The 144,179-nt window shown below is 38.9% G+C and overlaps 3 protein-coding genes and 1 long non-coding RNA gene across 17 annotated transcripts in view; 3 read left to right on the top strand and 1 right to left on the bottom strand.

Moving 5' to 3' along the window:
• Positions 1-12,547, top strand: part of arhgap12b (Rho GTPase activating protein 12b) — a 49,997-nt gene extending 37,450 nt beyond the window's left edge. For 2 of the 11 annotated variants that reach the window (XM_046853931.1, XM_046853925.1), the window contains 15 exons: positions 1,407-1,529; positions 1,952-2,017; positions 2,544-2,615; positions 4,147-4,208; positions 4,720-4,801; positions 5,309-5,422; positions 6,242-6,343; positions 6,448-6,546; positions 6,781-6,874; positions 6,964-7,080; positions 7,251-7,349; positions 7,505-7,582; positions 7,705-7,839; positions 8,268-8,373; positions 10,812-12,547. In XM_046853931.1, the coding sequence (XP_046709887.1) occupies positions 1,407-1,529; positions 1,952-2,017; positions 2,544-2,615; positions 4,147-4,208; positions 4,720-4,801; positions 5,309-5,422; positions 6,242-6,343; positions 6,448-6,546; positions 6,781-6,874; positions 6,964-7,080; positions 7,251-7,349; positions 7,505-7,582; positions 7,705-7,839; positions 8,268-8,373; positions 10,812-10,986 (1,524 nt within the window). In that variant the 3' untranslated portion in view covers positions 10,987-12,547. The remainder of the gene's footprint in view (positions 1-1,406; positions 1,530-1,951; positions 2,018-2,543; positions 2,616-4,146; positions 4,209-4,719; positions 4,802-5,308; positions 5,423-6,241; positions 6,344-6,447; positions 6,547-6,780; positions 6,875-6,963; positions 7,081-7,250; positions 7,350-7,504; positions 7,583-7,704; positions 7,840-8,267; positions 8,374-10,811) is intronic. The other 9 variants (XM_046853933.1, XM_046853926.1, XM_046853935.1 and 6 more) reach the window with 6 other exon arrangements.
• A 10,769-nt stretch (positions 12,548-23,316) lies between these two features.
• On the bottom strand, positions 23,317-78,514 carry zeb1b (zinc finger E-box binding homeobox 1b). Of its 4 annotated transcripts, none has more exons than XM_046854335.1 (8): positions 78,373-78,514; positions 39,055-39,213; positions 31,679-31,834; positions 30,007-30,209; positions 29,625-29,736; positions 27,497-29,133; positions 26,856-27,036; positions 23,317-25,162 (listed from the first exon to the last, which is right to left on the bottom strand). In XM_046854335.1, the coding sequence occupies exons 1-8, from the start codon at positions 78,428-78,430 to the stop codon at positions 24,429-24,431; spliced, it is 3,240 nt and encodes a 1,079-aa protein (XP_046710291.1). In that variant the 5' UTR covers positions 78,431-78,514; the 3' UTR covers positions 23,317-24,428. The 4 variants fall into 4 exon arrangements, with proteins under 4 accessions (XP_046710291.1, XP_046710292.1, XP_046710294.1 ...); XM_046854336.1 differs by lacking the exon at positions 78,373-78,514 and adding an exon at positions 76,221-77,571; XM_046854338.1 differs by lacking the exon at positions 78,373-78,514 and adding an exon at positions 76,367-77,570.
• Positions 30,276-35,491, top strand: LOC124389102. Its single transcript, XR_006926511.1, has 3 exons — positions 30,276-30,312; positions 30,742-30,820; positions 34,787-35,491. It is a non-coding gene; the product is annotated as an uncharacterized LOC124389102 (long non-coding RNA).
• Positions 78,515-89,030: 10,516 nt separating the features above from the next.
• Positions 89,031-134,834, top strand: znf438 (zinc finger protein 438). Its single transcript, XM_046854339.1, has 4 exons — positions 89,031-89,214; positions 128,184-128,246; positions 130,354-131,971; positions 132,201-134,834. The coding sequence occupies exons 1-4, from the start codon at positions 89,169-89,171 to the stop codon at positions 132,754-132,756; spliced, it is 2,283 nt and encodes a 760-aa protein (XP_046710295.1). The 5' UTR covers positions 89,031-89,168; the 3' UTR covers positions 132,757-134,834.
• Positions 134,835-144,179: the final 9,345 nt, after the last annotated feature.

The raw sequence follows: 144,179 nt of genomic DNA, 5'->3' as shown, positions 1-144,179 counted from the left end.
TGATCATACATTAATACACAAATCTTAGAGAATCTTTTGAGTAAAGATATCGCTCTAATGTATATTTCTGTATTTTGTTTGCTTTTTTTTTGTGCGTCCACTAGAGGGAAGCGCTGAGCCAATACAACCCGACTGTCATGTTTCCTTATTGATTTTTTAAAAGTTAATTCAATTTATTACCTTTTGATTTGCATACTTTGAGTTCAGATTAACAGTATCTAGGTTCAAATCTCTCAGATTAGTATGCAGAACATAATTTTTTAAGGTTTTATTTGTTAACTTTTAATAAAACTAGATACATTTAGAAAAAGTGAGCTACAGTATAGTAAAGTATCTTAAAGTATACTAAGAAATAGTTTATAATAACACAAACATTTGTTTGTTAAATCTACTGCTGATTCTGTGGTACACTTCTATATGTTAAAGCTCATTTTTGGGGATGACGTCCTGCACAGCTCCAGTATACGGGACGTGGGAAGCATTCTTGTTTACATGTACAGTGAAACCCCGTTGTACGAGCAACCTATAGTACGAGCAAACTCGCTCGCAAAATTTTACCCTGTTTCACGAGCAAATTTCGAAGGCACAAGCAAACTCACGCTGCCGGTTCCCCGTTTTCGGTTGAGGGTCGCATCAGTCGCTTAGTTGATGACGTATCACTCGGTCGCGCTCGTTGTTCAGTGCAGCAAAAACGTAACTGTGGCAGCGGGGGCGTGGCCGAGCGGCGGTTTGTGAATGGAGAGCGGGTCCGGGAGCAGATAGGCAGGGGATTGCTTTACCTTGAAGTTAATGTGACCTAATGATTTGTTCTCTCTTTTCGAGTGATCGGAGGGTGCATTTAAGGAGGTGTGTGTGTGTGCGCGTGAGACGTGCTGCGTGGGGCACTAAGTAGACAGACACAAAAAAAAACAAATAAAAGCTCTCCCACAGTAACTTTTTTTAGTTTTATATTTTTATTTCACTAGAAATCTTGAAAAATGTCTCCCAAGAAAATCAGTGATGGTGCTGTGAAAACGAAAGTAAATAGAATTGCCATGGAAACCGAGAAGGTTACGAGGGTGGTGCGCGTCTCACACTCGCAATCAACCACTACCACATGAGTAAGTGTTAAATTATGTTTATATTACGGTCATTTGCGGTGTATTTGTTTGTTAAAATAGGCTACAAATACTTTTTAAGTGCAGAAATAAGCGATTGAATGAGATCTCGGAACGGATTAAATCACTTTTACATTCATTCCTATGGGGAAAATTAGTTCGAACATACGAGCAAATGTACCTACGAGCAATTTTCAAGAACGAATTATGCTCGTACAACGGGGTTCCACTGTACTAGTAAAAATCCACTATGATGCTGCATTTACTCAAATCACACTTGCTGTTTTTCCCCTTTCTTTCTCCGTGCAGTACAGTCTCCCTTCTCCAAACGCCACTGAAGTTCCTAAAAGTCGCAGCTTGGAAAGGAAGCAGCCAGACCCAATAGTCCTGACCAAATGGCGATATAGCACCTTTGTAGATCTCAATGAGAAGGTATGTACAGAGTAAAGAAAACCTGGTCTTCTGGCATGTGTTGGATTGCTCTTGTATTAGAAACTCTGTTTTATTGAGTATGGCTGAACTTAACCATCTGACAATAAATATAGAGAAATATTGCATTTTTGCCACATGGCCATTCACAACCACATTCCTCAACATAGTTTTATTCCTTTCGATTGTCAAGGATTTAAACTTTACACAGAATAAATGGAAATTCACATGGAGGATGCGTGATTTAATTTTCCCTCTTTTTTTTTTTTTTTTTTTTTAAATAGTTGAGTAGGTCAGAGTTGAGACTCGCTATCATAATACTACTATAAGTACAGAGGACTGGTGCACACTGCATGTAAAACTGTAAAGACCAAGTCACTTTGAATACACAGTGAAGTCATGTATTACACATTCTTTTCCCCCAGTGGAATAGGCGCTTCACCTTGGGACATGTCTCCAGAGGTTTTGGGATAATGTTGAACAGATACCAAGTTAGTGCCCAATGCCTTCAATGAGCTATGACCAGTCAGAGCTGACGGTCACCATTGATTTTAGACAATAAAACTGCTTTTATGGGAATCGGTGAAGTGAACGAATTGATCAAAAGCATTTCAGCACACGCTTGTGTGTGTGTGTGTGTGTGTGTGTGTGTGTGTGTGTGTGTGTGTGCGTGTGTGGGAGAGGATGCTGCTTGTTTTAAACTGAATCATGTAGATTGCACTAACCTGTGATGCAGCCCGAGGGTGTGTCTCTTCCCGCATGGCTTTCTCATATCTGTAATGAATATTCTGAATACATTTTTGCATTGAAATCCGATTGATTTTCCGGTTACAAAAATATAAATAAACAAATAAATAACGCTTGCCGGCTAAGCTTGCTACTCATTTCGCTAACAGGGAAGCTAAACAAACCTTCAGACTGGCTCAATGTTTTTTTTTTGTTGCACTCATCCATTCATTAAAACCTCCTCCTCTGTTTAACTAACATTGCTGTGGATTTCATATTTTTGGTTTTTAGGAGTCTGGGACCAACAAACATAATTCTCCTGACTCTGACTCCTGTCCTTCTTCACCTAAACACTCCACTACAGTTAGTATACATACTAATGCATGTATGTGTGTGTGTGTGTGTGTGTGTGTGTGTGTGTGTGTGTGTGTGTGTGCACGTCACTCTTAATCTGATTAACCGTAACCTTAACCTTATGGTTGTAATAGCAAAGTTTGTTGAAAACTGTCATGAATTATGTATTCCCCTTTTAGATAAGGATTCTCTTTATAGATTCCCCTTTATGTATTCCCCTTATAGATAAGATTCCCACTATAGATTCCCCTTTATAGATAAGGATTCCCTTTATAGATCACCCTTTCTATATTCCCTTATAGATTCCCCTTTATGTATTTACTTTATATATATATATATATATATATATATATATATATATATACCGTATTTTTCTGACTATAAGCCGCTGCTTTTTTCCCACGTTTTGAACCCCGCGGCTTAAACAACGAAGCGGCTTATTTATGAAATTTTGCTGGGTTTTTCCTGTTTTAGACCAATGAAATTTCCGAACGGAAACGAAAAAACGCACCTCACCTGTGTTCTGAGCTGCACGGCATCAGGAGAAAAAACTTTTTTTTTTAAACGCACGACGATGCCAAAAGATAAACTCTCGAGAGAAATAGTTGTGAAAGGAAGGAGGAAGACAGTGAACAATGACTTTCTTAGTAGGCTACTGTTTAGATACAAGCCGTGTAACGCGTTAAATCTGGGTGAAGGCTAACTCCAGTTGCAACAGAAATCATATAAGCACAGACAGGTTTCCAAAACTCGTGCTTTTTTATTTTTCTTGGCAACAGCGTTACAGGTTAGTCAAATAAACTTAGAAATGAGCATCAGAAAATAATAAGGACATATTCCTCGTCTTGAACACACAGTAATACCGGAAAAATGCAGTGCCAAGCTATTCCCAAAATACCGCTCTGCTCCTAAAGGAAGCACAACATATTTCACCCGTTACACCGTATGTAATCTGTGTTCCGTTAGAGCCTGTGTAAAGTACATTAGTGTAGATACCTGCGGCTTATTTATGTTAAAAATAAAAATATTTGTAAAATTGCAGCTTATGTAATGGTGCGCTTTATAGTCCGGAAATTACGGTGTATATAATATATATATATATATATATATAAAATGTAAATGTATATGTGTGTGTGTGTGTGTGTGTGTGTGTGTGTGTGTGTGTGTGTATAGATATATATATATATAGAGAGAGAGAGAGAGAGAGAGAGATATTCCCCTTTATGTATTCCCTTATAGATAAGGATTCCCTTTATAGATTCCCCTTATCTATTGTAATTTGAGTTGTTAATGACTTGTTTACATTTAAAAATAATACACAACATAAGTCAAAACTGGCAGTCACTGATGTTCAAATAATTCACTCAGCGTTTGAGCACGAGTGCATTATTCTTTCCTAAAATGTTTAGATATTTGGTCGCTTTCCTCATGATCTTTGTGTAGTGATTTTAAAGTTAGTAGAAAAAGCAGATTTGTTTTCTCTTGTGCCTCAAGTCATAGAAGTGCCACATAATAAAATCTGCATGTTTGTCTACTTCAGCTGTCAGAAAAGTGTGGAGTCCTCAATGTCACCAAGATCACTGAGAATGGAAAGAAAGTCAGGTACAGTGTGCACCTGAATCAGAACATCTTCAGTCCATTTGCACTTTCATTACAGAATTGGCCGTGATCTCAAACTATTAATAAATAGCATTTTTTTATCTAAACTGTGTAAGTATTGCTCATTAATATGCATTAAGTTAGTCACTGAGCTGGTGGTTCCTCACTGCTAGTTTGAATGCATTGTTTCTTAGTACCAATCAGATTATATAAAAACAAAAATCTGATTTTTAATACACTGACATTCATTTTTTTTTTTTGTGGATAGTGGACCACAATCTTGATGCAAAATGACCATAACTCCAACAGAAACACACACTCTATAATGACTAAAATGATACAAAAAAAAAGAAAGAATAAAAATGCTCTATACTACACGATCACTACGTGGTAAAATAATACAGCAGCTTTAATAAAATATGTCAACATTATCACAAGATTTGTAGGAGTTCCTGTACCATATGAACAAGTGTAATTTTGAGTGTGTTGGTTCTTCTCTCTACTTACTGTATAGGAAGAACTGGACCTCATCCTGGACGGTACTGCAGGGTTCCACACTGCTGTTTGCAAAGGGCCAGAACAGCGCCACCAGCTGGGTGTGTTTTCACTGCTGCACTTTTTTCAGTTCTCGAAACTGATTTCAATTGTGTGACAGATTATAGCTTTACCATGGCTTTATATTGAACTGTGACTCCACTTAAAACCCCTAAACTCAGAGGCTGGACATTTCACTCTCATATCTACATACTTTACTTCTTAGTTTCACTGTAGATCTCATTTTTTGAGGGATTTGCTTTGAGAGTCAAATATTTTAGATAAGCTTGGAGTTTAAGAGATTAAACAGATTTCCTAGTTTCTCCATTTACTACCACTCTTAAACTGGGTTGCATAAACTTTGAAGGCCAGGTGTGGCTTTCGTAATGCAGGTGACTTTAGTGTTAAACTAGAATTAATAATCTGGTGGCTTCCTCTTGAGTTATTCATTTCTCCATTTATTTTCCCTTTTCTGTGTTGTGATTGTGAATCTGTTCTTACATTATCATTCTCGCTCTTCTCTTCTCTTCTCTTCTCTTCTCTTCTCTTCTCTTCTCTTCTCTTTTAAGTCGTACTACCGCAATGGCTCATTCCCTGAGCTCCTCCTCTCGTTGCTAAGCAACTGGAAGCGTTCAGTTAAGCTCCGCCCTGCGGTCTCCTATAAGCACTTTGGGCCTTATTCTGTATGTGTCTGCGTCTCTTTTACACAGTCTCACCCCATGAGCAGAGCTTATAACAGTTTATTTATTTATTATATTAAATGAGCAAACCTGTTTTCTTAACACGAACACAGCATTTAATTTTTATGTGGATTTATTTCTGCTAGCTACGCTTTTAAAGCGCCACAGTAAACTTTAATACATTGTTGTAAGATCTGCTCATGTTCACACTGTCTTTGCATGTTTCCATCCTGCTTACTCTCCGTGTTGCTTGCCTTTCACTCAGATTGTAGACTTTGTGTTGTTGAATGCACTTCTTCCTTTCCAGTAGGTTGCTATTGGAAATGCCTGAGAGAAGACCACACACTGGCATGCGTTTCCTCCTGTGAAACACGAACATGTGTGAATCGTGCTGCATGCCAGTTTTCAGCCACCATGTTTTAAGTCTAGTTTAATGTTTGGATTGTGAATCGAGATGAGAGCCTGGCTTGTGGTTTGAAAAGACGAGTAAATGTGGATGAATGTCTCTCTGCATATACAGCATTGAAACTAAATGCTCTTGGTGTGAATGCACACTTGTGCATACTTATTTAGTGTAGAACCTTTTCTTAACTGTTAAGTGTGAAACCTTCCTTTCAATTCATAACTAATATCTGACATCTAAAGCTTGTCTGATCAATAACCTGGATTAGCAGCACCCCATAATAAAACAATAACCTCAAAGATATGGAAGAAAATATGTTATGTCTTGTGACTCTATGACAAGGACTAATAAGTTTGTTGACATTACAGCATTTCTTAATTCAGAATCTCCATTTCGTTTCATATTCATGTTTTGAAAAGTTTGGAGGAAACCAGTCCAAGCCGGAATTTGCTGTGGACCTTCGTGGAGGTTCAGTGGAGTGGGCTTCTAAAGAGAAATCCAGCAAGAAGCATGTTATTGAGGTAAAATATAAATTGAAATAAATATTTGAGTGCCGAATGCTACTGTTAATCTAATGAGACCATAAATGATGCTGAATGACCTTGTTTGATCTTTTGTTCTCTAGCTAAAGACACGTCAGGGCACAGAACTGCTGATCCAGTCAGAGATCGACAGCGTCATCACCGACTGGTACAGGGCTCTCACAGAGGTCATCAATACACACGTGAGTGCATCACGTGTACACAGGAATTGTGTGGAATAGATTACAGTCTGTAATCTGTGACTTGGGCTGTATAATTGTTGTACAAATGTTTAATAGTAACATTGTACATTGTAAAATCCACATATATAATATACATTTACAAATATAAAGCTCTGACATAAGCTCAGCAACGCTGCACTTTCTCAATGCTGCCTCGTTGTGTTTCTTTCGGGGTTTTTTGTCGTTTTGTTATAGTCCTGGGAGTCAGATGAGGCAATTGAAGAGGACATGCCAGAGTCTCCCGGAACAGAGAAACACGACAGAGAAAAAGATTTCAAAAAAAGCAAAGGTACAGAACAGCATGCACACATTTCTGCAATGCACACAAGGCACATTTTGCTCCAATATGTAAAATAATGTGTGTGTACCTCTCCATAGCAATGAAGAGTGCCACTTTGGAATCAGCTGACCAGAAGAAGACCAGAGTCAAGCTTAAGAAATTCCTCACACGACGACCAACCTTACAGGCCGTCAGAGACAAAGGATACATTAAAGGTAATGCACATTCACATTTGTTGAATGTTAACCGTCACTTGTTGGCACCTGCTTTCATCCAGATGTGCTTAGAATTGATAATGGGGAACAATACAATTTACAGCTGTTTGTTGACTAAGTGGTTTCTTTCGGTTCTGTGCTATAAGTTCTGCTGTGGGCTCTGTTTTCAGATCAGGTGTTTGGCTGCAGTATGACCAGTCTCTGTTCTCGGGAAAACACTGCAGTACCCAACTTTGTCCAAATGTGTATTGAGCATGTGGAAAACACAGGTACACAGGAGCATATTCCTGTATCTTATTACCTTGTTTATTGATATTATTTGGGATTAATTTAAGCTATTTTTGCATTTATTAAAAAGAAGAATATATATAGTTGATTCATGAAATAAAATATGAAATTATGCTCTGTCTTTCTACAAATACAGGTTTAAATGTTGATGGATTGTACAGAGTCAGTGGAAATCTGGCTGTCATTCAGAAACTGCGCTTTGCGGTCAATCATGGTATGAACTGTGCGGGAATCAAAGTCACTTCCTAAATATAGTCACTATTTGTATATTTATATGGACATGGATTTGCTATTTAGGTGTTAATGAAGGGATGTGTGTTTTTCTGTGCATATCAGATGAGCACGTGGATCTAGGAGACAGTAAATGGGAGGATATCCATGTTATAACTGGTGCTCTGAAAATGTTTTTCCGTGAGCTTCCAGAGCCCCTTTTCACCTATTCATCCTTCAATGACTTTGTTAGTGCCATCAGTAAGTTCACTTCTGTGTTTCTGTCTATAATTATTTGAATGTATAGAATCTATAGGATATCTTTATAATGAATATATTCGATATAAGGAATAGCTGCATTTGATATATTAGCAGAGCAAGCTCACTGGTGAGGATTTTTGCAGATTGAAAGTTCCTACAGTGCATTATAGTGGCTTATACTGAAAACTGATTTTACATAAGAATATGTATAACAAATCATAATTTAAGTTGGGATAATTTCTTATATTGTGCTGCATTTCACTCGACAAATGCGCTTAGAAATGTGCCGTTGAGCTTTTTATTGTGCGTAACTTGTACATTCTTGCATGGCCACTAGATGGCGCCACAAACCGTCTTTTTGTCTGAACTAATCACAGCATCAATACTAATCCTACTTTCATTTCTTTTGATGATTTCTCTCTTAACAGAAAACTCTGACTACAAGCAGCGAGTTCAGGCCATAAAAGAGTTAATCAAGCAGCTGCCAAAGCCAAATCAGGAAACAATGCAAGTTCTATTCAGACACCTGAAAAGGTAACGTCCTGTATGTGCTAACCTTAGGGGTAGAAAGCATTACTTTGCGGTGTAATGGATTTGTTCTTATGGCATATAAGGCTGGACAAGCCGCACTGTATTGATTTAAGTATGTGTTCATGTTTAACATGTTCATGTCTTTTCGAGGCGAGTAGGGTACGGCATGTGTTCTGTGCAAGCTGTCTGTATTGAGTTATCTCACTCCATTACTGAGACAGATCTGGACACTGGCCAACTACATCATTATAAGAGAGACTGGATGATGGTTGGAGGGAGGGAGATAGGCAGGGAGATAGGTGATGGACCACATCCTTGTGACACCATTGTGTTATACTAGAATTATCGAAATGAAAGAGAGTGAGACAGAGAGATAGAGGCAGAGATTGGGGACAGTAAGGGGAGAGACCGGTCGACTTCACTGATTAAACTACATAAAGATTAACTTGCATGGTGAATACTGTAGGAACAGAAGTGTCAGATGCTATATAGACTGTCCGTGTATGTGTGATCTGGTGAGTTATTACATTAGTGTATTGCCCCTGACATTATCATATGAACATTAATCTCTACCCCTATTTTGGGCCTCCTTGAGCTTTTTTTTTTTTAAGCGTAGTTTAAAGGTTTTTGTCCTAAAATGTTATGAATTTCTCTTTTTACAGACCATGTAGCCATTTATGTCTCTCTTAATCAGTAGTGTCATCCTTCATATTTACATTTGTCAGGAATTTTGTTTGTGTATGTCAGATGTATTTTAGTCCACATTTAATTTCACTGAGTTATGACATTTTAGTAGCTCTGGAAGGACATTAGTGCAGTGGTAATTATAATGTGCATTTCCGATTACCCATAATGCACTGTAGTAAGTAGTATCCAATCAATCCACTGCTGAATTTAAAGGTCTGGATACTTGACCTATATAGTGAGACATTTATAATGGTGTTTATGTAATGGAATGTGACTAAAAGCACATTATATGGGACAAACTGTACTATATAAAAGCTTATTGATTTTTAAGCTTAAAGCCCATCATTTAGTAGCTCTGTGATTTTAATAGGAAAGATGTATATTAAGAAGAGTAAGGAATTTAAGTGTAAACCCCCCCATCAGTGGGGGCTAGAAATGTAATAGGACGTTAAGAGACAAATTGCCTGTGACGTTGTCATTGACGAAGTGTTCACATTGACCTGTAATTCACCTCTTACACACCTATAAAATGCTCTCAAACACAGAACACACTCTATGATATGAAGGTAAGAAGTCAAGGTAGTGAATCTGAGATTTTTATTTATTGATTGATTTTTGTGGATGATCATAGAATCTGTTATTGAGATTTTATCAAATTTTGCATTGCTTAATCATAATTGTCTAACCTTATTATTATAAGATATTTTTTGTATACATTTACTGTAGTTAGAAATGTATTTAGTTTAAAAATTAACCTTCTATTAGCAGCAGGATTATTCTGATTCAGAGATATCCATATACACCAATGTAGACTTTGAATTTACAGTATGAAAGTAGAGTCTGTCCTCTGTTGATTTTAATATGCTAATATAATTTATGTTAGGCAAAACAATAAGGATTATAGCAGTATTTTATAAAACTGTATGTGTATGGAAGTGGTATCTGAGACTTGTGAGGGCATTTCTATACACAAGTATATATTTTTTTGTATTATATCCTAACAGATGAGGTAATAGGTTTTTTTTCTTTTTGCCCTTTCAATCATGCCTGTGTTTATGTAGTGTTGAAGCAGAGAAATACACACTGCTCCTGTAAATTTTGTCATTTGCATTTGCTTCTTCCGTTAGAGGACAAGATAGTAACGAACAGTGAAGGTGGTCCAAAATGAATACACGGGTTCGAAAACCGAAATCGCAGTGTTAAAGGAAGGTCATAGAACTTTGCTGTAATCCTCAAACAGGTTTATCACCTCCATTATTTTGATTGAGTGTCACTTAGAGCCACTCCAAACATTTTTTTTATACGGTGTTCTTGCTGTGACCGGCTCAATGTAAAAGGTGAGTAGATGAAGGAGGTGTGCTAGAGGGTGTAGTTGTTCATTATGATCACTACATCCTGCTATCTCACTCTCAGTATTGGTCTGTGCTGGTACGGAGTTCAGATTTCATCGCCATATCAAACACTGACATTTGCCTCCATTTGCATTTAAATGACTCTTAGTCCTGTCTAACTGGAGATGAAGGACAGAGGTAGTGCTGGTTCATAAACATCAAGCCCTGACATTTTATTCCTGGAGAAATATTAAACCCACACTTGTATGTTTACATTATAGTAAAAGACTATATTTCTGCCTTGACTTTTTGAGTTTTAAATTATACGCTCGAATGTAATATAGTAATAAAACATGTTTGCTAATAAGAGATTCTTTTTTTGCTGTAAATGAACAATTATGCATCTCTTTGTCTTCTCTTTAGAGTGATAGAACACGGAGAGGCGAACAGGATGACGACTCAGAGCGTGGCCATTGTGTTTGGCCCAACCCTTCTGCGACCTGAGACCGAGACCGGCAACATGGCCGTCCATATGGTCTACCAGAACCAGATTGTAGAACTGATCCTCCTTGAATATGACAACATATTTGGCAGGTAGAGCCCCTGTGGACTGCACACTCATGCGCTGCTTCTTCAAAAAAAACCGCCAAACCATGACCACTGCGGAATCCATCGTTAAAGTAAAGACTTGCTTCATTTGCTGTGGACCAGGCTTCATACTGAACATATAAAGAAAAGAATATCTGCATTATAACATTGCTACATGCTTGAACACAACACAGGAATATTAAGAGGTACTGTTTTTGGACTTTTGAAGCTGTGCAGCTGCTCTTCCTGAAAAGGAACTGCTACTCCTTATTGAGAATAAGCTGGATGTACTTGTTCATTTGTTTGGTACAGTGGATCATCCTCCATTTTTGCTCGAACTGAACGGTCCTCTTATATCTGTACCAGTATGGGTGACACTGTGGAATCTGCTGTGGGCTGAGCTTTGCGAAATATGAGGGCATTTAAAGTGTCTGTATATAGTGAGTACTGAAGTAAATCTGAAACTGACTATAGTTTCATTTTTCTCAAATCTGCACTTCTAAACATTTGTTCTGAAATGATGTGTAAATGGTGCATTATAACAAGCAGTATTGTTTCGTGACCGCTAATCTGTAGAGCGAAAGAGAGCCATTATTCTGTATGAATGAGTAATGGCTTAATATCAGTATTACACATTTATATAAGTGGACCCTGAGAAGGATTTCCATGGCTTACTGGACTTGACTTCATTCTGCTCTGCTTACTGAACTTCTACTATCTGCCATTTTGACTGCAATCCCTCAATATCATTCTTTAACAGAAACTGGAATGGTCTGCTTCTTCTTTCACCGATTGACTACTGGATTACTGGCCTGTTCATCTCCTTATCTCAGCATCTCAACCAATAGGGTCACTAAAGGCTCTGTAAACTCTGAGAAACTCTCCACTGTAACACTCTGATCAAATAACTGGACTATGGGAAATATTGGCACATGAAAGTGGAACCATAGTCGAAGATTGTTCTTGGTTAAAGAAGGACTAAAAAAAATACAGGTTGAGATTTAAACTTTGGCTAGGTTTCTCTTTCTTCCTCACATCCCTCTAGATTTTAATTTATTCTTTATTTTTCTAATTCATCCCCCTCACACGTCTCTCCCCCTACATTTCCCACTTCTGCATTACCGGAATTTGAAAGTGGAGATGTTCGCGTTCAGTCCCGATGCTTCTGTTTCAGATCAATAGATCTCCCTACCTACTTTTCTCTCTCTACATCTCTACGTCAATATGAACAGCAAAATGGCAGGGATGAGCAGGAAATAGTGTTTATGGTGTGGTCATGCTGCACATGCTTTGTTCAGGTACACATAACGAAAAGCCTTTTTATACAGGAGTTCCAAAATATATGTACATATTATAGTTAAAGATTTCGAAATCTTTTGAAGCTCAGAAAATGTCCCTAATATTGTAAAATAAATAATAGAGTAATAAATATGAGATATTAATTGGTTCAGAAGAAGGGTTGTATTGCAATGCATTGTGAACAGCACATTTGAATGTAATTGTGAGACTAACTACTGTTTCTGACATTGACATGTCTAATCCTAATTAAAAAAGAATTCACATGCAAACTATATTGTGGTTCTTGTGTTTCCTTCACCTCCTTTCGCTATTTGATTAGTCTTGTGTTCATTTCCTACATTTTTCCCCCCTGTATGGCTTTTGAGAAATCTCTAATGGTAAGTAAATAAAACACTCATTCCACAGACTTTATCTTTATTAGGGCTATCGTTTGTTTTTCCGAGTGCGATTTTATATAGCTTGCTGGTTTTTTGTTGGTTTTATTTCCCCTTCAGTAGGAGCCTGACTGGACTGGAAAAATACACGACAAATAACAGGGTACGTACAAAATCACATCCCTCCCAGAGACCACAACCTGTATAGCAGAGGAGAGCGGATCAGAGTTTCCAAATGAGAAAACAATTAGCCTATATTCATAATTCAGAGCTCTGACCACAGGTTTTGAGCAGCTAGATCTTCAGTGGTGTGTGACGTGTACGTCATATTATACTTTGGACTTTCAGGGCAGCAAGGCAAAAAAAACAAAAAACTCAGTCTCACAGGTCCATGGAGGCCAAAGTGTGGGGAGGTAATTTGAGCTCACCATTATGAGCCATAAAACATTCATCACCTTGTACTCTGTCGTGTTTTTTTTTTGTTGTTTTTTTTTTATAATTTTTTTTTTTAATAAATCCTTTCTTTCTTCTACAGTGTTTCTCCAGCACTCAACAGTTCTAATTCATGGCCTCTGCATCACCAACATAAAGCTTATGGGTATAGCCACACAGCTTAAAATAGGTGTGTGTGGTGGGACTCCAGTCGTGCACACATCCATCTTGGCTGCAAGCTTGTGGTTTTAAAATCGCAGAGATAATTTTTTTAATCTGTCTTTGATCAGAGTCTTTGTAGTCTCACGAGTAGTTTCTGTATTTCCTGTGTAGAAGCCACACCTCATGTGAGTAATTGGATTCAAGGGGAAACATGTGGAAACGGTTAGATCCGTTTCAGCCGTGTCCATGGAGACTGCAGTATTGTTGAAAGGCTTAATGCTGCCGAGTTCTAAAAAGATAAAGTAGTGTGAAATGTATAGCTAAAGACAACATTTACCTGAAATGCTTCCCTCGTTTGTCTTCTGCAGGACCGGGGAAACGAAGCCTCGAGAATCATTTGCATACGGAGAACTAGTGCAGAATTTTATTTGACAAGGTAACTACCTTTATGGCTGTTTATATAAATGTAAACAGTTTTAGTTGACTATAATTCTCCAGTCGATCTGTCTTCCAGACACTTATGTGTCCCACCCATAAGAATTTATATTTTACTTGATCCCCAGTAAAGGAACAGGGCCTCTGGAACCACTAAAGCCTGGGAGTGCCCTTTTTTTTTTTTTTTTTGGTATAATATGTATGAATGCAATAATATTTGCAATACACTACAAAGAGGTTATGTTTTATGCTCGTCTATGGTTGTATGAAGGAATTTACTATGATTAAGTACATATCAGCATTATTTCTTTGTTTATACAGCCCAGGATATAATCAAATCACTACTAAGTATATATTAATATACTTAGTATAATAATAATAATAAAGTAAATGTATTCATCATTTCTCACAAAAAAATATTTTGCACTCTTCTGAGTGTTTGTTTTAGCAAATAATTTAGCATAATCCAGATTTAAAATTACATTTCTGTGCGTCCTGGATGACATAATCATGTATTTTAAATGTCATGGGCTGTGCTTCAGTATTAATGAAGTTCTTCTGGCTGGACTTGATTTCTTTCTGCTTTGGAAAATTCAATGCATTTTAAACAGACATTTTATTTTGGATTTACATAAGGTAATTGCAGAATGCTAGAAATACCAGGTTGGTATATCTAACCAACATAACACCATCCCCACAACACACACACACACACACTGATACAGTCATCCCCATTAAGTAGGCAATAAATACAAAGCCTGCTGTACTGAGCAGGACAGATAATGAACCCTGTCTGCATGTCCGTGTAGTGCTGAGGGCTTCTGTGTGATTGGCTCAGCCATGCTACATTACCTGAGCCACCTATAAATTGTGCTTCAAGTCAACACCTGAAACCCGCCCAGAAGAAAAGGGACAGCATGTGATTTGGCTGTGATTTTTAACACCCGCTCTCTCCTCACACTCTTCTGGTTTGGAGTGCTCCTACCTACTAATTTGGCTTGAGCTACTAATTTGCTCCTGACGGCCATGTGGTGGGTCTCTCTTCCTTTCTGATGAGTCCTCTTCAGGCCGCAGCGATCGAGCTGGTCCTAGTCAGCAGCTTATTAGGATCTGGAGTCAATAACAGAGCCGGTGTTACCCTCAGAGACTTAATGATACGTGTTTCAACATCTAACCTCCTTATTAGTGCTACTAACTGACGATCACACTTATAAATAGCTTCGTGTGCTTCTTAATTATAGTCGGAGAAATCATAGGGTTGGTGGTGTATAGCGTGTGCCTGTGTTGTGTGTGAGGAGAATGTGCACACACTTTTGCATGATAAATGAGGGGTGTTTGTGCTGGTATTATGACTGCATTTCCCTAGAGTTTACTTTACACTCTTGCCCACCCAGACGCATCTCTTACACACGTGCGCTTGAGCCTCGTTGCTGAGGTGATTTATGGCGGGTACTCAAGCAGGCGCATTGCTTACTGAAGCTGCCCCACTGTGGCAATGAGAAATGTGTTTCAAGGTGAAAATCAATCAGGGAATCTTGTGCAGATATGTGCAGTATCCTCTTATGGACTTTTACTCAATTTTAGGTTAGTAGCTGGCACTGGAAGAAACGGACAATCTTGTCTTAATTCCGATTCCCAGAATACTGACTGTTTGTGTCCGCAGCTGAAGTGAATGCATTATTATGACAAATAAGCATTCGAACATGTTTCAAAATGGTGAAATACCTGTAAGAAACTCACTCGTATTAGAAGTTTAGGCGCACTGAACTTAACTGATGTTCACGTGAGAAAGGACTGTGTACAAGGTTTTTGTGAGCCAGATGTGTTTGTAAATGAAGCTGTGTGTCTGTATATTTTAATTATTCAGGACGTAATTTAATAATGATAATACGCTTTTATCTGATCATCTTTACCTTCAAATCAAAATCATTGGAGGTTAAAAAAAAAAAAAGCCTAAATAATAAAAATGTTAGTGTTTTAGGCAGTAGCATTGCCATCTCACAGTTCCTGGGTCCCCAGTTCGATCCTGAGCTCAGATTACTGTCTGTGACGAGCTTTGCATGTTCTTCACATCGAAGTTCTCCAGTTACAGCCCACAAACAAAACATTTTGGTAAATATATTGGCTAGTTTCATTTGGCCCTGGTTGTAAATGAGGCTATTAGTTTACTGTGACAAAAAAAAAAGATTGAAGATTTATAAATGTGCATTTATGTAATACTGTAACTTTTTTTTTTTTGCTGGAATTTAACATACATGGTTATATAGCTTATATTTTTTATAACATTTATTTGTATAGTTTAGCTTTAACTGTTTATTGATGTTATAATCAGGTACACTTCTCTATATTCTTCTTCTTCTACTTTCAGCTTCTGCCTCTTTTAACCCAGCTACCTGCACGTCTTCCCTCACCACATCCATAAACCTCCTCCTTGGCCTTCCTCTTTTCCTCCTTCCTGGTGGCTCCATCCTTAGCTTTCTCCTATCGATATACCCCATGTCCCTCCTCTGCACATGTCCAAACCATCTCAATCAGGCCTCCTTCACCTTGTCTCCAAAACGTCCTACATGCGCCGTCCCTCTAATAAACTTATTTCTAATCCTGTCCTGTCCTCTGCTACCTCCAGCTCCACCTCTTGTCTTTTACTCAATGCCACTGTCTCTAATCCATACAACATCGCAGGTCTCACCACAGTCTTATAAACTTTCCCTGTCTCTCTTGCAGACACCCTTCTATCACAACTCACTCCTGCCACTCTTCTCCACCCACTCCACCCTGCCTGCACTCGTTTCTTCACTTCTCTAACACACTCTCCATTACTTTGCACTGTTGACCCCAGGTACCTGAACTCCACCACCTTCTCCACCTCTTTTCACTGCAACCGCACCACTCCACTGCCCTCCCTCTCATTCACACACACGTATTCTGTCTTACTCCTACTGACTTTCATTCCTCTTCTCTCCAGCATGTACCTCCTCCTCTCCAGTCTCTTCTCAACCCGCTACCTACTCTCACCACAAATAACAATATCATCCACAAATTGTCTGACCTCGTCCGTCAACCTGTCCATCACCACTAGAAACAGGAAAGGGCTCAGAGCTGATCCTTGATGCAGTCCAACCACCACTTTGAACCAGTCTGTTGTTTCCAATGCAAGCTTTACTGCTGTCACACTGCCCTCATACATGTCCTGCACCACCCTCACAAACTTCTCTGACACACCTGACTTCCTCAAACAGTATCACAATTCCTCTCTCAGCACCCTGTCGTACGCTTTCTCTAAATCTACAAACACACAATGCAACTCCTTCTGACCTTCTCTATACTTCTCCATCAACATTCTCAAAGCAAATAATGCATCTGTGGTGCTCTTCCTCTGCATGAAACCATACTGTTGCTCACAGATGGTCACCTCTTCTCTCAGCCTGGCTTCCACTACTCTTTTCCATAACTTCATTGTGTGACTGATCAACTTAATTCCCCTGTAGTTACTGCAGGTCTGCACATCTCCCTTATGCTTAAAGATCGGTAACAGCACACTCCTTCTCCCTTTCTCAGGCATCCTCTCACCTTTCAAAATCATGTTAAACAATCTTGTAAAACACTCCACTGCTATCTCTCCTAAACATCTCCATGCTTCTACTTGTATGTCATTTGGTCCAACCGACTTTCCACTATTCATCCTCTTAATCGCTGCTTTCACTTTCTCCTTACTAATCCTATGCACTTCCTGCTTCACCAACTCCACATCATCCAACCTTCTCTCTCTCATTTTCCTTGTTCATCAGCTGCTCAAAATAATCCCTCCATCTTCTCAACACACTCTCCTCACTAGTCAACACATTTCTATCTCCATCCTTTATTGCTCTAACTTGCAGCACATCTTTCCCAGCTCGGTCTCTCTGCCTGGCCAATCGGTACAAATCCTTTTCTCCCTTCTTAGTGTCCAACTTCTCATACAGCTCCTCATATGCCTTTTCCTTGGCTTTCGCCACATCCCTCTTTACCTGCTGCCACATCTCCTTGTACTCCTGCCTACTTTTCTCATCACTCTGTCGATCCCAATTCTGTTTTGCCAACCTCTTTCTCCTTATGCTCTCCAGCACTTCCTCATCCCAACAACATGTCTCTTTGTCTTAATTTCTATTTCCAGATGTCACACCAAGTACATTTCTAGCTGTCTCCCTTATCACTTCTGCAGTACTTGCCCAATTATCCAGAACCTCTTCACCACCACGGAGCCCCTGTCTGACCTCTTCCCTGATTCTCACACTACAGTCTTCCTCCTTCAGTTTCCACCATCTTATTCTTCTTTGAGTCCTCACTCTCCTCCTCTTCGTCTTCACCTCAAAAACCATCCTACAGACCACCATCCGATGCTGTCTAGCTATACTGTCCCCCGCCAACACCTTACAGTCACCAATCTCCTTTAGGTTGCATCTCCTACATAGAACATAGTCCACCTGTGTGCACCTTCCCCCACTCTTATACATCACCCTATGATCCTCCTTCTTCTTAAAATAAGTGTTCACCACTGCCATTTCCATCCTTTTAGCAAAATCTACCACCATCTGCCCTTCCACATTCCTCTCTTAAAGCCATGCCTACCCATCACCTCCTCATCCCCTCTGTTCCCTTTACCTACATGCCCATTGAAATCTGCCCCAATCACCAATCTTTTATTCCTAGGTAAACCTTCTACCCCTTCATCTAACTCACTCAAGAATTTTTACTTCTTGTCCATTTGTGGAGCATAGGCACTGATAACATTTATCTTCACCCCTTCAACTTCCAGCTTCACGTTCATCACTCGTTCAGAATCTCTCTTCACCTCCACTACACTCTTACTAACCTCTTCATTCAGAATCACCCCTACACCATTTCTCTTTCCATCCACTCCATGATAGAACAGTTTAAACCCCTCCAATGTTCCTGGCCTTACTCCCTTTTCACTTGGTCTCCTGAACACACAACATATCTACCTTTCTCCTCTCCATCATATCAGCTATCTCTCTCCCTTTACCAGTCATAGTACCAACCTGAACCTTCACTCTCCTTTCCTTGCTGTCTCTGTAAACGTCTTCCTCCTCTCCTTCGGCCAACAGTAGCCCAATTTCCACTGATACCCTGTAGGTTAACGATACCTGTGGTGGTCGTTGGTAACCCTGGCCTCAACCGATCTGGTATGAATTTCTCTTTCGTGATCCGCATATTTAATTTGGCACATGTTTATCCAGGCTTGGGACCGGCACTAAGAGTGCACTGGCTTGTGCAACCATAATGGCTGGGTTATGCCCTTCTCTATATTATCAAGTATAAACTTGATATGACATGGCACAAAACTGAAAGATTTGTAATTTATATTGATATGAACACTGCTAGCGAAAAGGTCTCTTTACATGTAGCCCTCTTTTACAAGCACACACTATGTAAAGTATAATCTATGATCTTTCTTCATAATCCCACCAAAATATAATGCAGTATATAGCAATATGTCCTTGTTGGATTAAAATATGGGACAAAATGATCTAGGACACAAGCCATGCTACCTGTCTGCGATTAGGGCATGTGATCTAAAGGTCCATTGGGGGAGCCAAGAGTCAGATCTTTATGCCAATATGCAGAAGTCACTGATCTGGTGAGCACGGCCGTGTGCAACAAATCCCGCAGTGCGCACTTGAGCGGTGCGTCTCTCACTGCTCAGCCAAGTGATGTAGTGAACCATGTAGTGAGTGTGTAGTGTCCTGATGCTGAGAATACTGCACTCACATAAATACAACATATAATGTTTATGGCATGTCACTAATATCCTCAGAATGTATCTGGTTTTCTATCGTTTTCTTGTTTGTTTTTCTATCATTTTCTTGTCTTTCTGTGGAGCTCGTACTTGCGCGTACGCTGTGCATGTGGTGGTTAGAGATTGGGCTGTAAAACGCTAAAGCGTGGCTTTAAATCTAGCTTGTCTAGCCTGTAAATGAATCCCTCGTCTGCATTTAGCATGGAACTGGATTAGGACAGGATTACAATTAATTTTTTTAATTTTTAACCTATTTATTTCTTTGTTTATAAAATGTAACAGAAATATTTATTTTCCATTATAGCCATGTTTTTCTTTCTCCTGACAGAATCATAATCCATTCTGTCAGCTTGGCTGTTTTTTTTTCCTCCTCATAAGATGATCTTTTAGCGCCTTCTCTTTTTTTCCATCTTCTCCCCGGCTTTACTCGCACACAATAATCTGTCTTTATGGTCTATCCTGCTTCACTCCTTCCCATTTGCATGTGCATGCACTTCAGTATTCAGTATTTAGCATAAGTACACTGTACTTCCAAAAACGCCCCATGCCTCCACCTTTATCTCTCGCTCTCCCAGTGCTCTAATGAGGTTAGAGTGGGCGGAGTGAGAGAGAAGTGGATTAGTGTTGAGGTGATGGATGTTGGCAGCAGGACGAGTGAGTGATCCTTAACGTGCCCATGCTTAAGGAGGGGTCGTCTGGGATAAACTCCCTCTGCCCCTTAGGTGGAGCTCTAATTGATTTTTCTACCCTGTGCCATCTGGCTCTAAGCGCAGCAGGAGGGAGGAGGAGGAGGAGGAAAGAGAACCCCTGAAAATTGAGTTGCACAGATCCACACGGATCCAACGCATTGTTCAGGCAGTGGTTGCAGAAGTCGAGTGTTAATGTACATTGAAGGTAAAAGGTCAACCTTCATCTGAAAAACAGTTAGTCATAAATGTGCCAGAGTGTAAGGTGGCGTCGAGGCGTGTTCAGTAACAGGGAAGCTGGGGGAGTTAGTGAATAGAGGGCAAGGTATAGCAGAGAGGAGAAAATGAGTAAGAGAACATAAGAAGAAGTGAAGCATTCATTGCAGTAAAGCATTTGAATGGTTAAGACCGAAACTTAGACACTATACTTCATTTGAGGAGAATCCTGGTTCATTATATTAGCCTGGAAGCTAGTTTTTACAGGTCACTAAATGTCCACACATTCCAAACTCCACCTTTAGAAAGATTGTTCTTTCTTTCACCTGTTTCCCACATCACACACACACACACACACACACTGCAATGTTCTGACGTCTTTAACAGTCGTGCTTATGGGATTCATGCAGTATGTGTGTTGTGTCCAGTAAGTGCTCTGATGAGAGCATGATTGACTACATCAGGCCATGTGTTTCAGTACGAGACAGCACATTAAAGTGTTTAAGATGCTGCCGGGAAGGGTGGAGCACCTTGAAATATCTTGAAATATACCTGAGACAAATTAAATTTCTGGCTTGATTGAATTAGATATGGGAGAAGACAGATAGAGAAAGAAGAGTTGAAGAGAAAGAAAGATAGAGAGAGCATGGAGTTGTTCTTGAATTGCATTTGAATTCTTGAGAGCTACAAGTAGTGAGATAAGATTGTAAATAGAAAAAGAAAGTGGTTGAAAGTGTTTTGTCATCACCAGATTTACAGACTGTGCCTGGTTCTTCTTTTGCGTTTTGGTATGTAGATTTTTGATTGTATCCACAATTTTGCAGCTTTACATATAAAGAGATTTATTCAACATTTAACTGAAAATCATTGAATACTGCAATAAGACAATGACCTTTAATTATCTAGGAATAAGTTTCTGCTGAACAAGAAAGATCTTTAATTAGAGGCCTACTTTAATCAAACCTCTAAAATTCAGTTAGTGTCTGTTTTTCTGCTCGATGCTCTATGAGGCAGATGTGAAACAAAATCATTAGTTAAACGCAGATTTCGAGTATTGGGTGTGAGAAAGGTACAAATACCAACAGGAGACTTCCACATCAACCACCATTTTTATTCATGGCATTGCGTAATTCTGGGATTTGAACCTATGACCTTCTGATCCAGAGTCCATTTAGCCTTGCAGTGTCAAAAAGAAGGAGCTGGTGTGACGTTGGCATCATTTTCAGTCTTTTCATCAGATTATAGATTTTGTTCATTACTAATTCATGCTCTCTGGACCAAATGCCTCCCTGAAATCCAACCCTGATCAATGGCAATAACCTTGGGGGAGTTCTCAAGGTTAGTAGACTTTTTGCTGTCCATCACATCTTTTTTTTTTTTTTCTCATGTCTTCTCATGTTCGTTCTCTTCCTCTGTTCTCTAGTCTGTATTCGTTAAGTTACTATCCTGTAATAAACAGGTGTTGGGCTGGCTATTGTATTTATTAATACGAAAGTCATATATAAACAGATTTTGGGGAAAAATAGATTTAGGAGAGAATGTGTGCAGTGTGTTTTAATACGCAGTGTGAAACTATAAACTGCATTCTCGAAATTAATGAAAGTTTCTCAGTAATCCAGCAAACCTGTAACATACTGAGGCTGTAAATGTTAATTGTAAAAGTATAAATTTGACTCTCCAATCTTTAAAAGCAGTTTCAGGGTCTTAAAACTATCTATAAATCTGTATCTTATTGTGGTCTCATTTCTTTATTATAAAGCTGCTCTAAAAAAACAAGTAGAACTTTAGTAGGATCCGTAGTATTTTATTAGGGACTCTAGTAAAACCTTTCTTACTGTGGAACTATTTTTTTAATTCTATGACTTTATACTGCTGTCTGCTCCTGAGCCGATTATGTAGTAGTTATACAATTATATAGTTTGTTTCATTTGCTCAGCCAAATCCCCCCCAAAACTACTGCGTTCTATCCATTTTTCTAGTTTTTAAAAGGTTTATAAAAGGTTTCCAGAAGAGGGGAAAATGCAATCCTAAAACATGAAATTATCATTTCTAATACGTAGCGTTTAGATAGATAAAAAAAAAATCTGTTTCAAGTTTCATTGTGTAAAAATGATCTCGTTACAGAGGAACTGTAAATTATTGATTTATTTTATTGTGAGACGGGGAGTCATAAAAAACAAACCAACCAACCAAAAAAAAAAAAAAAAAAAAAAAAAAAAGAAAACCTATCAATAAAAATATATATAACCACAGATTAAAACAGGGACATATAAAACAAGTCATGGCCATGCTGTTAACACATTGGCACAAATAAAACATTAAAAAAATTCCTTATTGACAACATTTTGGCTTTGTAAAAGAGTAGCACAGTTTTATGGTTAAGGACGTCTGCAGGTGTAGCATACAATTAAATTATCAACTTTCAGTAGCTTCCAAGATTAGTGAGGGGAAAGTAACACATCCGATGAACAATGTGAGAAATCTCCAATATTTTAAATACTGGGTGTCTGTTTAAAACAAAACAAACCAAAAAAAAAAACCCTTCAAATAATTGAAAAAATGTGAAAAATAATACTCTTTCTGTTTTAAAACACTTTGAAATGCCAGAGAGCGCTCCCTAGCTTTTTATTCATTCATTCTTCGAAATTATTCTTCATACTAAAATATATTATTGTATTAATACAAACTACAATATTGTACACTACACTGTGTAATAAATAACCGTAAAGAAAAAAAAAATATAAAAAAATAAGACACATAAATATAAAAGGTCTCTAAAACTAAACGTATACTGATGAAGAGGGTGAGGAAAAAATAATACTGCCATGACTGCAAACAAACATTACACAACGTTCACTGAGAAACACATCGAACCAAAAAACAACAATTAATACTGACTGTTATGAAAGAAGAAAAAAAAAAATACTAGAGGTGAAAGGTCATGGTGGGTTCATATTTAATACCTGAAGTAAAAGCGAATGCGCAGTTAATCACATGAAGAAGTGCATCGAACAGGGGAAAGCAGAAACACTTCAAAGCTGGAAATGTTTTGTTCTTTAATTCCTGACTGTTTGTTAGAAATTCTTTTTGTTCCTTAAAGAGACAGGAACAGTCCTCAAGTTCGGACTAGTGGTTCAGGGTCAGGGGTCACAGGTTTGCTACCACATTAGGAACATGCTGCTGAAGAAGAGTGTGAGAGAAGTGCACCAGCTCTGTGCAATGGCACTTAACACATGCATGCTTTTGCATAAGGGAAAGTGTGGGGGTGCAAATTTGACCCGTCTCATTAATTTCATTTCATTTTTTGGATCTAGGATTGTGTTCCCCTGTTTTATCTTACATTTAAGGCTCACAGACCACTTCCAAACAAAACCGATAGACAGAACGCTGCACTAGCGTAGGCTAGCATGAAACATGGGTTAGCTCGAGAGTATTAATACTGAAAGGTAGACATTAAACAAGGCCCACAGAGGTGATCATCAGTAAACTGGGAGCATGGTAGTGCACAGGATCATTTTCTTTCCTTCATATGCAATAAAATACTGAGTTTTGTTCATTGGCAATAAAAATGTATAGAAATCTCTCCCAACTGTACAGCTTTTTTTTTTTTTAAGGTTGAAACAAGAGTGACAAAAAAATTAGTAACACTGATAAAAAGAAACCAAAGGTTTTAGTAATAAAATGTTATTAGCTAAACTGCGTTTAGCTTTCAGTCTGTATACGTGTCGGTTTTCATTAAACTTTGTATTTATACAAACCATAAACACTGAAAATTGTCCTTATCTGGAAAAAAAAACACTTGTTTTTTTTAATCATCAGGCACACAAAGGGTTTTATACACAGTAGTGGGATAAAATGCAATGGCAGGGCTCCTGCGCTCGCTCACTTCCTCCTTCTTTTCTTCCTTCCTTCCTCTTGCACCATTTCCTGCAATCTTCTAAAAGCAGCCAAATCTGCAGTCTTTGTTCAAATTAGTAACGGTTTTTTGTTTGTTTTGTAAAACTAAGTAGCAAAGAATAAGAGCGAGAAAAGCCCTGATGTGGTTTCCTCTTCATTTCACATCTCCATTTTCACTGGGTGTGTTTCCTTCATTTGTACCCTCCTCCTCCTCCACACTTTCTCCTTCACCCTCAGATTTCTGCTCTCCTATGTTTTCTTGCAAGTCCATCGCTTCTGTGTTCTCAGCCTGCTCTTCTTCGTCCTCCTCGCCATCCTGCATCACCACAACCTTCAACATCTCTCCATCTTCTTCTCCCTCTTCTTGACTTTCCACTGCACCCTCCTCATGTTCTCCGTTCTCCAGAACCACCCCCTCGTCTCCTGTGTCCATCTCCTCCATTCTGTACTGTTCTCCGCTGTCATCCTCGTCCTCTCCTCCTTCCTCTCCGATCCTCACCACCTGTATTTCGTCCTCGTCCACCACGCTTCCCGAACCAGTTGCGTCTTCTTCCTCGCTCTCCTCGTCCTCCCTGGCACTGCTCCCTCGCTCGTCCGAGTCGACCTGAGACGGGGGCGAGGCGGCACTGCTTGCTGCTCCAGGCTGCTCTTCGTTGGCGTTCTCCTCCTCTTCGTCCCTCTGCACCAGGTTCTGGCTGTGTGCCTCCTTTTTACAGTATGAGTAGCGGTGGTTCATGTGCTGCGAGTAGGAGCCGGAGTGAGAGAAGCGTTTGCCGCACTTGTCACACTGGTACGGCTTTTCTCCCGAGTGCAGACGCAGGTGCTCGATCAGGTGATGCTTGTGTTTGAAAGCTTTGCTGCAGATCCCGCATTCATGAGGACGTTTACCTGTAAGACAGAGGACAAATAAACGGGTGCGCTTGATTTCACTGTGATGCAATCGACACTGTCATTATCATCACCCTGCATCATCATGGCTGATCTTTTTACTCAAACACTTTTTCTTGAATGGAGCCCAGATTGTTGGCCAAACACACAAATAGCGTCCAGAGACAGATTTTTGTGTCATCTGACCTCAACATATGATTCGAATCGTCGTCCAAACGAAGCATAGTTCATGCACCGCATTTCCAGTTTGTGCAACCCTTAACCAAAGCTTGATACAGGGATGGAAAAACTTTCATCATAACCATATTTTTTTTGTCTATTCCTTGCAAATGACTATTTTTATTATAATTAATTGTAATTAATTGTATTAATTTTTTATTAATTTTCTTATGTGTGGAAAAACTCGTTTTCTCTGCATAGTGATGAATGATGGTGATTTGATGTTTCAACTGCAAACAAGTTTGCATGTGTTTTAAAGTGTGCTTTTTTTTCCTTTGTGTCAATAATTTTGCATCGAATGTTTCTCATCATGTTTACAGTAAAAGGACAGCAGCCAAAATATAAATGTTACTGAGACAGACAAGCAATTTGTTCGTGCTGTCTGCAGATGTGTGTCCAAGCATGCTGATCTGAAAGTAAAAAGAAACGACAAGCATGATAAACTCATCACACGGACAACAGACGATCTTGTGTTGCGTATCAACCAGCCTGAAATTATATTAATTATTAGTTGAGACATCCCCCAAACCACCAGTTTTATTTTTACTTCTCTTTTTCTTTTTTTGGATAATTCGTGCCTGCTGTGGGTCGTGTCATTCAGTCCAGGTCTGAGTGGAAAAATCCTCACTCGTGGTAAAAAAAAAAAAAAAAAAAAGATGCTTTTCCAAGAAAACATCCTACAAGCAGCATACATATAGACTATAAAATAATCAGATAAAATTGTGTCTAGTAAATTAACAATGTTGTCCATTAGTTCCATCTTTTACACACATTTCTTGGATCAGTGTACGTTCCTTTCAAACCCTGCTACTAATACAGTACATTTATTTTTCCTCTAAAGTACAGAGTAATTAGCACACTGTTACTCCCATTACATGCCGTCATACACAGGAGATGAGAGACTGAGCATGTTACAGAAACTCTTTAAAAGGTACCATACGCACACTGGCTTATAAAGCTGCTTAGTGACAAATACCTCTATATTAATCTCCTTTCCCCAGCCTGCTCACAAAGGATTAGGCACTACATGTCATTATGTATCCATGGATAATAATACAAAACAATGAATCAAAACACAGTGTGACAGCCCATGTGCTGGAGGTAAGGGTTATATAAACTGTGGCTTTTGTAAGGAGGGAAGAAAATGCACAGTGATGTCATTGGGATGTAGGCTGCTGGCTTTTGGCTCAGTCTCTGAACACAGAGATGTGAGCAGCTTTTGACTTAACTGAAATCTAATGCTCTTAGAAAGAGAGAAAATTACTAACAGATTCGGATTCACTGCCAGCGCATGACAAGAGGAAAATTCACCACACCCTCCTGCTGTTACAATATATTTGTAATAATTCACCATAATTTTGCTTGAAACTTGAAATTTGCTGTCAGTATTTCACAACTGAATTACATTTTATATGCGCTTCTCTTCGTAATCAGAGGAACCAAGTATCTCGCCGTCTACAAATGAAAAACATACCTGTGTGTTCGTATTTATGTCGAAGCAGGGAGCTGCTCTTCTGGAAGATTTTGTCACACAGGTCACAGGCGTACAAGCCATTTTCAGTCTTCTTCATCTTCTTCCTCACTGGCCCAGAGTCCGAGTCTGTCTGCTCCTCCAGCACCGAAGCCACTTCTAAACCGGCCTCCTGCTTTTCCTCCTAAACACACACCAACATGTGTTACTTTGCTCTATATAATAAGGATCTTTTATGGCGCATCCACAGGTATTTCTGCAAAATACTTGCTATAGAAACCAATATAAACATGAAATAGTGCAGTAACAATTGACTTTATATATTCATTAGGCTCAGACAGGCCAACAAACAATTTGTTTGATAGTACAAAAAAGAACAACCGACCAAGTAGGTCAGTAATGACAATGTTACACAAACGTCATGCTAAAACAATGCTAATATGTCAGGTAATGTAATATGATCCCCATTCTAGTTTTTACTTCTGCATTTTGTATAAAATCAACCACCCCCCCTGAATAAAACAGATTCTTATTGTAAATAAAATAAAGAAAACTAATTTTCAAGGTTCTCTAGTGGTGCTGAATATAGAAAACTCATACATTTTGTTTGCTGATTAGGATACAATCATTTTCTCTGGTCTCACCTTGATCCCATTGACCTGTAAAATGGCTTTCTGTGGTGTGTCGCCCCCTGCTGGACTGGAGGCTGTAGTGGTGTAGGTGTAGGCTAGCTGTGGGATTAAGATGGTCTGTTTAGTGGTGGTGGTGAGGGTACGCAGGCACTGTCCACCTCCTTGCTTGGCGATTGCCAACAGGGTGGGCAGTTGAGTGGTCACAATATTCAGGGGATTGGCACTTGTTTGGCTGGCATAGATGGCAGTGCTGGTGCTTGCATTGCTGAGCACTTCCTTCTTTGTGCAAACCAAGTTCAAAGGCTCGTCCTGAGCTGAGTAAACAGAGTGAGCACTGGTTGTATTTGCTGCCGCTACAGATTTTGGGAGAGACAAATCAAGAGGTCCCTCTCCTTCCTCTGCAGTCTGGGCTGGCACAGGCCCATCTGCAGATAGATTTAGTGGTAAAGGGGATGTGGGGCCATTTTCTGTTCCACTTATCCCAGCTGTAGTGCCCTCAGCTGGGCTGCGCAGCTCCATCTCCTCCTCCTCTTGGTTTCTTTCGCTGTCCTGCTCTGACATCGACTCGAAAGTTTCCTCCGGAGTGCCATTAATGTCTATACTGTTTGTCTGCTCTTTCTGGGGTGTGGCTGTTGAGACCTCCATTGGAACCTGCCCATTCTGCACCTTGTCAAACCACTGCTTGGCAGCATTAGTAGGGAGCTTGACTGACTCAGACATAAGATTCTTTAATGGGGGCTGCCCAGGACACAATTTATCATCTGCTTCAGACTTCTCCTTGTCTAAGTATGTTCCATTAACCTCCTGTTCCTCTTTGACACAGTGTTTATTTGTAATGTGATTAGAAAGTTTGCCCTCCTCCTGGCACTCTTCATCCACAGTGATATTGGTTTTGTCCCTGGTTGTCTTGCTTTTAACCGTCAGATCCTCAGGCATTCGTTCAGCTTTGCAAGAGTCCGCATTCTGCCCCACTGGCTCTTTCTTTAAGTTCTGCAGAGCTGCTTGAGCCTGTGGGTCGAGGCTGTAGTTGATTATGATCTTGGTGTTACCGTCCTGGTCGACAATGGGAAGACTGATGGCTTGGATGACTTGCTGTGGAGCCTGTGCGATAGCCACTCTGCCAGTGCTTGCAGGCTGGCCTTTGGTCTGGGCATTTTCCAACACCTGCCTGATCACATTCCCATCCATTGCTGCATTTAGCATGCTCTGCAAGGCCTCTAAATTAATGCTGATTGGGGAGACCAGTCCTACAGTGGGGAGGACCACAGCCTGCACTGCCCCTTGTAGTGGTGCTGCTGCTCCTCCTTGGAAAACCCCATTTACTCCTCCAGGGGCAGTCGGGGCAACTACCACAGGCTTATACTCATAGTCCAATGGCTCAGACTTAATCTGTGTGATTGGGAGCTGCTCCTGCAAGGGTTTACTATGGTCCAATTTGTCCCGGATCTGAGTGCGGGCAGTGGAAGGGGAGGAGGGCAGGGATGGTGAAGGACACTGAGGGGTTTTTGTGCCTCCTGTGGTTGGTGATGGTCGTGTGCGTCCGTTGACAGAAATGAGGCCAATGCATTTCTTGCTGCTGATATGTGAACTGTAGGAGCCGGAGTGAGAGAAACGCTTTTTACAGTTGGGGCACTCGTATGGCTTCTCCCCTGTATAACACAAACATATAAATGCTTATAGACTTTTATGCAACTACAATTTTTACCTATATGATGTTCCTTTATACAAGATCTTTTGCCTAAAACTTTAGCATAAATTAAATCTTTCCTATTTAAATTATGCTAGAATGTTCCTGTTGAATGCTTTGCATGAAATGTCCTGTTCATTAGTAAGATTAAAACGAAGGCTGGAAAAATATCTTTATAACAAATACATGCACTGAACTGTAAATAAAATTAAGTAAAGCAGACAATCCAAAAAGCCCAGATGTTCCAGATGAAATCAATTGCTGCACAATTAGTTTACATAAACTGCACAATTAAGAGCCAGTATAAACACTAGCATGTTTCCTATTTCAGAAGCTGAGCCAGAAACTGCGTATGCAGGACTTTGGCGGCAAACACTAATATTGAATTTCCTTATTAACTAACACAAATACACAGACAGACATGCAATGCCAAAAATACGTTAGTGTGCTCACCACTGTGGATACGCAGGTGTTCTTTTAGGTGGTGTTTGTACTTGAAGGCTTTGCCACATTCAGTGCACTTAAACTTACGGTTTCCTCCTCCCCCGGTTTGGGTTACATGCCGCTAAAAAAGAGACAGAACATGTGCTTTATACTGTGGTATTTCTATATATGTATTAATATTCATAAACTGCAAATGTGTCTTAATTTATTTAATGTTTTAAGAAATATGGGATGTTATTAAACTTTTACACATTCAGCTTTAAGAAACCCCCATACACTGATATGTAAATACTGAATTAGCTTTACATCTGAAATCTACACTCTTAAAAGTGCTATACATTTCCTAAAAGCATGTACTGGGTTATAAAGGATTGATGGTTAAATGCAGTACCTGGTCTCTGCCTGCTTTATGAGCGCTCATGTGTCGGTCGAGCTGTGTGCGGTGGGAGAAAGTGTAGCTGCAAAGTGAGCAGCTGAAGTTGTCCTCGCTCTTCTCGTGTCTATACTTTATGTGCTCCTTCAGAGATGTGTAGCGCTTGTAGCCGCGAGAGCAGTAGGGACAGGTGAGGAGCTGAGAAAACGCATCTGGTGTGCCTGAGAGAGAGAGAGAGAGAGAGAGAGAGAGAGGGGGAAAGAGGGGGAGAGAGGGAGGAAAACAAACGAAGAGAAAAGAGAGAAAGAGGCAGAGCAACAAATGGTAAGTGCAAGGACAATGATATGAGTACAAGGACATATGCTGTGTGTGCGAGTCTCTGATACGAACACAGTTCACACAAATGTGTGCTCTGTAAATAAGATGTGCTTGGATGAGAGACACAAAGGAAAATGATCGTGATTACAGAAAGCCACTGAAACCCAACACTGCGTTACAATAATATCGAAATTGTGCATAATATTGGATAAATATACAAATGAGGCTTTGATAAACAACATCTTGTTGGCCCCTGAAAAACGTGTGAGTGCATGTGCACGCGTGTGGGTTATTGTGTTGGTTGTGAAGAGTGTGAAATGAAGTAGAGCAATATGTGAACTTCAATCGCACACTGTAATAGAGAGAGGCCTTTGATGTGTACCGAGTAACAGCTACAGCACAACTCAACAAGTCTCGTTCTCTTTCTGTCCCAAGATCTTCAGCACAAAAGAAAGAGAGGAGCCGAGGAGAAACAAAGGACGTTTGGTAATCACACAAAAAAGAAAAAAACGAGGTGAGCAACTGCCAGTGAATTAACAGGGGAGGAAAGTCTTTTGACAGTGTGTGGGTGAAAGGGGCAAAGAAGACATTACATTAGAATTTAATCGTGTGAAACATTTTATTAATTGGATAGCCGATTTGCACATGAATATAGATCAGCTCAGCTTCAAATTCATCATGTCTGTCGGAGTCCAACTACACAGTATAATTGTTAATCTATTTGTCATTTCGGCCTATTTATGCATCGCTATAGAGCGCATGTTAGTTTCTAAACTGCCTCATAATCTTATTGATCTGCATTAATCATCTGAATTATTCATAGGTCAAACTGTGACTAGGAATTGAAGTGCACCTGGCTAAGGTTTCTATCTCCCTATCTAAAAGTCCCACAGGTAACATATTACCTGTTAACAGGTAACGTATTAAACTCCTGTAGTCAGGTGAATCGCTCCCACACACAGACATGAGAAACTCTCGTAGGTATGAAAGATTTGCTCAGGTGCTGCTTTTTCCCCACTTTCTGTTCAAACAGGTGAGGTGGAAATTTCAGAGTCATCAAAGGCATGCTGTGTGTCTATAGGTGTGTTTCTGTGTGTGAAACTTGTGCTTCGGCGTGACTCTGAATTCAAATTAGACTGTGCGTGTCTATGTGTATGGGCATCTACATATATCTTGGTGGGGAACAAATGTACCCACAAGAATAGGAATATCTGACAGTTTTGCCTAAATATGCTGGTTACAAGAACTGAAATTTGTTTTTCTCTTGGTTACTAAGTTTAAGGTTTAGGTGAAGCCTCAATCAGCCATATTAATAATTGTTAATGGTAAGTCCTCACAAGGGGAGAAAATGAGACAGTGTGTGTGCATGTACCATTCTCGTCATGGCCGCTAGTCTCCGGTGTTCCCTGACGTTGTTCGTCTTCTGGTGCCTCTGGAAAAATGACAGCTGTGTCTCCCTGCTGAAGCATTTCCTCAACAAGCGCATCCCTACTCCTCTCATCCTCCTCTGACACACACTCCTCTTTCACTGCAACACACACATGTGCACAGTTATTGCTAAACCCATGATCCAGTCCTCTTTCTTATAGAAAGTGCTCTTTGTAATATTTAGAAATGTTCCTCGAACTAATCTATACTAATCATAAAGCTTTATAGACGGCGCACTACACTGCAGTGAAGAGAATCTATTCCTTTTCTAACGGTTCTTGATCGTGTTTACATATTTCTGGCCCAGAAATCTGGTCCCACCTCAGTTCTCATCAAAATGAACATGTATGGGAAATTTAGGACTGATGTGATGAATAGCATTCACCAACATTAAAAACAACAACTGAGGGAATATTCATTTTGGAAAATTGTTTATTCCAGTATGGATCAGGTTGATAAATACCAAGCAAACTGGAGCTGTTCTATTGGTTTTGGTGGCCCCCAACAAATTACTATAAACTTTATGTTTACTTAAGACATGTTTCTCTGAATTTGTCAGAAAGCAGAGATATCCAAAACAGATACTAAAAAAAAGTAATTCACTTGCCCTAAAAATGTTATTTAGCAGGATGTCTCTGTAAATAAAAAAAAAATAAAAAACCCTAAAAATAAACCCGAGCCAAACGGTTTGTGAAAGCCGGTGTAATTTTTTTTGATAGCCCACAGAGCTCCTTTTGGAGCCGTCTCAAAACTTGTATATCTTGGTGTAATAATTTCAAATTTAACACACTTGTTTTTTTTTCCAGTCTTAATCGAACCCACCTGATTCAGTTAATCGGTGTCTCATAGAGCGGTTGAACATTAGAGCCAGGTGTGTTCGATTAGTATGTAAACTGAACTCTGCATGACCATTACATCTTCATAAATATGTAATGAGTACTCTGATGAATCTGATGATAGATATATGATCTGCCTACATTGGTCCTGACACTCCCCACTACTCACCCCGACCCACCTGACTAGGTTTATTAGCTTTGCTTCGTTGTTAGGGAGGAGATATCATTAGTGAAGTCAGGTGGCAATGTGCTGGGATGGAAAATACTTCCAGATATCTGGCTGTCTCTCATGTTCTTTATGTCCCAGAGAGCATGGGCGGCATGAACTCTGTCACCCACCTTGGTGGAACCGATGCATACATCAGTCTCGATAGCATCACTTTGAGCTTCCAGACTTGTGATGTGACATCAGTAACTAATCCAAACGAAACCTTTCTTTTAACCGCATGCACTTATTTGTATATGTACTATGCACAAAGGCTGCCACATGTATTTTGCAGTTGTAGCTCAAAATGAATAATCCATGTCCTGGTCATGTAATACCAACATGAACAGTGGGGGCACTCTAATATGGTGTGTAACATTATGTCAGGAGCAGACTGAGATTTCATTAAATGGCTTAACATACCACCTTCACTGATGATGCTGTGACTGTTTGTGCAATCTATCCAAAATAAAAAATAATCTCCTCTTATTGTAATAATATTCCTCTAAGGAAGTAGTTAAGAAAGCATAGGGGTTTCAGCCCTAAGATGCCCCCTAGTGGATATAGTTTTTAATCCTCCAGGTACACATAAGGTATACAGTCACTGTATGTGAACAACAATGCTGTATGTATGTATATATGTATGTATGTATAATAAAATTAAAGCATATCTGTAGCTTTAATTTGCCATTAAAGAGGAAAAAAAAGAATGTAGCCTCCAATTTCTGTAAAAACTCAAGTGGGTTTTCTATTAGTTCCTCAAATCCAATAAATAAGTCATTACAAATTGCACAATTAGTTTTGTTAGTTTTAATCTTCAGCTTTTTAGGGTGTAAAAGAGCCAAGGTGATAAAATCACTAGGGCATAGTGTATACACTATACAACATCACCTGTTTTTCACAACAAGCTTTCTTTCCCAAACAAACACTGTTATCAGCAAAACACTAAATCAATCATTTATGCTGGTGATGCTGGGGTTTGTTCTGGACAGTGTTAAATGTGCATTAAAGTCCTATACTGGGAGACTTCTAAGAGTCAGAGACAATGCAACAAAGTGTGAGATGCTGATACATTATACATGAACACCTTTTTTCTCTTCAGAAAGAGAAAAGAAAAGCCAAAGCAGCATGTAGGTTTTCAACACATAATTAGAAGATCAAAGTCATAATTATAAAATCAAAGTCACACAGGCAAGAGACACTAAGCCCGCTTATAAAACAAACAAAACAAATTAGTCCTGAATAGCTAACTCAATCTCTCGATTTCCCAATATCCCTTAATGCACAAACTGTGCTCAACCTCCTGTAAAATTAAGCGCTTAATTGGAGCACTGTGCTCTGCTTCTTTATCGCTCACTAACGAGAGAGAATGAAGAAATGAAGGCTTTGGGATAAAGCAAGTCTGGAGGCTACATATGTGTATCTCAGCCTGAGATCTGCACTTTCTCATGCGTGCACACACTCGAAATGAGAGCGCAATGTCAGCAATTACAACTAATGGCATTCGCTCGCAACTCAAAACAACATTTGGAACACCTGAGGACAATTGTGCATTTGGGCGTCGGAGCGATTTAAAGAGATGTATGTATGTGGGCGTTTGGGGTGAGCCAAATAATAAACACCATCTCCGGCTCTTTATTTTACTGTGGACGTCAGTGACTTCGTGTTAATTTGGTACTTTGACATAGTAGTGTGCATTTGTCCGACATGGAAGATTTTGCAGCTGCTTTATCAGAGAGAATAAAGAAAGAGTGCTGTGACCCGGGCAAATGCTTATAGTGTGAAAAAGGGTTTAATAGGCAGCATAAAAGACACATTTCCCATTCACAAAGCTACCCATGAAAGAAACTGAAGAAGATAAACAGCAAGTGGGCCATTTTTTAGAAATTCAGTTTCTTAGGATGCAAAATAATCTCCAGTAAGGTAGTCATTTCAATGGTTGTATAAGAGAGGATTATTTTTACCACTATAAAATGTTTTTAAGGTTACTGCTTTTTGTTGTTCTGCTCAGGTTCTTTATGACGTTCTCCGGTGACAGGACACCATCTTGCATGAGAGCGACACTCCAATCAAATGGCCATGAAAGTAAAGCATAACAGCCCTCGAGGTGCATTGGGCTTTACCAGCTATGTGTGTACTGTTTTTTTTTTTTTGCTGCAGTGGTGTTCATAATAAGGAAGTACAATGGTGCAGTCGTTAGAATGACACTTACTGAAAAAAGTGAAAAGCAAATACAGGCTACATTGAAAATAAAAAAAAAATAAAAAAATATAAATGTGTATGTACAGAAGGTTAAAAACTTTTCTTTGACCGAAGCTTTCAAATGTGAAGCATAGTATTTTATCTTTTGTAATATTGTGCGAAGATTTTGCTTTCAGCCCAAAACGTTTTCCATGTCACAATAAGCGTACCCTGAGCAATACAACAGCCGGATAAATAAAAAATATATGTCATAGTTTAAGCATGTTGCAGATGCATCACATAATCAGGTTAATAGTATCTGAACAGCAAGTCCAATAAGAAAGAAACGAGAGGAAAAACTGATGTTTAAAAATGGCAGGAGATAAAACACCACGGCTGTTATTCTGTCCTGTGTGGCCGCCGTGAACAAGTAAAAATATGAACCAAGCTTATGGCATATGGTTGTGTAATGTGGTTTGAAAGCTAAAGCTGTACACATGTCCACTTCCTCTTCTGCTAATGCACAAGAACAGAGGTGAAGGTAGAAGATCAGAAGGTGAGTATGAAAGTACGAACGGTTTGTTAAATACATTTTTGGGTGCCTATACATTTATGTATACATTTTATGCTGCACAGGGCTTTTTTTTATTTGTTGGTATGTAAATTAGAGAATATAACACAACTAGGTGTAAAAGGCTTAAGTATGGCTTCAGGCTGTAATGAGACTTTTCATTAAATAGTGCACTATTTAAAGTATCTTAATAAATCCTTATCTGATCATTCATGTTTCTAATGATGTGCACTGGTACTTGCGAACCTGCGTTACATTTCCCAGAAATAATGGCCTTCACATTGTGTCAGGATCCTACTGGAAGTTCCCTATGACTCACCTGATTACATTTCTTACCGTACACTGTATCAAGATGCTAATCATATTAAAGTTCTTCCCTGCTGCACTAGCTAAACCTTATATACTGTCCACTCCACAGGGGATTAAAAATACCTTCAAACAGAGATTATAATAGTCCATTACTACAGAGACATCATCTTTAATGAAATGAGCAAGTAAATCGCCCTGTTAAAGTCTTTCCATTTTATTCTGTTTCGTTACATTTGCCAAAGACATGAAATTTAGTGTCCATGGTGTTGCATGTCGTGTCTTCCTAACCATAGTGTTGGTAGTTTTTCAACATAGCTGTGAATGCAATTAGCTAGTTAGTGCTCTGGCTAAACTGGTTTTAGTAACCTGAACACAGCCGGTTTGAATGAGAGAGTTATATATTCTGTCATTTTACTCAATTCTAAAAAGTGCAAAGCTCTTGTTAAAATCATATCAATGATAAAATCATATCATAATGATAATAAATAAAAATAATCTAAATAAAAATATAAATCTAAAAAAAAAAAATATATATATATATATATATATATATATATATATATATATATATATATATATATATATAAAAATATGACAATAAGATCAGATAAAATTATATCAATTCTTGAGCTGAATTGATATGTATATTTGTATAAAGTAATAGTGAAACACACCCTAAAAAAGAAAACTATTTAATTGCAGGTACAATATTTAATGCATGTTTTTGCCATTTTCTCAAATATGTGTTTGGAAGTGACAGGTTTTCTCAAATTGGTCAAATGTAGTCTTCCTTTTTTAGTGAAGATTTCTATACATGTTTTTGGGGGTCAAAAAAACAACAAAAGTTTTTTGCTTAAATTCAGACCCAGTGAAAATTGACGTTTTGCCATACAGATTAAAATGAATATTCACATAGATTTTTGTGTATAAGCACACACTACTATGTGAAGCACACAACAGTGGTCTGTTCCTGTTCTGATCATTGTTTAAGAATGTTAATAATTATCTATGATTTTCACGCTGGATTTTTTTTTTTTTTTTTTTTAATGCAAATATGTTTTCGGATAGAGGAAATTCAATAGAAATACTAGAGTATGAAAAATGGGATGCATTCTGATTCTCAGAGAATGCGTTTTAGGAAGTGGCCAAGTTAATTGCTGTAAATTCTCTGTAGTTTATCACCAGTCATTTTCCTCAGCAAACATTTTTTTCCCCATTAGTAATCCAAGTTGGAAACCATGTGCATAAATGTAATACTGTACCTGTGCAGCACCTTAATCATTTTATTGTTACAGAAAAAAATGCAGCATCGGAATTCAGTTATATTAATCCCAAAGCATTCTCATTTTCACTGATCAAATCCTTGCTTCAAGTTGTTTTTGTTTGCTGGTTTCCCAGTAGCAAAAGCGAGTCATTTATTAAGGTTTCCTTTGAAGCATAAACATGTGGTATAAATAGTTAATTGTGGGTGTGTTTGTATTTAAATGAGTAGTGAGACAGGGGCTAGACAATTGATATTTATTAAAGTTCCTTCCATCATCTTATGAATTTGATGTATCCCAAGTATACATATGAGATATTAAAGTTTATGAACAAGTATACATTTAGAATATTTCCAATTCAATGCTAATAAAAGAGAACCCCAGGAGCTCTGATCAGCTACATATTAAACACACATTCTTTTACATCTTGCAAAAGCATGTTAAAGGCCCTTGTTCTGGAGTGGGTTTTTTTCTCCTTTTTTTTTTTTTTTAATGATGTGATGATTTGAGATGTCTGGAAGTTTCCAAATCACACTAGAATGCTTGGGTCAATTGGAATAAATGTTTTAGCCAACGGAGCTTGGGAATGTATAATTTACGAATTGTGAAACCATCATAAAATCTTTGTAAACACTCCAAGAAAACGCACTAGGGAATGTAGCCTGGTTGGAGGTGGAGTGGGGGAGGCAGCAAGAGCATGAGCTCTCCTCCCTCTCCGTTTCTCAATTTCAACAGCTATTTAGTTTTGCAAGACTGGAATAAAGCCACCTCCTTTTGATCCTCAGGTCGCTTGCTTAACCATTTCCCAAAAAGGTCTAGCGCATGCAGTCAGAATGCCTGTGTATGTGAATACCGGGGAGAATTTTGACACCGCGACAATTTTTTTCCCCTAGGCGCCCCCCCTGTCTACTATGTCTTCTGTACCTTTACACAATATCTGCTTGTGCATGGGCATGTGTTAGAATTGTGAGCTTGACAGCACAGAGTAACAGATAAACTAGAAAAGTGCCGGTGCAGCCACTGTACTAGCAGTAAGAATAGGAGGGGTGTGGTTTTATTCTGAGGAATATAAAAGCCGACAGCATGCAGGAAGGCAGCGATTGCTTTTAATCATGATGATTGAGAGGAAACAAGAGAGTGTGAATCTCTGTTATAAAGACAGGAGGATGAAGTGGAGGTGTACGATGAGGGGGGAGAGGCTTTAAAACAAACATGGAGCCCACAGAGAGTCAGTCTGTCTGCCTCTGCACTAGGTAGGGGGAGAGCTTAAAGAGCAACAAGGGAATGAGTGGGAGAGGCTGAAATTTGAGACAAACAAAAAAACAGGGTTGAGTCGATACTGTAGACCTGATACTGCTAATGAATGTTTTTCAGCATTTGAGTTATGGGTAGTGTAGCCAGAGAAGTGTGTATATCCCAAACTAGAGTACAACTTACATGCACACAGTATCCTGATTTTTGAGAATAACCATATCAATTAAATATTATAGCAAGAAAATAAATGGATGTTTAATTAGTCAGAGAATTCTACTATCTTGTCTCTTTTGGGCAAATTGCTCATTTATTTGCCTTAAATCTCCCAATTCAATTAATTTGCTGTGCTACTGATGGTTCTGAGACTGGTATATTCAGTTACATTTACTACCCAATACCACTCTTAGCATACGCACACACATTAACTGAATACACTAAATGTACTGTAAACATCCCCTCCACAGCAGCTCAAATCTTCCTCAGAACCTCCATAGTCACTAATGTATCACACACCCTCATTCATCAGCTAACAGCTAATGGCCAAGAATTCTGTTGCTTAATTTTACACTATTAAGAAAAGATTGCCTGATAAACACGTCTTTCATCTTCCACAAAAAATCAAGGGTACGGAAAATATAGCTTATGTTTTTAATGATAAACCTGCACCTACTTTTCTAGAAAAAAAACTAGTTGGCATATTACCTTCATCCCATCGGTCCTCAGTGCCGTTGGCATCATCGTCGTGGGCAACGCTGTCACCGTCAGCTCCATCAACGAGTGTCCCGTCTTCCTCCACAATATGGAGCTTATCTTCATCATCAGAGTCTGACTGGCCTTCCAGTACATGGCTGTAGTTACTCACTGCGCACACATACACACAGAAGAGGGGAAATATTAGAGAGAGGTGTTTATAAAATGGATGCAGCAAGGGACAAATACACAAGAAAATATATACACAGGAAGTGGAATGTTGGATCAGAGCTGTCACAGGTTTGATTTTATTTAATCACGGCAACCACACAGAAAATGACTCTGGTTGACACAGTGTGAAAATGTGTTTGTGTTCAAATTCCCCTTCATGCAGTGATTGGCTTATAGCTCTCATTCACGTTACAGCAGCAAACAAAACGTAGGTACATGAGACGTTCTTCTATTTCTACCTTTTTTAGACCACACATTTAAGTTACTGTCGTTTCAACTGCCAGATGTCACACTTTCCCATCCATACAATTAATTCCACTCTATTTCAATCATTCATTCTGCTATAACTGTTTTATCCTCATGGGTGTGGATCTGAAATATCACCCAGGAACACACAGGGGGATTGTGGGCAAAGGGGGTAATAGAGCCTGGTTGGAAAGCCAGTACATCACCATGCATACACACATTCACACCTAGGCAATTTTGGAATACGCAAAACACCTACTTGTATGTTTATGGGAATTGGGAGGATGCTGGAAAACCAAGAGAAAGACATTTTAATGTGCACGCAAGCAGTAATGTGACCTAAGGACGGAAATGGGAGATGGAGCTGTGAGGAAGCAAAGCACTCTACCACCACACCACATTCATTCTACTGTAGCTATCATTTTTAAAGCACATTACATGTACTATTTTTTTGTGGATGCCACTGATGATTTGAAAAGATTCAAAAATTATTTTCCAAACTAGAGTCCTTTAAAGAGAGCTATGAAGAGAATTGACTGTGTGATGCACTGTATGTACATTTGTAAAATAAATAAGCCAGTGTGTTCTTCAACTTTAGCATTTTTTAGTCTTGTTTGGTGGCATATATATATATATATATATATATATATATATATATATATATATATATATATATATATATATATCAAGTATCAAAGGCGATATTCATTGCTTCAACTTTGTCTATGCAACAGTATTATGATGCCACTTGCGTAATTCAATGAGTAAATTATGTTTAAAAAGCAAACAGGATGAAGTAACAACAGCTGAAAGCATGCAAAAATTAGGTCCGGAAACTGCAGTAGTCCTGATACATAAACAATACTCAGGAAGTACTAGTCTGTCTTCAAGTCTGACTTCTTGACAACCACCCCAGTGTTATTTTCTCATTCCTCATCTGATCCCTGCTCTTACTGTTTTCATACCACTTAAACTGTATTCTTTTTTTAGATTGATAAGTGTAAGCAGCATTGATTTGTCGTAGCTGACCAGGCGACCTTAATTAGCAGTGTGTATGTGTATGTCTGTGTGCAGAAGTGAGCGTGCTTGCCTCAGCATGATGTGACATTCTATTAGAAGAGGGAATGACGGAGCGATAGCCTAACCTAACGAGTCCTCATTCGTTAAGGTAAGTGCTGGCTGAATAAAGCTGGAACAGAACTGGTAGCATAAATCACACTTAAAGAGTCTGTTTCGTTACCATCAGCAGTACGAGAAAGATGGAGTTGTGAAGATGTAACATAAAATATATAATAAATTATATCCTCTGAGGGTTTTAGTCTGGTTTCTAATATAAATTGTCATTAAGATTAGTCAGGAAAATCAGATTTAACCCTAAAGACTAGCAAATTTTACCTATCCAGATTTTCAAATATACTTCAGTTCATATTGTTAACCTGAGAGTCGTGCTGAGCTTAAAGCAACATAGAGGCTTTTGTGGCAATCATGAGTTCATATGTCTATTAGCCCAGACAAACTGCTGATTCCTATTTACAGAGAAGAAAAAACAGTACACTCAGGAAATGAGTGTGAATGTGGATGACGTCTAAAGCACTGTGTGTGTGAGAGTTGGATAGAAAGAGAGCGAGATAACACTGAGATAAGTGAGTGGGTAAGCCATAATAGTGTACATACACTAAAAAATGTTCCTCACTAAAAAATTGTACCCTCCAGTCCTGTAGTTTTTTATTGAATTTAACAAGGGGACATTTACTCACTAAGAGAAGAGACAATGTGTTTTCCCTTAATGTTTCTTTCAAGGTGCACAAATAGAAACAAGTGTATTATGATGATAGAAATAGAATACAAAAGGTGTTAAAGAACAAAAAACAGTGTATGAGAAACTGAAGGTGTGCCAAAGCAATTCCACCCCCCAACCGCTTCATCTCATTTCTCTTTTCCACTCATCTAAGTACCTCTCTCCAACCCGGCCAAATCAATTTTCCTTTGAGAGGCGCAAAGTCAGCACAGGGCTTGGCTATGGAGCTGAAACCCTTGCACACACATATACACACACATACACACATTTCCACTGCTCGCCTTAATACATTTACATTAAGCTGATTTTGTGCTTTTTTATCCCTAGGACTTTTTCCCCTGTTCTTTCTCCCTCTCATACCTACACTGGTATAACACTGTTAGCAAATCTGAACCAATCTCTATATTTGGCATTTTTTCTATCTATCAGGGTATAATATTCATTCCTGTAAAATAATTAACAAATCCACAAAAAAATTTAACCAAAAATCAGGCAAAACTACATATCCCATCAGGCAGTGCAGGCAAGGGGCACATAAAATGTGTGAGACGGGGTGTGGGTGACTGATCCGTGACAAATTTTTGCAGGCTGAGTTACACTGTCACACCTGAGAGCGTTCATTACTGCCTGTAGGAGCTACATGCAGGAAAAGTGACTAAACAAACACTCGATAAGAGAAATGGTCAACATTAGTTTGGCGACAAACAGAGAGCGCTACACAGACCTAACGGAAAGCAGGGGTCATTAAGCAATGCATATATTACGACTAAGAACGGTTCAACACAAAAACAAAGTGCCACTGTTGATTTTTCCCCCACAATATTGTAAAGGTGACTGCATCAAAGAGCAGAACTGTACACACAACACTGTACACTAATTTTGCATACCTGTTCAAGCTCTAAATCCCAAGAGAGCATCCTGTTATGAATAACACAGATGTTTACTGACAAACAACTACTGCTTTGCATGATATGCTGTATACCATCCTTTATGCACGTAATGGAGTACGCTTTTATATAGCTGTCTCAATGCTCATCAGGAAGAAGCAATCTAAAATCACTGCACATCACATTCTCTCCTCTTATCAGCTCTTATGCTCCCTGTTTTCCCACAAGGCCTGAGTTCTGGGTTAGTTCTCTTAAGCTCCTAATGAAAGCTAACACGAGTCTGTGCATATCAGCTGCCCATTAAAGCCCGAGGCCTGTAGGCCGACACCTGCCACGGACCGCCGTTAAATGCCACCTAACCTAGACTCTGCATAATCCCACAAAGCGCCTGGTCATGCACATGCACACTTCTCTAGAGAGAAAAAGAACATGTACTGTCTAGACCAAGCTACATGTATACTAATTATAAAACCACAATTTGGGCATTAAGATGACATCACTGATGAGCTCTGAGCTTTCGTTCGCATAATGTACAATGCATCTGGCTGAAAATGTTAATTAAAATGTTAATTATAAGAACGATAGCTCTTTCCCTGTCTCTGCTTTATGACTTCCAGCAAATCTGCCCCTTCTTCCAACAAGTAACACAGTCCTGTTCAGCTAATCAGGTGATCTAAATCTCTATACATAGTCATATGCAAAACCCAAAGGTAATCTTTTCCTTATTCCAGAAAGCTCCCTCATGTATGTTCAAAGAACAGAAAGAAGAAAGAAGTTCTGAGAAAAGAAAAATGTTTAACCCATATAAGCAACATAATATAATCTCTAATCTCTAATAATATTGAAAACCGAAAACTTTATTCTACATATAGTTTGTTTCCAAAAGGAATTACACATCAGACGCACACTTTGTGTTTTTATCAACATAATTAAATGCTCATGGGTCATTACGTATATGTCCTCATTCTGGCAGGTTGCTTTATGAGCAAACTTGTTTGTTTAGGGGGTCGAAAGATCAGTTTTTTCACAAAACACATTATCAGCCACATCTGTTGTTTAAACTAAACTAAATACACTGTGCCTCGCATATGTATTTACCTCCTTTGAACTTTTTCACACTTTAAAAGGGTTAAACCTGGAACTTATATGAGCTTGATTAGGATTAGGTCACGAATCGACACAAAATATACCATAATATTGAAACATCTGAATGTGGATATTTTTTTTTTTTACATTTGTTTTCAAAAGCAAGCACAAGTACTAAATTCTCAATGATATGCCTAAGATGTGATTCAAGAACTAATTATGTGTTTTGGAATAAATCACAGGAAGGAATGTAAAAGATTAACGCTAACACAAACACATATGTTAAACACATACATATAGATAGTGGATGGATTTCCATCGTGGATTTTGGTGAAACCTTTGATGGGGATTCCAAGTTATAACTATCAAATGCAATTACAAACATTTACACAGAAAATGCTTCAGTCTGATTAGTCTGTGCTTAAACTGCTTAAGCATCATCAGTGACTCTAACCTTCACATTTCCAGCTCCATGACAGTTGTGTTGAGTCTGTTGGTTGTAATAAAGGTAGGAAAAGCTGACACACTGATGTGTCGCTATGACACATGCACTCTAAGTAAGTGTTATGATTGGACATTCCTGACATAGCATCACTCCCCAGGGCTAAGGGGCATGCTCAGCACTCCCTGCCTCAACCCTCACCAGCCACTCATGTGCTCTGGGTTTATCTCTTAAACAAACACTCATTTTTACTCTGAAATTAACTTTGCACCAGCAAAACCAAAATACTACAAAGTTTATAATGAAAACAAGATTATGAGCCATTATGTTTTTTCAGAGCCTTCATGCCACTTCCTGATGGATATGAAGATGAAGCTACAGGTAAACCACCACACTTGCTAGCCGAGCAAAGAAAAACATAACTCTGAAAGGCAAACTTACTTATGTAAATAAAACAGAAATCAATTTACAATTTAACATTGATTTTGAACCGGCAAGTCTTTTGGATTTCTAAAATTAGGCCTGTCTTCGTCCTCACATTATTTCAATTTATTTAAGCATAAGCATGTGTAAAATCTCATACATTTAGGCAAGTATATAGCTAATGCAACTAAATATTATATGAAAGTGAAGTCATATTGTATTGTAAAAATCCAAAATATTGACATACATAAAGGAAAAAAATACAATGCAATATTAAATACTAGTGTTAGAAAGTCCAATTTGCACATTTATTAAACTCCTACGGCATTTTCAAAAAGAAATGTAATGACATTAGTGTTTTGCTGTGGATGAATAATGAACAGTAGGTCCCATAATGTTCGCCCTCTTCCACTTTCCAGTGTTGCTGTAATTGGCAGGAAAGAGAGTGCCATCGCTTCTGTCCAGAGAGCATGGCCAATTTTGCTCCCTGGGTTTCCAGATGATTTGGGCTCTGGCTGTAGAATTCAAACTCACAATCTCCATTTGAAAGGGTGGACACTTTCTAGTCACGTCCTTTAAATTTAATCTTTACAGGAATTTGACAGCACAACTGCACTGTAGCACAAAGGGTAGAAATGAAGACACACCCCTTTACTCCTGCTATACACAAACATTCCCATGACAGACAATTAACAAATGCATACCTAGAGAGAGAGAGAGAGAGAGAGAGAGAGAGAGAGAGAGAGAGAAAGGGGGTGTTCGTTTTTGCTCCTATAATCTTATTCTTATTCTTAATGGCTGCTTCCATTAGGGGTCGCCACAGCAGATCATCCGTCTCCATACCCCCCTGTCCTCTACTTCTGTATCTTTCAAACCAACTACCTGCATGTCTTCCCTCACCACATCCATAAACCTCCTCCTTGGCCTCTTTTCCTCCCACCTGGCAGCTCCATCCTCAGCATTCTTCTACAATATACACCATGTCCCTCCTCTGCACATGTCCAAACCATCTTAATCACACCTCCCTCACCTTGTCTCCAAAACGTCCTACATGTGCTGTACCTCTAATAAACTTGTTTCTAATCCTGTCCAGCCTCGTCACTCCCAACGAAAACCTCAACATCTTCAGCTCTGCTACCTCTAGCTCCACCTCCTGTCTTTTACTCAATGCCACTGTCTCTAAATCATACAACATTGCAGGTCTCACCACAGTCCTATAAACTTTCCCTTTCACTCTTGCAGATACTCTTCTATCACAAATAACTCCTGCCACTCTTCTTCATCCACTCCACCCTGCCTGCACTCTTTTTTTTACTTCTCTAACACACTCTCCATTACATTGCACTGTTGAAACCAGGTACCTGAACTCCTTCACCTTCTCCACCTCTTCTCCCTGCAACTGCACCACTCCACTGCCCTCCCTCTCATTCACACACATCACAAAATACCACAAAGAAGAAATAATACAACAAATCCTTCTGTTTGCTCTTCACCATATGCACTGTTAACTCAGCTATCTTCGGTCTAAATACACACTTACACATAATACTTTAATGCACATACAAAATATGCACACATACACACAGACAACACAAGACGTCTTCTGCTTTCGCCTTACACACATATTCATAACCACAAGAAAGCGGAACACCGTCACATCAAACAAAAGCCAGTCACCATATGCACGCATACACACACCGACACACACAAAGCATTTAAGCCATGTGTTTTAGAAAAACATTATTCCAGTTAAAGTTATGTTTATTTTTATTGCCTTACAGAGAGGCTGAATATGTTTCCTTAAGGACTCCTGAAGAGAACTGTACAAAGTGCTGAACGTCTGAGTAGTACAAGACACATGGAAGTAGAGAACACCGTTTACACAATAATTCCACCAATTACTATCAGGATAAAATGAGCAGCACTTTTCAGATCTGATACCGCAGCAATGTTGAATCATTGAATCGGATCCGTTAAAACGGCATTGATTTTATTGCACAGCATCTCGGACCGTAGTTCTGACTGTAACAGAAAGAAGATAATTTTAATGGGATTGTTGTACTAATCATTGTTTCGAGACTAACAGCTTATTGGTGTGTTGTTATTTAACCTATGCTCATCGATACGGTGATGGTTTTTGTTATGATGTATTTATATAAAGTGTAAGAAATGATTTTCCAGAGTCAGCATTTTGTAATCGCTGTAATAATTTTCCTTACATGGGAGAATCAGGAATCTTGTGCTTCCCAGTTTCTCTATATCATAGCAAACATGGCATTTTTTGTTTCGAGAGACAAAAAGGCCTGAAGAGAAAATGGCTGTTCATGTCTGTTATAGTATAAGTGCAACATCTGCATCGCTTATCATATATATTTATTATTAGATTAGAATTGCTTTGCACCACAATAATCCACAATAGAATTGTGTAGCGGTCGGTGCTGCACTGTATTTCACTCTTCCGATTGCTCTTGTTATATAGTAATTGTTGTAATACCCTTCACTGTTTGCACACATGGACTTGTAGTCCTGTCTGTTGGTCTGCGTAACTTTAGTCTGTTTAATGAAGCACCATCCCTACTGTAGCAGCTGTACTTTTTTGAAATGATTGTAAAAGTTGCTTGACTTGAATTGATGACAGGATTGAACTTGTCTTTTGTGACATTAAATAGAATAGAAATAAATATTAGAAATAGAAATGGTTAAAAAGCATGAAATTCTTTGATATATATAAAATTGTAATCATTGGCAAATCACTGTGGTGTAATAGAAATAAAACACCTTGAAGCCATGCTGTATTATTAAAATAATACATTTCTAGGTGCAAATAAGCTTACCATCTATAGTGGTATAAGTAAAATATGATTTAGTAGGTGTATAATTGGGAGTGATTGGGAATGCTTTATGAAGGGGTTCGGTTCGGGTGTGGAAGTGACTTATTTGACTGCATATGAATGAACTGTAAAACCTGCACTGGCCTCTAGGAGACGCTTTATTCCCAAGAGACAGATCTGATGCAATGGTGACAGATAATGCGGTACACTATCCTGCTGTGTACTGCATTTGACTCTCTTCACTGCTCTCTCTTTTTTACCAATAACATAATGAGGGATGTGGCCTGACGCTGTTTTAGAAAGCCTGTGGTGAAAGCTACATTTGGAAGAGAACAAGTGATAAATAGATTTTTTTAAAAACCCCGACGTGCTCATCTCTCTCTTTCTCTCTCTTTTACAGTTCACCCTAACTATTGGTGTTAGAAGTCATGTGCAAAATGATCCAGTAAAAGGTAACCCGTATTAATAGGTTACTCTTACTCGTAATTCTCATACTACGTCTAGTATAAATTACACACACTCACAAACACACATAAACCCATGAGGCGTTTTTTTCCACTGTAAATTTAAGCTTGGCCCAAACAGGAACCAACACAAGACAACTTTTCACAAACTGGTAAAGACATCATTTTGGTATAAAAAGATGAACATTGACTTTTGTCACTTCTAATGTGAAAATAATAAACCTTATTGACAAAACATACATTTGTAAGGATGTAATCAAACCCTAGAAACCGGCATTTGGGAAGTTTGAATATTAAAACAGCGCATCAATGTGACATAGGATGTGTAACCAATCATCAACAAGCGGACTGGTGCTGCGAATGCTACCACTGTAAAAACCATTAGCTGCTTTACAAAATGTGAGCAAGAGCAGGACCCAGTAGCATGTAAAACTCTTGTATCGGTACAGCACCAGGGGTTTGCTGAGGCCAAAACTTTGTGCAGTCCTTTATATACACCGGAAATGCACTGCTTTTTTCTCACTGTAAATAAAAGCACTGATGTATACAGAGGTGAAAGAGGATATGTGTGTGTATGCATGTGTGTGTGTGTATTTTGAGCTAATCATGTTCTGTTAGACTGAGCTCTTCTAAATATGGCCAGAGAACGCGATCATACCTGCGCTATGATAACACAGCCAGAGATTCATCTGTGCTGCAGTGCTGACTCGACTCTGTTTACGTTTGAGGTAAGACCAGCCCCATTCACGGGCATAATGTTCCCAGCACACACACGCACACACACACACACACACACACACACACACACACACACACACACACACACTCACTCCAATAAGAAAAAATTAAAAGGCTAAAGTGTAAATGCCTTTCATGGTTAAAGCGCTGTGTAGGTTATGGTATAAGCTTCGGGAGGTATGTTGCTTTATCATTCATTTATCACTTTATCAGACCACTGACAGCTTGCGTTCTGCACCCCCCTTTCCCTCCCTCCCTCCCTAACTCCCTCCCTCCCTCTCTCTCTCTCTCTCTCTCGCTCTCTTTACACTATGTTGAAGGTAAAGTGAGGAAACATCTGTCATGCCTCCTGGTCAGTGTTCACTACCTATTGGCATGCTTGATAATCTGGACACCCCCTTCCCTGGTTTCACTTCTTTTTTTTTCTCTCTCTCTCTTTCAGAATCACTTTCTGTTTGTGATTTCCCTGTATCATGTGGGAGGGATTTCTGTTCAAGAAAACACATGAGCACACTGTAATATCTGATAAGAGAACCCAGTAAAACGGCACAATAACTCGCAACCGTGAGGTTTTGGATTTGTTTAAGAGTCATATTTGATTGTGATATCAGATAATGAAAGTTGATCAACTGGGTAATGTTACAGATCTCATTTTTGATTGATCAGTTGGTTAGAAAACAAGCTCCCCTATCCTTGTATTGATTTGGGCATGTAAGTACTGATATACCAAGAGTCTAATTTGATTAATTATTTAACGATGAAGTAAATATAACATGCTCATGGAGCAGTCGTATTTAATTTGAAAGATATACATATATATATATTTTCAAAAACAGCGGTTTTGCAATATACACTGTGGAAAGCAGCTTTTGTTTAAGTAAATATTAAGATGCAATTCTGTCTGAATAATTGTGATTTCGTTTTTACTCACAATAATTATGAATATCGGTGTCGGTATGCACCTAGTGAAGAGGGAATGTCCCGGTGCTATCATTGCTATAAATTTAGCACTGGCAATGACATGACCAACCTGACTGGTGAGAATACACAGGAACCAGCTCACACCTGCGTTAACAGGAAATAGGGGAATTCATCCTGCTATACTGTGCATTTACTGTACTACAGAACCAACATGTATTTTAATAAGTAGATTTATTCTTTCCCATTCTATTTGTTGTTTTGGTTTTCAGTTAGCCGTGTGATTCACTTGAAGCCTCGTTGTATCTTTCTTCCTCTTTACTTGCTGACTGTAAAGAGACTCAGTGAGGAAAAAACAATCTATTTATAGGATCCTTTTCCTGTGCTTTTTGTAATGAATGTATACCCAGATACCTGTGTTTTACACACTCATATACACACTTCAGCATTTAAGCTGGAACTCCTGTCCACTTCAGAAATGGGCAATAAACGAGTGATTAAATCTTCAGTCTAGACATGAGACTGTCTGGATTGTCCATCCAAAAAAACAAATACTAACAAACAAGCCAAGGCTACTTACTACACACTGTTACTGCACACACAGAGTTCTGGTGCTGTCTATTATGAGGTAACCAGGAAAGCTTGGTTATTCACATTGCTCTGAGTGTGTTTGTGTGAGTGTGTGTGTGTGTGTGTATGTGTGTGGGTGGGTGTGCGCGTGAGCATGTGCTTGCAGGGCATTTCCCCGATACAACGCCAGGTGAGCTGAGTCAGACAAAGAAAGGAAAACAGAAGTATAAGCAGAGTGAAGGTTGCTTTACCGGAGGAAAGCATACTGTTTTAAGCCGGCGTGTTTAAACAATCATGGTCTTTACTGCTTGTGCTATTCACAGTGCGTTAAAATGGAACTGTTGTCTTTATACTCACATCTGATACAAAGTTGTTGTTTTGTTTTATTTTTCAAATACACAAGCAGGGGTAGGGGATTGGGTGATTATGCTTGGTGTACTCAATGTGTGCACATATATGCACATGACCTATATATCCAGGTTTATTAATAAAAATATGTGGGCCATTATGGACAGTTGTGTGTGCATGTGTGTTTGTGCAATTTCCTTTGTGCCTGTTATGTCAACCACACACTTGCTAACATGATAAATATATCGGAACACACAGCTACAGGTCCTTGGTTATAGGCCTGTGTGAATGTGAGAGACATACATGAATAAGTTTCACTGTTCACTTAGTTGCCTAACCTACATCTATTGAAACACCTGTGGGTTTTTTTTTTAGATAAATGACCAATTGTGTTAATTGATGCAAAACATACAAGCTAAGTTGAAATGATCTATGTCTCTGGAGGGAGGAATGGCATATACGCTCTCTTTGCTGTCAATCCCGGTGACACTAGCCAATCATTTGATGCTGCGTAAGCGGAAGCCTTAAAAGATCTGGTTGGCTGGCTTTACATGCCTCAGAGGATGCACTTGTTTGCCACACCTCCGTGGATGGTAGCAGTTTGTGTGATTTTTTTTTTTTTTTACCTGCTTTGCTGATTTAGCGCAAATGCAGCTTTATACAATCATAGACATGCTAACATTCAAATCAAATGCAACTCAAGAGGGATTTGGCAATGCTGGTATAAAGTTGTTCCGGTATTATACTATTATCACTACCACCTTTTTTTTTTTTTTTTTTTACTTTATCAGCTATGAATAAACCGCTGTTATACTTCATACCCTAAAAAAACAAAAGCTGTTTTTATTTACCTCTGACCTGATCAGGTTTAGTTCTGCGTGATGTCATGTGCAGCATTAACAGTATAAAGCATTACTACACCATAAAACAGGCAAGATGTAAGTCACAGCACATAAACACAAATCAGACCTTGTGAGATGAAAAATGTGAATTAGAAGGACAAGAGACAGCAAGACAGCGGACTAGGACAGGGAAAGGCATGTACAAAAAACTGCTAATGACTTAAAAAGACAAAGCATCGTTGTCAGAGACAATGCACATCTTTACTGAGAGATCAAGCTTGAGGCAAGACACTGTCACACACACTCGGCCTCACAGAATGGGACAGAGAATGGGCGGCAGGGGTGAAGACAGAGAAAGAGAGAAGTGGGGGAAGACATGAGAGGGTAGAAAGTGGAAGGAATTGCAAGTGTGTGTGTGTGTGTATGTGTGTGAATGCACGTGTGCACTTGTTTTTAAAGGTCAGATCTCATAAAGACGAGTCAGACAGCCTGACACTTAAAGAGTGGAAAGACGCCGCAAGCAGGTACACACGTGCATGTATGTTCAAATACACATATGCAAAGGTAAACAAATGCGCATTAATGCTAGCGGTGCAGATTTTACTTTCTTTTTTTAGAGGGGGTCGTTTTTTTGAAATCTTCTACTTTCAGAACGGTCAGAAGCAGTAACACACAGCAGACCCCTGATCCGATCTCATTACAATTTATATAAAACATCTCATTATACTCTTATCTTATTGTACTTTCATATACAGTAACTCACTGCCTGAACCGTCACACGTCATTTTTCTTTATCTCTGAGTGAACCACACACACACACACACAGAGAAAGACAGAAAGCCCAATCAGCCTTGAGAGCAGAGGCAGTCTGTGTTTGGTGGAACAGGGTAGGATATGTAAAACTAACCAGGCTTGAGAAATAGGGCAGTCTATCGGGGTCAATCAGGAAGACAGAGATGAAAAGAGCAGCACTGCAACTAATTAAAAAGCTTGACACAGGTCAGCTATCTTTCTTTCCTTTTGACCATTGTGTGAACATTCCTCTCCTTAAACACACAGGCATGTGCATGTAAACACCCTAGTCATTACTAATCGCATAACGCAAAATGGCTGATTTGAAAAATGTCGCTTTGCACTAAATGCTAAAAAAAAAAAAATGGGAAAATGAATGAGTGTATCTAATGGCTTCATAGGCATAACCTAAAATAGGGTCAGACACTAGAGTCATGTTCCCACCACTTTTTACATGCCTGGGTATGTTCCAAAAAAATAAAGATTTATTTTTTTAATACAAGTATAACATATACAAAATAGTGAATTTAACATATTGTTACAAAAGCTGTATAAATCTGGAAATCACTTAAGCCTTATACAAGGTGAGGCCTGTAAGAAAATGTTTGTATGACAACTTTTGAAAGTTTCTAGCAGGTTTCTGTTCCTGACAATCCAGCCATTTGTTTCACACACAAAACTGTGATCACATTATCCAATTTATTTATTTTCTATGAATTTCTTTTTAGACGTTTAATTATAATATTGTGACGTGCAAATATAATGTGAATTTTTGTACCTGCTGTCGCTGTTATTATAATGCTGTAATGACTAATTGAATTTAATCAGCCTGTGTGTGTAGTGAGTAGGTGATGTGAAAAAAAACAACTTCCAAATCTGCAATCATTCTGTGATTGTTGGAAGTGTTTTTTAAAAAGTGGGCTACAAGTAAAGAGTCTCTTTTTGAGGTCCTGGTTTTTGTAATCTGCTTTACAACCGATAAACCGCGGTCATTCCCTTACCGGTATCACTTGTTTTGTTTTTTTCCCCGTCAGTTTTCTCTTTCTTTCTCTCTAAAAACACAGCTTGTCAATTTACTGGGAAATCATAAAGCACACTTACTAAAGACTTTCCCAGGCAGATAAACTACGCAAAGAACCATGACTTTTTTTTCCCCTTACAAATACGGTGACACCAATGATTACAGAGTTTTTTTATCCAGCACATTTTCTGCGTATTATTAGACTCACATTATGTGAAGCATCTGCTGTGCAAGTCCTCGTGTATGAGCTGTTACTATAGAAACAATAACAGATTAGAACGAGCACATTAATAATAACCTATTGTTCATGTACATGACCGGAACTACCTGTGTGGTTAGACAAGAATAACACCCACTTCTGGCCAATTAGACTTTAGCATTTAACCACACTGTGGTGTAAGTCTGGACGTTTTGGAGACAAGGTGAAGGAGGCCTGATTGAGATGGTTTGGACATGTGCAGAGGAGGGACATGGGGTATAGTGGTAGGAGAATGCTGAGGATGGAGCCACCAGGAAGGAGGAAAAGAGGCCAAGGAGAAGGTTTATGGATGTGGTGAGGGAAGACATGCAGGTAGTTGGGTTGAAAGAAGCAGATGTGGAGGACAGTGGGGTATGGAGACGGATGATCTGCTGTTGCAACCCCTAATGGGAGAAGCCGAAAGAAGAAGAAGAAGATATACACTGAAGTAGTAAATCTTCTAATTTCCTTATTTTCCATATCAGGATTTAAGGACGAGACTTGCTAAAATTTTGAACCCAATCAGAAAATAGGCAGACTTTCTGTTGCTGGGAAAGGGAGAGAAATGAGCTGTGGAATGCTGTGTGTACAGAGGGGCAGATTTGATTTCAGCCAATTTAAAATGGTTAACTAACTAAAAGATCAGCACAGAGAAAAACATTGTTAATCCAAGCAAATACGGGGGATTTGTATCCACGCACCAAAATAATGAAAGGTTTTATATTCCAGGTTTTGATTTTGAATGATCAGAGGAAATAATATGCATATATGTTGTATTACATACAGAATACACCTGTACTTCATAACACACAAACACACAGAGAGGATTCTTATCTAGTTCTCTGTGACCCTCAGCATGGCCCTCCTGTGAAAGGTTGAAGTGAGCATATACTACTCATTTCTTAGTGGATGTGGGTGTGTAGTGTCCTGTATTTTAGTTTGGATGTCCTTAGGCAGCTCAGGAAACCAGAACACACCGGCTTTTAATAAACACAATGGGTATGACGCAGCTCTCCTGAAAGGTGTGTGTGTGTGTGTGTGTGTGTGTGTTTAGTTTGTGACTGATGGTCAACTTGTCCCCAAACCTACTCAAACTTACAAAAGAAAATAAGTTTTAAATATATTATATTTTGAGGTCAATGTTTTTCAATGGTCTTTTTAAAGCTATAGCCGTTAAAGAGTCAAATAAAAAAAACTGCAAAGGCCGTCTGTATAAAACCAGCTAATATAGGCTTAAAGTTTTAGTTTATTATGAAGAAACAGAGCATGCAAGGAAGACCAGGCCTGCACTTACACAAAAAGCCATGTGAGCTCAGCCTATAGGGAAATGAAATTGTAAGGAATCTCAAGCACTCCTCTGCTCATTGGGATAATGACATTTGATTTTTGTAGCTAGGCAACACTCCCATATGTGACATTTACCTGCCAGGACAAATAAGTGGCTTATGCCTTATGGGAAGACACACACACACACACACACACACTCAGCCTGGACCCAGACCTTTTTCTGGACCAGACTTTCTGCCGTACAATGGAATGGTCTCTACAGATAAAATTAAATAACTAAATAACTGATACGGATTTAACTATCAAACCTAAGAATTCCACTATCAAAGCTTAACAAACTTTGATCGACAAAACTAAACACATCAGCATTGCAAAATTTTGATGCTCAGATCCATAATTGTGAAATACATTTTTAAAAGTTTATCCTTACATTATTAGCTTTGCCTTATTTTGAGTGCCCACTATAGGTTTTTTTTTATAGAAGTGCTCATACTACAGAACCAAATCTAATACAAACTAATATAATATTTATTATAAATATAAACGTTTAACTATCAAAACAAGCCGTGTCGTTACAGAAATTTCTATGCGCTTTTTTAAAATCACACAATTAAATACGTCTATTAAACTATCCAGAAGCTTCTAGAAACTTCCACTTGTACTTTCCAGCATTAATTTAGAATTACAGCAGATTACAACAGATGGATCAATGAGAGTAAGAGCAAGTGTTGCCTCTGTTTGCAATACTTCTTATATTTACAGCATTAAGCAAATGACCGTATTCAAATCAACTTCCAGAAGTGTTTTGTAGTAAAAAGAATCCTCAGGCTAGTATAATCAGTCAAGGTCTAAGAATACAATCAAGTTCAAACCCTGTTTGTGAGGAGGATAACTTGAATACGCAGGTTCCATCCATCACCTGTGTGCCAGTACAGAGAGGACTCTAAATAGTCTTCTTCCCAAGTAAGAAAGTTAAATGAATGCATTTCTGTGTCCTCTAAAACTCTAGGCTTTAAAAGATGAGGGGGAAAATAGGAAGTGAAAACACAAGGCCTGTTGACTGACCCTTACCTTACACTGGTCTTCAGATCATTCAGGAGTTGCATGTATTTCGTTTTATTTATATTCTGTATCTTTACTATTTCAATACACACTGCCTCAACCTTCAGCCAGTCAAATGCTGCTGTTCTTTCAAACACTACCTTGTTCTTTGTACCAAGACAAATAAAGAATATTAAAAGTAAATTCAAGTAAAGCATAAATATAGACAGCAGGAAAGTTTATTTGGGAGATGTTTGTCTGTATCTGTTCAAGATATAAAACTTTCTCTGCAGAACTTGCTTGAGATTTTCCACTACTGGCTGTAAGTGGAATATATTTGGACATAACGCATTTATGACTATATCATAAAGTAGTGCAACACAGTGCTAAAATATCTGCTGAAGTTGAAACAAGATCTTCTTTGATAAAGAAGCCTTGAGAAACCATACTTATTCATCAGAATCTCTCCCTCTGAGTGGCATCGCCGGGTGTGCTGCGCACTGAACGCCACTGTGTGTGAGCGCTCTGATTAAAACAGAGCACCCTATGTCTGACTCTGCTTGGTGTCCCATCTCTCACACACACACACAAACTCACAGTACAGATCTGTGTTTGCAATCCCTTCTCGTGACATGGTCACAATAGTGGAATTTCTGCCAATATTTTTCTGAAATAATCTGCTTCCGGGGTCGTGACTTTGGCGAATGCGTCCAAGACTTCCTGTTGAACTTTGTTCGACCTGATATGTTTCCCTTCACATGACAGCATTTAGCATTGCAGTGCTCATAAGGGTTTCTTGCAACCTCAGCTCTTTTTGTTTTGTTGCAAGTTACAAACAAGAGGTAAATATAACCTCATAATTATTAAATATAATATAATTGTCCACTCTGGTCATAACTAAAGTTGATTTAATCACATTTTTGCTGTCAATAACAGTATCGCTTGGCTAAAAGTCCACTTTGGCATCTGACACACTGGTGCAAAGCCAGAAATAAATCTTAACTGTCTCAAGTGACATCCACTAACATCTACTAGCGCCACTCAGCTCACACAGCACGTGTTGTCTTGTAGAAGATGCTTCATGGCTTGCTACAATGTGGACATAGTGAAGTCAGACAGTCTATTATATATCAAACTATGTAGAGTGCCAAGACGTTCCTTTCATTAAAACCTATTCAATCAGTTCAGCCATTTCACACTCATTTTTTCCTGAGCAGAGGGAATGTCTCAGGAGAATTAAGAAGAACTTGCAAAACCCACGCATATCCACAACATACGTCCATCCCTATAAGGAGTTTACGTAGCTTCTGTATTTACATTCTTCAAAATCCTACTCTCTGCTTAGGCCACTCAGAAAGACAAACACATTACACACAGGCAAATGTTCTGCCAGTTGTAATACTGTACATTCCGACATTCTTACATACACACAGCTTGTGTCGGACATGCGTGTGATTAATCGGATCTTCTCTGGGACGGACGAAAAAATTCCCACATGCATTCAAGTAAATAGCATCTCTCCATCAGGCTAGACCTGTCCACACGCCTAATGATCTCTTCTTCACATGCACCAAAAAAGCCTTCCTAGAGACACCTATGGTAATTACTAACAGTGCAGTCAGACCAGACCAGAACAGAACAAGATCATTTAAAGAACATGATGACATATATACATTATTTCAAAATGCCTTCAGACCAAGTCCAATTTCCTGAAAAAGGCTCAGGATCCTTTGCATTTATACTCAGGATGAGGCCTGTTACTGAGTACTAATAGATGATGATCACACCAACTACTTGTACAATATATGATAGTGTGAATATTTCATTATTCTGGGAGGAAAAAGCATGTCGTGGATGACTGATCAGAAAAGTTGTGGTTCAGGGTAGAAAGCTTTTGCACTAGCATTCTGCTATTGTAGCTTTGGCAGCACACATGCATATGTTTCATGGTTTGGTTTTAGAGACTGCTAAAGGGAGAGGCTGTATTTGTTTGGGGTTTAAGTTACAAAACCAGCAGCTTCGGCTGACTTCCAGCTAAATCGCTGAGTGTTCATTTAAGCCATGACGCTTGTTTTGCTAAAACCACAATCAAAACCATGTTACATTCTCCTCAGGAAATAAAAACACGAGTAAAGGAAGGTACTAACTCCATATAGACACCACACAATGACTTTTCAAGCAAAATGAGCCTGTGTCTCTCTGCAAACATGAAGACTTTTTTCTCTACGTCATCAAGTATGAGCTACAATTAGCGGATTATTTATTCATAAAATGATCGATATGATTATCAGAATTCAGAAAAGCAGCATGACAGATAATGTAATGCATTGAATAGACCTGAGTAGCAGTGCAGCTGTTCGAATACTGAAAATCATATTATCATTCCTGTTGGTTGGAAGCTGTGGGTCAAAATACACACATTTGGAAGTGTCTCTGGCTCACATATGTGAGAGGGAGAAAGACTATCACCTCTGAAGTATATGAGCTGAGTGATAACCATTTAATCAATAAAGGCCTGTTTCCACGACAACCCTGATCTCCTGTTCCATGTCCTAGACACTATGACTGTTTGTGTTTCACTCTGTGTGTGTGTGTGTGTGTGTGTGTGTGTGTGTGTGTGTGTGTGTGTGGGTGGATGTGTGTGTGAATTGTAAATTCAAATAAAAACATTTTTGATGAAGATTATACGGTATCATTATATTCAGGTTTGCTAACTAAATATTTTGATATGATTTATCACAATATCTAAATTACACTGCCATCGTCATATCATCTATGATTACATAAATCTACAGTATACAGTATATCTATATACATTCATCAGATCTATACAAATATACCCATCAAATTTAAACTGCTAAATTTAATCTTTTTTTGGGTCAGTATTTTGTGCTATTTTAGACTTGAAGAAACACACAATCATGCTAATCACACTTCTGCTTTGTGCAGGGGCAGGCCAATCATAGCTCTGCTTTCTACATCACAGGACAAAACAGCACCTCTGGTTCAGTAGCAGCATTCTCATCTCACAAGCTGGGTTTTTAAAGTGTTAGCAGCATATGAATTCTAAAAGTGTGTTTGGTAAGTCAGATCAGATAATTGTCGCACTGGTGTTAAAGTGTGTTCGATTTCCATTTGGGCCGAAAGAGCTAATACATCCAGTGCCAGGTGTTGGCTTTATTCATCTCCATTAGCGCACACAGACGAGCTCGCTGAGACAGGTTTCAGAGAAGCGAGGCCAGCACTTGGGCTCTGATTGAGTCAGCATGATCACAGACATTATTATGCTTCCTGATTTAACCGTGTGACAAAGGAGCTGTGGTTTTAAGGTGAGCTAGTTCTGAAGTGCGCATGTTAAACCTATGCAACTATGTGCATTTTACACTGTAGCACTTGGGTACAGGGGGAAGTCCGAGTTTCTGTATGCACAGATGCTAGCTCTGACCTGCCTATTTAGAAATACATACAGAGTTACACCTCAGAATAGGAGATTGCGTGTATATGCTTCAAGTGTGTACAACAGCATGCAATAAAAAATACTAATCCCTATGTCTCCTTAATCCTGTGTGTTTATGAATTAGTGGCCAGCCAGATCACTGTGATAGATCAATGTGATACTTTGAGGGGATGCCTAGTTAGTATCCTACAACGTTCCCTGCTGACATAGTCAAGGCTGTGGAGAAGCTGAGATGTTTAGGTGTTTCTAAAAGATCTCACTGATGTTCTCACTATAGAAAACAATAAATGTGAAGTACACTCTCTTCATGTGGTCTTTAAGTAAAAGACCAAACACTGCCAAAAATTCCACCGGTTCACCATTACGGGTTCTAACATCATCCACAAAAGTCCAGAGATGGTCAGCATCTCTGTAGCCAAAGACTTTATCCTCGATTGAATTGATTTATTAGACAGTGATTTGATTAGTAGAGAAAGGCAGGGTAGCTCTAAATAAAAGCTCAAGCACAGGATACACAGGCTGCACTGCAGGCGAACTGGCCTCTGCCTTTCTATTGCTTTCCACGACACAAGTCCCTTCTTTCTCTGCAGAGATTTCAATTTGGCTAACGGCATCTCTAATCAGTCTCATTATTCCGAGTATATCAGGTTTTGAGGCTGATGAAATCTAATTATCGACTGTTCAATTTTCCGTCCGTAAGATGGCAAGTTTGCTTTCCAGTGGGGTTTTTGTAAGGTGTGCTAAAAAGGGCAGAAACATGGTGATGTGTTTTGGGGGGGATATTTTCAGTGTAACAACACAGAAACACAGCAAAGAATAAAAGGATAAATCACAGACTGAAGGAAAAAGCCTTCTGAAGTTAAAAGCCTATCCACATCCTCCTGAGCCAAAGCTGTCCTACATCATCCCCCTTTCTTCCTGTTGTTCCAATTCCCCTCTGTTTTCCATCATGTAGTTTTGTTAGCACTCTGCCTGAGACTTTATAACATCTGAAAAAGGGTGTGTTATACCTAGAAGCAATGTTATTTCTTTTTCCATTTTTTTTTAACAAAATATCATTTCATAAGATTTCTGTCGCCTACGCATGAAGTCTAGCTCATATTTGGGTCAGAATCCAGGTGGAGGTCAGGAATAAATGCACCGATCAATTCCAGCATGTACACACACACACACACACACACACACACACACACACACACACACACACACACACACAAAAGCATGTGAGTCTCACACGGTTATCTCATGGGAGCATTTACCCTGTATGGTTTCATTCCACATCTCCGGTTCTTCCTTGCTCTCATCTCTTCCCTCCCCCTCCATCTATTTATCCAGTTTTCATCTCTGTTCTTCCTTCGAGCCACTCCCTCTCTTTCTTCGTGCCTCACGTTTCAACAGAACAGGCACATTAACTACAGGAAGTCAGCAGACTTGCCTATCAAGATGACTCCTGAATCAGAGTCCCACCGGAGTCGCCATTTGTTGGCAAAACCTCAGCAATTTTACTGCATGTCATTGTGAGTCAAGCCTCAAATAAACAGAGCCACATATAGAAAATGATGGTTTTTAAATGCTGTTTCTTAAAATGCAACAAATATTAGAGACACTAAACTGTATGGATGCTTGTCACTAGGGACTTTGTGGCTTTGGTTTACATATTTAACTCTACACAGTTAATATAGTGTACATTTGAATCTCAGTGATCATTCAAAGCTGAATTCTGACAGACTCCCAGGTACATGACATTAGATATTATTATAGATAAAAAAAAAAGATGTGTACTCTACAATGCACCCCACAGAAATGTACTGGTACAATTCAGCTACTGTCAATCATTTGTTTTTCATCATTTTCTTCTTTTCTTTTGTATAATGTCAAATAATGATAACCGGTAACCAAGCAGAGGTTTTTGTTCTTTCTCAGCAGCTCTACCACTCTGGGCGAAGTTGTTCCTTTCATGGAATCAAGATTCAGCAAATGTGAGTCAGTAATCCTGTGTGACCTGCTCTGGCATTGCCAACCTAGGCTAGCGGATGCCAGGCAGGAGCACAGTGACGACCTGGCACAGGCCCTCTGAGCAGTAGAAAGGCCAAGGCCATGCTTTCAGTGGTCATGAACGGGGCTTATTTAAGTCCTAGTATGAATGAGACCAGTCAGTGAATGCAGCACAAAGGGGGCGAAGGCTGCTTGGCATGCAGGTGGTGTCGATACAAGAGCAAGAGATGCAACACTTTTGTAAGTGGAACGTGATGAAACGGAAACACATAATGATTCAAAGTGAGACGCACCAGAGCCACGTTTCTGAGTGTGTGTGTGTGTGTGTGTGTTTATGAGAAAGTGTTTGTGTGAGAGTCTGTGGTTTAATAAGATAGAAAGAGGTCATCTTGTTTTGATTTTATGATCATGTTACACTAATCCTTTACTCAACATATTATTATCTTGTTAAGTCTTAAAATCACAAGGATGTACCAGGTGAACCCTTTACTAGAGTGTACACTGATCAGCACACAAACTTCCTTATTTTTTTAAGGGGCAGAGTCTTGGGGCTGTGCATCCTGGGTAGCTAATCTCTCCTGACTTCCTGGTTTTGTCTGTATGGCATGAAGGACACAATTCAGGGATAAAAATGCATTAACTTTTCCAAAACAGAAAGAAGTTTTTCTTTGTCAACATTAAAACAAATTACATGCTGAATGTGATGAAGTCAACAGTTTACATTCTTGGCCAACTATAAATCTGTCACACCAGTGGTTATATTCAAGATGGACAGTGACTAGCAGGTGGGTTTTAATGGCTTACCGTATTTTCCGGACTATAAGCCGCTACATTTTTCCCACAATGGAGCAGCTAGTTTATGTATTTTTCCGGGGTTTTTCCCGGTTTCACAAACTTCAAGACAAAAAACTGAACCCCATAACATTAGACCAATGAAATTGCAGAACGGGTTCAGGTGAACCAATGAAACTCTTTATTTTAAATCAGATGCGCTCCCACTGAATCGGGCCAAACCACATCATAAATATGGATGCGGTTCCTCTGACGTTTGACCTGCCGCTCACTCGGACTGTTAACAGGAAATGCGAATCATTCGTCACGCTGAAAAATACCGTGCATGAAAAAAACACACTTCACCTGTGTTCTGAGCTGCACGGCATCGGGAGAAAAGCTTCACCGATGGTGATTTTTAAACGCACGACGATGCCAAAAGAAAAACTAGTTATAGTTGTGAAAGGAAGGAGGAAGACAGTGAACAATGACTTTCTTGGTAGGCTACTGTTTAGATACAAGCCGTGTAACAGACAGTTTCAGTGTAGACACCTGCTGCTTATAGACATGTGCGGCTTATTTATGTTCAAAATAAAAATCTTTGTCAAATTCAGTGGGTGCGGCTTACTTTTGGGTGCGCTTAATAGTCCGGAAATTACGGTACTTTCCATCGTTCTCGTTGCTGATGAGTTCGAAATCACATTTAAATCACTTATCCTAGTATCTTTTTTGTTATTGATAAAAGAGAAAAAAAACATAGTGTGGCATAATGCTTTCCCTTTTTTTTCTTTGAATTCGCTATATTAAACACAATGTTGGCACGGCCCAGATCTCCCCTATAGATCCATTAGTCTTATGTAGTCTCATCTGGGTTTCAAAGTCTCTTTTCACAACCTGCATCACATCGTTCCGAACCTAAAAGTGTATGTTATGGCTTTAAATGTATTAAATGGACTGCACAAAAAATCTGATCATAAATTGTTTAATCCTGTGTTGTTCTAAAACTGGCTTGTAAAGCCATCAATATTTAAACGCATTTCATGTAAGTATTAAAGGCTTCATGTACACAGCTGTGTTATATAATAAATCCAGGGTCTAAAATGGCAGTGTGCGTCCAACATGCAACACAGTCTCACATCAACTCTACAGCAGGTGAGACAGTTAGAAATCTGTGATCTGTACTTGATCTTGCGTCTCCCTATTTCTTATTTTCTCTCCATCTGTGATGTTGTTCTTTCTCTTTTCCTGTGTTTCTGCCTGGTAAAAGAAATGCAACACGTTATGTCTGCGCACGTATTCCGACCTCTTACAGTATCAAAAGGTACCTCGGCTCCTCTCTCTCTCCCTCACGCTCTCTTTCTCTCTTTTGTCAGGTGTTATTTATGAGTTGTGCAGCGGAATTCCTACGAGCCCGCAGCACCTGCTGTAGTTGGACTGAGACACAAGAGGCAGCTGCTAGGCCTTGTGAGTGCAAGGGGAAACGTTGAGAAAGCATTTTGATAATGTTGCCTGAGCGTTCGGGGAGGACTGGGAACATTAAAGGAATATTGAAAAAAAAAGCAGAGCGGATTTGTTCAGGGAAGCTGCGAGCGGCAGGGGAGGACTGAGACGCCATTGTGAGGCGGTTGAAGGAGACTAAGAACATTAAAGCCGTGTTGTGAAAGCACTGTGAAAAGCATTGTGAAGGTGTTGGGGAAATGTTCATGTACCCAGAGCAACCGTTACAGTAGGTAATGCAGCTGAAAGTAGACAGCTTTGCCTTTCTACTGCGCAGACTTTTCCTGACAATGATGCTAACAGAAAATAAAAGATAGTATTATGCACAGAACCAAAGGACCCTCTGTTATACATGTAAGCATTTTATTTTTAGAATAGTTTGTCGCTTTAAATGTGTATGCAAGCTTCTGCATGGGTCACAAGTGTATTAAAGGAGCGTGTTTGTCATTTGCAAATGCTGTTAAATTAAAGCTTTAATAAAGGAAAAGAGCAGTGTGTTGTGGCTCCTGCAGACCTGCCAGGTGCATTCCTGTTTTCTTTATTAAGCTAAGAAGTATACAGGTTGAAATTGTGGATAGAGTATAATCACCCTATTCAGGATAAACACTTCCTTGTTTTTTCTATAAGTAAAATCCCGAGACTGTGCATCCTGGGGAGATAATCTCTCCTGACCACTTCCTGGTTTTGTTACATGATAAAAAAGAAATGGACTGTTCCAAACCCCAAAAGATTTTTTGACCTCAAAACTGAGGTCAAGAAATGATGTTTACATACAGTACAGTATACGCCTTACAAAGCGGTTGTTGGTGTTTTCTTTATCTCTACATTGTATCTATAGTTCTTTTTCTAGTGTTTTGTGATCGATTTTACATGCAGAGGTTTTCATTATTTATATTTCACCTTAGTAAAGCTGCATTGTATTTGCCTCTGACCCTCTCTGTAATCCCACAGGTGATTTTGTTGGTTGCCTTTAACAACTTCAAATATCAGTTATTTTATTATTATTCAGCCATGTTTAGTACTTATTAAAGCAACCAGAATTGGTAAGCGTCACAATCACAGACAGGCTACAATAGTTGCCTAAGCAATCACAAGAGAGAAGAGTCATATCTTGATGCAATAGGATTCAAGTGTGATTTGTAGCATGATTTTGACCGTGGACGGTGTGGAATTCTTTGACTGTAGGAAGAAAGGTCTATATGAGCAAATAGTCAACAGGGTGGCATCGCTGCTTCTACTGCCAATACTGCTGTGACCTTTTGGGGTTGTCTGGTGCTATTTTGACCTGTGGCCATGATTGCTTCTGCTCCTGCATAGCATGTCACTATAGATGCCCAATGTTGTTGCTTAAGAACCTTTGATGTCTGATTATTTGAACCGTTATAGGAATACTATTTATAATATTGAAAATGTTTGTTGATAGCTTTGATCGTTGTTGGTCTGAACAGGATCTTAGCCAAATTTGGTGTTGGTTAAACATAATGTGTAGGAGGAGACTGGAAGTGCAGTTGCATTTCAGATGTTGGTGGGTGCTCACTGCAGCATAATCCAGGGAATTTTAGGAAAAAAGAATGGTGCATTTAGTGAAAATTCTTTACATTTTTTGACGAAAAAAAAGGGAAAAATGAAAGTTGATATAATTCTTGACCACAAGGTGTTGCAGTTACAAAATGTTTTGGGTACATTCAGGGATCTCGTCCAGATGATACTTAAAAAAATTCAAGATGGTAGAAAATGTCATTTTAGACAAATGGTTCAAAAGTTATATCACTTCATTTTCACTGACAATTTTATGTGCTGCCAGGAAAAAAAGCAAAAGCAGAATAACAATAGTTTGCCTATGTACTTTCTGTGCTTGGCCCCCGAAATATATATATAACACTGGAAACAGTAAGAGATTCTGAGAGTTTAAGTATTAGATTTTACAGATGTGTAACTTTGTTGAGCATTTGAATATTGTTAATAAGTAATCATTATTCTAATGCATGAAGGCAATAAAACAAATTTACAAATTATACAAATTATTTATTTGTTCTAATACAAGACAACTGCAAAACTGCAAATATTAAAAAAAAAAAAAAATTCATGACACTGCTTTGCTTGTTGCTTGTTTTTGCTGAATTATTCTCATTCACTTTGTTCATTTCTGACCTTTGTTTTGCTGTGTTTGGTCTGAAGATCAGTCATCACCTCCTCCTGATGTCGTAACCAGGTAAACAGCAGCATACAGGTGAACACAGCGAGGCCAGAGTTTATTTTAAATGCAAACACCTGAGTCCACAGCCCAGCTTAGGACTTTAGCCTATTCATGTGATCTACTCAGCAATCACAGTGAGTCACAGTGAGAAAAGAATTAAGCTTTAATACTTCTACAATTTGCATACTGGTAATGATAAAAATGCTCATTTGGAGTACTAGATGCCAACAAACACTCAAACTTCACTGACGAAATAAATGCCACTGATCACATCATACTAACGTGATTGTGCACGTAAGTCACATATAGGAAACTACATTCATTATGTTTAATTTTAGAGTAGACACCTGTGACCTGCAACCTACACGCAACCCAGAAAGTCCAGTCACTGCAGGCTCACAGAGAAAACCTGGCAGGGCCAAAGAGCATGTTTTTCAAACACATAGTCAGCAGGTAAAGCCATTAGTCAAACTAACAGCAGGGAGTCTCTGCACCAACAGGTACCAGTACATAGAGAGAGAACATAGCAAAAGAATGGGAAAGACTCCTAAGTATCAAAAGAAGAAAAACACATGAAAATTAGGGGTTATACCTAATCCTCATTAACTGTAAAGCATGCTTGTGAGTTTCTGTGACAGAGACCTGCATTTTCTGCTGCCTGGGTCCCGTCGGACTCATTTTACTCTCGGTTCAGGTGAGAAATTCATTGTGAGCTGTTTAGCACATGACATCAGAAGGAATCTGTGTGCAAAAGATCTAACGTATGGAGCGCTATAGCACAAACAAACAATTTACTAAACACGTCCCTTACACATTCATCATCATGTGACAGGCACAAAGCCAACACACCATAAACACACACATGGCTACGTTCATGAATAATTCACCTAGCTGTGGAATTTCTTGTCGAGTTGCATCAGGAGAAAAGAGCAAATAACAGGATGCTCCACCTGTTTATGATTAGATTGAAATATGAATGGATGAAGAGGTGAAAGAAAGAATAAATCAATGATTGTGATTTAATTCAATTATTTTTAAAATGAAAGAGAATAAACAAATGAGTACAATCCAGAAGGAGGGAAGTCTTCTGGCCTGTAACTATTTACACGACTATAATATAGCAAACGAAATGTGAGCAACATCAACGCTATGTTCATATCAGCTCTGTTTAGGAGAATACATCTGTTCCTTGATGTATTTTGCATTAGTGAAACTGTACACTTTCACCACAGTAGGTGGAAACGGAATTTATGAACACTGATCGAGTTCTAGCATTTTTGTTTCAGTGCCTGATATTAACTGTGTTCATTTTGCAGATATTATGAGGATGTGATGCTGAGATATTTGATAGCACCTCACTTTCTAAATGACCAACCTACCTGTGCTTTTTGTGCACAAGAGAATTGAGCTCATTAGTCAGTCCAATAGTGCTGATAATAAAAAAAAAATTTCTGTACAAGTGAGCAAATATGCATTGGACACAGATTTCTGCTGGTAATCTAAATCCTATTCAGAAATATAAGCACTCTATATAGTACATCACAATTTGGAAATTTTCTTCCATAAATATTTTCTCTCCAATGAATATTTGGGATTTTTGCTCCAAACAACCGGAAAGACCTTTTCTATTCTTCATTCTGTGAACATTTTCTCTGCTTGTACATGGCCTATTCAGCACTTTGTCCTCACCAAGCCTCTTAAGACATTCACTGCTCCTGACATTCTGTGTAGCATCTAGCCTCTCGCTATGACTAACTTGCACATGCACGCTCACTCACACACAGTGACTAAGTGATTTTTCCACAGCAATGTCCGTCTGCATCCTCTGTAGCACAAGCCTGCCATCAGATTTTACTCACACACTCATGTCTGTGGTGCTTTACACTGAAACAAACACACACACAAACACCTCTTTGGGTGGGAGGTCTCTATTAGTAAAAGAGTGTTAAAGAAGAACACTTTTTATTTACAAACAAATGAATTTCGGAGTGTTGAATGATTAGATACATCACTCTTTATCAGTGTACACATTAGTTTACCTCCACCCCCCCTTAAACTGTTTATTCGCAACACTGGTGAACCACATCTATCATCGTGTACTTTATATTATAACTTTCTGAAGAGTTGGAATGTATTTTTATTTCAGAGATGGTGTTACAAAAGCATACAAAAATAACAGGAATGTGAAGACTCTTGCTTTTGCTTTGGATTAGATAAGAGGCAACATGCTGAGCAGTGATAAGTGTGCTGAGGACGAGATGGCAAGACTTTCTTTCACCCCTTCACTGATATCAGAGTGAGAGAGAAGGAAAGGCTAAAAAAGAGAAACACAACTGTGTGTACTTTAAAAAACGAATGAATGTTATGATGGGAGTAGATTCATTATCAGGAGAAAAGACGAAATGCTCTAGTTTCATCATTCAATAAAAACCTAAAATGCTTTGTTCTTGCAAGGTGAGAAACATTTGTACATTCATGTACATGGAAAGCTAATATTTAGGGTACCATCATCTCCTGACTGGTTCACTTTATCTTAAATGCAACTGTCAGGCTTCATCACTCTTAACCTGCCTAGACTAGATGTTATAAAGGATTAAAAAAAGGATATAAGTTTTTATTATGGATTAGCCAAAACAACTATACTCACTGTAAGCTGGCTATACAATCACATTCACTATTTCTTTACCAAATGTTACCCACATAAAATTAGACTTCTGTTTGTTGTCTATTGTAACAGTGGAATGAATTAGCAAGACCTATATAAAACATATAAAATAGCAGAATGCTAGCTAATACTTTAGCTACTTACACCTAGGATACCATTGTCTCTAAGATCATCCTGGTTGTTTCTTTTTTATGTCAAGCAACTTTCAGGCTCTTAAAATACCTGAATAACTATGTTTTATAAAGATAATACAAATGAAAATAATATATATTTAAAAAAAGAACTGAAAGGGCTATTAATAATAAGAAAAATAGGACATTTAACGGCAGCACACTGGATAATACTTTAACTAATTACCCGGTTTTAGCTTCAGATTAAACCTTGAATTCGATGAATATTCATGAAGTGAGAAGAAAACAAACTGTAAGAGATAAACTAAACTCAAAGGGATTTAGTTACCAAACCTTGTTATGGTTTAAAGGCAGCACGCTAGCAGCTATATTAACTAATAATTTTTAAATAGGCCTCTGGACTAGACAATACATATAAAATTGAATTGAAATAAACCTTAGAAGCCAGAATAACAAATTTGAGGTGAACTAGCTAGCTGTGAAGTTAGTTCTATAGCTAAAAACTTGGCTTTTTGTTATAGCTGATACCCTCTACTATATGTATAGATTAGAAAGCCTCTGATCTGATGATCACGTCTGTAATAGAAACGATTTAAAGAAAGATGACGTATTCGCCGAAAAAAGTGTGGGGAGACTTGTTTGTTTCTTTATATATATTGGCCATATCCCACAAATTATTTGTTATTTTTCCTGACTGTAAAGGTGATTTTAATAGTTGCTTCAGGTTATTAAAGTCGACAGGACTGGTGATGTGTAACTAAAAATAACTGCTTACAGACAGACAAAATGGCTGCCTTGTGGACGACTGTGGAGTCAGTGAAGGTAAATCCTATGGAGAGTTGCAGAGCACTGAAACTCAGTCCCTGGGAACATTATTAAAAACAGTTAGTGTATCAGCAAAACAGACATTCAGTAAATTACCCCTCACAAAGGGTAATTACTAATCCTCTCAGGTGTACTAAAAAAAAAAAAACAACAGGTGTACATACAAACACACATACACACTCGTGTCTCCTCTGAGTATTCCACTTAAGCTGTCAGCTGAAGAGTCTTTTAGACAGGTGTACACACACAAACTTAATATTATCCCTAAGACAGAGAGGGAGGGAGAAAAGAGGGAGGGGAGTCAAGTCTTAATTTCCTGTGTGGTGTGGCACTGACCCTTCGACCTTGGCTGCTTGTGCTTACACACACACACACACACACACACACACACACACACACACACACACACACACACACACACACACACACACAGGTCCAATAAGATGGTGGATTGTATTAGCTGAGGTAATGTACCTCTCACACCTGTCTATATGACTCACTCTGACAGCTGAATAAAGAGTGAGTCCAACAGCGTCATCAATTTGACACTCTCTCTCTAACACATGCACACAAAAATAAAGAGAAATGACGAAAATGTTGTGTAAGATTAGTGACAACATCTAATTTTACATATCTAATTATTGACAACAACTACATCCAACCATTTCGAAACCTCTACTACTGCTGTATATACACATAAACACAGCTAAGCCAAATATTAGGGGTGTCACTAGCTAATTTTAAAACCAACTCCTTATCTCAAACTCTTCATTCCCTTCAAACCGGATCACTTCGAGTCACAGAATGCTGCTGGGTAACCCCACCCAATATTTCAGGGTGTGTTTCAACCTATTCTACACTGTAGATGAAGTGCTGTATTACTCCTCCCACCAGCTGTAGCCTTGCCCCAATAGTGAGGATCCTCTCTTCTCAGATAGAGGACAGAGGGATTCTTTCTTTCTTTCTTTCTTTATTTAATTGGGTTTTTTTGCTATTAAGAAGAAATGATCGCTTGATGCGACCAAGCAAATTGTTTTATTTTGCATGGCTCTTGTCACGAATCAAGCCCAATCACAGTCAAGCTGTGCTGGAGTCAGTGCAGTGCAAAAATGAAAGCGTGCTGGCGACAGAAACATGATTATAACAAAGTAATAACTAAAATTCACTTTCATAGCCATGTATAACCCATTAAAAAAGACCATCAAAACAAATGGAAAGTAACTTGGTTTAAGCATTTGATTTATTCAATACAAACAGACAACCAGTACAAGAGACGTACATCACGGGAAATGTGTTCGAACATTCAAGACTTTCGGATTTAATTGAGCTTAAAAAACAAAACAAAAAAAACGATATTTAAGAACTTACGTGTAGACACGTGTAAGCATTGTAAGAGTGGATCACAGATCTAGCTTACATATACTTCTGCAGCCATACCGGCTATGTAGTAGGTGCTTTTATTTCGTGTTATTCTCCCAAAGCAGCCACGGGTCACAATACAAGCATCTCACATAACTGCATTATGAATGTCATGTAAGACATAAGAGGGTGCAGAAATAATTAAAACTAAAGCTGAAAAATTTAAATAAATCACTGCCGATAAGAAATCTGACAGGAAACATCTCATTTACAGGCAAATTACAACGGACAGGAAAAAAGGACTCTACTGCTATATGTTAACATTTTCCTAGCAGTTACACATGACAACTGAATTAAGAGCTACAAACAAAAACAAGTGTCTGTTATATATAATCACTGTGACTATGTTGATGACTTTTTGCGGTGTAGTTGTAGACACTGGATGGTATAGCATTTCACGATTTGTGAAAGGCTTCACGTTGTTATTTTTACACCTTGGATTTGGAAACACCTACATCTGATTATGTAAGCTTTAGCCCACAAAACAATGAGAACTCAGAATAGTTCTTAAAAAGATTTGCTAATTCTGTGAAGGAACTCAGGCACCAGCACTGTGTTGATAGAAAAGGACATAAATCTGGTTTATGAACCACTAATGACTCAAAGATACACTCAAATGCAACAAGGCAGAAACTGAATAACAGCCTAAATGTATAAAAGATTGACATATGTGCACACACACACACACACACACACACACACACACACACACACAGAGAAACACCAGACACCATCATGCCTCAAGATATATATATATATATATATATATATATATATATATATATATATATATATATATATATATATACACCAGCCTCCCTCACTGTGAAGAATGGGACATATGCAAATTGGAGTCCGGCATGGGCCGTAGTTTCCCACAGGCAGAGAGAAAGAGCTTTCCTCCTCTCTGCACTCTTTCAATGGGCCTTTTCTTCCGCTGTGGAGCCCTCTCTATGGCCAATAGTGGACCACTGCATAGGTAGCAAAACCCCTTTCTCTCCTCCCCTCTAAAGCCTTAATACACAATAGCTCACTTAAGCATTCTCACACACACACACATACACACACACACACACACAAACACACACACGCACGCACACACGCACACACACACACACACACACACACACCAGCCAATAAAGCACAACCATGGCCAGCTACAAAGGGGTTCATGAGACTTGGACCCTTTTGTAGCGGAGTGAGTGGGGAAGACAGAAAAAGAAATAAAGCTCTTTTCTTTCAGGGTTTCTTGCACCTCTACCAATGAGAGCATAATCAGGGCTAATCATTAATCTCCATTTGCAAAATCACAGACAAGCTTGGAGTGCTATTCACTTCCATAAACACTTCTGACGGCCAAACATATGTGACAGAGGAACCAACGCAGTAGTTGATATTAGCCCTAGCTAGAGTGAGCTCCTTGTTTTGAAGAGCATAAATGCGGTTAACAATACATTTGTATCACTCTGAGTAGCTAAAGCTCTATTGTAGCATTATGTGTATTGCTTTAAGCCTTTTTTGCCTTACAGCAATACAGAAAAGGTCGCTTTGTTGACGCCCATTTCCCTTTCTGGCCTTTCCAGCAAGTCTAATTAACAAAACAAAGGTGCCAATTTCCTTTTCTAAAACTCTAAACAGATTTAAAACAAGTGGTGATACACAAACATCTAAACACAAAATTGAACTCAGTCCAAAACACTCTTAATAATGTGTTGTGCACTCTTTTGCACATTCTCACACTCTGGCCTTTTCTCAAGAGGGCATCAATGTTGTTATGCAAAACATAAGATGGGAGAGAGGAGCTAGCATGCCAGTTTACAACAGCCCCTCAATGACACCTCAGCAGGCCTCCAAAAAACTGACCCCTCACCTCCTGCAGTCCCTCCCCCACCTGACCTCCACATGGAGGGGGGGCTAGCCCTAAAGGAGATGGTCTGAATGGGGAAAAAGGCACGTAGGGAAGAAACAGAGTCTGGCCCAGACCGAGATCAATTCAGTGTGTGTGTGTGTGTGTGTGTGTGTGTGTGTGTGCTCAGAGCTTTGACACACAGCCAATTTGTTACGCTGGACGCCTCACAATGGCACAGGGGGAGAAAGTGAAGTCATACTTGAGGCAATGCATGGGCGCCTGTGGCAAAGGTCACTCAACATCTCCCTGCTACTGTGTCAGAGAGAGAGAGAGAGAGAGAGAGAGAGAGAGAGAGAGAGAGAGAGAGAGAGAGAGAAAGAAAGAGAGAGGAGGGAGGTAAATATAGAGGAATCAGAACCAAAACACAAAACTAAAATATGATGATGAAGGGAGGCTGAAATGAGGGGGGATGGGAGACTGGTGGATTTTTCTCCTGACTCAGCAATTTCAGTTGAGCTTGAGGAGGAAGTCCCTAAAAGACAGAAGATAAATGAAAGGTTCCTAAACACTGGGAGGAGATCTTTTAAATGTTAACAGATGGCTTTTAAAATGTTTAGCATCATGTCACAGTAATGTGCCCCCAAAAAGGCACACAGCACACACACACAAATACACACATACACTGATACCTTTATGATGCATCAAGATGCATTTATTCACAAAGAGACAAATACTGTCTTTTGTTAATTTGAAAAGAATTGGCAGTTTTCCATCTGCTGCAAATAAATATAGCGTAACTAAAACTAAACAACATTTTTGTGACTAAATTATATAAATAATTATAGCATCAAGCAATAGAGTATAATATAAAATATTAGCATTATTAAATGAAAAAAATAAAATCATTGCATATATATTAATAATAATAATAATACTCAAAATAAACTTTAAAGGGTTCTTCTTAATTTAACTTATCTAATTGCAATTAATCGCATGATTGTCATGTGTTAACTCACGATTAATCGCAACTTAATCATTTTATCTGCTTTAAATGTAGCTTAGGTTAAATATGGGTGCTTTATTCAAATGCATGTTTATTATTAGTGAAGCCGTACTCAGTATAGAGCATGAAGACAAAATATTCTTTTGAATATTTTAAAGTAATTATGGCGTATCAGTAAAACAAATGTTTAGTGATTCAAAATTCGGTGGAGTAAATTTTTTTATATATCATGAAAAGTAAAGAAAGGATATTGTGAATAAATGTGTGTTGTGGTAAGGTTTTAAGTGCATCTTTTACATTTATTTATTTACATTTTTAATACAAATGGTTAATTAATCTCTCTCTCTCTCTCTCTCTCTCTCTCTCTCTCTCTCTCTATATATATATATATATATATATATATATATTTTTTTTTTTTTTTTTTCTTTTTTTTTTCCATGCTGACAAACACATTAATTGGAAACACTACCTGAAGTTTAGTTTAGATCCTAACAAAAGGATCAAAAGCAACCCAGCTGTTGTTTAATTTATACTTTATGATCAGATACCTGAGCACTAAGGTGGAGTAAGTAATTACACCTTTTTTTTTTTTAGCAAAGTAAGGTTTATCACACCTCTTAAGATTAGCCTGTTGGCCTCTCTCTCTCTCTCTCTCTTACTCTCACTCTCAGGGAACCGAGAGTAAACAATATATCTGTTTTGCAGCTAACATTGTGGTGTGCATCTAGGTGTGTGCAAAAAAAGGTTGTGCCCATGTGCAAAAACAGAAGTGTAAATTTGGGGCTTTACAAGATTTCAGATTATACAAAACAACAAGTTTCTTTGAAACATAACCTCCATTTTGCCAAGCCACTACAAAGAGCAGCACACCCCATGGAGCGCTGCCCTGTTTATTTTCTTAACCATGCTAATACCGGTCAGCCACATTCCTGCGCTCCCAAACTGGGAGGTTTCAGATTGCCCTGTGGTATTCCTGTGAGCATGGAGGTGGAGGGGAACAGTGAAGAGATGAGAAGAGAGGCCTGGCCCGTGAACGGCAAACACCTGTCGCACTGCGGACCGTTAACACCTCCTTGTTACGCTTTCCATTCCTTCCAATCACATGGCTCACGAAGGCTGCACTGTCAGAAATGCTGATATTTTCCAGACGTGTGGCAATGGAATATATACAAATCGAACATACCCACTTTTTTCACATAGGTTTGTAATTGTGCTTTGGATGTTACAGTGCTTGCATTGGCTTTAGTATTTATTTATTTATCTTTTTATGAACACGGCAAGACCATGTGCCTATTACACATTCTGGAGAAAACTAGAGCACCACAGAATAAGCATCAGGTATAGGAGGCACTTTTTCTTGAAGCTACTCAACCACCTGAGGTGCTTACATCAAACAAAAAGTATTTCATTAATAACTGAAATTGAAATAATTAATCATTTATAATGTTTTGCTGTCTGCTCAGGAGCTGTTTGAAACAGCTGTCATGGTTCAGGTGGTGTGAAGGTGGGTAAAAAAAAAAGCACAACGTGAAGTGTCACTCCTAGCTTGCACTAATGAAGTGTCTCCCCTCTGAAAAATTCTTCACCTGTACCCTAACAGCACCTAGTCTCTAAATAAGGGTGAACAGTTTACCACGACACAAAGCAACAGCCACACCAAAGATTTTTCACCTGGTGGCTAAGTGTTACCTCCTGCTTGCTCCCTCAACTAAGACAGCCCCCAACCCCTCAATCCCCCACAACCCACACACACACACACACACACAAAACCCACACACACACACATTTCCCTTATTGCGATGCTTCAGTATAGATGGTGACAATCTATAGTCCTATAACCTGATGCAACATGATCAGAAGACACCGTGGTCAAATAATAAAAGCAACACACTAAGTGCTAGTTTATTATCCCTTCATAGCCTTGACTAATTGGGTCCAGAGATTGGTTAAAGGGGATGTTTTCAAATAGGAGTCAGATGGTCAGCTGTCAGCTGACAGCCCTAAACACCTCAGTACGCCCCCTCAGGCTCAGTCAGCCATGCCTGACCACTTGGGAAAATCTGGGAGGCAAACCGGCAGTAAGCCATGTTTCTAGGAAAGGTGGTGAATAGCAGTAATTTCGATAAGTGTATGACTATTAGACTAGCCTTGCAGTGCTTGAGCAATATTTCCCACACCAGCAACAAATTTATTCTCGGTATGGTGTCAGCCTGAATGAGTAACACACATGAAACCATGGTCCCCTGGTCACTTGTCTTTGTCATTATGCAAAAAAAAGTATAAATAGAGAAGATATCAATGTCAATAAGTAATTAACTACTGCACATATAAAGCCATTTCTGTGAAATCATAAATGAACTGCAGTGATCAGATGGACATGTATACGAACAGCTATTCTATTTAAAAAAAGTACAAGCAGTGGCCATAGAAGTGAACTGATCAGCCATTACCGGGTCTTCTCTGAGAGAGAAATGGGCGGGGCATATGCTAATGACTTACCGGTCGAGTGAAACATGACTGATCCTATTGATTGGGGTCAGAGCCAATCACGGGTTACTTATGAAACTGTATTATACCATAAATAAATATGTAACAGCATAAACTCTTTGTTAAAGACAATAAGACTGGAAAATATTTCCAAGATTCATTCTCTCTCTCTCTCTCTCTCTCTCTCTCTCTCTCTCTCTATATATATATATATATATATATAGATAGATAGATAGATAGATAGATAGATAGATAGATAGATAGATAGATGAATAGATAGATATAGATACGCGTATGCATAAATAGATATAGATATATATGGTTTGTATCCTTGCAATCACCAGCATCTTTACTGTCTGCTCAGATCAGGGGGTTTGTCCAGCTCAGGTGTGTCTGCGGTACCTGCAGTGCGGTGATTAGAACATCGGGTTAACACACAAATACATGCTGCCTGACATTAGACTGAGTCTGACCTCCCAGCGCATCTCCAGCCTTAAACATGATCGGCGTTAACGCAGCAATAAAAAAAAAAAAAGGTGTACACAATAATCAAGCACCACCTTCTCGTCCATATCTACTTTCCTGGTTCGTTAACACGCACGATACACGAATAAAGCGATAGTCTTGTAGAAACCCACTGGCAGCATGCGAGACACCAAACAGCGCCTGTTTTTTCTACCTGCACAAGTTGACATTTGGTGCAACGCCTTGCCTTCCAACACCTTTTCAGAACGGATGGAAACGGTTGCGTCTGTGTCCGCGAGTTTGCACGTAGGAAAATCAGATCTGAAGCACAAAACAACGAAAAAAAACCCAGATATATACCGTATCTCTATTTTCTCCCCATTTGATAAACCCTGAGCGAGGTTTTACGCCTCCGATCAGCAGAAAGAAAGCTGCGCGCTGAGACCGGAGCACCGCCAGGGAGCGCATGACGGAAACGGAACCAAAACACACCGTTATTTCTGAAGTGGCACAGAAACAGGAGAAAACGAGGAGAGAGAAAAAAAGCACGGGACCTCGTGCTCGCTGTTCAGAAAGTCTTTAGACTGGTAAAGCGACGCATTTAAGCATGTGCATCAGCAGAACAGTCGAATAGGAAGAAGAAGTAAATCATGTGTGCGCTCTTAAATAATAATAATAATAACAACCGTATAAAAACACCTGGAGAGAGAGATATCTGAACTAGTCATTCGCATAAACACAGTGCAGTCCAAGAAAACACAAATTATAGATATAAAAAAAGCATTAATAAATCGAATGCATCAAAGCAGGTTGGGTGGAAACCCACAAAAGACCCCCAAAAGTTAATTGTGATCAAGTGGTACAGTCCCAGTAGATACAGATCCAGTGTATACAGTACCAGTCTGTCAGAACCAGTGAGTACAGTCTCAGTGTTTGCATATCCAGTATGTGTGTGCAGTCCCAGTGTGTGTGTGCAGTCCCAGTGTGTTCAGTCTGTATGTACAGCCCCAGTGAGTACAGTCCCATTGTGGACAGCCCCAGTGTATACAGTTCCAGTGTGTACGGATCCACTGTGTACATCCCCAATAAGTACAGTTCCTTTGTGGACAGTCCCAGTGTATTCAGTCCCAGTGTGGACAGCCGTGTCCTCCTGATCAGAATCGCAGTTGAGGATGTATACACACACGCCGCATTCCTTATATAGGCTGCGCTGCGGTTGTTGTGCGGCCCCGCAGATTCCTTTCCTTTTCTCCTCCGAGTTCCCACCCAGACACAGCACAGTGTCTACAGCCACTAACAGGTTCCTTCACCGCCTCACACACACTCACACACACTCTAACGGTGCCCAAAAGATGCTTAATACCCGACTTTAGACACACCCTTACTCTGCTCACACACACTTCCCGAAAAACTTTTCCCCCCTTCTTTTCTTTTCTTTTTTTTTTCTCTCTATAATAAACTACACAACAACGAAATAAAGAGTTGAGGACTTTCCGTTTTCTCTCTCCAGCCAAACAGCGACGCGTGTTCCCGTTATCAGAGTAACGGATTACTCAACGGAAAGCACACACACGCACACGCGCGCGCACACGCGCACACACACACACCTTTACCGAATCCAAATATATCACATACTGGCTGTAGAAATGTTTTTAGTGGCGTGTTTATTTTCGTATAGTGTGTGAGTGTGTAGTGTGATTGAGTGTGTGTGTGTGTGTGTGTGTGTGTGTGTATGGGGCTAGCACTCCGGCTACCTGCTACCACGCAGCACTCCGGCAATAGCGGAACATCCGAACAGCGGAACAGCCCATTGTACAGAGAGATAAGTTCATACCGAAACGAAAGCGCGATTAACTTATTTCTTTTCACAAACACACGTTCATTTGTTTGTTTGTTTGTTTTCCCAAAACGTGTTAAATAACAAGCAGGTTGTTTTGACCCGGAACGGAGATGAAGTAACAACAAACAGGTAGATTACAGCGAGAAAACAAGTTTCACTTGCGGGAAAGGAAAACAAAACAAAAATAAAAGCAAACAAAACCAAACCAAACAAAAAAATCATAATCTAAAAGGAGGGGAGTAAATCAGTGTATAGTGAGAGTGAAAGAAAGTAAAGATTGTATATGGGGAAAGTAGACAGGGAGCGCATGGGGCTTGGAGCGTATAACGGTCTCTACAGTGCGCGGTGCCGCTAGGCGGAGAGAGCCAGGTATAACGGTACACACTCACTCACACACACTCACACACACTCACTGACACACACACCGCTACTTTCCGCTCACTTTGGCTGATTGGAAAAGTCTCGCCGCACGATTTCGGCCTCCGATCGTGTCATTTCTAAAGTGTAAAACGCGTGTTTTACTCACCGCTCGTCCGCTTTGGGTTCGCCTGCTTTCTGCGCTTACACCTGGGGCCATCCGCCATGATCCTTTCGCTGTGTGTAAATGCCGTGGCGGAGAGTCACCTCCTCTCGGCCCCCACACCTCCCCTCCACCTCCCCTCTCTCCCTCCCCTAACACTCCACCTCCCCTCCCTGCACCTGGTTTACGACACTCGGCTTTACGGCATTACCTTCTGGCTGCATACACCTCTCTCTCTCTCTCTCTCTCTCTCTCTCTCTCTCTCTCTCTCTCACTTGGGCTGAGCCCCAAACCGCCCACTACTGTCCTAAGCAGTGGGCTGTGCCACCAGCCTGCCACCTGTGGTATAAGGTGAGAGTCCTTATCTCTCATACACCAACAGCAAATGACTCAACTCACACAACCCCTTTACTCATCTTCACTGCTTTCAACCTGATGCTATATTTTGTACTTTTCTGGACACTGGACAACACCTGGTATACTACTGTCACTCAATGCTTTTTATAAATGTTTTATCACTATGTTTCAGTAAAATAGTACAGAGTATAACTGGTGCGTCAGCACATCGGGCACCGATCCAATCCTAAACTAGTGGTATTCCTAACCTCGGGTTCTTTGGTGGTTTCTGTTTTTTTCCACCTGTTAGAATCATGTAAGTGAATGAGCATATATTTGTGTGCCCCGTGATTGGCTGCTGTCTCAATCACATATTTTCATTCAGCTCCCAGTGCTTCTGCCATAGGTTCCAAAGACTACAGGTTCAAAACAAAGTCATTAACCAAGTGAAAATAAATGAAAATTCGGATGTGGTCCAGGTTTGTAGTCTAGGTGTGCCAGCAGAGATAAAGTTCACACTTCCACCTTTAATACACCTTAATACAGTGGTTCCCAAAGTGGGGTCCTGGGACTGTCAATGGGCCATGAGGCATAGGTACATGATATTATTCAAATGATTCGCAGTCACAGGCATTTTATTCCTGAATATTTTACTTTTATTGGAAATGTTTTCGAAGAGAAAGATATTCAGGAATAAAATGTCTGTGACTGCGAATCATTTGAATAATATCATTTGCAGAGCGATGAACAGGTTTGGCAATGAATGGAGTCTGCTATGTCACTACAAGTGTTTGAAGCTTTGTCCATACATACAGCGACTCAGTGACAAAAGTAAACGTGGTCATTTTCAAAGTGGGCTCTGGACTGTCAGTGGGCATGAGCGCCATCTACCATTGGTGACTAGATGTGGGCGTGTCCAGTGGTCTGACAAAGTTTTAATTTTATGCAAATATCAAACAACTTGTTGCAGTGACTCACAGTGGTTTTGACACATTAGAGGGTACTTGATCTGTCTTGTGGTTTGTGGAATACTAGATGCAAAAAATGCATAATGGCAATTTGCAACATAGTATGAATGTACCATCAATCAGTATAGCCTAGCTTTGAACAGTTAGCTCTACATAGATAACAAGGGCATAACAGATCTCTCAGAGATGAGCTGAGGTGGAAAGGCTTATTTCAAGGGTGACAACTGCCACCATGTTTCACCCACGTGGCCACGCCTCAGCATAGCTCACATCATCCTAGCCTAGGCTCCTAACACAAGAGGTCTCTGAATAACCCAATGTGCCCCAAGTGACCAGAGACATGCATGAACATCTATTATTAGGCTAACCTAGCTTAATATGTTCAGTTCATAGCGGATGGGAACTGGCGTCAGTGGTATCAATGTAGTAAGTGCTATAGCCCCTTTTTATATTTACTTTGTGTGTGTAGAAAATAGTTACCTGTCTGCTACTGTCCTGTCCTGAGTGTTTTAGGTAAGCACCTCCATCTTATTTAAATACACAATCTATGAAATATATATTTATGTATTATTAAATCCCTCCAATCAATTTTATATGAATAGGAAGATTGCTTGATTTCATACTAACAAAATTGTAAGAAAATGCACAAATGCTATGCTTGTCTTGGTATTAACCATAATGCACCTTTTTATAGCATTTCATAGCTTTTCCTTATCAGTAACATCATTTTATTAAATAGGAAAGTGACAAGTCGAGGTCAGTGTCTGACTGGTGGCTTCCAAAGCAAGTAATATCAGATTGAAAAAATCTGACATATTTCACCTGGTATGGTTTACAGAACTGACAGGAACAAACCTGCACACCCTTATTTTTAGGACATAGATTGGCATTTACATTGGTTTTGAAGTGTAACTTTCTGGCAGAGTCAGCATATTGGTGGTCAGATTTTGTGTGTGTGTGTGTGTGTGTGTGTGTGTGTGTGTGTGTGTGTGTCTGTAGGAAGAAAGAATGTGATGTGTATCCCAGGGCACAGCAAGGATCATGGGACCCTTTTTGTGATGATTCAATCCTCTACCCAATGAAAGAGCTTGCTGTTCCTCTGGGACTGTTTATGCTGTTGCACACAACGAGAGAAAATGAGAGAATGAGACAGATTGAGAGAGAAAGAGAGATGTAGACAGAGATAGAGAGAAAGAGAGATCAGGGATAAAGTCGAGAGAGTGATCGAAAGAGAGAAACAAAAAGAGATAAGGAATGAGAAAAAAAAGAAAGCCAGAAATGGTTAGTAGGGTCCAGTAGTACATCCTGGATGTTTTGTGTTCTTTCAGGCAGGGAATTAATATTGTAAAATATAGTAATTTTACAAGTCACTGATCATATGACGAGAGTCTTAGAAATATGATCATATCAAGGCAACACGTGAAAAACATTCATGGGACTCAAAAGCTCACGTTATACAATAGAGCATAGTATGGGCACTTTTTTCTGTTGCAGGTCACAAACGTGTGTGTTGTAGCAGTGCGGGTGTTAGAGAGAGCAGCGCTAGGCTATTCTTGTACCTGCTGATGACTATCAGGTTTCTGATGGACCTCAGCTGGGTGTGGTGCAGGATTGAGTGGACATTTTTCTATCGGGTGTCTATATACCATAATGTAGTATAAGGCGAAACCACTAAGAGCAAGCTTATTTATCTAACATAATATCAATAACTCTTTATCTGCCTGTAAAAAAACATTTAATTAGACACACACCTTAGCTTTTGAGGCAGTGAATTGACTTAACAGCATGACTGCAGTGATAAATATGTTTCAGATATGTTCATGATCATTGGCAACTAGAATGTATAAGGGATTAATGATGCAATATTTTATGATTAAAATTCTAAATCATAAGGACTACCTCTATTTCAACTTTACAGTTGCTTTTTTTAATTGCTCATCTCCCATGTGCTCTTTTACTAAATGTGAAGGCCAGACAGGGTTGGAGAAGGTGCTAGTCCCTTCATCATTTCAGTGCTTCCCTTTGACTGTGGCTGCACACAGTGAATTATTCAGCAGGACAAAGTGCTCCGATTCTTGGGTAAGCCCTGAAAGAACAACACATTACAGGAGCATTACCATCTGCAGCATCCCAGTGCTACTTGGCAACAGTGTGAACAGCTTTATTTTAATGGTGATAATTGCTCAAGATTCGATACCTGTATTAATCTTTCCTGATTCTTGGAAACTTTTTTTTTCCAACTTAAATCAAATAGATAAGTAAGAGCATGAGCTTTGGTTAAAGTCGAATTCAAGCACAAAACAAGGCAGACAGTTTGTTGTAAAAAAAAAAAAAAACTGAACACTTTTTACTGAACAAAAAGTACAACAATGAATTATTATTGGAATTTTCCTAACATTTTTTACTTATACTTGCTGTCCATAGAGCTAATGGACACCTGCAAAAACCCCTCATGGAATTTGACATAAACCTGTCTAAACATTTCATAAAGCCTTTTCCCCTAAAGAGCATTTCAGTTGAACGTCTTTCTTCAGTTCTGTTACCAAACGATGAGAAACTACGCTGATAACACTAGAGTGCCTTAAGACTGCCACGTCTCCAGTTGCACTTATTCTAGCTCTAAGTATCTGGAAAAGGAAGCAGAGAGAGAGAGAGAGAGAGAGAGAGAGAGAGAGAGAGAGAGATTGAAATTTGTTGGATGTACTTGATTGCGTTTGCAGCCTTAGTGGTACCACAAAAATCCCCAAACCTGTATTTTAACCTGTGTTCCTGGATTTTTGTGGTACCATTAGGGCTCCAAGTGCAATCAGGTCCAGCTCTCTCACTCTTTCCCTCCTCTCTTTATCTGACCATTTCCTTCCCTTTCCTATGCCCCCTTTGGCTTAGACTCTCAGCAAACAAACAAACCACTTTGCAAGAATCATGTCTCAAACACTTGGTATGTGTATATATAAGGTATACCTCACTGGATGAACCTGATTGGGCTTGGAACCAGAACACTAACAGATGCTGCAACATAAAGGTGAATAACAGACATACTGGCTGCTAGAGAAGGTGTTGTGGTAAAAAGTTGGCTTCATCAGAGATCAATGCCGAGGTGTTTTAAAAGCCACACACCCTCTTGCATTCTTGCTTTCATTCTAAAGCAGCTCAGACGACAAAAAAGACAGCGTTATAATTCAATGGAAAGTCCAGTCTTTTCCAATTTTCCTTGGATTAAGCTGGTTTAGCATGAAGTCACATTTACTTGTTCCAGTGGAAAACAAAGAGTAAAAAAATTATATATATATAATAGATTTGTTTATTAAAGCAGTGGGATGTTAGAAGCCTCTATTTTGAGGTCATGTTGATGGGACCACCAATCTAGACTGAAATATAACTCGGCTGCCGCTCAAGAGCCCCTGATCCCTGAGCTGATTCCAGTGCACCCACAGAAAGCATCAGGTTAAAGCAACTGAGTGACTTCATCAACCAAAGTAATATTTTTCAACCGATTAAGTCAAAAGCCAGGAATACCAGGACTTCTATTTTTGTCTGTCATTTTCTCCTTGTCCTTCCTTTTTTATTCCTGTCATTAGACATGACTGTTTTTTTTCCTGTTTTACCTTCTGTGTGTCTCTAATGCATGGGGAGGAGGCAGACAGGGGCTTGGAGAGCATGAGGGGGTGAAGGCAGAAAGCCATCTTCCGTGCTCTACATTAAGGGATCAGGCTGTGTCTCTGTAAATGAGTATTGATCCTGCTTCTGGCGGGATCGTTTAGGAGATTAATGCTGGCAGTAGTTGTGGTGGAGGTGGTGGGAGGGGGGTCTCCAGCCGAGGCAGGGAAGCCGGCGCAGAGCTACCCAGGACAGAGGACCTGCTGTGGGGTGCTGAGGAGAACAAACCCCTGCCTCCCCTCCTCACCATCTGGACCAAGAGCCCAGGGCACCAGCTGCATGGGGGAAGGGTTGAGAGAGAGAGAGAGAGAGAGAGAGAGAGAGAGAGAGAGAGAGAGAGAGAGAGAGAGAGAGAGGTGGAGAGTAACAGACTAAGAGAGGAAGAAAAGGAAGGAAGAGGGGGAAGAATAAAAGGATGAAAATGAAAAGAGAGCTGCAAATGAAAGGGAGCACATGAGGAAGAGGAAGAAAGGACCAAGCCAAGACACATGTAAGGCACTGACTGTGAAAGAGGGAGGAAGTGAAGAATCACAGGAATGAAAAGAGAAAGACGAAGCCCAGGAAGATACCAGCAATGAAAGAATGTTAGACGCAAACATTGATTTCCATGATGGAGAAAACTAACGTATGATGAACAAACTAATAAATCAGGTCAGAATGTAAGAGTGAAGGTTGCATGGAAAGAATGAGAAATAGTGAGAACAATTCAATGCGGGAGAGAAAATAAGAGAAAGAGACAGGTGGGAGAGACACCGAGTTAAACATTAGAGCTGATGAGAGAAAGAGAGAGAACAGAATTGAGGAAATCAGCCATGATGGATGAGAGGAGGAAAAAAAGGGAGTAAGAGAGCAGCATGGCTAAAGTGGCCCAGGGGAATCTCCTTAACATGGGGCCTAAAGAAAACCATTACAGAATTACAGAGGGAAAGAGAGGAATTTGTTTAAAGGTACATTTTGGAAGCCCATAAGAGTATAATAAACTCAGGAAGCTTGTGCTGAATATTAATGAAAATTATGAAGCAGAACAATAAAAGAAAACTGAGACAAAAACTTCACCAAAACATAAAGTTAAGGAACTAAGCATGTTACATTAATTGTCATAAGCCTGAAATGACAACCTACTTCCTATTTTATGCAAACTACAATTTGCATTATAAGTACTCTGTATCAATCTACTAAAAATTGCGTACTAATGACTATTCAATGCTTTCAGATACGATTTAAAATACCAAATTACCCTGTATATTTGACTGTATAATAAATATGGTGTCCTGGTGAACATTGGAAAGAGATTAGAAACAGACTTCTAACCAGGAGCTGGTGACTAGCAGACTATAGAGGATGCCCATGTTGTGTGCATGCTGTGTATAGTGTATTCTGTGAACTGTGTGTAAACATTTGAAATGTATAGAGTTGCAGGGTGCTTTCACAAAATTAATGAGGCATGATACATATTTGGCAGAAATGTAAGCAGCTATAAAAAAAGAACTGTTTATTACATGTTTGCGCCATATAATGGACAATATATTAGCATTAGAGTGTTGTGTCAGGGCATTGTGCATGCTTTTATGTTTTATCATGAATATCCAGCAGCAGAAAGTCCAGTTATGAATGTCATAATGTTGAAACTTTTCCAGCGCCTTGCAGCCCTCACAGGCCCAACAATGGAATGTTTTGAGTGAGAGATCATGATGTCAGTTGCACACTGCTGCCCCTTCCAAGAGCAAATTTCTTATGAGCTCACTTCCCGTTCTGCAGATTGTCCTTGAACAGAGCTACGGTTCCGACGCCCAACAGGCTCCAGCTGCTCCCAGGGAGGACGAACATCAGGCCAACTGTTGCACAGTGCTCCAGCATCTGCATTTCTAATAAATGTCTTCATCTGTTTCATGATAAGGTGTGTAATATTAAGTGTAAAGGGCATCCACATATAGATGGGTTACAAAGAAAAAGAAATGGTGGTTTGGGTCCACTTGTCCATATTATAGAAAAGAGTCACTGCAAATGAATCCTCACCTCATCCTCTTATGACAAAAGAGTTCTATAATGACGGAAGATGTCTTTTCTAAAACAACCCCACAATAGTTCAATGGATTTGATCGAAACTATGTAAATCATATGCCTACACACAACTCAGTGAACACCTTCAGAGATTTTGGACTGACAGTGCTCTCCACCACCATCACCAAAACACCAACTGAGGAAAATTTTTTTGGAAAAATGATGCTGATCCCTGATTAGAGTCCCAGAGAAAATTAGAATCTAAACCGAGGACCACTGAAGCTGTTCTGGTGACTTGTACTGGTCCTAAAACATCTAATACACTTATACATGTGTATACAGGGTGTGGTGGCTTGAAAGGTGGTAGACTTGTCATTGCATTCAACTGCAGTTCTCCAAACAGGATGTAGGGGGCCCATCAGGTTGCATACTGCCCTTTTAAAGTCAGCTAAGCCCTCCTTTTTGAGAGGTTTTGTTGGACCATATAGAGAGTATGGGTGAGCAAAATCTCTCCAACAGTTCAGCAAGATCCAAATGTTCCAGCAAAAATCACCTCACCACCACAGCTAAAATTTATTCTGTGTATGTTGGAAGCTTAGACATTTTTTACTGCACAATTGCTGGCGTGACTACCTGGAAGAATCACACACATACACATGCACACACATCTATAATTCCGTATATCAAAGCTGGTTTTGGAGAAAACCTCCAACGTCTTAGGTGTGGTAGAGAAAGAGAGAAAGAAAGAGAGAGAGAGAGAGAGAGAGAAAGAGAGAGAGTTTCAAGTACATTTAACATTTTTCCAGACATGTTTCTTCTAAAATCTAATTTCCATGGTTCAGTCTTTTAACCATTTACTTAGTGGTAATTTTAAATTAGAATGTATGTTTTTTTTTTGCTTCCAATTCTTCTCTCAGTTGACTTTTGTTAAGAATAAATTAAACTTCAACCAAAAATACATGTGTTTTCACTCTCACACGAGGTAAATATTGACATTTGCATAATAAAAAAATAAAAAATAATTGGTATCACCATCAACATAACATACATACACAATATTGGGACTAACTATATTTTTTAATTAAAAAATTTATATATTTTCAAATATATCTAATTTCTGATTTACAATAAACCTGAAAATCAAATATGTCTATTGATTCCAATTAGAGATTATGTTTTAAATGGAGCAAGAGGTCACACATGAAATATGCAATCACTTTATAAACACATGCTGGCATCTAAATCTCTAATCAAAATGTGAGAGCCCGTTGAGATTTCAGTACAGTGTTGTGTTCTGTGGGTTAAAGCAGCAGCCTGTGACTCTCTCTCTCACACACACACACACACACACACACACACACACACACACACACACACACACACAAACTCAGTAATATATCGTTTACAAGGCCTGATTATCAAGACCTGCACTCGCTGAATCAGGTATTTTAGAGTAGAGAGGAACAGAAAGCACTGAAAAGGTCACTCAGACCATATACATATATTTTAGTCCTTCATCTTCTGTAAGCGATTTGTCCTTTGTCAGGGTCACTGTGGAACCGGAGCCTGTCCTGGGAACACTGGGCAGTAGATGTGAATAGCCCCCTGGATAGGACTCTTGCAGGGTGAACACATCTTCATGCACTAATTATAGTGTATTCGTTCTGTACACAGGGTTACAGGTTTGTGTAAATTGGGAGCATTTAGGTGGTAAAAGGAACATTTACAACCGAGTCTATGATGGGTGAGAGGCCATTGTTAATCTATAAGGCTACAAGAAATACATGCAGCTGAACACACACACATCAGAGAGGATAAAAGGGTCAGCAGTGCATGAAAGCTATAACTGTCTACAGGTCCAACCTCTCACCCCATAACTCTCAGTGTGTGGTGGAAGATTTGAGGAATGAAAGGAAACATGTTAAATGGATAAAATCACTTTTACTGCACTTTTCACCACATCCACGGGGGTGCCGTATGTCACGAACCCGGCACCACCTCTTTCTAGGGAGCGAGAAAAAGGAGGCACGATGGATTACCAGCACAGAGGGAGAGGACAGAAGAAAGTAGACATACAGGTCTGTACTCAGAAACTTCAGCTCAGAAACAATAGCCACTGAACCTGTGTGCTAATCTATTTAGCTAGCTTACTAAGTAAATGTTGGTGATACAGTAGGTGTTGTATATTTTTTTGAGATTTGGCCACTGTCTAAAAAAAAAAATCACTACAAATCTAACAGTGAGGACTCAGAAACTAAACTCATACCTGTCATAGATACCCGTCAAGTTATTAATGATGAAGGATGATGTAGGGGTTTCCAGTTTCAGAGAGAGAAGCAGAGAGATGTTGTAAAGATTTTTCTGTAAAGGTATTTTTTTATGTATTTACCCAATTTCAATCATTACCCAGGATTCTTTTATTATTCTTTTTAAGATTATGAAACAACTGCCTGTGGCCAGAGGTCTGCCTCCAAGTAAGAACTTTTGTAATCCGAAAGGATTTTTGTGTAACATCGAAACCTGATATATTTACTAGTCACTGACATTCATATTATAATTATGGATTTTAGTGGGATTGTGGGATGTTAGGGACTGGTGTGGAGGCGGGTCAATATCTAATAACTAACAGCACTGCTGGGATATTAAAATTCCTATCATGTTCGGCAAAATGTACTTGTAGATCTTGATTGTGGTTTTTCGAAAAAGAAAAGAAAAGCAAAGAAAGCTTCGAGAGTTGATGAAAAGCAGCTGATAATCAGCCACGCTTGTCCAGCTACTGAACCTGTGGAACACAAGGCTGCACACTGACTCACTCTTTCTCAGACTGTGTCTGCTGACTATGACAGATTTCACAGACAAGTGTGTCCAAATGGCTCTTCTCGCTGAACAGACAGCTATAACACACCATCAGAGAGAGCGAGAGCGAGAGAGAGAGTGAGAGTGAGAGAGAGAGAGTATTTTACTTACTCTATAAAATACTGATATAACAGTAAAAAAGTGATTTGACATTAAATATATGTATGTACCTGTAATATTATTTTATATACTATATAATTGGAAAGATGTACACTGTTCACACATACACACACTGTGTACATCTTTCTGATATGCATATTATACAATAGTATATAATATTACAAAAACATTATAAATTTACACAGACGAATAGAAATCACCTGGTTTTAAAAAAAATCTATTGTTTTTCTCAAAATCTGGTAATAAAATTAACAATAAATAATAAAAAAGTTCAAATCTCTGTACCCTCCTGCCCCTCCTCTCATCTCCTGCCCCTCCTCTCATCTCCTGTCCTCTCCGGTCCTCTTCTCTCATCTCCTGTCCTGTCCTGTCCTGTCCTGTCCTGTCCTGTCCTGTCCTCTCCTGTCCTCTCCTGCCCCTCCTCTCCTGTCCTCTCCTGTCCTTGTATTTGAATGCTGTCTCAGTAAAGGGGCGGATTCGCTTGTTACTTTGCGAAGTATATGATTGGACAGCTGCACTGTTGCCTATTCTGATTGGCTGAAATTTCTAGCGCTGACCCGATGTTGAGTGAGCCGTTCCATTTCTTTACAGAGGGTAAAGATCCAACATTTTCGTTAACACGGTAAAATCATAACTTGACTGAATAGGCCTTCAGGCTTATATTATGTTTTTCATTAATAGTTTAAGCGGTTATAATATGTCAGCAAATGATATGACATCGACGTCAATTTACTAGTCGGGGATCTTAACAATAACCCCCCCTCCCACAGAGAGTTGTTTATGGTCCGGTTCAAAATGGCTGTACAGAAACAGTTGTGAAGCTGTGTCGTTCTTCATAAGAAACGAATATGTTGCGTAGTGCAAATGTATGAGGAGCTCTGTGAGGGAGCAGAAGGATATACATTAAAAGGTGAGGCAAAAGATGTTTGTTTCGTCGTGTCGTTTCGCTTCTCCTGCAGAAAACAAAACCCAATGGGGTTCCTGTACAGCCTTATTACGGCTGTGTTTCATCCAATAGGAGATGCCAGTGCAGCTTACAGGCCGATACTGTACAATAACACAAGCTATCAAACTGTATAATACATTATAGAAAACTTCATGTATAAAAATAACATTTTCACAGGGTTGCCCATGAAGCTGCTGCTAACATTGTTCTCGGACGGCAGTCTACGCTACTAGCTAGCTTTATAATGTAGAGATTAGCTTATTCTCAGCATTAGCTTTGCTCTGAACTGTGTAATGCCTTCCAAGCAATAAATCAAATCTGGCTGTCCGACACTGAATCACTTTTAATAGATAAAAAAATTGCAATTACTCAAGAACAACATGCACCTAGAACAAGGAATGACCTTAAACAACATTAAACAGCAGGAGGATGAGCTGCAGCTCGTCAGAGTTCAGAGGTTTCAGTAAAACAATAATAATAAAAACGTGTGAATTGTGAAAACATTTTCTTATTAACCACGAGCTTTCACACCTGACACTCATTAATCAGTTTAAACTGCTCTCTGTGTTGCACTTGAGGTTGTATACACTCATAAAGGTGAGTTTCAGTAGTGCATTAGGAAAAGTTCATACACCTTACCATGGCTGATTAAGGAAACAAAAACCTTTAATTAAGACCAAGATTGAGATTAAAACATACTTAAGTCTTAAGATCTACATCTCAAATAAGTTGTGTATGTTTTTCCCACCTGTCCTGATTAGCCTGCTATGGTGGGAGCTTGTGATTTAATCATGTGGCATTATAATTCAATCCAGAGTCTATTATTTATCAGACGTAAAGCACATTTGAAAACAATAGAGACGTGAAGAAGCGTTTCTATGAAACTCCTCCATTTGTACTAAATCTCTCAGCACATTCAGTCGTTAAACTTTAAATGATGCAGATATGGTTTTATTCAAAATAGACTTTGTATCAAGGAAGCTGATTATCAATTGATTATCGTGCACACGCGTGTGTTAACATTTATTACACCGGAACATTTTCTTTACACTTATTTCTACAAGCTGTCCAGGGTTTTGATCTTAAACTTTGGTTCCTGTCTAAGAGGTGGAAGATCAGTGGTTAAGGCTCTGGGTTATTGATCAGAAGGTTGGGGATTCAAGCCTTGGTATTGCCAAGCTGCCACTTGTGGGGCCCTTAAACAAGGCCCTTAACCATCTGTGCTCTAGGGGTGCTGTATCATTTCTCACTCTGTGCACTGACCCCAGCTTCTTGGCATATGCAAAGAGAGAATTTCACTTTGCTAGAATGTACATGTGGCAAGCACTTTTACCTTGGATTTGAACATTTTGTGTATGACTGGGTTTCCTAAAGATTCTCCAGTTTTCTCCCACTGTCCAAAAAACATGCTGGAAGAGAGATGAGCTGTGAGCTTAGAGAGACTGGTATCTGTACAGGTGAATTCTCTTTACCTCTATTGCTTTCGTAATCGGAGCGGGTATGCGACTGGCATACTAGTGTATTAGTTGTTTTGTTGGAGGAGAAACTCCAGTCACAAGTTTCTTGACCAGGGCTTCATCTATCTTGCCCTCATCCCTGAAAAGGACACACTGAAAACTTCACTGTTCTCAGAGATGAGCAGTGTTTGGTTTTTGACTTACATACTTGGTAAAAAGATGAATTTTATTTTCTCAGACTAGAGAAACGCTTGTTTTGTCTGCTTGGAGCCTTTTTAGAAACAGATGTATTTATATTGATTTTACTTTACGTAAGGGGTGAATTCTCCTTACGTCAAAAGGGTTTCATATTAACCGGGACCCGGTTACAGAAAGTTACTCTGTTTCTGTGAATGCACTTTTAAGCACATATATAATTAATATGATAACTTTGAACTTCGTTAAAGTTATCCAGTTGGCTAATTGGCCAGTTCGGTCAAATACAAACTAAATTTTTTTTTTTTTTTTTTTTTTTTTTTTGCATTAAAGCTTTAGGGTCAGCTTTAGGATACAGCAACTTTGGAGTAGACAGGGTTAAGAGCAAAGATCTTTCAGTGGTAGCATGATGATTCTGGTCTTAAATCACCAACCTTCTTATTATTAATCCAGAGCCTTAACTACCGAACCATGACGTGTGTATACTAATGCATACAATCTGGACACATCCCATTCTTGTGTTTTAATGTCTTTCATTTATTTGTTTTTTTTCTCCCTTTTGGGGATATAGTGGCAAAATAAATTTTTTTTTTTTTTTTTTTTTCTCTGCCACAGATTCCTCCTAGGGACATCCCTGGATATTCTAAAGCTAATTGTGATTGCTAACTGTAATACAATCTCTTCAGTGGATCCTGGGTCTTCCTTTGGGTTTCTGTCCAGTGGACTTGCTTATCCTTGTAAAGTAACTGACTTCTTTTAATTTGGAAGAGCAGTATCTTTATTTCTGTTTCATCCTTATGAGTTTCTAGCCACCACCTGGATATGAATAGAGATTCTTGATCATAGACGTGTAGATTGACTGCAAGACTGCTCCTGCCAACCTTATCCGTTTGTCCATCCCACATTCAATTTTTCCATCGTTCATGGATGAGATCAGAAGGTACTTAACCTCCACCAAGGCAAGGTCTCGCTTCTCACCTGAATGAAGCACTCAACTCTCCTAGAATAGAACTGTGGCCTCTGATTTAAAACGTAGGCATTTGTTGAATGCATAGGTAATCACGCCTTTTGTCAGTGCTTGTAGAAAAAATTGAAGCCAAAGTTATTTCTACCAAGTCTGTTGAGATTTGCCTCCCAATATTTTAGTGTAGTTAGAAGGTGAACCTTCACCTTAATCTCAAGTGTCTTGCATGCTAGACTTGTGTAACTGCTTTTGTATTTTCCGAAATTCATCCTGTCACTACCCATCTAAAGCGTCTCCACAGCATTACACTACCACCACCATGCTTCACTATTTCCAGATTTATGTCCAGTGTTTTGCTTCTGACAAACCTAGCTTTTTTTCCAAAGTAAAAATATGAATTTCTCCCTATATGTTTGCTGAATCTACCATGGCCCTGCCCCATTTAAGAGACTGGTGTATTTGCATTGCGCTTGCGTGACACCGATTTATCCGGTCACATTTGAGTAACGTTGCAAACTTTACGTTGGCGATTTTGGGTAGATTCATGACCCACATTCCCAATTTAGTTGTCGTGCACATTAGCTGTACTGCCTCTGCTCTAGATAGGATGCAGTGTTTATCTGAATTAGCTTGTTAATTGGCTGTAGATTTATCCTGGATTTAAATGTAAAATCTGGGCCAGCAGTGCTTTTCCTCAGTGAGAACGTGGGCGTACCAAAGGCATAATCATGCTGATGACAACGAAGAGGCAAGACGTTATATCTTGCTGGTTGCGTGTTTATTGGCAGTTCAGACTTGTGTACCACAAAATGTGTGCTGCAGCGTGGAGAAATCTGTTCGAAGTACGTTTAGAGGATGTCGAGGTTTGTTTTTGCAGGTGAAAAGACACTGTGTGGTTTCACATGTGGTGAGAGAGAGGGGGAGGCTTTTCTTTATTGCAGATGCTTATTTAACATTTCCGGTCAATCAGAACCATGTCAACATCACCCACCTACACTCTCTCACTTACTAACACACACACACACACACACACACACAAACTCAAGGCCAGAGCGTAATGGGAAATGATCAGATTTTTCTCCTATTGGCTCCCAGAGCTTTACACACCCTTGGCCTCGACTACACTAATACCAGCCAGCTTGCATTGTGGACGTCAGCAATACCGAGTGTGTCCGCATTGCAATTAGAGCTCAGGACAGCACGGGAAAACCAGGCTTTAATCATTGAGAGAGTTTCTGAGCCTATGCAGAACAAATGTCTTTGTTTTAGGATCAAAGTGCTTCATTGTAAAGTGCAAAACTGCAGCCAAGGAAAATATATGCGCTTGTGGTCTTGCATATTTTGTGAGTAATTCAACTTCTGTGTTCAGTGGAGCTCAGGAGAGGTGGAACCTCAACTCAGGGCTTCATGCCTGTTCATACCTCATATTCTGCATTCACAGAGGTCACGGAACAAGGCTGAGCGGAGTCATCTGTTTTGTTTGACTTTGGATTTGGGCAGCTTTGCTCGACGCTCATGTATTCAGCCGTGTAACACCGTGTTTACATACTTGTGTACAATGTGAGATGATTCTTCTGTCCCCATGTGTTCAGACTGAGTAATATGAACAGATGTTGTTTACTGCTCTGGAATGTTGCTCTAAATTGTCCCATGTCTACATCACAGAAAATCTTAGGGGTGTGTTCACATTTCCAGGTTGGGGTTGACACTAAAAGGATTTTGTGCTCAGGACTGTGTGGAAAGAAGAGTCAGGTTTTAAAATCAGAACTGCGCAGACTTTTTTAGATGGTCCTTCGATTGAACACACACCTCCAGTTGTCATGGATGAAACCAGATTTGAAATGTATGTGGCATTATCTCAGTGCTATGTGCTGCTATACTGTCGTCATCAGCGACTATATTCAGTGAAACTGATCTGCGCTTGAGGAATTCATTCAAAACTCGAAGAACCCAACAGTACTAAGCAGTGTAATGCCTGCAAGAAACAATTGTGCATGCGCATGTGTTTCAGAAACAAATGAAATCGGGTCATGATAAAAAGAGTGTTCATTCACTGTTGTTTTTGTTTTGTTTTGCACACATTATAAAGAAGCCTGTATGGGTGTGCTGCAGAGATGTTCAGAGTCAAATGAGTGGCTGGTGTAGGTGAAAGGATTTAACCTCACTAAAAGTATGCAGAAGTTGACTAGTCAGTGTAAGGCAGGTGTCAGCATAAAAATTTGTTGAAAATCATTTCTTGTGATCTGTTTTGCTCTCGATCTCATTTTGCATGTATTTAAGAGTCAGATTGCTGTAAAATAAATACTTTGTTGGACCTAAACAAACTCGTGTTTTCCTCATTTAATCAACTCCTAAAGTAGCTCTTTTGTGACTTGTTTTATACATCTGAAAGACAGGAACCAAGCACACCTTTAGTTTACCCACAAAGAACAAGGAATAGTGTAAATAATGAATGCGGCTACAGATGTAGAAGTGTAGAAGTGAACTTGGTAATGGCCTAGTGAATGTTTCATTCCCCAATAAATTGCACTCCCTGGCAGTCTGTATGAATCGTTCCCAACTGGCTTTATCTTCCAACAGGCCTAATAAAATAATGGTCACAGGTAGAGACAATGCACAGACTTTTTCTCCCGAGTCACTGCATGGCACTAAACACAGAGAGACTGTGTGCTTGTAATGAGCCTGCAGGAATTCCGGTAAAACAAAAACAGTGGAAATGTGAAAATGGCCGAGACTTTAGTAGTAACCCAGCTGATGTTTATGTGTGGGAGTAAAAATAGCAGCTGAGACATGGTTCCCACAAACTGAAGTCATGTTCCTGTCTCTTAGTCACATGACCTCTTTCCCTTTAAAGAAGGCTGATTGGTTACAGATGTGACTGCGGTTAAAAAAGCTGCATCATTCCCTGATTAGAAAATCAGTGTAATTCAGGTGTGTGTGATTTGGATGATATAGTTCAAATAGTGACATTTCTTCCTTTAAAAAAAACGGAATCGTTGAATCAGACAGGAAGGAACTAAATACTGATCAGATGACTGAGGCAGGAAACTGTTAAATACCAGGCAAGTGACTGCTCCATGTGTTTGCCACTTCTTTCCTTGGATAATCTCAAAGCAAGACGCAAACTGTTTACTTGTTACTCGACGTTTCGTACGAACTTTGACACTTATAATGTGGAATGGCCTAGAGAGCAGTCCTGTAGCTTTCCTTCCATGTAATATTGTGTTTAACCTCACTTTCCTTTTCTCTCTTCATTCTCTTAAATCTACCCATTATTTTTTTTCCATCCTTCCTCACTTCTTATAATGAGGTGACTCCGGTATGAGTCAGGAGTTGTGTGTGTGGTTTTGTGGTCAAGGGAGTGAACCTGCACTTATTACTCTGACCACATTAACATGTCTCCTGCCCAGCCCGATGTCAGCCTCGGCCTCTCGTCACAAGCTTTTATTGCCATGCCAAACATGCACACGTGCTATGGTGTGTGTGTGTGTGTGTGTGTGTGTGTGTGTGTGTGTGTGTGTGTGTGTGTGTGTGTGTGTGTGTGTTTTTAGCATTACAGTAATAATAATACCACATTGCAGTAACAAATATGTTCACTGCATCAAGAAGGTGCCAACAAATACAGTCACACACTAACTAAGTGAATAGTCACATATTGTCTACAGAAAGAAAAGGAAAAACTATCAAAAATAAACATTATTATTATCAAAAATAATAAAGTTCGTTCAGCCTTTGTTGCTATGAGTGAAAATATACCGCATCAGTGTTTTTTGTCCATATTCACCACCACTGCAAATATATTTATTGATTAGATTTTGTTTATGTTGTTAATTTTATGTCTGGGTTGCCAGATTAGGGATTTAGCCTGACTGTGCTAATTATAAGCATATGGAGATGGGGAAAGAGTAAGGATTATGAATTCAAGTTAACTAGAGGCCAATAAATACTCCTTTAGTAAGGTTTTATACCGTTATTGAATGGAAAATATTCTCCAATCTGGCAACCGTGTTTTATACCACAGCGCCATTGTATCCTTGAATCCGATTTGATTTAGTTTCTATAACATCATGGCTCTCATATAGTGTCAGATGCAGTTCCAATCACAAAGTGACCTTAATACTCTAGTTTTACACAGGATCTCATAAGGCAGACCTCATATTTAACAATGTGCGGATTAAAAACCTCTGTTACAATGAAAACATTGAAAACAATGCCATTATTTAGCAAGCCGCAGTGGTAATTGGTAGTAAATTGGTGTAATGGTGCAAGTGGAAAGAAACTTTCTAGGGCATGCAGATATAATCGTCATACGCAGTTATAGTAATATTAAATAACCAACTTAAGTGTGATGGCTGCTTTGGGTCAGAGTGCAGAAATAGCCACACTGCTGATTTATTTTCCGATTTATTACGCCATGCTTTCATTCATTGTTTGAAGAGGACACTGAACGAGAGCTTTAGAAGTGCATATTAAAGAAACAGAGTCTGTTTTTACGCACTTTTAAAGTAGGTCTAATTACCAATTCCTCAAAACTGAGCCTTTGTGCCTGCCAGATGAAGGCCCAAGCAAGCATGTTTAAACTTTGAAGTCTTCTCCAACATTTCTACAGCAGCCCAGCATCCACCCTGGGTGTAATCTTTGAGAATTGGTGGCTTTGTGGCAAGACCTGTTTTCATAGCGGGTTTGACTAACGCTGAGATTTGTAGCCTTCAGGGAATGTTGTCTCCCTCACTGAATGCTGAATAGTTTTTTTTTATTTTTTTTATTTGTATTATTTTGGATCCACGGATGAGAGTTATCGACATGCTTGGAGACGTGTGTGTGTGTGTGTGTGTGTGTGTGTGACTGAAAGTAGGGTGCCTCCAGGACAGGGGAGTGTTAGACAGAGCATGACATCAAGATGCTCTTTCCTTCAAAGATGATCTTTATCGACCAATGAGCACATGATGTTATGGTCTCACTAGTTCTAAGAAACGCCTGTGTGTCATGTGGCTGTATTGATCCTGATAATGCGAAGTCTATGTATGTGGATCTACTTTTTATTACTGCAAAGCATTGTTGAGCAACCATGCATTAGAGAATATTTGTTCCAAGCAATAATCCTTTGTCCAGTTTCATATTTATAGCCAATTAAGTTCTTGGACATGAGGTCATTTCCAGGCCAGCCAAGGTGAACTTGTACTCCCCCCCCAACAAACCTGAGGAGTAGAAGATAAAGCTTATTCATTGCTTTAATATCTACAGGGATAGTTGGGTCCTTGCCTAATGGTAATAATACTAAACAAATTACCTCCATCCTATGAGAACTACAGAGTAATTATTGCCTTGTTATGTTTTAGCAGGTTACATGAGGTTCACAGATGGGGTAATTATCTTATGTTTTTGCTGGAAGAGTACACACGCATGTGGAATACTCAAGCAAGTTACTTCAGCACCTTTGGTCAAGCTGTTTTCAACAGCGTGAGGCCCAAGGAATTGGAACATTGATGAGAACAATGCCGTTTGAGAAGGAAATGCACATTCAGCAGAAATGGTGTGTAGAACCAGGCAATTAGTTCATAGCTTGGCTGAAAATGTTATGTCTTTTCAGCCAGAATTAATCCAAGGTGGAGGTGTGTGTGTGTGTGTGTGTATGTGTGTGTGTGTGTGTGTGTGTGTGTGTGTGGAAGTGCCTTTATGGATAGATGAGACCAATAGCAATCTGGACGAAAGAGATGGAAAGAATCAAAGGAAAAGAAGACGATCCACCACGTATGCGCTATGCAGTGCCATGGTCGTGTCCGGCTGCCAGTGGAACAAGTTCACTCAGCTTTTTCGATCATACTGCATGAATGCAGCCAGTTTGAGATCTGTGAAGCCCTTCATCCAAATGCCTAATAAATTAGTGGACAACAGCACAATCGATGAACATCGATGTGAGCCCATTTGAATTTACTTAAGATTTATGCAAATAATTTCAAGTGAAAATTCTCCAAGTCAGGATTTAATTCTATAGAGATGGACCTACATAAGCCTAAATATGAACCATGCGTTTCTAACGCTTCTAATTTGTTCCCTTTTCCTATCATGTCATTTATTGCTGCTTTCACTTGATATCCTGTATCACTAAGTGCACTTCTCCAAGTGCTTTTTTCTCAAGTCATTACATCCTCAAACACTGGACTGGGATCTGATCTGATTTTGCTTTTGTTCTGCTGCCAATTTTAATGCCTTGACCATGTGTTGTGTAATCTGATACAAGTCAATACAAGACACAACGTGTCTTGAAGCATGTTGTCACTGTGCCTCTGAAGCATGCAGATGCTATCAGCTGGGTATCAGCTGACCCAGTGTAGTGTCGTATTAACAACAACCAAAAAAAAGAAAAAAGTACATTTGGTTTCCCATTTGTAACAAACCATGATCTCTTGATATCCCATGATGTTTCTAGCTTTGCGATGGCTGCATACTTTGGTGTAATAAGAGAGTGAGACTAGCGAGCTGGGCAAATGGTCTTGTAATTGGACGTTTCCAAGCCTCTGGCAGTATGTGCTTGGAGGCAAAACAAAATGGCAGTGTGCGTGTGTGTTTGGAATTTTGAGGAGAAACATGTGCTCAGGACTTCATAATAAGTCATAATAGGTGTGTTTAGAGGTCTGTGTGGATGAGTAAATAATGCATTCAGGTGAATCAAATTAAGATTTATTTAGAACCAGTTTGATCTAGGGGTTCAGTTGGATTGGGTGATATTTGAAGTGGCACATCTCAGCTTTTCATGGTTTTGTTGTTTCTGACAAGTTTGAATCGGAGGAACATTTTGCGAGCAAGCCACGAAAAACGATTGTGATCAAGATTTGATCGAGATCAAACTCGTACTCTATGTTAAATGAATCGCTCTTTTTGGAGTCTTCAACACAAGTACTTTTTGTTTTTGTTCAGGAACAGCTGTAAGTTATATTGGTATCCTTGTATGTATGTATGTATTTATTTATTTATTTATTTATTTATCAACTGCATAGCTGTTAACTTTCCATGAATCATCCTCGATCAAAATGAACGCGTGGTAAATGTAGTTGATTGGGACTTTCCTGGCAAAGCGCATATCCGTCTATATAAAGCATCACAGCTGACGAAGCAAAAATCAGCTGTGAGAACTGTCGAAATCTTTCAGAGAAAGCAGTAATGAGGCATATATAGAAAATACTTTGAAGGTGTCGGAGATCTCTTTGGCTTTATTCAGTCTTAAATGGAATCCTGCAAAAACATAAAGGGTGGATAAATCTCAAGTTCATTAACCCACTACACACTTATTCAACGCCCCAGTCTATGCTTAACCAGACTTCTGTTAATCTAGACTTTAAAAAGTGTTTTTGGTGATTTAAAGTCTTTTCAAAAGTCTTTATATTGTTTCTGATGGGGATGATATTGGATTTGTATGCCTTTTGTGGTTATTTTTTTTTCCCACTTTAGATACAGTGCATCCGGAAAGTATTATGTTACAGCTTTTTTTTTCAAAATTGATTAAATTCATAATTTTCCTCCAAATTCTACAATACCCTATAATGACAACGTGAAGAAAGTTTGTTTGCAATCTTTGCAAATTTATTACAAAAAAAAAAAAAAGAAAACCCGAAAAGAAAAATCGCGTAAATAAATATTCACGGCCTTTGCTGCGACACTTAATTGAGCTCAGGTGCATCCTGTTTCAACTGAGTATGCTCAAGATGTTTCTCCAACTTGATTAGAGTCCGGGAGGTGACCAAGAACCCGATAGTCACTCTGTAAAGAGCTCCAACGTTTCTCTGTGGAGAAAAGAGGACCTCTCAGAAGAACAACCATCCATCTCTGCAGCACTCTACCAATCAGGCTTGTATGGTAGAGGGGCCAGAGGGAAGCCACTCCTCAGTAAAAGGCACCTGAAGGACTCTCAGGCCATGGGAAACCAATATTCTAAGATTGAACTTTTTTCCCTGAATGGCCAGCATCAAGTATGGAGGCAACCAGACATCGCTCATCCCCTGGCCAATACCATCCCTACAGTGAAGCATGGTGGTGGCAGCATCATGCTGTGGGGATGTTTTTTAGCAGCAGGAACTGGGAGACTAGTCAGGATTGAGGGTAAGATAAATGCAGCAACATACAAAGACATTCTTGATGAAAACCTGCTATGTGTCAGGCAACGGTTTATCTTCCAACAGGACATCGACCCGAAGCACACAACCAAGATAACAAAGGGAGTGGCTACGGGACATGTGAATGTCCACCCAGAGCCCAGACTTGAACCCAATTGAACATTTTTGGAGAGATCTGAAAATGGCTGTTCACTGACACTCCCCGTCCAACCTGATGGAGCTTGAGAGGTCCTGCAAAGAAGAATGGGAGAAACTGCCATAAAATAGATGTGCAGGGCATCAAACTCAAAATGACTTGAGGCTGTAATTCGTAAAAAATTATTGAGCAAAATCTGAATGCTTATGTACATGCAAATTAATTTGCAAAGATTTCAAACTCACTTCTTTCATGTTGTCATTATGGGATATGGTTTGTAGAATTTGGAGGAATTTTTTAAATTTAATCCTGTATATAATATAATATTTAATCCTGAATTAAGCTGTAACATAAAATCTGGAAGAAGTGAAGCGCTCTGAATACTTTCCAGATGCACTGTAGATACAGAATGAAATATTATTTCCTAAACCATCCCGGTACTTTACGTAATTTTTTTTCTCTCTCCTAAATTATGTTTCGATTTATTCACGTTGATAGGAGCACCAGCATTACTGTTCTATACATACCATTGCCACACACACACACTCCAATTTCAGTGTCCGTGCTGTGCTGAGGGCACACAAGGAAAGTCTACCTCAAAAACTGACAGCTCTAAGATAAGGTCAGGTGGTAGATAAGTAATAAAACACACTGCTCGTTGTTGAGTATTTTTCTATAACAGCACATCCTGGAAGGTTTTATTCCTCTTAAACCACAACAGGTTGTTACCATGCTAAGGATTGTTACCTGTAAAAGAAAATATGGCGGCATACATATCAGAATTATGTTTGAGATTGTAGAAACAAGTTCGATCTGTCGGCTGTAAATAGTCATTTCCTCGTCTATCCTTTCTTCCTCTCGTTTCTCCCTGATGTAGTTAATAAAGCAGAATTGCAGCTCGTCACGGTACACAGAAACCACAAATACCTCACAGTAATGACCCTGAATAATTTCCCATGTCAGAAAAAGTAAATGAGCAGTTACTGTTACAAAGTTCTGACACTGGTGGCTCCTTCGAAATAATACTGAAATAATATCCTTAATAAATGTTTTGATATTAACCATGTTTTTTTTTAATTATTCTGAAATGATCAATAACGAATGCATTTATATATACTGTACATGCGACTTGTCCTGCAGTTGACTTTTTGTCCAATCAGAATCTAGTTCCGTAAAATAGTTCCTAAATAATCAATACAGATTACATTACTGCGCATTCCTCACAATGTTTTTCGGTTTCCGACCCTCTATCCTTCTCGAATCTGCCCGATGTATAAGTGCACACTACAGATAAAATGCAGATGATGACAAAGTTGTGTTTCTCATCAGTGTTCAGGGTTTTTATTGTCGGTTCAGGAAGGTGTGCTCTTGCTGGATAAGACAGTACATTAAGTCTCGCTTCACAGTCACACCCAGTTAAAATCAGCCATGCTCAGCCTTTCATAATACACAGGAGACTTGCAGAGGACTTCTCCCAAAACCAGAACCACACATGTTTGAACTTTTCTCCAACTCTGAGAAACCTTTTTTTTTTTTTTTTTTTATACTGCTGCAGTTCAAAATTACTGTGTTCACTTTATTCTGTCAGGGACTTTTGTTCTCCTTAAAACACTCATGTAAACCCTTATACACACGCCAGTATGTGGGCTGAGAGGTTAATGCTGGCTGGCTGTGTGCAGTATCTGCTCGGTTTTAGAGGCGAGATAGTGAGGTTCAGCATGTACCTGTCACTACTAAATGATTGCTCATTTCCTGCATGGAGGAGGAGGGCCAGTGTGGAGTAATAGAGCCCAGCTGCCTCGTTTTGGACCTTACCTTTCCTCTCGCTCCCTCACTCATTCCGTCCTCCTCTCCTTCTCTGCCTTCCTCGTATATGGCACGCACAGTGCTCACAGTGCTTCAGAGAGGTCTCACCTGCCCATTTCGTGTTATTTTAGATCCCTTTCTATAACGTCTCTCAGCTCTTCATGTTTGCCAACTTGATCTTTTGTACACAGCTGTTTTCTTTCACTATCTTTTTTTTCTTCCTCCTTTTTATTTTTCACTCTGTAACATCAGATTTCTATATAACCGCCATCTCACATTTCTACTTATTTTTAGAGATCATCCAGAACTGTAAACGAGAACTTCATCTCGGTTGTTGGAGATTATCTGACCTTGTGGGCACATTTGGCTGGTTTAAAACACCGCAGTTTTTATGTAAGAAATGAAACCCAATTGGGTTCCTGGGGTGCGTTTGTGCTTGGAGTCAGGTGGAGCAAAGCATTAATTTGCCATGTTACCAATTATGACAGTGGTATGTCCTCACGTGGATTGCATGGCGTGTGTGTGTGTGGATGGGAGTGGGATTAGTTTAGGGAGGGTTCAGTTCCAGATTCCATTCTGAATTCGAACCAGGTCACATGATCTTCAGTGGAACTTTCAACAATGACCAGCTGTGGTCAACATTCCTCTGTTTTCAGCAACCAGTAGAGCAGTGTTCACTTCACACTGCAGAAGGTGCTGGTCAGTTAAAACAGTGCTGCATGTGTTGGATCGTCTCATCACCTCTGAGATTCTGGGTTCTCATGAAGACTTTATGAAAGAGCCGTTCGTTCTCAAGTGAAGGAAACTGAACAGAACTTTGAGTTTTGCAAGTACTCGATCGGCCTGTACTGTAGGCTGTAAACCTTTACCTCGATCCTACTGAACAATTTGGGATGACCTGAAACACAGACTTCCCGCCCGGCCTCCTCACCTGACACAAGAACCTGAAATCATTATCATGCACACCAGAGTCCCCAGTTCCCTGAGGTAAACATCTGTCATTGCATATGATAAACTGCAGTCTTACTCTATATAACTCCTGCACAAGTCTACATACAATGTATATACTGCATATTGTAATATTTATACCCCTCTTTCTCTACACATGTTGTGCCTTACATACATCTGCATATCTATTTTATTTGTGTATCTGAATACACCTGTATACACCTGCAATACTGTTCATCCATCCTGCCTAATATTTCACATTTACACATATATTTATATTTCATGAGCTTGACTAAAGGATCTAGGACTTTTTTTATGTACAGAAAAGGCCAATTTCTCTCAAATATTGTTCACGAATCTGTCTAAATCTGCCACAATAAAAAGCCAATCTAAAATGTGCAGTTTTATCACACAGCACAAAACCACAGATGTCGCAAGTTTTAAGGGAGCGTGCAATTGGCATGCTGACTGCAGGAATGTCCACCAGAGCTGTTGCCCGTGAATCGAATGTTTATTTCTCTACCATAAGCCGTCTCCAAAGGCGTTTCATAGAATTTGGCAGATCTCTCTTTATCTCTCTCTCTCTCTCTCTCTCTCTCTCTCTCTCTCTCTCTCTCTCTCTCTCTCTCTCTATCTAGATTACAGACTTGCATCAGTGTGAAAATAATCAGTCACTCAATTGATATTTTTATTAGTCTTCTCTCTGTGCAGTGTAAGCAGGGGTGTGTGCATCATGTGCAGATACTAGTGATGGATGAAGTACACATTGAATTGAATTCGAATTGAAGTACAGAAAAACTCTGTATAACATTACACCAGTAAAAGTTAAAGGTAAAATAAGGCCACGGGTGCTGTGGCAAGTTCGAATCTGTAGTTTCTTCCATCCTTTATTCCTCTTCAAGATGTTCTGCTTGCTGTTGAACTGACGCTGAACTTCATGTTCATGCTAAGAAGATACAGCAATCAATAGAAGTTCAAAACAGTGCACACTCTACCCTGATTGGTGGCTTGCTGTACTTAAATAAAGTACTGATATGTACATTTTCTTTGTTACTTTCCACCACTAGCAGATGCACTATAGAGAACAGCTCTTCTAGAAAGATGTTCCACTAGATTTTGGAGCATGTTAATAAGGTCAGATACTGATGTAGTGTGAGGAGACCCAGGGTCCTGTCAGAAGACCAGTTCATCCTAAAGGCGTTCAGTAAGGTTAAGTTTAGAGCTCTATATCAGGCCCCTCAAGGTCTTCCATTCTAACCCATGTTAACCATATATTCATATAAACATATATATATACACAGTTGTGTATCTCCAACTTTGTTGTAACAGTTTGGGGGGGGACAACATATGGCTAAAGAAGTAAGGTGTTCCAATACTTTTGGAACTATGGTGTCTGTGCTTCGTAGAGCGATAAGCATTTCGAGAACCCTTTATAAAACCATTTTCTTCCGCCATGTTGCCCTTTAACGAATATTGAATACCAAATGCTGAGCTTATGTACACACCTGCCATGTGCACTCAAAAATGCTGAAGTATTAATCCCTTGAATATCTCGCCGAGTTCAGAGTAAGGGGGGGGAAAGTGCCTGTATAATGTTTCAGTAAAATGCTTGCAATGGAAAGTCATTCAGTGAAACCTTCTAAGGTGTGTTTGTCCTTCAGTCGGCTTTAAATGACTTTCTGGATCTCCGAGTGTCCTTCACTCCTGACTCAACACAACATTTTAGAGTTTTCAACATGGACCAGTGCATAAAAAAGGAATTGTGAAACATGTGTGCAGAACTACATTTTGACAGCCCTAGTATAAATTCAGATCATTATAATGAATCATTTGACGTGACTAAATATTAACCCAGCCCTCTTTTCTTCTATCTGTTGCCAAGAGCAGATCTGTCACGCTATATGTAATCCCTCGTGTACTTTCTTGTTCCTCTGCTATAATGCATTTTCTATACGTATTAGAAGTCATGTGAGGTGTTTTTTTTTTTTTTTTTTAATCCAATGAACTTGGAGGATATTCTGGAATCCCTTCTGCGTTCACACACCATCTTGAAAACAGGACACACTGTTCTCTCATCTGCCTTGGTGACCGATAGATTAACAAACATTTTTATTCGCTCTGCATCAAGCGTGTCTCCTGTTTTATCGCTTGGCTTGACTGCCAAACTTACCTCTTTTACCTTCCTTTGCGTTCATCACTCTTTCACAAGCTCACTTTCTGACTGCACTCTGTCTTCTTTTATTCGTTTTGATGAAATTCTTTCTTTTTTTTTTACCTCCAGTCCATGCCGGTTTTGTGTTATTGTGTTTACCGAGTCTTCAAATTGTGGAACAGCCATATTGTTATCATCTAATTCGGTTTGTATTTTATAATGGGTTTAACAGGATTATTGTCTTTTATCCTAATGGGCCTGTATTTGTATGCATATGTTTTGGGTTTGTGTGTGTGAGTCCGGGATATTTTTGTATTTATTTATTTATTTTCAATCTCTCGATCTTCATATTTTCATGTTCTCCATCCTTTTTTGGGCAACAGAGACAAGTTAATTGTTCATTTCAGAATGTTCTGTGGATTCAGTAAAACGTTTATTTTTTTATTTATTTTTGTTATTGTTTGCAAAATGTTTTTATGAATTTGCTAAATCTTTAAACATCAATTTTATTTTTAATCAATGGCCTTTAACAATCTATGAAACTTTTCTGGTTTCACCGTAATTTTGATGCTCATGTTGTATACTCATGTTTTATTGTTGTTATTTTTATTTTTTGGGTTGATTAACCCATGTATAAACTCTTCTTCTCTTCTCGGCCTGCTGATGACCCTCTAACAAGTCATTAGTGTGGATATAAATCCAATTTTCAATGCATTACTTTTCCTGCGTCCTTTCTCCCCCTTTCCCCCTCTCTCTTACACTCTCTCAAGGCAGGAAAGGGTTACTTTCCATGTTTCCTGTCCAATTCCCACAGCTTCAGATCCTTTCGGATCGCTTTCTTCATACTAAACATTCCCAGGCTCCCATAACCTCCTGGCTTCCTCGCACCGGCCAAGAGCGGTCCCAGGTGAGTGCGTGGGCGAACCTCCTGTTTTTAAGGATAAAAATCTCTCACCCCTTCTCCTAACCATGGCAGTGGTAAACATGGTTTCATTTTTAGGCACACCCTTTGATCATTTTTTTCCTCATGAAAACAATGCCAAAGGTTTGAAAGCAAACTAAAATGAGACTCTAGCTGCACTAGTTTTTAGTACCCATGGAAGCAAGCAGAAGCATCTTTTCCAGAGCTTTAAGTACTGGTCACACGCCAGAAACATTGTGTTCAGGCAATGAGACCTTGGAGCAGTCACAGGAAAGGGTTCAAGCGCTGAACTTGACCAGAGGGATCATAAAAATGGCACCTCCATCATGCAATAGGATATAAAACCTTGATGCTTTCGAGAGCTATTTACCAGCTCTTTTACACCCCAGTCAGTGCTGGGGATCTGTTTTAATGCCCTTTATGGATGTTTTCCAATTCAACATAACACGACGCGTGCCTATGTAATCGCACCATTTTTCAGTTCTGAACAATTTAGAAGAAAAGCAAGTAATTATTCCCAGCAAAAACCTTTCAGGGAAAATCCTGTGACCTCATTGAGGTGATTCATCGGCATGACCACTCGCATTTAGCCAGGTTTAGGATGGCGCCGTTTCATAACGATGACATCCAACTCTCCTATCTTCTCACTTCCGTATAGATAAGCTCACTATTTTATACGCAGATCGCTCCTGATCGCTCTCTTTTACTGAAATGCTCACCGCTTTGAAAACGGAAACCCAGGACACAGCGGAACAAACAGACCTGGATGTTGTTTGGAACGGACCCAGAAATGGACCTCTAAATATAGCGTGGTGATGCACTGACTAATTGCCCTGCGAGCTCTAATCATTTCCAGCCCTACCTGCTTCTCGACCAGCTGACAGAGCCAAGACAGTGCTGCCCTCGTGCTGTGCTGGAGCCAAAAACCACTGCCCTGCAAACAATCCGCACATACACACACATCCACTCTGAGATAAAGCAGCACTGTCCGGTCTCTGTGTGCATGTCAGCTATATATTTCATATAGTTGTATTTTAAAAGCATTGTTACATGCTGACCACTTAAGCACATTTTGTTTGTTTTTTTTTTACCTACATTGCTCTTGCCAATAAGAGTGATGGGAGAGTGGATCCACCTCGCACTTCTCGAAAAGTGATTCAGATAAGCGAAATGATCAAAAGCGATTGAAATACAATATTGGAGTTCCTTCCAGCCCTGTGCTTCCTTCAGTCACAGTCTACGTGTTACTTTGCGTGCTACCTGTGTGCAAACAGAGACACAAACCCATGACCAAGCTTGCGGTCTCACACAGGAAGCGTCCGCCACCCAACGGATTTCCTTCCAACTCCCACGGCTAAATAAAGCCTTACAGGAGGGAGACGTACAGCTTCGCGTTCAGTTATGTAAATGCAGCCTTCGTTGCGTCCCTTTTTTTTTTTTTTTTTTTTTTTTTTTTTTTGTCGGTTTGAAATGGGTTTTATCTCGTCTTTTCTGAAATTGTTGCAGTTCGAATTTTCTGTATGGTTCCTGCCACTGAGAGAGTGCAGGCATTCACAGGAATCAGGCAACCGGTGGGCCACCATTATATAGGAACAGCAGTATAAGCAAAACATGTTTTAGTACGAGTTCCTTCCTGGCTGTACACCTCTCTGATCAGCAAACTCAAACCCAAAATGGATTTATAGCAATAATGATCACTAGATTCTTATTCCTGTATGCTTTCATTGTTCACAACTCCTATATAGACTATTAAAAACAACCCATGTTGAATTATTTACTATGTTGTAAGACCAACTGCTGGACTCTGAGCATCTCGGCTCCTTCTCGTATGAATCTACTTCTACACAATAAAAGTTAGCATAGTCCACAAGTCATTTCTTTTTGGCTATTTGTAAGAGACGCATGATATTTTCAGAAGTCGTGGTGGTGTGTTGGTGTAGGTTGTATTGAAGTAGTAAATAAGAATGTCCACCGTTGTGTATTTGGACATTTTAATTTTTACATTAAAGCACATTAGGTCTTTTTTTTTTTTTTTTTTTTTTTTTTATCCGTTTCATACAAAATACATGTCTGAAAGAACTTGACAGATGTGTGTTGAAGCTCATACACCTCAAATGATGTGCATTCTGAGATTCTCATCATTGTGGTAAAGAGTGCTGTTTGAGGGTGTTCTGATGGTAAATATTGGCAAAATTGATCGACTACACTTTGTCTGTATCTGCAACCCCTGTGTGAGGGCTGGTGTCATTTATTGATGCTGTTTATTAAAAGCAGAGCAAGACAGCACGGTTTTTGTAGGTCCTTTGTCATTGTTGCGTGCACACATGATTCCATCGAACATGGAAACTTTGGCATCTGTTACAGATTTTCTTTGTTTTGTTTTTGTTTTCTCCCTCCGATTTAATTGACAGTAGCCAATTGTGTAAAAATGTACTAAAATAATACAAACTAATTTTCGCCTACATACTGATCACGTTTATGTGCATTTTGGATAGTAGAAGGACGATTATAATAATTCACATCACAAAAGATCACAAAATATTGAAATACCTGCAAAAAAAAAGTATTTGGTGAATCCGCATCGCCTGGCACATTCTGTAATAGAAGGCTTTTGTTTTCTTCCTTTTTATTAACTGCTAATAAATCATGATGGTGAGAACACTAGCTGCAATCAAATACCATCTGCAAAGCTCCTCAGTGCCACAGAATGTTCATGTGAGACGAATCACAAAGAGAGATTTCTTTGCATTTTTCCAGCTATGTTTTATCATCAGCAAAATGTACATTGGTAGAACACAGTCCACAGAGTGAACAAGGCCTTCGCAGAAAACACTTGTGTACATTATTGTGAACAGGGGGAAGGTTGGGTATATATTTTGATCTGTTATTGGATAATTTATTAGGTAGTTTGGTTGTTCAGGTCCACTCTAGATGATCAATCACAGGTGAGAAGCAGAAAGCCTGAGGGTAGCAGAGCAGTGCCAGCCCCTGGAAAGTGCCATTAACTACTGCTGAGTAAGAAGATGAGGTGCTTGGCATTTCTCTATGTGATTCAGTTATTTTGTGGTGTAACAGAACCTGAGGGGGTAGGAGGTTGTAGGTGAAAGATTTTAATCATTCTTTTCTCTCTCTCTCTCTCTCTCTCTCTCTCTCTCTCTCTCTCTCTCTCTCACTCACGCATACACTTGTACATTTTGGTGCTTTGTAGGGAAAAAAGAAACCTATTTTTGAATAGTACATAGTGCTCCACCTACAGGGCCTTAAAATGCTCTAAACACGTGCACACACACACCAATATCATGCAATGTAGCATCACAGCCTCTATCTGTTTATAGGTAGTGAGCAAATCTTCATGCCTTCAAGCAATGGAAGCAGACCTATAGAAAGGAGGGCATGCATGCTATCTGATGTTTATGCACTTATTTTTACTCATTTTAAAACAAGAAACACGATCAGTAAGCGTCAGGCCCTTATTATTATTGACCCCTATGGGCCGTCCCCACAGTGCATGCCTTGTATTCTTCTGTCTTATCTTTTTCAAATTGAATTTGGAAAAAAAAAGCAGAAAATGACACGCTGTACATGAAATACTAGTTGAATATATTCTATTCATACCATGGGGAGTCTGAAGAGTTGACTACTATACTGCTCTAACCATAGCAATTATAAACTCCAGAATCCGAATTACCTTACTGAGCTAAATGGACGATTTCTGCACGTAATATATCTAATAATGTTGCATTTGGCGATTTCGAGGAATCAGTTTTCCACTGCAAACATCAATGACCGCTTTAATTTGTCAATGCTGCCAAATTGACCATTGTATACATGGAATAAGCCACGGCTATGAGCGTGTTTACATGATTTTAATGCAGGCCACAAACGGATATCACCACCATTCAGGTGTTGTGCAAAAATACATAATGCACTCCTAGCTATGGATTATCCCTTATTACCAAAGTTTCCTTTCTTGCCTTTTGATAACATCCAGCTCTAATAAGACATGAGACACGCAATGGCAATGTGATCGATGTCCTTTTAAATGTTTCAAAATCTCGCCTGGTTTCCATCACAATTAAATCATGACAGTTTTTTTTTTTTATTATTATTTTTCTTCCCTCCAGCAAAAAAGATTTCACTACTTTATGCTGACCAGAAGGCATGTCTGTTTTTTTTTTTTTTTTTTTTTTCTTTCCGTCTGTACTTTCTTCTTTTTCTCTGGGCTTGCCTCACATCCTGTGATTTGTTGAGGGGCTTAATCCAAATTCCAACATAAAACCTTGAAAGTCTCTGTGGGATCAATTTAAAAGAAGCCCCCTTCTCGCTGTTCTGCTCTGCTCTTAACTATCCCTCTCTTACGGTTCTCCCAGGCCTTCTCTTCCCTCCTGGCTGAATCGGGTTGTGCTCAGTGCCAGCCAACCTCACTTTGATATGTCACGGTCTCTTCTGGTTACCTGATGGTTCTTGGCTTGGCTTGGCTTTATTTTTTTTTTACTTACAAGCCCGTTTTTGCATTCGCTGCCACTTAAAAAGAGGCAGCAACCCAAACTAATAAAGATGCACTAGTGAGCCAGAGGTTTTGAATGGTTTTGACTGGCGTTATTTGAATGCAGGTTACCTTGTAATTCATTTCCAGATCTGATTTGACTAATTAGACCCGGGTCTGCTCGGGTTCGCTACTAATTAGTGTACGGTGTCCTGGAAAGTCCTGCTTCTGAGCGCAACGTTCTGAGATACGGCACTCTCTAGCGGAAACGCATTTTAGCATATTTACATATTTATAATCGAAAACGTGTATATGATTGCATTTAAGTGCACTTGTACAGTTGCACTCAGATTTAAAGGTACCACTCTGCACATTTTCACAGAGTTCTACAGAGTTCCATTACGCTTCTACTTTTCACCTGGGAACATATATTTAAAGTGAATTTTAAGATGAAGGATGCACACTAAAGGTAGGACGTTTGTTTCTGTGAAATACGGGCGTGGTCCACGACTAAACAATAGAGATGAACCACGCAACAGCGCCTGAGAGGATGTGAGGGTCTTTGCAATAGAGCATTTCTTTAACAGAAGAACGCAAACCTGTTTCGCATCTCAGTTTTATTAGACGTTTTATTTTTGTTAGTCGATAGTATTTTGGCATGGATCTGAGCTTGTAGAGTGTTTGTGTGTTTTAGATGTTAAGACATAATCCAGAGTTATGCTTGCATGATATTTAGCGCCAAAGTAGTAATTTTCTTTTTTTTTTTTTTTTTCTGTCTGTCGGAGAGAGGAGAGCGAGAGGCTGAGAGAGTAGGTAAGGGTGAAATTGAGGAACAGAAGGAGAAAGAAAAGAGAGCGGGGGGTGGTGGTGGTGATGTTCCTTAGGTTGTTCTTTTTGATATCTGGTGCTGAAGGGTACCTTCAGGCTGTTTCGTCCTATTCCGCTCTACAAGGTACAGACATAAAAGCGATACACTGTTAGCACTCCAAGAGCAAAAGGACAGCAAAGCCCTTTTTTTTCCTGGACATGATTCAGCAGCCACTGTACAAAACACCACTAGTAGACGCATTGTTCATGGAGAAAGAAGACTGTTTATTGTATCTGTACAGAGGCAAAGAAAATCAGTGTTCATCAGATGCTGACTGACATTTTCTGTAAGGCTGAGACGTTTTCTGAGACGTTTGTTTGTAAAGTTGTTCCTTTATAATTTATAACATTGGAATGTCTTCAGGATCGAGGAAATCCCGAAGAACTTTCTCAAGAACAAGGATTTGGTGAAGAAAGGACTGTTTATAGCTGCTATAACAAGCGATAACAGAACCGTACTCATTTCGCAAATATGGAAACGGTACATTTAAAAAGCGTGTATCGTTATTGAATAAATAAAAATGATCTTTGTTGAAAAACTGCTGTCGGGACATAAAGCACAATGTTTCTGAAATTTTATCGTCACAAAAGCAGGCCTTCCTTAATGCAGCATTTGATGAAAGTTAACTTGTAATTTCCTACTTCCAGCTAGGAAAACATCTCGCAGCTCGGAACCCTAATCAGCAACCGAGTTGAGCAAGTGTCAAATCAACATGGCTATGTAGAGCATCAGCAGCAACAGGAGAAGCATTTCTTTAGTTTAATGGCTTACACTGTTCATACAAGTATCCATGTTGGACCAATCCTCATGCATACCCATTAGTTTGTATTAACTACAACATTGGCTGTTCATCATTCCGAGGAAGAAAATGTACGTTGATTTCAGTAATATTCACTAGTTTCTTGCTAACAGAAGACGAACATGAAGACATCCTTGCACTTTGTAGCTTAAAAGAAGAGAGGGTGAAAATGATGTCATGTTCGTTTTTGAGGTAAGCCATAACGAGCATGAACGAGGCGGACTGCATCCTGACTGAGTGAAAGAGTGTACAATAGAGATGCAACTGCACTCAGTTCAGATTAGAGTCTAGCTCCTGGCTAATCTGGACCTTTTTGGAATTTCGAGTGCTAAAAATAAGATAAGGCATGTAAATGAAGATAAGAAATGCAGGCCTGTGCAACCCTAAGGCAGGCCTTTATAAGGGCATGATTGAGGCACTGCAGAAAGATCATTAACAAGCAATAACCACAAACACATATGAACATGTCGAGCGTCACCTGTATGAAGTCTATGCGAAACCGAGAGAAGCTCTCCGCATCAGAAGTTCCTATCTCTCATGCATTCGAGATCTCACACTTTGGAGAATTTTTCAGATGTTACCGTATTTAGGAACGCATGCTCGGTATTAATTCGGGGCCTTTTTACTCGAGGACCGGATTCTTTAGCGGTCCGGTTTTAAAATATCCGACTCCGGGCTGCTCAGGGTCACGTGTTTTTCGGAATGATGACATCAGCACGGCTCTCTAATTTAGGTTTAATACCCGAGTGTAAGTTGAAGGGTGTAATTTTGCTCTCCGCCCCTGACGCCGTGCTGCTCTGGGCTAATTTAAGCCGCGGCACAGCTGCATGCGATTTTAACCGAGCCCTGGCGGCTTTGTTTGCGTCTGCCACTAAACAAGCTTTCTGCAAAAGACAACAAAGACACCTGGTGGTTATTTTATCAAGAGACTCAATAGCGCTGCATTCCCTTAGCGCTTTCACACTTTACCAAGCATCGGCCTTGACTCAAATAACCGTCCTCGCAGCCCTACTGCGGTTTCAATAAGAGCAAAGAACCACACTTTTTTACAAGTACAGAGTAAAGAGGGGTCTGTAAAGGTTATTGTACTGTCAGTGTAGGCTGATTTGAGGGGTTTTTAATTAAATTATCTTTTACACAATCTTTGTGTAATATGCATGCACAAAATAGACCAAAGTTTTTAGACCCCTGACCAGTCCTATGTGATTTTTGAACATCCCAATCTACATGTAGTTCTCATTTACTGTTATTACTCTTTTTTTTCCCCTATTTATTTTTATTTGTATAGCATTTTTAACAATGGTTGTCTCGAAGCAGCTTTACAGAGATATTTGTACGTTTGTCCCTAAGGATCAAGCTGTGGGAAGGGAAAAACTCAGAGAAACCTTGAGAGGAACCAGACTCGATCAATCCATCATCTGGGTGGTACCTTTGATCTAGATTCAAGATTTTGCTGTGTACTTGTGGAGATTTGTGCTCATTCAACCATAAGGGTGTTGATAAAATAAGGTACTGATGTAGGGTGAGGAGACTGCGGGCGTTCCAATTAATTCTAAAGGTGTTCAGTAAGGTTGGGGTCAGAGCTCTATAGCAGGCCAATCAAGAGCTTTTAAGGCGACCGACGTAAGTCTTTATGAAGCTGGGATTGGCGCACAGGGGAACAGTCATGCTGGAACAGGTTTGGCGCTCCGAATTTAAAGGAAAATGTAATGCAACAGCATCCAACAACTTCCTATCGAACTGCATGCTTCCAAGTTTGTGGTATCAGTTTGAGGAAGAACCACGTCTGATTGGTAAAAGTTCAGGTGTCCCAATATGTTTGTCCATATAGTGCAGCCTGCTCCTAGCGAGAGGTGTAAGATTGACCCGCGCATGACCACGACCAGTTATTAGTTCCACGTGTCGAAAGAATGAACCTGAGCGACTGGAAAATGTGCTGCTCGTTCAGAGATGACGTGTTTTGATGGAACAGGTTTTGCGTTTGCCATGATCCAAGCCCATCTCATTGAAATGTCCTTTAACAGAGATTTATTATCCCGGTCAGCTCAGTAGAGGAGCCCTCACCATGCGGTTAGTCTGTGCATCATATTTCGAGCTCATTATTATTAAAACGGTACCATTAGCTAATTACTCAGCACGCCTTACTCTTCACAATTTATGCCCAGTTCGTGATTAAAAAAGTGACAAAGATAAAATGAATCTTCACCTCATTTTAGTGCGTTTGATTATTCATAAACCGAACAAGGCTGCAATGCTTTATGAATAATCTATAACTAAATCTCAACAAGGACCATTTTATAAATGCAGATGAGCTGAGCGATAAATCAAAAAAAGAATTTCGTTGATGCATGTTGCTGTTTTTTAACACACACACACGTGCGCACACGCATGCACACAAACACAGGAGAGAATAGTTAATGTATCATTATTTATTGAAATTCAAAGACTTGTATGGGTAATATTGTATTTGCAGAATAGTTAGATTGTGTGTGTGTGTGTGTTTTTGCATGTGTAAATGTGGATAAGTTGAAAATTCTCCTGTAGGATTTCTTGTACAATTTGATAGAACTTTACTAGGTGAAGGTGTGTGTGTGTGTGTGTGTGTGTGTGTGTGTGTGTGTGTAAGTAAATAAGAGTAGGGTGCCTCCAGGAAAGGGGAGTGTTTGACAGAAGGAAAACCAGTCAGTATCTGGTGTGACCACCATTTGCCTCACGCATTGCAACACATCTCATTCGAATAGAGTTGATCAGGTTGATTGTGGCCTGTGGAATGTTGGTCCACTTCAATGCAAGGTTGCTGGATTTGGCAGGAAATGGAACACGCTGTCGTATACGCTGATTGATGAGGACGACGAGCATGCAGATGAGCTTCCCTGAGACGCTTTCTGACAGTTTAAGCAGACATTCTTTGGTTATGCGACCCGATAGCTGTCCAGTTGGCTGGTCTCAGACAATCTTGGAGGTGAAGATGCTGGATGTGGAGGTCCTGGGCCGGTGTGGTTACACGTGGTATGCGGTTGTGAGGCCGGTTGGATGTACTGCCAAATTTTTTGAAACGCCTTTGTAGACGGCTTGTAGTCGAGAAATGAACAGATTAGTGAACAATATTTGAGAGAAATTGGCCTTTTGTGTACATAGAAAAAGTCTTGGATCCTTTAGTTCAGCTCATGAAAAATGGGGGCAAAAACAAAAGCGTTGTGTTTAAAGTAAGTGTGTGTGTGTGTGTGTGTATATATGTGTGTGTGTGTGTGTGTGTGTGTATATATATATATATATATATATATATATATATATATATATATATATATATATATATATATATATATATATATACAGGAGTGCAGAATTATTAGGCAAATGAGTATTTTGACCACATCATCCTCGTTATGCATGTTGTCTTACTCCAAGCTGTATAGGCTGGAAAGCCTACTACCAATTAAGCATATTAGGTGATGTGCATCTCTGTAATGAGAAGGTGTGGTCTAATGACATCAACACCCTATATCAGGTGTGCATAATTATTAGGCAACTTCCTTTCCTTTGGCAAAATGGGTCAAAAGAAGGACTTGACAGGCTCAGAAAAGTCAAAAATAGTGAGATATATTGCAGAGGGATGCAGCAGTCTTAAAATAGCCAAGCTTATGAAGCGTGATCATCGAACAATCAAGCGTTTCATTCAAAATAGTCGACAGGGTCGCAAGAAGCGTGTGGAAAAACCAAGGCGCAAAATAACTGCCCGTGAACTGAGAAAAGTCAAGCGTGCAGCTGCCAAGATGCCACTTGCCACCAGTTTGGCCATATTTCAGAGCTGCAACATCACTGAGTGCCCAAAAGCACAAGGTGTGCAATACTCAGAGACATGGCCAAGGTAAGAAAGGCAGAAAGTCGACCACCACTGAACAAGACACACAAGCTGAAACGTCAAGACTGGGCCAAGAAATATCTCAAGACTGATTTTCTAAGGTTTTATGGACTGATGAAATGAGAGTGAGTCTTGATGGGCCAGATGGATGGGCCCGTGGCTGGATTGGTAAAGGGCAGAGAGCTCCAGTCCGACTCAGGCGCCAGCAAGGTGGAGGTGGAGTACTGGTTTGGGCTGGTATCATCAAAGATGAGCTTGTGGGGCCTTTTCGGGTTGAGGATGGAGTCAAGCTGAACTCCCAGTCCTACTGCCAGTTTCTGGAAGACACCTTCTTCAAGCAGTGGTACAGGAAGAAGTCTGCATCCTTCAAGAAAAACATGATTTTCATGCAGGACAATGCTCCATCACACCGTCCAAGTACTCCACAGCGTGGCTGGCAAGAAAGGGTATAAAAGAAGAAAATCTAATGATATGGCCTCCTTGTTCACCTGATCTGAACCCCATTGAGAACCTGTGGTCCATCATCAAATGTGCGATTTACAAGGAGGAAAACAGTACACCTCTGAACAGTGTCTGGGAGGCTGTGGTTGCTGCTGCACGCAATGTTGATGGTGAACAGATCAAAACACTGACAGAATCCATGGATGGCAGGCTTTTGAGTGTCCTTGCAAAGAAAGGTGGCTATATTGGTCACTGATTTGTTTTTGTTTGGTTTTTGAATGTCAGACATGTATATTTGTGAATGTTGAGATGTTATATTGGTTTCACTGGTAAAAATAAATAATTGAAATGGGTATGAATTTGTTTTTTGTTAAGTTGCCTAATAATTATGCACAGTAATAGTCACCTGCACACACAGATATCCCCCTAAAATAGCTAAAACTAAAAACTACTTCCAAAAATATTCAGCTTGTTGTTATTATTATATTCAGGTTGTTGTTCAAATTAAATCCTCAAATAAAATTAATCCTCAAAAATACAACTTGCCTAATAATTCTGCACTCCCTGTATATATATATATACACACACACACACACACACACCCCTGTTGTTCTTTTGCAAATGTTAACTAACTGCTTTTGCCTAAATGTTACTAAACAAAAGTGTTCTGGATGAATATACTGTATATCAGGAGTGTCTGCTGTCTGATGGTGTACAGTAGCTGAGCTTTCTGATGCTGCTGATGTAGTTGCGCTGAGTGAGCAGGAATTCACGTGCGAGTGACCAGTGTGCTGTGTGAAATCACGTAAAGCAGACCCAGACTGTGTCACAGTAAGATCATTACAAGTACATCACTGTATCTAGCATAGAGCTTATTTATGTGCTTGACATGCTGAACTCTGCTAAAAAGCCATTTTTACCACCATTAGATAAGGCAGCAATAAAGCACGTAGGAAAGTTAATCCGGTGCGTCTCAACGTGAAACCGAGGTGTTCTTTTCATATAACAGCATGAGCTGAAGCCTTGTATTCAACTTACACCGTGCTGCTTTGCCAATTGTTGCAGCTTATAATGTGTTATTAAACAACACATGCTTTAAGCTGTTTTCAGAGGTATTTAATGTTGGGTTTATGTTAATCCTGGCTTTAAAGAATGTATAAAGTCTCTTTACCAGCCTCTCTTTTTACTGTTTGTATATGGATTTAGTCACATATCCAGACAAAAAAACTAAACAAAAAAAGAAAAAAAGAATGGGATTTTAATGGCAGAAACCTTAATGACTGTTACAAGGTGCTGACACTGGAGATTCCTTCTTTATATGTTGTGTAAATCTTTGCTATGTCTGTGAGGAGAGGTTTAAACTTGTTAAATAACAATACTTTATTTATTTTCACTAGGGCTGCAGCTATCGATTATTTTAGTAATTGAGTATTCTAACAATTATTCCATCGGGTAATCGAATAAGAAGTACCTTTTCTTTAATAAAGATCAATACTAAAATAGACGAGAAAATAAGACGAACAAGTAATTTGTTTCCTTTTTAGAAAAATGTGCATTTTTATTGATAAAATTGCACACAAGAAAACTAAACCCATTTAGTGCATTTAATTGCCACATTACATCAAAAACAAATATATAAAAAAAATCATATAAAAATCAATTTCAAAATACTTGGAAAAAAAAGGTAAACGCACTGTACGGTTTTTGTGTTGAGTTTAAGAGTTCCAGAGTTTAGCAGGCAGTGCGTCAGTAATAATGGTCCGTGGGGAAACACGGTGCTCAGTGTGTAGTTAAATGGTCCATACGAAGCAATATTTTGTGAATAATTTTGCCCCAGTGCTTTTTTGTATTCTAATTACTTGAGGAATCGTTTCAGCCCCAATTCTCACCTTTTTTTTTAATTTTCATTTTACCTGCAAGTTGTAATCTGCATATAACCAGTTTGTCACAAATAAAAATCAATTCTGTTGATTATTAGCCACACATGCTGACCTCCTGTCATACACATGCACTGTGTTCGAATTTGTTACTATCAATGTAACATATTAGAACGTATCCCCTCTAACACTCACAGGAGCCACTTAGATTTGTAATTTTTTTAATTTTTTATTTTTTTTTTTTACATTTCGTTGCATCATTTGTTTTTGTTAGCTTTTTCACCATCCAGCTTTCCCCCTCATTAGTTTACTTTATTTCTCATGCCTTTTATTCTCACACTCCATCTCTCTACACCTCCCGTGCAGTTCTCTTGTACCTCCGAAGCTGTGCCCACCTCACACTTTAGATCCAGAAAAATAGGCATAGTATTCTATTTTTAAGATCATATTTAGTCTTCGAGCATTTTAATCAAGCTACATGAGTTTGTGGACACCTGGTCATCAGATTCATATGTGCTTTTCAACATTCCATTTAGTCTCCATTTACTCATGTAGGGTGAGGAGGCCCTGGGTGCAGTCAGTGTTCCAGTTCATCCCAAAGGTGTTCAGTAGGTTTGAGGTCAGAACTCTACTTAAGACCCACTACAAACCATGTAAACCCTATTATCATGCAGCTGAAACAGGGTTGGGTCTCAGTTCAAGTAAAGGAAAAAAGGTTGTTCCTCCACATTCATTGAGATCATATAAAAATGTGTGCCTCCAACTTTGTGGTAACAGTTTGAGAAACACTTTTTTTTCATTCAGAAAATTTATATTATGTATATTTTATTAGATAGATTTAAAGCATCACAGTAGCCTGGAGTGAAATGAAGAAATAAATAAAGCAAGTTGTAAGTAAAACATCTTGTGCTGAAGCTGCAGGGATTTTAGCTACGGTTCACCGCCTCCAATGGGATCAGATATGTATCGGATTTGTTTTCCTTATTTGATGTGTGGGAATAAATACGGCGCAGCTCTGGCAGCTACTTTCTGAATCGAATGTTTGCCTGTCAATATTTTCCAAATTCCAAATGCAGATATCAAGATTTATTTATTTTTTTCCCGTTGAAACGTCACCTTTATTTAACAGATCTATTCAATTTAAATGAGATTCAATGGGATGAGGACGGTAGTAGGGTGTTAAAGTTTAAGCATCACAGCTCGATCAAATAAAGGTGGACTGTTAATAATGTTAGTGATGTTAATTAAAGGCTGGTGACCTCATGTCAGTGTGTAGTGTGGAGCAATGCGTGTAGAATCCAGCTGTATTTTCTGTGTCACTGAGCGTCTGAGAGATTGATGCATCCCTTTGCAGCATCACAGCCTCTGGAGAAATGTGCACTCCCACTCCTGCCATTGACCTCGTTTTAAAAATAGACTGTTGCAGTCACCCACATCACGCACCGCAGTTTAACCTTCCCGTCGTGCCCTAAATAAAATATAGAAAATATTTGAGACATTGTTGTTACTGACTAATCACCTTTTGTCTCATTTATTCACAGTGTTTGTTTGTGTGAAATGCAGCACTCGGGTGGTGCATTATGGAAAATAAAAGGTTCCCTAAGGGTTTGCTGGTGGTTGATGGTTTCTAAAGGGTTTTCACCTGGAATCTTTTTAAAAGAGGGAAATGGTTTCTTGTCTGGTTGAACCCCTTAAGGGTGCAGTCAAAGGGCAGGGTTCTGTTTGAGCAAGAAAATCAAAAAACTATGTATTAAACAGGCGATAGTTTGATATGATTCAATTTAATGTTATATGGATAGTGGTTTTTATATATATATATATATATATATATATATATATATATATACACACAGTACAGACCAAAAGTTTGGACACACCTTCTCATTCAAAGAGTTTTCTTTATTTTCATGACTATGAAAATTGTAGATTCACACTGAAGGCATCAAAACTATGAATTAACACGTGGAATTATATATGGAATTATATACATAAAAAAGTGTAAAACAACTGAAAAATGTCATATTCTAGGTTCTTCAAAGTAGCCACGTTTTGCTTTGATTACTGCTTTGCACACTCTTGGCATTCTCTTGATGAGCTTCAAGAGGTAGTCACCTGAAATGGTCTTCCAACAGTCTTGAAGGAGTTCCCCGAGAGATGCTTGGCACTTGTTGGCCCTTTTGCCTTCACTCTGCGGTCCAGCTCACCCCTAAACCATCTCGATTGGGTTCAGGTCCGGTGACTGTGGAGGCCAGGTCATCTGGCGCAGCACCCCATCACTCTCCTTCTTGGTCAAATAGCCCTTGATGCCTTTTCATAGTCATGAAAATAAAGAAAACTCTTTGAATGAGAAGGTGTGTCCAAACTTTTGGTTTTTTATTTTTACACAAAGGACATTGTCCAAAAGCAGCTTTAAAGAGACCAATCGGTTATAAAATTGAAATGTATATATTGGTGCCTATAGGTTTATTGCCTGTAATTTGATCCCTAAAAAGCAGGCCAGTGGCGATGGAACCCATCCTCATCTGGATGGCACCTAATGTCCATTTATCATAGCCACATGCATTTCTTTTTTTTTCATTTATATTTGCATTATGTATTTACCTGACTAACACTCATTAGACCTCATTAGATTCTAGAGTTGAATACATTGAGTTGTGTAGACATTTTTCTCTGATCTGATTAGTGAGCAAAAATGTGTTTTAAGAAAATCAAAATACAATATGTATATAAAGACAATTTGACAAAGAAATACATTATATGGACAAAAATTATGTCCCTTTTCCAACCATATGTGGTTCCTACTCCAACTGTTACCACATGGTTGGAGTCACACTCCTGTATAGGATGTGTTTGGATGCAGTAGCATTAAATTTGAACCGGGAGCATGAAAATGTGCACAAAATGACCTCCAAGAAGATTTTACCTGGTTTGATTGTAAGAGTTTTGGGAGTCTGCTCAAGCCTCAACTCAAGAATATTAAACACCTTTGGGGATTAATTGAAACACTGACTGTACCCCGGGCCTCCTCACCCTACACCAGTACCTTAAATGACTTTAGTAACAGACTTGTGACTAAATAAGCACAAATCTTCATAACCGCACTCCAGAATTTAGTGGAACATCATCTCAGAATAGCGGAGGTTGTTAGAACAGCAAATGGGGACTAAATATAGAATCTATTGCTCTAAAAGCACATACAAATCTTATGGTCAGGTGTCCACAAAGACTTCATTATTGCGTATATGTTTATTCTGCATTTAACAAATTGACAATAGATGTCTCATCTTTTTGTCTTTAAATTAACGAATTAAAGTAAAATAAACGTGTTTTCATATTACTATTAGCCAAACTGATTAAATAAGGTAACTGTAGTCACCATACTGTCTGGATTTAATTTAAAAGCCCTGCTACAGTCTGTAACTTTTTCTTTTTTTTTTTCTTTCCCTAAAATGAGCAAATCTTCTATTGTATAATTTTTTTGTCTATTCATGAAATCAGTGCTATTGGAAAAGGTACATTAGCTGTAATTTATTTTTGTACCTGCTGCCATCGACTGGCTTTTTGTCGTAGGCCATAGCATCATGGCGTCATTCTCTGCTTAGCAGGCTGCAGTTAAGTAAGATAAAGCAGAAAGCGGGTACGATGGCGTATCGAACGCTTTTGGTTAAAACGCTTGTAATCAGAATCTCGCTTATCTTAATTGTTTCCTATTCACTTAAATACACGCTAGCTTAGCAACTTGTTCATGTGAGAACGATGAAGACAGCAGCAGGGAATGATAAGTGCTCTTAATCAATACGTCTTCTAGCTGAAGCTGCGGGTCGTCCTGATCTTGTAAATAGCTCTCGACGATGGAGAGAAATGCCTTGTGAGAGAGCCGGGGTTAATTTATCAGCTGTACTGTTAGTTACTGCAGTCATTAGAGCGCACTCTTCCTTTGATCCTGCCACGAAACATTTCCCACATTCTCCAACTCCTCAGAGATGAACAGAGGAACAGCTCCCAAATTAGAGAAGCACCCCTCTCTCTGTCTCTCACTCTTACACACACACACACACACACACTTTCTCACATTCTGTCTGTCTTTCATGCTTTATTTTCCACTGTCTTGCTGTCACTCGCTTCGTCTTGCTTTGTTTCTGTCTGGCGCTTTATTTTTATTTTTGTCTTTCTCACGCTCACACTTTATCAATCTGGTTGTTTCCAAAATCATTTTTGTACATGCAAATTTTTGGGATGAGTTTCTCTTGTAAATATTCTACACATGGTCAGATGGAGCCCTCACTCCTGCGAAAGAAGAGCTTTCTGTCTTACTCTCACACATACTGTACAGTACAGACATGTTCTTTTATACACCTTTCCTCTTTACGATCTTCATCTCTCTTTCATATAGTAATACCTCGATACTCATCAGTAATTGTGTACCGAATAAGTAGGTGGCAGCATTTTTAACCACTATAGGACTCATGATTTCGACTTAAAACGCACAGGAAGCACAAAAGAGAAGGCTTTGGCACTGTTCGCGAGCCAACATGTGACTCTTCATGCATCAGTGTCACCGTGAGATCGACACAAGTTTCATGTTCCGATCATGCGACGAGTGGCGCAATGTTTTTTTGGCACCAAAGCCGACAGGTTCCGAGGTTTTTACTGTATAGTCAAGGCCAATTGGAAGGGATGATTACTATAGTATAATAACACACCTAAGCCAAATTGCATTGTGTTGCTAGAAATGTTTTAGAAGCGTTCTTGGAATTCTCAGGGTTTTCCTTCTTTGACATTTTATTTAAAACCTGGGAGTGAATAAAACGAGTTGTTGTCAGCAGCTAAAGTTCTGTGGCTGCATTTCGACTTTGCTTGAACTCATCCGTCCTGAATAGGGATCGTACGGAGGTACAGTATCTGCATATGCTTTGATGTCGCGTCTGATGTTCTCTCTAACATTCAAATGTGCATACGAGATGAAAAAGCACGCAGAGACGTTGGGATGAAGAGAGAAGGAAAAGGGGAGATGTCGCACCACACCAGCGCTTGCTGTGGAGTTGACCCACTTAATAAGTACAAATGTCACATGGCACTGTGAAAGGTCACAAAGGTTCAGGAAGGTGATTCTCTCCCACACGGTCCCTCTGGTCACAACACGTGAGTTTAACACAAGTCAATCATTTTAGATTTTTTATTCTTTAAAAAATAGTTTTTATCCTCCTGTAAGAGAACATATTAAATATGATTATTAAATATTTTGGTTATCTATTACAAATCTAAACTGTTCATAGGAGGTGATGTTGGATATGCACTTCCACTCCACATATTCCACATCCTTGTTTATTATCTAAGCTGAGGGGAAAAAAAAAACCAAGAGAAACAATGTGAAGTGAGCTGTGAAAGTCTGAAAATGACCCAGATGCTCGCTGAATATTCAATTCCCGATTACTAAATATCTGATGACTAAATAAATGAATGAGGCGAGTGAGTCATGGCTCCATGGGGGTCTTATCACTCAAAACCTACCCGTAATGTGTTCCTCACAATTAGGGCTGCAACAACTAATCGATAAAATGGCTAATAATCGGTAATTAAATTAGTTGTTAACGAATGCCATTATCGATTATTTGGGCCGCTCAAATTACAGGTTAGCGTGAAGGTAAGAGAACACCACCGCTTGTAAAATGGAGACGAATACAGGGTCAACCGGCAGCAGGAAAAAGTGTGCGTCCCAAAGTCATCCAAGGCAATGGGAGCATTTTATATTAAAATGCAATAAGACTATAAAACCAGCAAGTTATGCAATGCTGAGTTGTGTTGCATGGAAGTACCACAGCGATGCACAAACACACGAAAAGAAAACACACTGGTGTCACGGATGAAGGTGAAAAATCTGCACGGTAAGCAGAAACTGTAGAATCCTCATCGTGTGAAAATGGTACAGTTTAATAAAGTGCTATTGTGTAAACCGTTTGTTTGCTAACTTCAGTCGCACTGGATCTGTTCTGTCGTGACTCGCGAGCATCAGGTTGCGCGCAACATCGCGATGGATTCAATTTTTTAGTCACAGTATAATTATGCATTTGTACACCAATTGCATTTATATGTATTTTTTTTTTTTTATCAAGTTTGTTAGCTCGCTGCGTTTCTCCGGTTCATTCTCTTTTTATAGCATTTGTCTGCTACAACAGTTTTCAAACATGATTTACTTCATCCAAATGTTTTTTTTTTTCTTCAATGTTTGTATGTTTTATTTATGCATATATCATTTAATTATACAAAATGTTATTGATTATATATTGTAGATGCATAAATCTGAACACAACTGTCTTTTTCTTTTTAAAGCATAAATGTTGTATATTATTTTATATTGGGTTTTTTAAGCTCAGTTGTCAAATTGCTCAATTTCATTTTAATTCAGTATTTATTTTTTTCTGCAAAATAATTTAACTGGAAAGTAACTCGCATTACTTTTTTAAAAAAGTAACTTACATATTAATGTGTAAATTTATAAAGTAACGTGCTACTTTACTCGTTACTCCAGAAAAGTAATATTATTACGTAACGCACGTTACTTGTAACGCATTACCCCAACACTGTTCAACTCAATATGTGGCTTTTGCATTTTTTTTTTTAGTACACTTTTATGCATAAATACACTGAATTACAGTTTTATATAGTGTATTATATAACATCAAATGTAATTTTTTATTATTTTTTTTTTAAACAAATGAATCGAAATAAATAGATAAATAATCGTCTGTTTAATCGATTTATAGGGAAAATAATCCCTACTTGCAGCCCCCCACACAATGAACCTGGATGCGTGTATGGCTTTTGCCTACAAAGCAGAAACATTGGCATAATTAATTATATAAAAAAAATATCCGGCCTAAATGTTTTCCTTTCTAGCGGCAGCTTTCTAATACTCTGAGAGAAATACAGAATGATGAAGGAGATATATATTTTATTTAATTTATTTATTTTATAAATTATTTATATATTTTTTTGGTTATAGTTAACCACCAACCATGAAGAAGACAAAAGAAAGTTTAGTTAGAAAATAAAAGCATTTGGGGTAGATTAAATGGGCCATTTCTGACTTCTACAGCCAGTATATCACAACTATACTAAACTCATACATTATATTAACAAAAGAGCTGTTTATGGTTCTTTCTTTAAACTATTACCACAAGGTTGGAGGCACACAAGTGTATAGGATGCCTTCAGATCAGTGGAAGCTTTAAATGTTCCCTTCACTTGAATGAGGAGACCCGAACCTGCTCCAACATGACAATGTCCCTGTGCACAAAGTCAGCTCCATGATGTTTTTTTACACGGTCTAAAGTGGAAGATCGTCAGTGGCCTGCTATAGAGCTCTAACCCCGACCCTATCAAACATCATCTTCTAGCTGAATTGGAATGCAGTACATCAGTACCTGACTTTAGCCCATGTGGCTAAACGAGTTTCCATAACCACACTTCACAGGAACATCCTCCCAGAATAGTAGAGGTTATTAGAACAGCAAATAGAGACTAATGTGGAATGAGATGCTCATAAAGTAAGAAGATTTTTTGTATGGTACAAAATTGTAGATTTTCGCTCAGGATTTAGTCTATTGCAGCACAAATAGTCCTTTTCAAAGCTTGACCTTTAGGATATTTTTGTGACTCTTGGATGACCCTCAAGAATTCTCTCCCCTATCATCTGAGATTGTAAGTTTGAATCCCGATGAGATCACAGCAATCCATGACTAGGAGTCCAACAGAGCATAATTGGCCATGCTCACTGGGTGGGAAAGCTGGTATTACTCTCTCTGCTGTCAATTAGAGCAACACTAGACACTCATGTGCATCTGTGGGCTTGTGTAGAGGAGGAAAGTTGGGCGAACTCTTGCTGGTGTGTGGGATTTGGGATCAGTGACCAATTTGGGAGAAAATGTGGCTATAAATCCAAGTCACAATTGCAAGACAGGCACAATGCACAAATAAGTAATAAGCTATAAAGTAAACAAACATCATATCTTATTCCCAAGGAATATATTTACTTCAGGTATTTCTTTAAAATAAAAAACATATTTAAACACATCCCATGTTCTCGAAGGGATTCTGAGAAGGTCGACGCTTGCTGCTGACCTGGAAGTACTTGTGACATCATACTATACTGTGAGACTATTACTTGGACAGCTGCATTCACTTCCTGTCCTGTGCTACATCACATAGGTGGCATTTGCCAAATCGCTCTTGGCGACTGCATTCCATAGGTCAGAGTTTAACACTTTAGATTTATAGCATCCTGTTGGGCCTGAGTGAGGAAATGAGACTCTTCTCCACAGAAACCTTCTCAAATAATCACTGCCTAGAGGATGATTTCTGCATGTCATTATCTTTTAGACTGTGTGGCCATCTCATGCACAGATTTATTTCCAGGCATCTGACTGAACTTTTTCACTGTGTGCTGAATATTCCTACAGTCTGCACAGTCCTACAGTAGCGTTTCACAAAAGTGGCGTAGATCGTGATCTGGGACTGTTGCGTGAACAGGAAGGGACAGAAGGCCAGTGCATCTCAAACCGAATGTAGCATTCAGACATATAGCACTGGTGGTACAGCGAAGCACAGTGAATTTGCAGAGTAGTGATATTTTTCCTCTATTAATCTCTTCTTTCAGATGCACTGAGATTTACTTATTGATTAGCTCACATCCTGCATGCCGAGGCAAGCCTGTACTTTCAAAATTGGAATAGATTTTTCCTTTTACATTGATTGGCTCAGGTGACAGCTAATGACTCAGACTGTGTGTGTGTGTGTGTGTGTGTGTGTGTGTGTGTGTGTGTGTGTGTGTGTGTGTGTGTGAGAGAGAGAACTTCTACACTAGCAGAGCCTACTATTGTCTGTCAAGTGTATTTATATATTTTTTTAGCTTTTATGACTGAAGATTTGTGTATGCATTTGGTATGTTTTTGCATGTACGTACATATTTTATAGATACTGGGGTGTGTGTGTGTGTGTGTTTGTGCACATTTGAGCATATTGTGGGGAGAAATGCAGGCTGATCTTATTTTCTACCCGAGTCATTGCTCTGCTATAAAGGGAAATAATTCACGCACAATAATCACACAGTTTCACTATAATATATGAATTATGCTACAAGAGAAAAATGTCTAACGAAGATGGTGGTTTATCTATGTAGATTAAAAATGAAGATAAAACAATGTGTTTTGCTGTCATTTATTTATTTATTTATTTATTGCTGAGAATGACTAATAGCTTGGAAAAGAATTTACGTATGGGAAGGGTGCTTTTGATCACTTCACCCCAGGAAATCACCGCATTATCTGTGCAAAGCTGCTTTGAGACAGTGTTCCTTGTTAAAAACGCTATACAAATAAAAATGAATTGGAATTGAATTGAAATAGACTCTCCACATTGTGTATGTCCACCTCTGTTATCTACTGCAGATCAACTTCATCTCCCCACATATATCAGGCAATGGCCTACCCCAGCTTAGCATGCGACTTTCCACACCCATGCTCACGCTTACACTCCAAAGCGCTTATCTCACCACTACAGATGAAGACCCTCACCTATAGGCCAGAGCTCGTGCACTCACAAGCACGCACACATCCATTTGACCGTCCCAGATAATCCCCTCCTCCTCTCTTCATTTCTCCCTTCCCCTGTCCTCGCCCTCCTTTTGTTTTTCTAGCTTTGAGCCCATGCTAATCTTTACCCCATCACATCTGGAATGTCGTCTGCTTTTGATAGTGTGTGTGTGTGTGTGTGTGTGTCTCTACAAGAGTCTTCAAGAGACCGCAAGCAATCTATAATAAATATAGCCACAATTAACTAGTGTCACTCAATAGTTCACTCCCATTGGGTAGAAAATGCTGAGCTGTGTTGTTGTTGTGTTTCCATTTATAGTGACAATGGCAGCAATGAAAACCCAGGAGCAGCGGACCGGCCCTTTAAAATCATCCATACAAAGTAAGTGTGGAGTTTGCCATCTCTATAGATGTTTTTTTACAAAAGTTAGTATATAAACAATGGTATAAATCGTTAATAAGCTTCACATAATTAAGTGCTTTCATAGAAGTAGAATTGTAGAATTTTGTACGCCACTCTGGATAAGGCATCTGGTAAATGCCATAAATAGAGACATTTAGATACGATGTACAAAGGGAAAAGGGAGATGAACAGGTTGAAGAGGCATATAAGAAAAAAAACAATTATTACTAAATCTGTACTAAGGTATACCTGATTATAGCCAGTGTTCTATGTGAGGGTTGGGCAGTTGGCAAAGCTCTCCTGACCCAATGACCATCTATTGGCCTTCTCAGCACATTCTTTTTTTACGCATGGCTGAGGCACATGAACACACACACACACACACACACACACACACACACACACACACACACACACAGCCTGACTATAACTCCTCCACTAACATAAACAACAGACTGTCACCTTTGAACTCCTCACCTCTCATCTGCTAATCTGTGTAGCTGGTCTGTCTCATTGTATATCTGGTTGTGACCAAAATACATACATCTTCCTCTTTATCTTAGCTAATGCCCCATAAGGATTTACCTCCAGAAGAACTTTAATCCTAGACAAGTTGGTGTTCATGTCATCTTCTGCTCAACATTAGTACTAGGCTGCCATAACATATATTCTGCAATATCGCAGAAAGCTGCAATATGTTAAACATTGTTTTTAACTGTGCGTTGCGAGTATACTAAAAAGGTAAGTGTTCGAGTGCAAGTGACCAGGTGTTCAAGGTGAATGTGAAGATTTTAAAGAATCAAAGAATTCATACATTCTAACAAACTAGGTCAAAATTAAGCTTAAGGTTCTTTTTTATATTTTTAATTGCAAATCATATCATATAACAAATCAGTGGCAATAAAACTATTTGTATTATTATGATTTCTATTTAATTAAAGATTAAAAAATATATAAATCTGAAAACCGGTTACTTCTGACTATCAACTTCACCCTCCACATAGACTTTTCCTTTCTTTGCACTTCTGGCAACAATCACAGATGAGCTGGAATCAATGGTCCATATAAAATTCAAGTATTTCATAGCACATGAAAGGGGAAATGGGCAAGGTCCATGCACTGTCAAAATTAGCTGCCAAACCAAGCTTATTCTCTTCCAGGTGTAAATAAAGGTTTTTCTCAGCTTCAAAAAAACGAGTTTAGTCTTTGTGCTGACTCTCAGCATCCTCTATAAAGTACCAAACACAATATAAATAAAAAGCAGTTTAAAACAAATCTAAATAGTATTTTTTTTGTATGTAGAATATTTACTGGTACAACTATAATTCCAAAAAAGTGAGGATGCTGGGTAAAATGTAAAAATAAATAAATTAATTAATTAAAAAAATACAAAATAAAACTAAAAAGAAACAGCTGAAGAAACATTTCCCAACTAATTAGGTCAATTAGCAACAGGTCAGTAGCGTGATTGGCTATAAAAAAAAAGAGCATCTTAGGCGGAAGAAGTCTTCAGGCTTCTGAGTCTCTCAATGTAATGAAAATCACTGCATGTGCTAAGAAACACCTCACAGTTCATCGTGTTAACAAATGTGAGGTAAAACTGTCATGCAAAGAAAAAGCAATATGTAAAAATGATCCAGAAACAATTCCATCTACATCGATTACCACAGCATGGCTTAATGGTGGAAGAGTCCAGGTTCTATAATGGAGACTGCAAAATAGCCCTTACAACATTTGAAGACATTTGGCACATCATAAAACAAAGTGCAACAAAGAAGACCCAGAACTGTTGGGCAGCTAGAATCCTGTATTAAACACAAATGGGACTATATTCCTTTCACAAACCTCCAGCAACTGGTCCCCTCAGATGTATATTGACTGATGTTAAAAGAAGAGTGGATACTAGAGCATTGTTTTAAAATGGCAATTTCCTAACTTTTAATGAAATTTGCAGTTTATTTATTTATTTATTTATTTTAAACAGAGTCCCAACTTTTTTTTAAATTAGGTTTATATGCATACTCAAGTATAAGTATGAATGCCGTTGCATGACCATGATTTGATTGCAAACTCGTTCTTTTGACAGATGATAGCCGTCCTATTGCACAGGGAAAAGCCGTTCAGTTTCGTACCATTGCGCCTAAAGCTCCAACACTGGGTTCATCTTCTGCAGTGATATCCAGCCAACCATCCTCTACCCTTCCAGAGGCTTCTACAGCTGTCAGTCCCAAATCCATCTTAGTACCTGCACAAAACTTTGCGCTTATGCAGGTAGCTGGACAAGAGGGTACTTTCTCATTAGTGGCTTTGCCTCAGACATCACCACAAAGTCTAAAACTACCTATTCCCAGGTTTCAGTCAATGCGAAGCCAGAGAACTTCAGAAAAGGCTAGCAGTAAGATACAGAACTCAGCCAAGGGGGGCAAGCTTCCACAAGCAAAGTCTGCACTGAAAACCAATTTGGGTGTTTCCAGTTCGCCTGAGACCCCAGAATCATCATCTGAGCAGATTGTTGGGATAGGCGCTGCTGATTCATCTGAAAACTTGCTGCCAGATAATGCTGTCTTTTGTTCAGGGTCACCGATAGACCAAGCTGTGAAAAGAAATGTTGATTCTCTCAACAAAATAAGCTACTCCACTAGAGCCACTGCCACTGCACATGTTGCTCCTGTCAGTAACAGCAAAACCATAAAAACAGAAGGTACCTCTACAGGAAGTGCTATTACTGTCCTTTCCCCCACTATCTTCAGCAAAGCTGTCCAGATCATCCCCTCACCCCCCAAGGGAAAACTCCCCATCCTGCCATACGCCAAGGTGAAGAATTCCCTTTTACCATCCACAGGTCCTGCCAGTACCTTGTCCCCAGTGAAAGCCCCATTGATTCAACCCAAAAATGGGCCAAAAAACTATTCGGACATCAAAGACTTGGTCTCCAAAGGCAGAATCAGGAGTACAAATAGCACTTGCTGCAAGAAACCAACAGGCAAGAAGAGAGGGAGAAAAAGGAAAACTGTGGAAGACATTCTGTCTTTTGAAGCAAAGAAAAAGAGATCGTTGTCATTTTTCTCTAGGAGAGTGCCAGAGAAACCGCCATCTAGTACCAAGTCTTCTTCCTCACAGGATAAGGTTGTGGACATTTCAAAAAAGTATCGCAGTATTCGGCCAAAGCCAATCTTTTTTATGGAAACCACTGTTCCTCAACTTCTACCACTAGCTTCTCTCTCTAGCTCTAAGAACCTTGACCAGAAACTTGTCATGGGGCAGGAGATGTCAGGAAAACCCCTAAGCACTGTCCAGTCAGGCTTAGTGTCTATACCTTCCCAAGGTCAGCAATCTATGGCAGAAACTGGAAACTGTGGAGGGTTTGCATATGTGGGTAGTCGCGCAATCCATCGATGTACTACCTGCAGTAGGTGTTTTCAGTTTAAGCATCACCTACAGAGTCACATGAACAGCCACAGTAACCTGAGACCATATGGCTGTCCGGTGTGTAGAAAAGCCTATGCTCACTCGGGCAGCCTAAGCACACACATGAAGCTTCACCATTCAGAGGGGAGGCCTAGGAAGAGCCTCCGCTGTGAGTTCTGTGAGAAGGTGTTTGGGTATGTTGGCGTGTACTTCAGCCACCTTCGAGAAGTGCACAGGGTCATTCTTACTGTGGAGCCATCCATCCGTCAACATGAAGAGAATACACCCATTGAAGGGTAAGACTATCTATGAAAGCAATCCATAGAAACTTGATTATTACCTAGTCCTGATCATGGTGGAACATGTGTGGTCCTCTTAATTCCAGAGAAAGATAATTGTGATGAAAATACATACAAAGAATAGAAATCAGTCTATATAATGGTGTGCTTAGAGGCAAGCTGCTTCACAACCTACCGATACACTGCTTAGCCTAATTTACACTTTTTTTTTTCTTTTTTTCTTCAGGTGTGTCGATTCTGAAGACCACACTTCAGAGCAGCGTGAGGATCCTGTGGAGTTACAGATTAAGTGTGGCCGCTGCCAGGCAATCACACCCACCTTTGCTGACATGAAGCTACACTTATTGTATGTGCATGGTGAGGAAGTCCAAGTCCATCTAAAAGAGGGGGCCATGCATGAGGGACGTGAGGCCGAGAACGAGCTGGTTAAGCACGCAGCCCACTATTGGAGGCAACTCAATGAGAGGCGCAACTTGGTTCGGTGCGGAAGTTGCGACGAGGAGTTCTTCACATTCTCCAAGCTTGAGCGCCACCTGCACGCCCACCACCACGGGGTTATAGAGAGTCAGGAGGAAGAACTGGAAGTGAAGAAAGAAAGTACAGAAGAAGAGTACTTCTCTGAGGGGTCTGTCAAATGTGTGACCCTAAGAGCAGGGTCACAATTTAATTGTATACTGTGCAGTGAGGTTTTGGACAGCAAGCAGGAAGTTCTGGAACATTGGAGGAGGATTCACAAGTGTGAAAACCCAGTCATGCTCTGGGAGGTTCTGGATTCAAAGTGAGGATACAAGTAGCATTCGACCAAGCAGTATGCATGGAACATTTTCATTAGTTTCTTTCATATTTTTTTTAATTTGAGTTTTGCACAGTTTTGTTTTGATACTGAAAGGAAAATGTAACTGTTAATTTAAAAAGTTTGCTTTTTATATAAATTGTAAAGTTCTTTTTTTTTGGCATGTATGTGTATTTGTTTCTTTGCAACAGACACAGTTATGGAAGAATCGACTTCTAGACAGTCTTTTAAAATTCAGCTTTGAGCATTATAAATGCACCTACAGCGGTGGTCTATAATCTGAGACCACAAGTGAAAATGCTTTTGTTAGGATTTCTTTGTTTTATTTCTTTTTGTTTGTTTTTTTTACTTTAAAATACAACACCCAAGTTTTTCAGGTTCATTCATTTTGATAAAGGCTAATGCCATGTGAACACATGCTACAGTGGATAAAATAAAATGGTATAAACTCTGAAATTTTGTACAAAGGCATTAATGGGCAAATTGTACAAAAGCAACATATTGAATAATGAATAGTTTATATGATTTTTTAAAACTTTTTTCCTCAAAATTCTAAAATTGTTTATTTCCATTTTTAAATTTACCAATCCCAATATGGTCCCAGACTTTTAAAATTTTTGCGATGCAGGGGAGCGATCCTTTGGAAGCTAATTAATAATGCCTGATTGGGCCAGGCAGTATTTGGGAAATGCATAAATACCAGGACAGTTAAATAAAAATCTAATTGATAAGCTTATGTGCAAGGACACAAAAGGAAAAGTTTAATCAAAATGGCAACGCACTAAATATCTAGCATGAATATGCTAGGCAGCTAAAATTGAAGTGAAATATCCCTTTACCTATGTAGCGTTTGGAAAAAGGATTCAAGCTGGAAAGCAGCTCAAAGTAACATGAAATTTGGTTTAAGGTCGTATAAGTTAAGTTGTACAGTAAGGATTACAACATGGTGCTGGTAAACTGCATTTACCACTTTGTTTATAGACCGCCTTTTTGACCCGCATCCTCACTCTAGACTTTGCTACACTGCTACCACCTGTGCTGAGGACTTGGTCGTGAAATTCTTCAAGCTGCTTATCTCACTTAAAGAAAGAAAATATATTCTAAAAATCCTATTTTATATACAGTTTCTATTCTAAAAGTAACAGTTCTTGATGTGTATGTGGGAAAGTGTGTCGTGTATTGTTTAAGATGTATTTAAAGACTATTTTCGGTTGAAAGAATCACAGGGTAAATGAATGTACCTTAACTGTTTCTAAACCCTACCAAATGTTTTAATATAAGCCGGTTAATATATATGTTCCGAAATAGATTCATTGTATCTCTATATAGATATATACACAGATAAATTGAGAATAGCTTATATATTTGCAAAGATGATAGTTTTGCTGCTGCTGTATCTTGCCTAGAAAAATGCTTCTAAGATATTAAACTTTTATGCCACGTCTTCTATTCAGCATAATTTCAGCTCTTGCTATGTACTGTAAATGCCTTCTTGCTTCTTATAAAACTTAGGACATCTCATTCTCTAGACACAGGTCAGGTCCACTTTGTCATCTTGGACTTGACATACATTTCAGCGTAACGGCAATTGCCATCGTGTTGCTGTGGATGTTGAATGTTTAAATGTCTAGAAAATTCCCAGACGCTGCTTAGATTTCTCACCAGCAATCATATTTTTTTGAAAAGAACAACAGTGCATGAAAGCATCTGAGAACTGCCTCTTTGATATCAGACTGTTTGTCTTACAGACTGGAGTTTAGATTTAGCTAGTTTGAGTGAACAACCTTGAGCTGGTGTGAGTGATTTTCTTGTGGTTTGTGATGGTGATTCTCTCAAGAATCACACACGAGATGTTTTGATGTAAGCTGAAGTTTCAAAATGTGCACAAAAACGATTTTGATGTCTAAAAGTGAAAAGAATGCGGTGTCATCTTGCCAGCGATAATTACACAAGTCTGTTTTATGTGGCTTTTAACCTAACTTGTGCATGTGTGCTCCTGTCCCTTAACAGTACAAATAAATCCACATAAATTATTGGTGCCTAAATAAAAAGAAAGTGATAGTGACATTGATTGATTGATTTCTTTGTGTATGATCAGAAGAAATAACACTATATGCAAAATGACCACATAACCTATGAGTAAATGGTTTGAGGATAAATAAATGGGAGACACACTATGGATAAAAGTATTGGGGTACCTGAGTTTTTGAATCCATATGTAGTTCTGCTCAAACTGTTTAAACAAAGTTGAAGACACATAATTGTTCAGTAGCATAAAACTTTCTTTTCACTTAAACTAGGAGATCCAAACCTCCTCAAGCATGACAATATCCTTTTGCAGTAAGCCAGGTCCATGAAGATTTTGTTTACATGGTTTGCAGTTGAAGATCTTAAGTTTCCTGCTATTGAACACCTTTAGGATGATTTGAAACGCTCACTGCACCCAGGCCTCCTCACCTCACCTACACTGGTACTTGGCTTTACCAACACTGGATGAACGAGCTACAAATCTCCACAACCGCACTCCTCTTCCCAGAAGAATGGAGGTTATTATAATAGCAAATGGGGACTAAATGTTAAATGTTTAATTTGCTTTAAAAAGCACGCTGGCACACCACAGCAATGTGATAAACAGCTGGGATCGTCCAATGTGCTGATAATATGTAGAAGTATTGCACATGGGTTGGGTTTTGAACAATATAGGGGAAATGTACTGTAATGTTATAAAGAATTAACTGAGGTTTAAAGGATGTGTTTTTTTTATAATATGCATTGCTGAAAAATGATAGAATTTTGGTGATGCGTGAAGTGTCTAATTTTATTGTTCATGGGAATGTAAATAGCAGTGGCGGGCCTTTGGTACCTGGGCCTTCAGTGGGACTTACCCGACTTGATCCACCTCTTGATACCACCACTATCACGTCGCAATTATAGAAACCATCAATACTATACAAAAACGCAATATAACAGCACATGGCATTACAGAGAGAGAGAGACATACCATTTTACTTAAGCAAAAAACCCAGTTCAGACAATTCCAAACCTCTACACTACAACCACAACTGTGCACTACATCATCTGGAGTAGTTCTGAATCAATATGTGTCTAATAACATGACAAAAACATGAAAAATAAATAAAATACAACCTACTCACCAGAGATGCAGACTCATAATTTGCACCGCTACTCAGAGGCGGTAATCCAGTGGTACCGCTCGTATTCACTGGTCTGGAAGTGGTGAACAAACCATTTCCTGAGCTGAGACAAGCTAGCTAGCTTCGTGGTTGGCCGACCTCCTAACGATGTCTAGCTTTTCTTCCAAATGTATTTTTAAGTATGTCCGAGACCAAATCACTTCCTCTTCCTCCGTCAGCCATTGTAGGCATAAAAAAAGTCTATTTCTGATGTATTAATGTGTGCAGGGCTACAGATGTGTTTTGCCAGTCGAATTTGGCTGTAACAGTTTCCCTCTGACCAACCAATCAGAGGATGGAAAAAATGCTCCATCCTTCTGGGACAGCTAGCTGACCCTGTGAGGTGAATATTAAATCTGATTGGTTAAAGAAACAGACCCATTGCTAATATAATCTAAGATAGATCGGCCAGCACTACTGATTCTGAAGGCCCTGGGCAGATTAGATTGACATGGCAGCACATAGAGCCTGAAATCTGATTGGACAAAAAAAATCTAACATCCACATACACGTACTGGAAGCAGTGCAACAAAGAGAAACACTATGAAATGAAGACAATAAATTAATATAATTTCATGGAATAAATATTAGAATTTAGGTTGTGAATGTAGGTCACTGCTTCTGATAGTGTTTAGGAGAGCAGAGAAGGCTTTGCTGGCCCTGACGGCCCACCACTGGTAAATAGTCTGTGTAACTTTTATACACCGAGATCACCTTCTCCTGTGCATTGAACACAAGAGCTTATTTTAATGCCATGTACAATATGGTCTAGCAATTCTTTCAATCTCATAGGTTTCTAACAGACATGAGACTGGCACAAGCAGTGTTAAACTGCATGGCCTGAGAGAAGGTGGTGTCATTAGGAATCTAAATTGAATGAATCCTAGGTAATGGGGTTACAAATACAATGTAAGTTTATGCTGAATCACAGTGAATTCTAACACACTTAGAACAAAGCACTATCTACCCTCTTCTGGATAGTAGAAACACACAGATGTGCACACCTAGATCTGGGAATTTTTCAACCATTCTTCCTGGTAGATACACATTGGGTGGTTGTTCTGCTGCAAAGAGCTGAACCTTCTTCTCATCTGCACTCTGGAGCAGGCTTTCTTCAAAGAGTTCACCAGAGTGCATGCTGTGTGCCTTTATAATTTATATCCAATCAATTACATTTGTCACAGGTGGACTCCAGGCAAGTTCTACAGACATCTAAAGATAATTATACAGAATGCACCTGAGCTCAATTTGGAGAGGCATTTTCTTCAGTACTCTTGCAATAAAAAAGTCTAAATGCATGTTTATACTATTATGTATTTTTATGAGTAGGTAAAAATGTAAAAAAAAAAGAAATACATAAATTATCGTTTGTAAATAAAGTTTTCAAGCGTGAACCAAAGCCACTGCATATCATCATATAAAAAAAATCTAGAGGTAAATTATAACACACATGTAAAGACGGATAACATGGCTGCATTTCTATCTTTTCTCAAATTCAGTCAATAATTATGTCAACTATCTTTATTAATGGCATGTTTCATGGTCTTCATGACAGTCGAAGAAATCCAATATTTGTTAGCATAGACATATTGGTGAGACGGGCTGAAAAAGCTTAAAAGCACACAACATTAGAGGTGTTTTACTTTGTGTAATAACCTAATTTGCCCCTTAAATTGCATGCAACTACAGCCTGGGCTAAAAAGAAATCAGCTCATTAATTCTTCATACCATACTCTATTATTTATTTATTTATTTATTTAAAAAAATTACAATTAATAAAAATTAACTCTATATTGTGCCTTCTTTAATCTATAAAAGACAGGGAGGCTTAGCCCTACTTATTCATTTATAAACTGTGGAAAAACCCTAAAGTAGTGACACCCCATTTAAAAGAGCATCGTCTTGAAGAAAAAAGTTAAGAAATACAGTTATATTAATACATTCACTGATATTAGTTTTAAGATATAGTATTACTGTATATCCTCATTATGTCACAATAATGCAATATTATTTTGAAATTAATTTCAGTGTGTAAACTTCTGTTTTCAGTGCTGTGTGCTTGTTTCTAGGCTTTTACATTTTTTTTTCCCACTTCGTTCAGTCAACCTGAGAGAGCATGCACAAAGGCAGTGCGGGAAATAACACGAGGGCCGATGCATATTTCTCTTTAATCATCAGCGCACTCATGCTTTTATTCTCTCTTTAGCTCTTTCTCTTTACACCAGGAACATGATCAGTCACAGGAGATCAAAGCCCATCCCTCTAACAGGATTATGGGATAGAGGGAAGAAAGGGGGAGTATATCTGTTTTAGAGGAGAAGAGCAGGGAGACAAGTAGGGAGTCAGACACTAAAGAATGGGGACCATAATATAATGATGTAGACAGGTAAGGAGTAAGTGGACCGAAGACAAAATTCTATACAACGATTGAATTTCTCAGCATGGGTCAATGCAGATATGCATTTTCAATGCCCAGCGTGCACACACACGCGCACGTTTTAGCTACTCTTATTCAAAAGGATAGAAGAAATGCTGGTGATTATGAATTCTTCATGCGCACTGATGAATGGTGACTAATGATAGCATGAATATGGCTGATGAACTCCACATGTGCCATTATGTAAGAATTTGAATGTGGCATTTCACTGTAGTGAAGATTTAGGTTCATGGACGTAGCATATACCTATTGAATAAAAAAAAAAATCACTATTGACTGTTTAATTGAATGCATTTGTGCTTGGAACTTCTTAACTTTAGGTAAAAGAGACTGTAGATCTGGGCCTTTTTGCTTCTGTTCTTATTATTATTATTATTTATGTAAAGGAGAGAGAGTGTGATAATAATGTGATGTACACACATATTTAAGAATGATATTTAGGCTTTGTGAACTTCACTCCTGCCTTCTTTAGGAAGAGTTTTGCTATAAAAATATCTCAGGTTAGCCTATGCTGCGCCTGTATAATAGTGTTTATGGATTATTCAATTAACATAAATATACCAAATAAATAATGATGACTGAAAAAGGAAACTATTATTTTACTAAGGAAATGCAGTTGGTAATACTGAGCCATTTGAAATGATACACACTGTATTCATATTGTGATTATGGACGTAAATAATAAAAAAAAAAATAAATAAAAAAAAACACTTTCAGTAAACAACCTTTTAATTGAAACTTTTCACATGCATTCCTACTTCATGCTAAATAAGAAAGCAATTACTTTTTCGAAAATGCTCTCTAAAATTTTCCGAACAAGTCAATAATGCCTTTTGTAATTTCCACGGATTTTTGAGGTAAAATGGGTGTTAAATGTTGCCTATCAGAAAGCGATTACTTCTCTCCATCTTATTAATTCTCTCAGCAGGAAATAAGGTTCTATGCTTAGCGTGCATCACAAGCTCATACACTAAAATGGTAAAGGAGTAATGCAGAATTTGGAGTGTACCTGTGGAGATATGGGAAGAGAGAAAGTGAGTTTCAATGTCACTGCCTTTTGCCTTTCTATGCTCTTCCATGTGAGCTTGGTGGTCCAGATGGCATAGACTTACTATGCTCCACTGGGTCATCTACAGACCGCCCAGAGGGACAGCAACCATCTGCCCAATGCTTACTCCATCCACACCCAACCTTTGACCTGAAACAAACCACAAACAGTAGAAATCACTGGAGTAGAACTTTCATTTTAGACCTTTCTTTCTGTTTACCTCTCCAAAGACTTTTCACAGTAGTCAAGGCTAACTGACTATTAGATCATTGGACTATGATCTAAGTTCACAATGCTGTAAGATTACTTCATTAATTTTACATTTTATATAATTCCAAGACTAAACGCAACATAAGTGGGCTACAATGATGCAATCCTGTATTACTGTATTCAGCTTCTTGACTCAGCAGTTAATAGTAATGATTATGTTTTGGACATATTTGATTTTTACTGTATAACAATTGTAGATCCTACAGAATCTGAAGTTTATATCTATTTTTTAATTTTGTTTCTATCAATAGCTTGTTGAAAAATGCATTATATTTAACACTACATGAAGAATAAACATCATAAGAATGATATAGGGCAGTTTAATGACAAACCAATTTATATAATTTGACTGGGTGATGTATTACTATATAGACCTGGGCAAATAAAAGGGACCAAGCTAAAAATTTATTAAAGTATTAAAATTTAATGGTGTTAACAACAACTGACACTAACACTGGTCAAGCTAGAATTAAACAGATATACTGCAGAGAGTTTTCTTTGTCCTTTTAAATTGTTGAACTAGAAATAGGAAAATATTGTCTACTTGTATGCAACGATAAAATCTTGATAATGAGTAATGAAATATTTGATGTGAAATCTTACACATGACTGGATTCACTACTAATCAACTTAACGCCATCAACACTGCTTCAATCAGCACTGACTCTTCTTTCTGTAAAAAAAGAATTGTCTGCAATTTACCCACAAAAAGCATTTTAAAGAAATTACAGTGCTGAATTGTCCCATGCTATATCCATATGTCTGCTCATTTCAGCTTAATATTTGACTATTTGGGTAACATTCAGTTTCTTCTTTAAAAGCATTTTGGGAACTTCGAATAAGAATTAGCCAATGCCCTAAATTTAAAAGAATAGTTTACTGTAACAAACTGGCTTTATCTGTTCTATATTGTTTTGCGATTAAATCAATTTCGAAGGCTTATGAAGGTCCCCAGCTAAGAAACCTGAGCTATTTTGTCATAAACACTCCTCAATCTACCTCTCTTGGGCTTTTAATACAGACAGGAGTGCTCTTGCTTGCAGTCCTGCTGGGACAGCAAGTGTTCCCCCTGGAGAAGACCTGGATCCCAATTCAGCAGTCAGAATCGCTCACACTCGTCATTTTGCACTCTCTAGCTTTGGTTCTCTTTTGTAGTGTTTCTATAAGTCACTTTTCTGGCAGCTTTGCTTAGTCCTCCCTTCAGAGGGACAGCAGGAAAAAGGAAAAATACGCACAGACATGAAGAGAATAAACAATGTGCGAAAAGATAGATGTGTGTAAAGGGGACAATTACTTTGAGTTACTGAGTAAATAATACATACATACATACAGCACCTTCTATCACCACTCAGAAAGTCTTACATCACAAATCACTTTGCATTTAATCATCAAAAAATATATACAAGTGTGTGTGTTTGTGTGTATATATATATATATATATATATATATATATATATATATATATATATATATATATATATATATATATATATATATATATACAGAGAGAGAGAGAGAGAGAGAGAGAGAGAGAGAGAGAGAGGGGAGGGTGTTTGCTCTTAAAAGAAAAAAATCCACATATTGAGGGAGTGAATGAAAAATTATTAAATATTAAATGTTAACATATTTTTATATATATGTAATACATACACACACACGCACACAAACACTTACATACATACTTGTATTACTCAAACAGGGTCTAACAAATGTAAACTATTTAATTACATTTTTCCTTTTATGTAGTTTTTTTTAATCAATTTAATTTGTGCCAATTAGATTGATTGCCCAATTTAATCAATACAATAAAATGTGTATTGCATTAATTAGATTTATTTTATTCTATTTTATTTTTATCAAATATTTTATATATTATTTAACTGGACATGCATTTTTATTAAAATTATTTATAAAATGTAACTGTTGATGTTCACAAATGTTAATAATAAACTGCATTAATAAAAAAACAACAAGCAATATTAAATTATAAAAAACGAAGTATGCAACATGAAATCATGAATTTTGTGTACCATTACACCTCTATCTATCTATCTATCTATCTATCTATCTATCTATCTATCTATCTATCTATCTATCTATAGACTGTACATGTTAGAAAGAATAGAACTTATGGACATATATGAAGCTCTCCATGCATACATTTATAATATCTCCACAATCTTCACAATCTCCAAACTTCAGGTAAGCAGATGTTTTGCATTTATTTACATTTAATTGTACTCCAAATATATTGTGCTTTATTCCAAATAAATCAATTTCTGGCTTCTGGTGTATATAAATTCTTTTTCTAAAGTCAATGTAATTTCTCAATTTTTATTACTTTTTTATTCACTTTTTATTTGACAGAGTTTTCCATTTTTATTGGTACACAATGAGCAGTCACTTAATCCACTGAAACTCTCACAAGAGCTGTTGGGTTACGTTTGTGGTCTTGCAACACAATCATTTCATGCGATTTATGTATTTACATCAAAGTAGTGAGGAACGGCATGTTTTTTCCCCTGAAATCCAGTAAAGAGAAAAAATTTCTCTGATTGTACAAGTAAAGATCCATTGAACCTTATTGCAACTAATAGCTAACATATGAAAATCTAAATAATTGTGTTCTTTTAGCTAAAAAGATGATTCTAAAATCCACAGAAACGTTTGGTTTCTAAGAGAATGGGGAGCAGTGAGAGGAACTAAACGGCGCTAACTAATCAAATGCGGTGAGGAAGTACAGTTGTACTTTACATTAAGCACTTAACCTTTCTGTTCAAACTGGTAGCTGTAGCTCATGTTGCTGATTTCCTAGTTGTGCATCAGGGAGCCATTTACCAAATCCACAATAAGTCTTTGAATCCATAGCAATGTCTTTAAACCATGTTCAGTGTGATTCAATACAAAAATGACTCACATCCCTCACGATCGAGGACTAAAACCCACACCAATTGTTGGGTGCTTGAAGGTATGACATGGAATGCAAGGCTGCTCCAAGTCTAATGTCCTGGACCATTGCATACTAAAAATGTGTGTGTGTTTGTGGGAAAAGAACTTGCAGGTCTTTTCCCACTGTTTGAAGTGATGTAATGCTCTCTAGCTCTCTTGGACAGACTTTAGCTGGGGAAAAGGCCCATTGCTGCAGGCAACAAAGAACGCCAAGAAACAGAACCTGCCAAAGACAGCCGTCTATCATAACAGCAATACAAAGTTTTATTGCAGGTGTGTGTATGTGAAATACACCATATGCTTCAGAACACAGCAAGGCCTATGATTTTTTTTTCCAGTCATAAACACAAATATTAAAACTGAGGAATGACCAAGACAAAATACATTCAAATCAAGACAAATACATTCAAATATGTGGCCCAAGTAAAGTTAGATAATTTCCTGTTCTTCTGCACAACACTTTTTTTAATGTATTATGTGTATTGACTTTGTGATTCAAATAAGGTAAAATGAGTGTTAAAACAAGGACCCTGAATGTACAGTGAATGGCTGAAGGGTCTCTGGGACATGACCAGGAAACAGTTAAATGGAATTTAAGACGAAAAGTGAAAACAAAAATAATAAAAAAAAAAGAAGATATGTTTTATACAGAAATATTTGATCATCTGCAGCAGAAAGGTAGTTTTTAAATCCCAGTCAAGTATTTGAGCTTACTAATTGACTATTTTGAACCTCTGCATTGTATCTAATACATGTTTAAATATTGGTGTAACTTGTAATTTACATATATAAATGATACTTAAAGTAATTTTTTTAATCTGTTTTCTAGATTGTTCTCTGTGTAAAGAGATTCCATTTCTTGAAGCAGTACATTCTGTGACCTTGTCGATGTGATCTCAGCATTCATCCAGTCTTCTTATCACAGTCATGACTTATCCAGGACTAAAATGAATCTCACATCAAGAACGGTAACATTAGCCCATTAGAAGCCTTCACATTATGCCTTCACTATCATTTTAATGTGAAGAACAACAGTATTAGAAAATAAATGCATGATAGGGCATGCTGAGAAAGAAAATCATCCACAGCATGTGGTGTAATGTGGCTTGTCCTGAAGTGTTACTATTACCACCCTCTAGTTTTTGATTAGTTTTAGTATTTTTTAGTATTCTTTTAATTTATAAAAGTGTTTTACTTTTACAAATCTTTTATGTATTAATAAACGACACACCACAATAACAGCTTTTATTAAACAGTTTATAGTTAGTTAATGTTTTAAAAATTCTGTTAGACAAGTATCTTTTAGTTATTACATCTGTTACAGCAGTCATAAACAGCTGTTCACTCACCAACCTCTCTTTTTTTACTCTTTCTCAAAGATAATAATAATAATAAAGGCTGGCTGATCAGCTGTGCATTGAGGAAATATGCCCTAATGATTTATCTGCACTCTGATTAAACTGTCACGTTCAATTGTTAATAAACAAGTGATGTGTGCTAAAGGGAATAAATTG

Source organism: Silurus meridionalis, chromosome 7, assembly GCF_014805685.1.
Source record: "Silurus meridionalis isolate SWU-2019-XX chromosome 7, ASM1480568v1, whole genome shotgun sequence".
NCBI lineage: Eukaryota > Metazoa > Chordata > Actinopteri > Siluriformes > Siluridae > Silurus > Silurus meridionalis.
Note: the sequence above shows the minus strand (reverse complement) of the source record. Positions and strands in the feature narration are given on the sequence as shown.

Coding starts and splice junctions, on each gene's coding strand:
- znf438 (XM_046854339.1), top strand. CDS start 89,169: ATGTATGAGGAGCTCTGTGAGGGAGCAGAAGGATATACATTAAAAG. Junction 89,215..128,183: donor AGAAGGATATACATTAAAAG/GTGAGGCAAAAG, acceptor TTCCATTTATAG/TGACAATGGCAGCAATGAAA. Junction 131,972..132,200: donor GAGAATACACCCATTGAAGG/GTAAGACTATCT, acceptor TTTTTTCTTCAG/GTGTGTCGATTCTGAAGACC.
- zeb1b (XM_046854335.1), bottom strand. CDS start 78,430: ATGGCGGATGGCCCCAGGTGTAAGCGCAGAAAGCAGGCGAACCCAAAG. Junction 29,737..30,006: donor ATAAAGCAGGCAGAGACCAG/GTACTGCATTTA, acceptor TCTCTTTTTTAG/CGGCATGTAACCCAAACCGG. Junction 29,134..29,624: donor ACACCTGCGTATCCACAGTG/GTGAGCACACTA, acceptor TGTGTTATACAG/GGGAGAAGCCATACGAGTGC.